This window comes from Melanerpes formicivorus, unplaced genomic scaffold (assembly GCF_026170545.1).
Source record: "Melanerpes formicivorus ecotype bairdi unplaced genomic scaffold, bMelFor1.0.p_v2 SCAF_69, whole genome shotgun sequence".
NCBI classification, from domain to species: Eukaryota; Metazoa; Chordata; class Aves; order Piciformes; family Picidae; genus Melanerpes; species Melanerpes formicivorus.
In genome coordinates, this window is record NW_027142421.1 from 81,832 (window position 1) to 185,913 (window position 104,082).

The window sequence follows — 104,082 nt, forward strand, 5'->3', positions numbered from 1 at the left end:
GAGATGAAATCCATTGCCCTTTCCTTGTCTGTTGATGTAGTCACTCCACTGGAGAAAGCCACTAGACTAGTCAGGGCAGGACTTGCCCTTAATAAAACCATGATGGCTGTATACAATTACCCATGTCCAAAATTGGCAAAACAATCAAGCCCTGGAGCTAACATACTGGTTGTCTGCTTTCAGTGTCTGGGGCAAGTCCTCAGGGAGCCAATTTCTCGGACAGGGGAAGATAATTTGAAACAGACACCATGGATTTGTGGACAGGTAAATCATGCCTGACCAATGTGATTGCCTTCTGCAATCAAATGATGAAATTTGTGTGTCAGAGAAAATGGTGACTATCTTTTATTTGAACCTAGAAAGGGTTTTGGCATCATCACCATATTCTTGTATCTAAGTTAGGATGTTATAGGCAGATAAACAGAATGCGTACATGATCAGACTCAAAAGAGTTTACTTAGTATGCTGTAGTCTGACTGGAGTCTTGTGTCAAGCACTATACTAGATATGGCTGTCCTGGGACCAGTCCTGTTCAACATACTTTTCAGTGGATTAGAGGGAGGTGATAGATAGCACTCTTTTTTGAGATTGCAGATGATACCAGTAGAGGGGGAACACCAGGTAGTACTCTCAGGGGTAGTGCTGCCATCCAAAGGGCCCTACAGATGGGCTGGAAGAATGGGCCAGCAGGAACCTCATGAAGTTCAACAAGAACAAAGCCAGGTGTTGTCCCTGGGCAAGAAGCACCAGTGCAAGCCTTACAAAAGCTGTGTCTTTTCATTGCACAGTACTCCTCATGGGCGAAGCCTCTGTTTTCTGATATGACTAACATACCTCACACTGACATACCTCCAAATGATGAACTAAGAGAGAGGATAGGAGAACGACAGCTTCCCTAATATAATTTCAACCTGCAAAATCAAATCCAATCTCAAACATAGCAGCTTCTTCTCCACTGTTACAAAAATATGGCCTAATGGATACACATAAATAGGATGAAATGGAAAGTATTTTAAAAATCATAGTAAAGGATTTATTAAGCATAAGACACGGAAATAAACACTATCTTGTTGCACAAGCTTTAAAGATCTAGGAACTGCTCTTTTGGGTTTTTTTATTGTCTTTGTTTTAAAATCTTCTTCCCTCAGCCAGCAAAAAACTGTTGGCAATAATATGGTCATAGGAACTTTTTATTAATTATCTATAATAACTACTTTGAACTAAGTACTGAGAACCATAATTCCTCTGACATTCAAACATTGCTGCCCTGTTTGTTATCGAAAGTGTTAAAGAGTTTTGAATTAAAATAATTTTATGGCTTCGAATGTAGAAGTGCTATGAGAGACTGGATTTCAGACAGACACTCTCCTGAGTAAACATGACTGAACTATCTGTTTCGTTACCAGCTTTGTACACAGAGTTAGAATATGATGCAGAACAGTGAATTGTCATGGGGAGGAAAACCTCAGCTTAAGATATGAGTACAAAGGGTCAGTGGAAGCACATCAACGTTTCTCACATGTGTTAGAGAAGAAAACACCATTTTACCCTTTTTGTGAATCTAGAAACACAAAAGGGGGAAAAAGCCTGGAGAAGAGGAGGCTCAGGGGTGACCTCATTGCCCTCTACAACTACCTGAAAGGTGGTTGTAGCCAGGAAGGGGTTGGCCTCTTCTCCCAGGCAACCACCACCAGAACAAGGGGACACAGTTTCAAGCTGCGCCAGGGGAGGTTTAGACTCGAGGTGAGGAGGAAGTTCTTCACCGAGCGAGTCATTCGTCATTGGAACGGGTTGCCCAGGGAGGTGGTGGAGTCACCATCCCTGGAGGTGTTCAAGAGGAGATTGGAAGTGGCACTTGGTGCCATGGTCTAGTCATGGGGTCTGTGTTGATAGGTTGGACTCAATGATCCTCGAGGTCCTTTCCAACCTAAGTGATACTGTGATACTGTGAAAAAAGAGGAGAACGTATGCTTCTATGGGGGGGGGGGGGCAGTGAATTTATTTTTCTGTTGCATCTTCCCTTTCCCTCTGCTGCCTCTATATTTCACAGAGGTGTAAATTTTGTTAATATACATGCACATCTGCTTTATATTTATAAATATCTGGTATGTATGTATGTATGAAACTTGCTGGGGTGAAAATCTAGACATTTCCTTGGGGCCAAACTAAAAGAAAAGCCTCTCAAACCAAACAAAAAGTGTCCACCAAAAAAGGAACCCTAAAGAATATAACTTTTTTCTTCCAAGTGAATTGGTTTAAATGCTCAGAATCCAGTATTGTGCTACATTTCCACCTTTTTTTCTAATAATTAAAAAAAAAATTGAAGTGTTAGAAAGCCTAGAAAAGAAGACTGAGACCATTCTCCACTGTATTTTACATCAATCTCTCTTACTGAAGATGACATCAAAAAATTTTGACTGACTGTAAAACTTAAAGCAAGAGACAACATAGTACCTATTTCTTACTGTGAAATAGAATGGAATGGAATGGAATGGAATGGAATGGAATGGAATAGAATAGAATAGAATAGAATAGAATAGAATAGAATAGAATAGAATAGAATAGAATAGAATAGAATAGACCAGACCAGGTTGGAAGAGACCCTCAAGATCATTGCGTCCAACCTATCATCTAACATCATCTAATCAACTAAACTATGCACCCAAGCACCTCATCAAGTCTCCTTCTAAACACCTCTAATGATGGCAACTCCACCACCTCCCCAGGCAGCACATTCCAATGGGCACTCACTCTCTCTATGAAGAATTTTTTCCTAACATCCAGTCTAAACCTCCCCTTGCACAGCTTGAGACTGTGTCCTCTTGTTCTGGTGCTGGCTGCCTGGGAGAAGAGACCAGCCTCAGCCTGTCTACAACCTCCCTGCAGGTAGTTGTAGACCACAGTAAGGTCACCCCTGAGCCTCCTCTTCTCCAGGCTAAGCAACCCCAGCTCCCTCAGCCTCTCCTCACAGGGCTTGTGTTCCAAACCCCTCACCAACTTTGTTGCCCTTCTCTGGACATGTGCCAGGAAGTCAGCATCTTTCCTAAACTGAGGGGCCCAGAACAAATCATTCTCCTGAGTCTATGCCACCCTATAATTACATTAAAACTTTGTAGAACCATCAGAAAACATATCTCTTCAGAAGAGAATGACTTTAGAAAGCAGTTTGCAACACAACTGTAACAACTTCTGCTACCAAAAGAGAATGTAAAAATTATTGCTTCATTTGTAGCTTTTTTTTTTTCTTTATTTTAAACACTGATTTTTTTCCTTAAAGCCATTCTTAGATTTGCAACATTCTTTGAAAGTCCCATTTCAACCATTGGAACAGGCTACCCAGTGGAGCATTTGAATGGCCATTCCTGGAGGTATTGAAAAGACATGTAGGTGTCTTACTGATGTGGTTTAGTGATGGACTTGGTAGCATCAGGTTAATGATTGGACTCAATGACCTCAAGGGTCTTTTCTAACTTAAATGATTCCATGATTCATCTAGACTACTTCAGCAGACTTCAATTTAAATTTACCAACAAAATCCTGATCTCCCAGGATTATCACATTGTCTTTTCAAACAACTCCTTTTTTTTTATGCTTCTGTGTTGCATAATAACTGCTCTTACATAACACTTGTTTACTTTTTAAAGCATCAGTGGAAAGAAGGAAGAGAAGAATCTGCAAGACTGCCGAGGAAGGCTCTATTGTTACACTAGGAATGTAAAAAATCAGAGGGGCAAAGAAAATACTAGCATTACCTTTGCTCAGAGTTAGAGGCTTGTGCTGTTTTCTTCACTTCTTTAGAACTATGAGCAGAATAGTACAAAAGCTGGAAGGCAGCCAGTGAGCATGATTGATAATATCAAGGTACTCACTCATTTGTGGCTGTGGATTGTAGTTCCACAGCAAGTAAACTAAATCTACAGTTCCCAAATCTGCCATGTCTCCCCTCGGCCAGTGAGAAGTGTTTTTAGAAAGATGTTAGTGAGACTAAAAGGGCAGAACAAAACCATTGCTAATGCTGAACTGTGCTTTGGATATTGGTAACAAAAAGACTAAAGTAGTCTCGGGTACTAGGACAGCTGCTTGCTTGGAAGACTGAAACTGAGCAAGAGGTAAGCCTTTTAATCACATAACTATAGTAACCAAAAATGTTAATGAAGATTTTCTTCCACTGGAATCAGAATTAATTGGGGTGAATATGATGTTTTTATATTACACTGCCATCTGTTGGCAAAAAAAAAAAAAAAAGGTAAATAGGAAAATTAAAGCTGGAGAGGAGAGGAGAGGAGAGGAGAGGAGAGGAGAGGAGAGGAGAGGAGAGGAGAGGAGAGGAGAGGAGAGGAGAGGAGAGGAGAGGAGAGGAGAGGAGAGGAGAGGAGAGGAGAGGAGAGGAGAGGAGAGGAGAGGAGAGGAGAGGAGAGGAGAGGAGAGGAGAGGAGAGGAGAGGAGAGGAGAGGAGAGGAGAGGAGAGGAGAGGAGAGGAGAGGAGAGGAGAGGAGAGGAGAGGAGAGGAGAGGAGAGGAGAGGAGAGGAGAGGAGAGGAGAGGAGAGGAGAGGAGAGGAGAGGAGAGGAGAGGAGAGGAGAGGAGAGGAGAGGAGAGGAGAGGAGAGGAGAGGAGAGGAGAGGAGAGGAGAGGAGAGGAGAGGAGAGGAGAGGAGAGGAGAGGAGAGGAGAGGAGAGGAGAGGAGAGGAGAGGAGAGGAGAGGAGAGGAGAGGAGAGGAGAGGAGAGGAGAGGAGAGGAGAGGAGAGGAGAGGAGAGGAGAGGAGAGGAGAGGAGAGGAGAGGAGAGGAGAGGAGAGGAGAGGAGAGGAGAGGAGAGGAGAGGAGAGGAGAGGAGAGGAGAGGAGAGGAGAGGAGAGGAGAGGAGAGGAGAGGAGAGGAGAGGAGAGGAGAGGAGAGGAGAGGAGAGGAGACACCTCCAGTGATGATGATGAAACATCATGAAACATTTACAGATGTAAGAGCTGATAGGACCCATGGATATTTCCAAATTTTGGTATGCTTTTTAATCTATATAATCACATATATGCTGTACTGCTTTATCAGAAATTTTGGGTATAACTCAGATGTACCTTGCCACAACATTCCCTGAAACACTGGAAACTAATAACCATAAATTATTATATATTGTGCAATAAAGGGTGCTTGACATTTCAAATGCTTTTTTTTGTAAGTAAAAAGCATTTTTTTTTCTTCTGCAGTGATGCTCACTGCTATAGCAGCATGAAGGACAAGGATTTCAAAGTTATTTTTGTTGTTAAGGTGGCTTTTCCTTTCGTCATTTTGGTGTCCCAAGTCCCTACTAATTTACATTAATGAGTCATTCCCATGGCACTATTTGAAAATGCATAGCTTGAAGGTAGACTAGTGCTGTCTCTGACTCAATATGACTCATCTGTCTCTCTTCTACCTTGATTTCATTATGGGCATATCACTAGACTTAGCGTTATACCATATACTAGGTTTAAGTAGAACCTATGTACATACTTGCACATAGGGTACCTGGGAGTATATGCTTGGCTATGTGCATATCTTGTGCATGTTTGGCTACTTGCATTAAAATAGCATCTTTTAGTCACAAAGACTGAGGTTCATTTCACTTGCAGATGGTCCTGAAGTTCTTGTTCCTTATCATGCTCCTGCTCTCAGACAAGGTGATGCAAGCTGGTTGTAACCTGAAGAAATATGCTGTGCTGAGCCAGAGCCCCAGAACATAAGTCATGATTGAACAGCTTTTAGCCACCTCTGAGCATGAGCAGAGAAGATGTACAGATGTTTGCAGCTGTGTGCTTAGAAATTGCCTCAAAGACAAGCTCTTCTATATCATTTTGTAGATGTAGTAGTGTGAGCTAACATCCTCAAATGATTAATGGATTTAGCAGTTCAGTTTACTCTTAAAACCAACTAAGACCAACTTGAATCCCTGTTCTTTTATAAACTAGTAATTGGGGAGACTGTTTCTTTAGATACACACAAAAGTAATAGCTATATAGTATACAATATTGCAAATGTTTGTAATGACTGTGTGCTTAGGCTAGAGGAAAGGAGATGAAGGACTGGGCCAGGTAAGAGCCTTCAACAACAACAAACACGATGAAGAGAATAAACTTTTCTTCATATTCTCTGGGAAAAGTTGTGATGGTCTTAAACTGTTGCAGAAGAGATTCAGACCTGACACTAATAATAGATTTTTTAATAATAAGGACAGACAAGCACAGTAACAGGTTGGCTAGGGGACCAAGAATCTCTTTTATTATAGAGATGTTAGACAAATATCTCACAAGCACTTCTGAGATACAGCTGGTCCTGCATTGGAGTAGAAGAATTGTACTGACTTGTTGAGATAATTTCTTTCATTTCAAATCTTCTAGGCTTTTGTGATTCACAATCTAAAAGAAAGCAGGTAGAATAACCATTGCCACATTCAAAATTGTGTCCTTTATTAGAATAAACCTTTATTAGAATAAACCAAACCAGGTTGGAAGAGACCTTCAAGATCATCGTGTCCAACCCATCAACCAATCCAACCCACCCAAACAGCTAACCCATGGCACCAAGCACCCCATCAAGTCTCCTTCTGAACACCTTCAATGACGGCGACTCCACCACCTCCCCGGGCAACCCGTTCCATAGCGCAATCACTCTTTCTGTATAGAACTTCTTCCTAACATCCAACCTGAACCTCCCCTGGCGCAGCCTGAGACTGTGTCCTCTTGTTCTGGTACTGGGTGCCTGGGAGAAGAGACCATCATCAGCCTGTCTACAACCTCCCTTCAGGTAGTTGTAGAGAGTGATAAGGTCACCCCTGAGTCTCCTCTTCTCCAGGCTAAGCAGCCCCAGCTCCCTCAGCCTCTCCTCATAGGGCTTGTGTTCCAAACCCCTCACCAACTTTGTTGCCCTTCTCTGGACTCGTTCCAGCAAGTCAACCTCCTTCCTAAACTGAGGGGCCCAGAACTGGACACAGTACTCGAGGTGTGGCCTAACCAGTGCAGTGTACAGGGGCAGAATGACCTCCCTGCTCCTGCTGGCCACAGTGTTCTTGATGCAGGCCAGGATGCCATTGGCCCTCTTGGCTGCCTGGGCACACTGCAGGCTCATGTTAAGCCTACCATCAACCAGCACCCCCAGGTCCCTCTCTGCCTGGCTGCTCTCTAGCCAGTCTTGCCTTATGAATCACACCATTCTAGGAAAGACCTAGAGATCCATTTGTGATAGTGGAGTTACTGGTCAATGAACTCAGATTATCACTCTGGTTTGTATAGATTTTCATCATCCTAATCACCATCTTTATGAGCCAGCAATGTATGTTCATGGCTCAGAAAGCAAATCACACCCTGGGCTGCATCAAAAATATTTGGGTCAGCAGGTCAAGGGAAGTGTTTCTCCTTCTTTGCTCCACTCTAGTGAGACTCCACTGGAGTACTGTGCTCAGTTTTGAGTCCTTCAGCCCAAGAAATACATGGACTTGCTCAAGCAGGTCCCGAAAAGGACCACAAAGCTGATCAAGGGTGGAAGTAGCTTTCCTGTGATGACAGGCTGGAAGAGTTGAGGTTATTTAGACTGAGGAAGAGAAGTCTCAAAGAAGAGCTTATAGGAGCCTTCCACTACTTAAAAATGGCCTACAGGAAAGATGGGAATGGAGTCTTTATCAGGGAATGTAGTGATAGGACAAAATGTAATGGGTTTTAAATGACAGAAGGTAGATTTAGATTAGTTATAACAAATTCTTTACTGTGAGGGTGGTGAGGCAATGGAACAGGCTGTCCAGAGAAGTTGTGCATACCCAACTCCTGGAAGTAATCTGCTATAGTGGAAGATGTCCCCTCCTGTGGCAAGGATGTTGAAGCTAGAGGATCTTTAAGGTCGCTTCCAACCCAAACCATTCTATGATTCTATAACCAGATAACTTTTAGCCTCCATGACTGTTTGCTGCCCAATTACCCACTAAAATCTATGTCAGAAATTCTAATTTTCTAATGTTGTATGTTGACTAATGCACTAGTGAATATTCCCTTCAATTAAGGTTACCAGTGCTTCCAGATTAGCATCTCACAGTAAGAAACCCTGACATGTGAAATACCTATAATTCCTTGTTTTCTGTCTCCTTTTCATGGACTTAGCAGACAGTTTGAGAATGAAGAAAATGTTTGAAGAGACTCCAAATTGTCTGTGCTTGGAAATGTAAATGTCTACTGGCTTCCAGGGCATGTAGAAACAGACAGGTATCAGATGATCTGACTGGTTCTCTCCCTGTAGCTCAGGAAAGGAGCTCTACTTCCGTTGTTATGCTTTAAGTTTAAATTATTATCAAAGAAGGGAAACTTCAATTTTTGTGCATAATGGTTGTGTTCACTTTAATATGCACAGAACTTTTCACAGATTTTCTTGTCTATTGAACATCCCCTTTGACTGACATATGCACAGAACTACCTTTCTGCTCTGTAGCTGTGTCAGGATTTTCAAGTCATTCCAGAAGGCAGAAACACTTGGCTTGACTGTCTCACTCTTAGCTTCACTTGTATTTCCAATTTCATATGTAAATTACGTCTTAACTTCTACAGAAGTGTCTTTAATATGTGTTTTTATGCCATCTACAGGTCTCTTCAAACTGCTGAATTCTTTAAACACTTTTTCATCTCAGACTGTGGTGAAGGCACATTATGCCCCGATACTGAATCTTGTCCCAGCATGTGGGCAAGTTCCCCCTCCTCCAGGAGGAAGAGAAAAGCCAAGGCATTAGCCAGGCCAGCACGCACCCAGCACATGCAGTGCTCGTGCTGACACCAAGTATGGGCATAATTCTAGCTTCACGCTTTCTATAGGCTGAAGCCAGTTGTTTATGAGAGTGCCCATTGGTCAAGCCCAGCCTCGAGGAATCTATAAGTATCACCCCAGTTGGTAAACAAGTTGCCCCCACATTCACTTTGTCTCTGTGCTTGCTCGAGAGAGTAACTCTCGAGCTGCAGCCTTTGCCATTGAGCTTATTGTTGTTAGCTTCTGTCATACCTGCACGCATACTGAAAGCCCGTGCATGGTGAGAAGCCCAGAGGGAGGACCTTCGCTGTTTCTGAGGAATCCAGCATTGCTGCAGCCAGCTGTGCCGACCAGGAGAGCCCATCGTGCCACCGGAGGACTGGACCAACCCCCGCGGGTAAGATCTGCCCGGTTACCGGGGAGAAGGGACTTGATCGATACCGAGTCCATGTATGCCTAGCCCCACTGTAGCGGGAGAGAAGCCGCCGAGTGCCGCTCAGAGGAGCCGCCGAGTGCCGCTCTGAGCCCTGTGAACCTCAGGGTAGACTAAAGCACTGTTCATGCCTATACTGCACTGAGCCCGGGACCACTACGAGAGTCCCATTGCTCCTTTAAGATCAGTAAACGAGAATCCGCCGCCCAACACAGCCGCATTCTCTCCCCGAGGCTGTTTGCATCAGCCCCGAGAACCGCCGTGGTTGGGCCGACCCCCGTAGCTTTGCCTGCTGGCGCGTCGTCCGAGCCCGCCTACCGGCCACCGTTGTCCCGCTCTGCCGTGTGAGCCACGGGCCGACCCCGACCAGGACCGATCCCTGTTGTCTGAAGGGAATCGAATATCTTCCAAATGCTTTCCATCCACTAGCACTCAGTTCAAAGTATCCGCGTCTAGCAGAGTAAGCGCTGACGCATAGAAAGATTGCAATATTGCTGTGTATAGCCAGAAGCCGCCCGCGTCCCGGGCGGCAGAACTGCACCCTTCGTTATATAAATATAGAGAGGGTTTATAGATAGTTCAATTAAGTTATAACCGTAACACTAAGCCACTTTTGGAATCTATTTCACGAATGTGCACTAGAACATGGATATAAGTTGGTGATTCATCGGTTATTAATAATTTGATAATTAATGAAAATAATATTTTCATAATTCATATTTCATATTCATAAATTTAATAACCTCTTCACCACACAGATTTAATGGCAGGAAGTTTTATTTTAAAATCAGTTTTCATTATTTTGTAAATTTCTACACCACTTCAATCTCCTTCTTTTTTTTTAGCAAATTGCTTATTATTTGTAAAATACAGATCAGGTAAATTAGATGAAAAGTTGTGAAAGCTTCAAAACTCCCAATATTTTCACTTTTATTTTTGTTTTAATTTTAATGCAGAAAGATGTCATGTTTTTTCATGATATTTAAAAAAAAAAAAAAATTGCCTTAAGCCATAATATGAATAAATTTTTTACAAGAGTACATTTTCTAGGAAAGGCTCATTGTGAAACCTAAGGCTTAAGGAAAGACAACTTTTAAAATGTAGCTTAATAAATATTGTATTGTAAGAAAATATGTAAATAAATAGATATTGTATCTCTATATTACAATAGATATATTGTAAATATATCTATGATAGGTGCATAATAAATTCTGGGTTTATTTCAGAATTAATAGAAAGATAAAATATGCCTACTTTTGCATTCTACATCCTACCAACGTTCAGATTCCCCTGTTTATTAACCCTTACACTCTTGCAGGTGTTTTCCCGGCCTGCTTTTCACACAGTCCTGCAGCATATGTCCTGGTATCACCGCATTTTCTCACACACAAATCTCTCACCTGAAATTCAGCTTACATTCTTATTATCTGCCAACTCTTTCTTCCCATATTTGTGAGCTGTTTAGCTACAGCATAAGAGCAAATAGGTCCTAGTAAGAAAAATCTCCTTTTGACTTGGGAATATGAAAAAAGTATAAGTGAAGGACTGGCATCTTCCTATGCAGAGCAGAATTATATAACAGTTATTTGCAACTTTTAAGGTTGACTAGTTGTGACCTCTGACTCAATGAGCTGTAGTGAAATGGGAATCATACTGGGTTATATCTTATTCTAGTGAGTTATATTTTATTCTAAAGAATTATACCTTATTCTACATAATCTGCAAATCTATTGGAAGACAAAGGTCCTCTAGCATGCTTCAGGTGGCTAAAATTAGATACAGGGGGAAAAACGAAAGCAAACACTTATTAAACACAAGCACACTCTCTGTAATTGCAATTGGACTCTTCACCAATAGACACACTACCCTGTTTAATTAATGTCAGTTGTGGTACAACCTATTGATAGAATTTAAGTCACTTGGAGGTCACAGTATTAATTAAAAGAATGAGAAATCTCTAACATATGGAAATAAGTTAATCAATAGAAGAGTAAATACAACATGTGGAGTGGAAGGGGGTTGTGTTATAAATGCATAATAAATTCTGGGTTTATTTAAAAATTAATAGAAAGATAAAATTTGCCTACTTTTGCATTAAAAAAATAAGTTCATAATGAGAACAAGTTTGTGTTTAAAGGGATACAATAAACAAGTTTCCTTTAATATACTCTGTTTACCAAATACATGATCAGACAAGCTGTGACGTAAGGTGGAAGTACAGCACAAGGAAGCATAGAGATTTCTGACAGCAGGATTGCATGTATTTCATGAAAATTATATGGCTTTACAATCATTTTTGTGCATTGTGCAGTTAAAGAATACACTGGCGCATTTAGCTGATGAGAATTCTACTTGTGCTGTCAAGGATAAAAACTTGTCTCAACTCTAAAAACCTCTTCAACGAGTTTATTGTCCTCCCTGTAGATAAGGCAAACCACTTAGCTGACAAAAATGTCACAATGTACTTCCAGACTTTAGTACAATAACTGAACATGTGAGAATCAAAACACAAAAGAAATGTTAGAGTAAGCCCTGATAGCTGACTCCTAGCTGGAGATTAATCCGTGTCATAAATATTTAAATAAGGCATATTAGGACAAAAAATATATGTGAAAAGCATTTTTACTGGGAGATGCTCACATTCCTACAAGCCAGACATAATCTGTCATTTTTTGTGTATGTGTTCCTCTGCATGCAGGGAAGTTCATTCATGGCAATTTTTCTGTGAATACTTCACTCATGGTTCAGCTATAGGTACAGTGACAAAAGCTTTTTTACATGCACAGATGATTTGCATTAAACATGCTGTATAGAACCTCAATCATGGATAGAAGGTTTGTTAAAATGGTACTTTTTCCAGGAAAAGCTGATTGTGAAACCTAAGGTTTCAGGAAGGTTTCCACTAGAAGGAGTCCATGACATATAATAAATCCCCAGACAGGACCAAGAGTTTTCTCTAAACATTGAAAACACTTTATTTAAATGGCTTCTACCAAGGAAAAATCAGTAACCCTAATTGTGCTGTTGAACATTTCAGGTTTTTTTACAGAATGCAATCCCATTCTTATCTGATATCTGGAAAAGAAATACTGAAGTGACCTTCTTTTACAGCAGACTCCCAAATGGAATGGGAGTTAAAGACCACAACTGAAGCTATGCAAACTATGCCTTATCTGTTTCACAGATTGAATGAAATGATAAGTGAATGACTGACCAACTTCTTGAGGTATTTTAACTTTGAAAAGAGGTCAGCACAGTACACATTTACAGGGTCATCAAAGGAAAATGCAGAAGCAGGTAGGTTAATTGATTTGCCCAAGGAGCAGTGTGGTCTAATGTATTAAGTTTGGGGCCTGAGCCTCTGAAGACATCTTCTGTTTCACAGAGATTTTGTGAGACTTAATTAGGGCACTCAATTTTCTTTGAAACCAGTTTTCAAACATGCAATCCATCTTCCAGCTGTAAATATTTATCTGTATTATCTAACATAATATAATTTATTTTCCAGTTACTTAATTCTGTATTGACCTATTAGTTAGCAGGGTCAATCAGATATCGACATTGATTTCTTACAGTGTGTATCCTCATCATAAGTACATAAGTACACATTTGTCCTTCACAAGAAGTGAAATAAAATAAAACAATATTTCCTGGACTTCTTGTGGTTTCACTTATGTAAGGAGTATGTTTTAGTTTTTAAACTATCATACCACTCACAGAAGTGAGAATAATCCCCCAAAATAAAGACTATAGGAAGAAAATACTATAAACTTAATAATATCTTTGAAGAAGATGGTTTTGTCTTCTGTTGCTGCCAGTCCAAACCTTTACCAGGTAAAACTTACTCAACAATAGCAATCTTCTGATTTGCAGATGAAAAAAAGGAAATCATAAAGAAGGAAATGGTTTGATGACCACTACTCTACTTTATTTTCTGATTTATAATTAAGAGGGAAATTAGAAGAAGGGAGTCACAAGCAGAGAGTCTCTGTGATTCCCCATTACCCCATGGGCACATGGACAATTTATACTAGAAATATGATCTGAAGCTTTTTAAAGCTGTCCTAACTTTGAATCACCTAATCAGTTTAATAGTCTTCAAATCACCAAATATGCAACCATATGCAAAATAGCAGTGTAGGCAATGAAAGCAAGTGCTTGTTGTCCTGTTGGAATGCTTTTGAAAAAGCTTTTAAGCATCATGTGTCCATTAGGTCTGCTGTATACAAAGGAACAAAATTGTTGCATTAGCTTTACATTGGTTTGGGGACTTTTAACAAAGTTTTATGGAAGATGTGGTACTCTGCAGACCCTTTTGTCCTGACTGACCTAAGAGTCTTTTGTTATGACAGCGTAGTGTAGACAAGTTGAAAACCTTCGGCATCTACTGCTTGAAAAGCCATATACTAAAGGTAGAGTGGGGTCTAGTGTGGGGTGTCCCTGCCCATGGCAGGGGGTTTGGAACTAGATGATCCTTGTGGTCCCTTCCAACCCTGACTGATAACTCCTTTATTATGAAGGAAGATCAGTAATGAAATGCCTTCGATCTTTTTAATCTAACAGTGGAGCAGGAGTTGAATATATGGAGAAATGCACTTCAGTGGAATCAAGTATTGCCACCACCTACAACTTCTCTGGTAATTTCTAATAGGTTTTTTCTACCACCTGTATATATGTTGCCTTTCTGGAGTATTTTGAAGTTAAACAGTAGGTTAACACTTGGGTTTGTCTTGGCAGAAAGGAAATCTGCCTTTTGGAATTCAAGTTATTACAACTCTGGAAACCATATCTAATTTTGTGAACGTAAGCAGCACCACAGGAATTTGCTGAAGCAACTTATGCTTCTAAGAACATTCTGCTGTCTGTAACGTGTATCTTTGACAATAACAATACTGTTAGCACAATCCTGCAAAAAGAAATATTTCTCTGTGTAGTTACTATCCCCCCGCAGCTGTCTTTTTGGAACTGGACCAGCTGAACCACCACAGTGACTCTCTGAAACACAAACCCACAGGCACAAGTTCGTGGAGCGGTGGCTGCCTGCTGCAGGTGAGCAAATGGCCCCACTCTGTAGGCAAGCTCCAATTTATTAGGAGATGTTTATCTGATTCAGTTCCTTTTCTACATCCTACCAACGTTCAGATTCCCCTGTTTATTAATCCTTACACTCTTGCAGGTGTTTTCCCAGCCTGCTTTTCACACAGTCCTGCAGCATATGTCCTGTTATCACCACATTTTCTCACACACAAATCTCTCACCTGAAATTCAGCTTACATTCTTATTATCTGTCAACTCTTTCTTCCCATATTTGTGAGCTGTTTAGCTACAGCATAAGAGCAAATAGGTCCTAGTAAGAAAAATCTCCTTTTGACTTGGGAATATGAAAAAAGTATAAGTGAAGGACTGGCATCTTCCTATGCAGAGCAGAATTATATAACAGTTATTTGCAACTTTTAAGGTTGACTAGTGACCTCTGACTCAATGAGCTGTAGTGAAATGGGAATCATACTGGGTTATATCTTATTCTAGTGAGTTATATTTTATCCTAAAGAATTATACATTATTCTACATAATCTGCAAATCTATTGGAAGACAAAGGTCCTCTAGCATGCTTCAGGTGGCTAAAATTAGATACAGGGGGAAAAACAAAAGCAAACACTTATTAAACACAAGCACACTCTCTGTAATTGCAACTGGACTCTTCACCAATAGACACACTACCCTGTTTAATTAATGTCAGTTGTGGTACAACCTATTGATAGAATTTAAGTCACTTGGAGGTCACAGTATTAATTAAAAGAATGAGAAATCTCTAACATATGGAAATAAGTTAATCAATAGAAGAGTAAATACACCATGTGGAGTGGAGGGGGGTTGTGTTTATAAAGAGGATTCACTAGCAAAAAAATGTATTTTAAAAATGGCAGTCTTGCTATTTAGTAACAAATTCTTACAAAAGGCCAGCCAGTTAGCTGCATGAAGCTGGATCTAATACACAATCTTTCCATGATAGAAAAGTGTATACAAGCTAATTTTTGACTGGGGGGGATTTATTTGATTGAGTTGTTGCTTGGTTTTTTTCCCTAGGGTAGTTAAACATCTCCAAAAATATAGTCATATTTATAAGTTGGTTTATGTTGCCTGTAAGTTTTAATTAACACTTCTGTGAAACAGGTTACATATTTTATGTTAGTATTACACCAAAAAACCCCAAAAAACAAATAAACAAACAAAAAATCCCCCACAAAAAAACCAAAAACCCAAGAAATTTTGTGTATAGCACCTATTTTTGGTATATGATGAAGAATATTGGGAGCTACTTCTGCAATTAGTTTTGTGAATGTAATAATCAAGTAAAAGGAAAACAATGCCCTTGTTAATTTTCAGATAATTGAAATTTAACAGTCTGCAATCTCTTTCCTTGCCATTTTGTTGGTTTTCTGCATAGTAATACACATGCCTGAGTAGTAGCACTGCCATGTGCTACATTGATTCAAGGTTCTGTAACTGCCAAGATGATTGAAATGCCTTCTCAAATGGTCCTTGACACCTCGTATGTCAGGATTATGATTTGCATTTATTCCCATGGGATTCTGTGTATCTGCATGCTCTTTAAGACTGACATACTTTAGATCTCTAAGTAGAAGAAATCTGTGTGGTTGATGAACCATTTTATTCATAGCCCAGTGAGAATCCATAAAGAGAATTGCACTTTGCTGTCAGTTCATAGGGTCCTAAGTACAACTTTCTATGGCTTCCTTCCAGGTCACAACATATATTGTGAGAAAAATAACAAGAGAAAAGCAATGAAGTTTGAAACATCAGTTTAAAAATCACATTCTAAATCAGGGTTGTAAATAATGTTCTGAAGTTCACTATACTCTGGGTGTGCTGCAAATTAGGAAGACTGCTCTGTTTTGCTGCAGCAGTCATCTAGAAATGTTGCAAGAGTTTGATGAAGCAGTATATGTAGGTTCACATGAAAACAGTAGGGTTTTATTCTATATTTTGAACTAATTTCTGACTTTGTTTCTGTCTAATAGTTATGTTTTATGTGCCTCGTGATTGATCAAAGCAAATTGACAAATGAATGTCCTGTAGTATAAATATTTGTCAATACCTTCAGAAGATATAGATATGTATATATATGCATGTATGTATGTATGTTTGAACATACATGTGAGTATATATACTCCTTCTTTGAAACATAACTTTACCACCTATCTCCTTATTATATTTAACAGTTCACGAAACAAATGGAACCAAAGTGTGGGCTGAACCATAGTATTACTTAAAACTAGCAGAATTGTTTTCAGTGGATGGAAAGAATGGAATATTGCTAAGAGTACTCTGTAACATTTCCAATCAAACTGTGTTAGCATTACTAATTTGTGATCTACTCTCATACAAAGATGAAGCTTCTATTTTATCAGCTTTTGGATGCTTTTGATAAATTTTCTAGCTAGAATTTTATTACAGAGGCAGTGTCTCTAATAATCTTCACATTACTGTGAAGTCAATATGAATTATGTTGGACAACATATATTGCCCTTTAGATGTAAAGATATTTCTGAGGGCTTTTTCAGTATGAAGCTACTAGGAGAGTTAGATGGCTAAGCACAGTCTGCTCAGAAATACTGGTGTCTCTTTCATCTTGAAAAGATTCCCTGTTATTTTCTCACTGATAAAATCTCCCAGGTACAGATTTCTTAAATATATTATGAGATTATTTTTTTTGATGGCTATAATGTTGCATATTCTCAGAAAACCTATATATTGGCATAAAAATGATTACGTAAAATTACCTAACAAAATCAAACTTAGCAATTTTTTTTTCTTACAAGATGCCTTCATTTATGTAGAAATGTGGATATCTCTATCAGAAAGTTGGAAGCCACACAAATCCAAATCATGCATAGCACTTACTGAAAAATGCATTTATGTATGGGAACTTTGCTTACAGGGCAGATTTTGTTCTTACTGTCTAGCACAGCAAAATTTAACTGACTTTTTTCCTCTGTTCTGCCTGCATAGAGTTTTACTGGTTTTAGCATGTTTGAGCTCTGTCCTCAAGATCTGTACTCAGTCCTCCAGATGAGTATCAAGGTCTGTCTTGTGAAGTGAGCATAAAAATATCTTCTCTTTTTTTTTTGAGAAAAAATACCTCACCTTTAACTGGTATGAGAAGGGACCAGTTCCTTTCAAACCCAGAAAAATTTTCCACAGGATCAGCCAAAAGTGTTTCATGGTGGATATAGTTGAACTTCTTTGTATCTTTGTACCACATGGATCATATTGTCATTACGTCTATGACCATGTTGTGCTTCAGGAACACCGCAAAAGTCACACTTTGTAGCATGATTACATTTATCATATTTATAAAGGATTAATAATTGTGCTTTCTAGAAATGGAAATTATTTCGTTGCAATATTTGCTACTACAGAAGACACTGCAGGTGGCTAATAATCTATTAACCTACTAAAAACTCTAAAAATGGAACTGAGTTTCGTGGACTGTAAGCAGGCATCACTATCCTGTTCATACAGAAATTGCTTGTCTCCTTTACAGTTATGCAGACACTGACATGTGTTTGCAGATGTTCATCATAGAATATTGATGTTTAAAGAACATGCCATTGGTGAGTCTCTTAAAGCTTGGGCTGGATTTGCCAGTTCATGCAAAATTCTTCATCCAAAGGAGTTGTGTTTGTTGTTGTTCTGGGTTTTGGTTTTTTCCTCCAGAGTAAATAAGGCACTTGATCTTCACAAAAAGTCTTTCAAGGTTTTCATTTCCACAGGAAAATATTTATTCCTTTCCAATCACCAGAAGCCAAAACAGAACTATTTAGGGTATAATCAAGTATGTTACTTTAATTTTCCCTCATTTCATCACTGTAAGTGGGAAACAAGCATTTTTAAACTGTAAATCATCATTATTGTACCCCTTTTAATCTGGAGTGATTAGGTCAAATGAAGTCCTAAAACCAGTATAAATTAATGATATGACATTTTGCTTTGACTTCCCAACTCCAGTTTATACTAAGGTATGTGTGACACTCCATTCTATGGCATTCTATGATTCTGTAATAATGCAAATCTCATGCATTGGGTCAATTCTACATTGTGTAAGCACAAAAGGATTTTGAGGAAGATGAAAATCAAACAGAATGACAATGCCTACTGTTTGCAGCAGGCCTCCTTGGAAACAAACAAACAAATGAACCAAAACAACAAAACAAATCCCAAACCCACCAAAACGTACAGAAACAAAAACCAACCCCAAAATAAGAACAACCCTCCCTTCCCACGCTTCCTCACCCCCTCCCATCCCCATATAAAATTAGCACAATTTGTATTTGCCTTTGGCAGATTTTTTGGCATATATTAAGGTAATTCTAACCAACAACCTGTCTTGTAAACTGCCTTCAGGTACTGTCACTTGAAATGGTAGAGTTCTTTAGCACACCCATGCCCCTCTTGATTTAATCATCGGCATGTGGCAGTATCACAGCAGGTTTCAACAGCTTTTGCCTGTAGCTATGACCTGGGTAATCTGGACAGGCTGCATTCGGTTATAAATTGCCAAACATATTGTCTTTAAACAGCTGAAGCATGCTAGTGAGGCTTTTCCAGAGATGAAATCATCTCCAGCAAGTTCTTATTGTGGGATTTCAGAAGTAAAATGTTAAACAAGATATTCACAAAATAAATATCTCTGTCTGGCACAAAAAGTGGAAATGGTCACGAAATGGTATGCAGCAAGCCTTAGTCACAGTAAATGGAGTGACAAATTCTATTTGCCAGTTTTAACTGTGACTTAATTATCTTTTGTCATTTTCAGCACTCTTGAGTGCTGTGATTCTGAGATTAATGGAGTTAGATAAAATGTGATTTGAATGAGGGAAAGATTTCAAATGGTGTATTTTCAAAAGAATCAGGCTTTAGAGAAAGAGACTTCTGCTAGGGGAACAAACTATTGAGACATTGATTCAGTGATCCCTCAAAAAAACAAGCATGAAGAGCAGGCTCTTCATTCCTACAGTGCTTACCTGCACAGCACAGACATTAGCTTGCCAAATTAGGAAGGCTTGTCCTGGTTTTAATGAAGCTTATAAACAGCTACTTTAAGCTGCATTATTGGCCTGTGGATGCCACTAAAGATTCTTTCTCCTCTTCAAAATGGATTTGTTCAGCAAATCAATAAATCTGTTTAAATAGGATGGAAGTACTCTGATTTTGTAAGTGTCTTGTGTAGGGTGGGCCAGCAAGTTACAGGCTGGCTGCTGTTAATTCTCAATCCAAAAGGAGTCAACACCATTTAAAATGACATATTGCACTATTTGTAGCATTTCCTGAAAGTCTGCTTAGCCAGGTGCAACTCTGATCTCACAGGGACAGAAGCCACAGATGCAAACGGATGGAAATCCAGAATTTTGTAGTGCTATTGAGAGAGGATCACCAGATGGGACATTTAGCAGGCAATCACAGGGCATTATGATTCTCCCCTTTTGTATTTCTAAGTCAAAAATAATGCTTGAATACTGGAAAATATTATATAATAAACAGTGAATGTGAATTGCAGATAGCTGGCACAGATTTACCTGGGAGTTTTGGAACTACAGATGGCACAGATATACCTGGGAATTTTGGAACTACAGATGGCAAATTTGACAGAGCCTTGTGTCCTTCTATGAGGACAGACTGAGAGAGTTGGGACTATTCTGTCTGGAGAAGAGAAAGCTCCAAGGAGACCTTATTGTGGCTTTCCAGTATCTTAAGAGGGCTACAAGAAAGCTGGGGAGGGACATTTTAGGTGTTAGCTAGTGATGGGGCTAGGGGAAATGGGAAAAAACCAAACCAAAACAGAAATGGGTAGATTCAGATGGGATGTTAGGAAGAAGTCCTTCACCATGAGTATCGTAGTATCAGTCAAGGTTGGAAGGGACCACAAGGATCATCTAGTTCCAACCCCCCTGCCATGGGCAGGGACACCCCACACTACATCAGGCTGGACAGAGCCTCATCCAGCCTAGTCTTAAACACCTCCAGGGACGGGACCTCAACCACCTCCCTGGACAACCCATTCCAGGGCTTCACCACTCTCATGGGGAAGAACTTCCTCCTCACATCCAGCCTGAATCTCCCCACCTCCAGCTTCATTACATTCCCCCTAGTCCTATCACTCCCTGAGATCCTGAGAAGTCCTTCCCCAGCCTTCCTGTAGGCCCCCTTCAGATACTGGAAGGCCACAATTAGGTCACCTTGGAGCCTTCTCTTCTGCAGAATGAACAGCCCCAGCTCCTTCAGTCTGTTCTCGTAGGAGAGGTTCTCCCCCTCTGATCATCCTCGTGGCCCTTCTCTGGACACATTCCAGCACGGTGAGTGTGGTGAGACACTGGAACAGGTTGCCCAGGGAGGAGGTAGAAGCCCCATCTCTGGAGGTTTTTAAGGCCAGGGTGGATGTGACTCTGAGCAACCTGATCTAGTGTGAGGTGTCCCTGCCTATGGCAGGGGGGTTGGAACTAGGTGATGATCCTTGAGGTCCCTTCCAACCCTGACAATTCTATAAACAACAGAAGTCAGATTTCTTCCTAGATTCCCTTTAATATGCTGCAGGTAACCATGACACTGTTTTGATTGAGGTAACTGCTTAGGGATTGCACTGAAGTGCTAGCTGTGCAATGTTCTCCCATCTTGATCCAATACCCTCTTTCATCATTTAGATTAGTGGAACAATTTGATAGCAAATACTTCTAAACTATTAAATATGCTCTTCCTTCTTTTCTATACTGCTAACCCTTTCCCTCATGAACACACAACTAAAGTGGTTTTCTCAGCCATATACTTGGTTGTATCCAGGAAGTCCCTAAAGGGACAGAGACAGTTGATCTCTTTTCAAGAGAATGGTAACCACCAATAGGGGTGACCTGTCAAGTGGGCAGAGCTGTTCTTCCCCACATTCCCTGCTTGCTGTGCTTCTGAGCACTCTCATCACAAGCTCCTCTGAGACAGTTAGCCTCATACAAGAGAGATGCTGATTCCTGTTGGGTCTCTCCACTCTCCCTCAGGCTTACCTGGATCCAGGAACCCCCTGTTGACCTCAAACTAGCACACGGGCACAGAACTTACAGTTGTCACTGCCTTGTTCCTTGTGGTATGAGTGTAGCTTCTGGTTTCACAGCCTTTAAATCTCCTGGAGTTGCCCTGGCAACACCCCAGCCACATCACCCTCTCAATCTCACATGTGAGAGCTTCCTACCCCTGTCACACATGTACTGTGGAGCTGGATACAGCAATGGAAGCAGAGTAACTGGCAGTACATTGGTAAATCCATCTGGGCTGTTGAATTATGGCAAGATATTGCTGCTCAGGTAGAGAACTTGATAGTGAAAGTACATCATGTGGATACATAAGTACCCAGGAGTTCAGCCACCGAAGAACATCAAAAAAACCAGCAGGTAGATCAGGCTGCTAAGACTGAAACGGATCAGGTGGATTTGAACTGACAATGTAACAGTGAATTATTTATAGCTCAGTGGGCCCATGACACTTCAGACCATCAAGGAAAGGATGTGACATTACAGATAGGCTCGAGATTGAGTTGGAGACTTAACCTTGGACAGAGTTGAACAGGTTATCCATTAATGTGAAGTGTGCTGCAGTCAAACATGTCAAGCAGTTAAAGGCTCTGTGGATTGAAGGGTGATGACTAAAATATAAATATAGGGAAGCCTGACAGATTGATAGCATCACACTGCCACAAACACAATAAGGCAAACTTTGTGTGCTCATGATGGTGGAAGCAGCCGTTGGATGGCTGGAAACATTCAGTGCCCCATTGCCACTGCCCAGAACACCATGTTGGACCTTGAAACTCATGTCCTATGGTGACATGGCAATCCAGAAAGGACTGAGTCAGATAACAGGACTCATTTTCAGGAAAGCCTTATAGACACCTGGTCCAAAGAGCATGACATCAGGTGGATAGATCATATTCCTTATCAAGCACCAGCTGCTGGGGACATTACAACAGACTGCTAAAAACTGCATTGAAAGCAATGGGAGAAGGAAGCTTTAAAAATTGCAACACACATCTAGCCCAAGTGTACTGGTTTCAGCTGAGAAACCAGTTGAAATAGCCTATTTAATCTGCTGATGCGTACTCAATACCATGTTGATGTCATGCCAGCTTTAGAGCGAAAGCACTGGCCAGAGTAAAGAATCATGGGGCTTGGAGTTCAGACTGTAACCTGTGACACTCCCTGTTTCCAGGGGTCTTCTGGCTTCCAGTTTTGGGGGATTGGAGTCTGCTCTGCTTTGCTGGCTGTGGGCTTGGGGTGAGGGGAATGTTTTATGACTGGCTTGCTTCTGCTGCTGCTGCCTCTATGCTGTATATAGTATTTGTACATTGTATTACATCATGAAACTCTTTATCTCAACTGACAGGGCTTTTTGTGTGCTTCACTCACTCTCGAACGTGTGAGTGAGTCCTGCTAGAGCAGACTGTCTTAAACCAGGACTCCAAGCCACCTGTTTAGTTAACACCAGAGGACCTGCCAATCGAGCTGGCACTGCCCAGTCTGTGTAGAGCACATGAAGAATTATCAGGGAATATGGCCTGGGTTAGTCCTGCACTAGACTAAGGCAAACCCATACCTGGAATTGCTTTTGCCCAAGGACCTGGGTACACATGGTGGGTGATGCAGGAGAATGGAGAAGTCCATTGTGTACTGCAGGGCAATTTAATTTTGGGTGAGAATAAACAGTGAATGATGTATGTTGTGTAAGGTATATTGTATGAAGGCAATTGCTGCTGGGAATGGTGTAGATTGTATAGAATAAGGGATACATAATGTCCAAGGTTCATCCGGGAGGGAACATCAGCCAGGACAGCCAGCTGAACCAGGGATATTCGATACCATGCTGATGTTATGCCTGATACAATGGAATTTGGGCTATAACATGAGATGCTTTCTGTTTCTAATGTTTTTCTCTTATTCCACTTCCACATTTTGCTCTGATCTCTCTCTCTCTTGCTGGTTCACTTGCTTGCTGCTTACTTGGTCTCTCAGCTTCCTGGGAAATCTGGTTTTTCACATTGTTCCATTCAGCTCTCCTTATCTCAACCCACAAGGCTCTGTCTTTCTTTTGCTCCCAATTCTTCATCCCATCCCAGTGGGGAGAGCAGGTTGGGGGGGGTGGGGTGGGGTATGGCAGTTCTGACACCAGCTCACCAGCTCTGACACTCAGCAGCTGGCTGACTCTAAACCATAACATTTATGTACTTTTAATTTTGTCAAACAGCAACACAAATAATAACGCTATACAGTGTTTTCAATATCAGCTAGTTGCAGGAACTAGGGAATGTAGGAGATAAGCTTGAAGAGCAAATGGGAGAAACTACAGGGCTTCTCTGCATTCATTCAGGAGTTCAGACTTCTTTGATGGAGAAGAATCAGACAAGTCCTCCTACATATCCATTCACAGTCAATGCAGATAACAGGAAAAAAGAGACAAACCAAAGCAGAAAATGGATGGTCTGGTATTGTTTTGACAGCAGTCTGAGAAATTACACCTGACTTAAAAAATTTCCCTGACTTCAAAATTTTCACTAGTAAACAGCAAGGGCTACATTCAGGCACCATGAAAATGAGTGCAATGTTAGAAAGAAGTTCTCTAGCCCTAATGATGATTGTTTGTTCAATTTCTGTGCCCTGGACAAAGACTGCAGAAGGTTATTCTGTCCTCTAAAATTGCTTAATTTGCCTATGACAGCATGTCTAAAAGAATAGTCTGGAATCACTGGTAAAGAGTAATAGACATCAGCACTTCAACTTCTGAACCTTTGATATGTCTTGCACGTTTATTATCACTGCTTATCTTGTTTATTACCCCAATCAATTTTATTTAAGACCAAGACTCTGAACGAGACACTATCATTTCAGAACGGTGTTTTCTCTAAGAAATCACACTTCTGAAAAAGGTCAGATGGACTGAATCACAATGAATTTGGCTTTCTTCCCTAGGTGACTTACACTAAAAAAATAGTTAGAAATGGCAGCTCTAGGTTGTTAGGAAACAGCATCATTCCAGATACAATCAATGCAAGTAGAACAGCAAGACCTGATAAATCTTTTTGTTTATGTTGTGTTCTATGCTTGTATTATTCCCATTCTTTTCACAAAATTTTGAAACCAAAGAGGACTATGGCTATCATCTCATCCAACAAGCTACAGAATTTCATTAACAAATTCCTGCACTAGATCTGTAATTCCTGCCTAAGCAAGAGTAGGTGTCATTCAGGTCGACAACCAATCTTGATTCACACACTTCAACTGATGGAATATCCCTTTGAGTCATGGTAAATCACTCCAATGGTTATTCATTCACACATTTCTCATTTGAACTTGTCTGGGGTAATTTCCAGTATTGTGGTGTGCTTTTCCATGTTAAAATTAGAACTCCTACCTTGAATATGTACATTCTCACAGATGATGGGAAAGTTATCCTTAAACATTTGTTGGATACAGATAAAACATAGTTTAGGTCTTTTCCATGTGAGGCACATTTTGGAGGTGTTTAGGAGGAGACTTGATAGGGTGCTTGGTTGCATGGGTTAGTTGATTAGGTGGTGTTGGATGATAGGTTGGATGCAATGATCTTGAAGGTCTCTTCCAAGCTGGTCTATTCTATTCTATTCTATTCTATCCTATCCTATCCTATCCTATCCTATCCTATCCTATCCTATCCTATCCTATCCTATCCTATTCATTTTGCCTCTTGGGACTTTCTTTTTTGTTTGGCTGTTGTTTTTTTTTTCTTTTCTTTAGCTACAGCTTTCTAGAAAACAGCCTTATTTTGAACAGCATTACAGTTATTGGCTGTAAAGCAACCCTCAAACATGGCTGGAATTGCTCTTTTAAATTTGGTCATAAATGTCTCAAAAATCACCTGTGACATGTCTATGTACTAATTTCTCCTAAAAAGAACAAATATCAGCATTTTGTTCTTACTAGCTGCCATAGTATGGTTTCAAAGCAACAATAAAGATCTTATACTATGCATGTCTATTGTAGAAAATGTCAGCAATAGTCCATTTATTTTACAGAATCACATAATTAATGAGGCTGGAATAGATCTCTGAGATCATCAAGTCCAGCCTATCAGCTAACACCACCACATCGACTAGAACATGCCACCAAGCATCTTTAATGTGGAAGTGACCAAGAGCTTTCCAGTTCCTGGGATCAAATAAACAGAACTCATTGTGGTCCCTTCCAACCCTGAATGAAACTATGAAACTATTAGTCATTTCACATCAGTTCACCTTAATTTACTCCAAGGGAATTTTTAAATCTAGCATGACCTCCCAGTTGCCCAGGATTAGCTCAGGAAATCAGGTCCATGTCAAGGGTCTACTTGCCAAGATCAAATGCAATAGATACTTATCTGTTACAAAGAATCATAACTCTATGGAATTCTGTCAGCCTAGAGCTTTTGCCCTCAGGAATAGTTTCATAGTTTCATAGTTTCATTCAGGGTTGGAAGGGACCACAAGGATCATCTAGTTCCAACCCCCCTGCCATGGGCAGGGACACCCCACACTACATCAGGCTGGACAGAGCCTCATCCAGCCTGCTCTTAAACACCCCCAGGGACAGGGCCTCAACCACCTCCCTGGACAACCCATTCCAGGGCTTCACCACTCTCATGGGGAAGAACTTCCTCCTCACATCTAGCCTGAATCTCCCCACCTCCAGCTTCATTCCATTCCCCCTAGTCCTATCACTACCTGAGATCCTGAGAAGTCCTTCCCCAGCCTTCCTGTAGCTCCCCTTCAGATACTGGAAGGCCACAATTAGGTCACCTCAGAGCCTTCTCTTCTGCAGACTGAACAGCCCCAACTCCTTCAGTCTGTCCTCATAGGAGAGGTGCTCCAGCCCTCTGATCATCCTTGTGGCCCTTCTCTGGACACGCTCCAGCACCTCCACATCCCTCTTGTAATAGGGACTCCAGAACTGGACACAGTACTCCAGGTGGGGTCTCACCAGAGCTGAGCAGAGGGGGAGGATCACTTCCCTCGACCTGCTAGCCACACTTCTCCTGATGCAGCCCAGGATCTGATTGGCTTTGTGGGCTGCAAGTGCACATTGAGAGCTCATGTTGAGCTTTTTGTCCAGCAGCACCCCCAAGTCTCTCTCCTCAGGGCTGCTTTCCAGCCAGTCCCTGCCCAGCCTGGATTTGTGCCTGGGATTGCCTCGACCCAGATGCAGGACCCTGCACTTGCTCTTATTGAACTTCATGAGGTTGGCTTGTGCCCACCTCTCCAGCCTGTCAAGGTCCCTCTGGATGGCCTCCCTTCCCTCCAGCGTGTCTGCTGCACCACACAGCTTGGTGTCATCAGCAAACTTGCTGAGGGTGCACTCAATGCCACTGTCCAGGTTACTCACAAGGATGTTGAACAAGACAGGTCCCAGGACTGATCCCTGAGGGACTCTGCTTGTCCCTGGCCTCCACTGGGACATGGAGCCATTGACAGCCACTCTTTGGGTGCGGCCATCAAGCCAGTTCCTTATCCATCTAGTGGTCCACCCATCAAACCCATTAATTAATTAATTAATTAAGTTCAAACTTATTTGCTATATCTGCTGGAGTCTTCTGCATTTAATGAGAGTAGAAATCTTACAATTTTAAATAGAATTTTAATTTAAAATAAGATATTATCTGTTTCATAGGTCTCAAAATTATTAAATACTTCTGCTGTTCTCTGTTTTGAAATGAAAATCACTCTTTGTATTACAAATCACTAAATGCATGTCTGATGATAAACCCGTGCAATCTTGAATTTGCAACAAATTAAATATCACCAAAGTAACTCTGAACACTCATAACAAACTAAATCAGGAAAAAGGCTAGAATATGGCATTTATTTACCACACACACAAAGACTATTTGTGTACACATACATGTATTATTATAAAAATGTGAATTATATGAAGTATAACTGTCCTTCTAACTATGAAGATTAAATTATTGCCTTTAGTTAGCTGATGAACTAAGAGGAGCATTTCTTGTTAACAGAAACATAGTAAAGTCATCAGGATGGCTTACAGACACCATATGATATACAACATATAGATAGCATGTAATATTAAAAAGAAGTTCTCTGTTCTAATTTTATAGCATACACTTATATATATTTTTGCTATATCATAGTATCATAGTATCAGTCAGGGTTGGAAGGGACCACAAGGATCGTCTAGTTCCAACCCCCCTGCCATGGGCAGGGGCACCCCACACTAGATCAGGCTGGCCAGAGCCTCATCCAGCCTGGGCTTAAACACCTCCAGGGATGGGGCCTCAACCACCTCCCTGGACAACCCATTCCAGGGCTTCACCACTCTCATGGTGAAGAACCTCCTCCCCACCTCCAGCTTCATTCCATTCCCCCTAGTCCTGTCACCTGATCACAGTATCACAGTATCACAGTATCGCTTAGGTTGGAAAGGACCTCGAGGATCATCGAGTCCAACCTATCAACACAGACCCCATGACTAGACCATGGCACCAAGTGCCACGTCCAATCTCCCCTTGAACGCCTCCAGGGTCGATGACTCAACCACCTCCCTGGGCAACCCGTTCCAATGCCGAATGACTCGCTCGGTGAAGAACTTCCTCCTCACCTGGAGTCTAAACCTCCCCTGGTGCAGCTTGAGACTGTGTCCCCTTGTTCTGGTGCTGGTTGCCTGGGAGAAGAGGCCAACCCCTTCCTGGCTACAACCACCTTTCAGGTAGTTGTAGAGGGCAATGAGGTCACCCCTGAACCTCCTCTTCTCCAGACTAAACAATCCCAGCTCCCTCAGCCTCTCCTCATAGGGCTTGTGTTCAAGGCCTCTCCCCAGCCTTGTTGCCCTTCTCTGGACACGTTCAAGTGTTTCGATGTCCTTCTTAAACTGAGGGGCCCAGAACTGGACACAGTACTCAAGGTGCAGCCTAACCAAAGCAGAGTACAGGGGCACAATGACCTCCCTGTTCCTGCTGGCCACACTATTCCTAATGCAGGCCAGGATGCCATTGGCCCTCTTGGCCACCTGGGCACACTGCTGGCTCATATTCAGGTGGCTGTCGATCAGCACCCCCAGGTCCCTCTCTGTTTGGGAGCTCTCCAGCCACTCCGACCCCAGCCTGTAGCTCTGCATGGGATATCCTGATATCCTGATATATATCATATATATGTCAAATTTTAATTTATTAGTCATTTTTAAAATGGTTTCAATATGTACCCATGGTACATTTAATGCTTAAGCAGCAACCAAAATATAGCTTTACCAATTAAATCAGAACAAGTTGTCAATTGTGAAAAATAGCTGTAGACAATGTTTTGTGGGAAAAAATGTAGCAGTGTGCTAATTAAAATGCAAATTCAAAACTATTTTCTTGTGATTTAAAGTTGGGGGGAGGGAAGTGTAAATGTCGATGTGCTATGAAATTTCTTTCTTTTTCCCCCTAAAATATTTTTCTTATCTCTTTAAGTATTGTACAAATATAGCATTTCCATTCTTTTACCAAGAATTCCAAATGCCAATTTTTGCCTCTTTTTATGAAAGTTGTGACAGTGAAAAGTGTTTAGTACATGACCATAACAGGGAAAAAAAAATCCGAAATTAATCTGGGTCAATATAAGATTTATGAACAGTGGAGAGTGACCTCGGAGGTAACAGTGACTGTTACATGCATTACCTCCAGGAATTTGTTGCCGAAACAGCATCTTTTACCTTTGTGAAGCAATAGTGCCCCCTGGTGGTCAACAGGTGCTTAACATCAGGTAACTCATTCCACAAGTATTCAACTCCATTTCAGTTGATACGCATGAAGGTACTATCATAATAAAGCTGAGACTCTTGTGTAATTGTTGCCCTAGGAAGTGGTTTGTTGAAAATTCATTTAAGTGCTTTAGATACCTGGAGTTAAATATGTACTTACTTAGCTTGGAACTAAATAGCTTTTTGGGAGGAAAGAAACAACTAATAAACTCCCTGTGCCTGTGGTCTCAACCGTCCTTGATTATTATCTTCCCCTTCCTCTTCCTAAGGATACAGGGAAATTTTCATCCCTTGTGAGGAGTAAAGCTTTCTAAACCATTTCTCATTCCTTCTATTTCACATTTTTCACTTTACATACAAAAAAAAAGGAAGAGGTTAAATGTCTCCTTTTCTTCAAATTCAGTTGAGACATTTTATTTGATTAAACATATATATGTGTATTTGCATAGATATGACAATCTAAATTTCCACTGTGAAGGATTGACAGGAGAATTTTATAACTTTACATTCTACTCTGATCTCTAGCTTCTGTATGCTATCTAAGCAATTTCCTAATGATACTTAGCTTAAATTTTAAACAATATCAGGTTCTAGTATGACATTACTAGTAAATACTGCTACTTGTCAATAAGTTTGACCACCAAAGTGCAAACCTGAGTGAACTTAGAGCTTTCTTTTATGTCAGAATCACAGACTGAAATGAAATTTAGCAAAAAATAATATTTTGGTATGCAAGAACAATATGCTAATAAAATACTCTAATGTGTGCATGGGAGGTGACTAAAATATAAAGCTGGTATCATAGTATCATAGTATCATTCAGGGTTGGAAGGGACCACAAGGATCATCTAGTTCCAACCCCCCTGCCATGGGCAGGGACACCCTACACTAGATCAGGCTGGACAGAGCCTCATCCAGCCTGGGCTTAAACACCCCCAGGGACAGGGCCTCAACCATCTCCCTGGACAACCCATTCCAGGGTTTCACCACTCTCATGGTGAAGAACCTCCTCCTCACATCTAGCCTGAATCTCCCCACCTCCAGCTTCATTCCATTCCCCCTAGTCCTATCACTACCTGAGATCCTGAGAAGACATTGGTGATATCCTAGCATCTGTGAAGAGTGTTATACAGAACAGGTAAAGATCTCTTCCTTTGGAAGTGCAGATAAGCATGGATCTTTACCATCAGAGGTTAGGAAATAAATATTCAAAGGGCTGAACTAATTTTCCAGGAGTTTTATTGTTTATGTGTGCTTCTCTTTCTCTATTGTTTCTTTCTCAGTGACTAAATATATCTATAAAAATACCCAATTCTACAATGGCAAGTGGATAGAGATCTGCTTGTAAACCTATTAGAGGTATTCTATTTTCCTCTCCGTGACAAGAGATGTTTCCGGCTTATGGCTCCAAAGCTTTCCAGAGTTAATACACAGTTAGCTACTGCATATTCATGCTATTTCCTATTCATTTGCATTTGGTTCCTCTTCTCTGTACATGGCAGTGCCTTTTGGTAGTGGGCTTGTGAGGGTCTTCCTCTCAGCTGCATTTTTCCTCTCCAAGTATGCTCTTTTGATTGGGGTTTTTTTTCCTGTTCTGGTCACATCTGCAGGAACATCTGTTCTGCCCATGGCCTGTTTTTCTGTTATCTATTCATTGCCTTAGATAAGCATTCCACGGATACCCCTTCATCTGAACATTACATTGTAATTTGACAGCATTCTTCCTGCATGCTAAGTAGGCCTCGAGCTTCTAAATAAAAAGCCCAAGATTCTTGTATTCCCTTCTTTCAGTTCACAAATTAGAAGCACATCGTGATATATGATCATCCTGTCCCTCAAACTTCCTGGTTTCCATACATTCATTTAGCTCCTGTTATTTAGGCTTTTATACACTGGTTTAGTATAAAAACTCTCTTTCAGTGGGAGTTTGTGTGAGCAGACTGTGAGCTGAATCAAACCACAATGCTCTTAAAATTAAAACTACTAAAAAGGCTTGCAAGTAGTGACAAACAGAGTGTGGTGATACTCATGGGCCAGTGGAAAACATTGATATGAACTGTAAATAGGTATTATGCTTGAAGAATTATATTATTGTACATCTTTTTGTCCCTCTGGTTCTGAGTCTCCTGTAAGCAGATTCATGCTCTTTATTTGATTATGGCTCTAATAGGCTTTTAGTACCTTGAGCAGGAATAGAATAGAATAGAATAGAATAGAATAGAATAGAATAGAATAGAATAGAATAGAATAGAATAGAATAGAATAGAATAGAATAGACCAGGTTAGAAGAGACCTTCAAGATCATCGCGTCCAACCTATCATCCAACACCACCTAATCAACTAACCCATGGCACCAAGCACCCTGTCAAGTCTCCTCCTGAACACCTCCAGTGACGGCGACTCCACCACCTCCCCGGGCAGTCCATTCCAATGGGCAATCACTCTCTCTGTGTAAAACTTCCTCCTGACCTCCAGCCTGAACTTCCCCTGGCGCAGCCTGAGACTGTGTCCTCTTGTTCTGGTGCTGGCTGCCTGGGAGAAGAGACCAACCTCTGCCTGTTTACAAACCCCCTTCAGGTAGTTGTAGAGAGTGATAAGGTCACCCCTGAGTCTCCTCCTCTCCAGGCTAAGCAGCCCCAGCTCCCTCAGCCTCTCTTCATAGGGCTTGTGTTCCAAGCCCCTTACCAACTTCGTTGCCCTTCTCTGGACTCGTTCCAGCAAGTCAACATCCTTCCTAAACTGAGGGGCCCAGAACTGGACACAGGACTCGAGGTGTGGCCTAACCAGTGCAGTGTACAGGGGCAGAATGACCTCCTTGCTCCTGCTGGCCACACTGTTCTTAATGCAGGCCAGGATGCCATTGGCCCTCCTGGCTGCCTGGGCACACTGTAGGCTCATGTTCATCCTACCATCAACCAGCACCCCCAGGTCCCTCTCCACCTGGCTGCTCTCCACCCACTCTGACCCCAGCCTGTAGCACTGCATGGGGTTGTTGTGGCCGATGTGCAGAACCCGGCACTTGGATGTGTTCAATCTCATGCCATTGGACTCTGCCCATCTGTCCAGCCTGTCGAGGTCTCTCTGCAGAGCCTCTCTACCCTCCAGCAGATCAACTCCTGTCCCCAGCTTGGTGTCATCAGCAAATTTACTGATGATGGACTCAATGCCCTCATCCAGATCATCAATAAAGATGTTAAAGAGGATGGGGCCCAGCACTGATCCCTGGGGGACTCCGCTACTGACTGGCCGCCAGCTGGATGTGGCACCATTCACCACCACTCTCTGGGTTCGGCCATCCAGCCAGTTCCTAACCCAGCTCAGAGTGCTGCTGTCCAAGCCACGGGCTGAGGAAACATGAAAGTCTGAAAAACATCATGTAAAACAGATTGAAGGCACAGTTTCCACAGCCTTTTTGTATTCAATAGGTTGTGAATGTTTAAGAATTTTCTGGACATCTATGCTTAACATATAAATGTGTTTATGAGCTTTGCCACTATGAGACTTCCATAGATATTATGTTTCCATCCTTACTTTAGCTAAGCAAGAAATTTTTTACTGACATCTGTGAAGCATGTCTAGTATGTATGTGTATGCACATGCTCTGTGTGGATTATTTCAGAAGAGCAAACTGGAAAACTACTACAGATTTCCACAGTTTCAGTTAGAAAATCCCCACATATTTATATACTCTACAATTAAATATATTGTTATCATGTCAAATGATACAAAAGAAAGAACTAGAGGGCTACCATAATAACAGACACTGTTCAAACATAGGTGGTGCTGCTCCCCGCATCAATGCGGCTTTTAATCCAGATATGACAGATGAAGACACAGGGTGACTAACACTGCAGCAGAAAATGGCTTGATATATTCTTGGTCTAAGTTTAATTTGCAGATAAGCAACTAAATGGGAAGGAAAAGGGAAAGTTACACCATGCACATAAATTATGTAGAGAATAAAAGATAGAATGAAGACAGAACATAGAGCAAGTCTGTATAGTGTAGTGAAAATTCAGTAACACTTAAGTTCCTGGCAGACTTAGAATGTTATTCTTCACATCATCAGTCTTCACTTTGGCTGTTGCTGTTCATCCCTCCTCGAGACAGCACGGGTATGTGTTGCTAATTTTGTTCTTGCACTGTGTGCAAATCTCTTATTGATGTCAGGCATGAAATGTCTTTAGTATATGCAACCGATTTGTACGGAGAGTAAAATTTTGCCCTGGTTTTGTCTTCAGGTTTGACACAGATCTGTCACTAGAAAAACATATGCAATGCTGGGCACTCACAACAAAGTTCAAGTTATGGCTTCTAAGGAGCTGAATATATTCTTGTACTGACTGTATACCTATCACTTCTGGTGAGTTCAGTACAATGACACCGAATGGGCACATAGCTGAAAGGGAGTTTGAGCCTTCATGGTCTGTTGTTTGGCAGGAAAAGGATCAAAAACCAGCCAAAAGGCACCACAGTCCTTCTAGTAGGAGCTCACCAAAATCCAGAAGTTGGATGTAAATATCTAAGTGCCTTTTTGAAAAACTAGTTTACTTATTTAAGTTACACAAAACCTAAAGGTTGCAAATCTGTTTTGATCTAAGCTCAAAGTTTAAGAATAATGCCTGGGAGCTCTATTTTTTTTTCTTTCATTACACATCATTTTTTTAAATATCATAGTGCTTTCAAGTTTATTCCAAATTTGCCATATGCTGTATTTCTAATTTGAGAGCATCCTTATACAGAAGAAAGGCATACTCTCTCAAAATCTCAGATCTGAGAGCAGGGCATGCTGAACAGTCACACTGTTTCTTCTCTGATGGATATTGGAGACATGAGATTTCTCTCTTTTATAAATACATGGAAGAAAACATTCTAGAAACAGAGGACCACAAAATCTTGAGGACAGAAAATAAGGCAGACCAGGTACCTCTCAAGAGAACAAAGAGGAGTAATATTCAGAAACTGTGCATAAATTTCCTTAAAGCTCCTTCTCTGGGAGCAGATGGAGGAAAAGAACAAGGCAGCCAGAAGACCAAGGTTCAGAAATGTCCCTCTGCCCAGGGACCAGGGAGGAGCTGGATGAAAGGGAGTCAGAAGGCTCCCAGCAAGGGCCTTGACCCATGCTGGGAAGCACCTCAGAGCCCCAGCTGGCGACCTCAGGACTGCCTCTGTCATGGGCTGACCTGAACTGTCCCACCACCCTGACACCTGGATATCAACTGACACAACTGCCCCAGGTCCTGGTCCCACTCAACTCCTTGGAGCATGGTAGGGCTGTGCCCTGTAGGGCAAAGAGAGGAGGGCATGGACCTACTGTCCTGCAGTCACTGACTGGACCATGGACTGTGGACCATGCTGGCCCCTAACCAATCTAGCCATCAATCATAAAGTAGGTATATTCTTGTTCTTTTAAACGACATTATTTTCATTATTTATGAGTTTTCAAGCAACTTTGTATTTACTGTCAAATGACTCTGAATCTTCAGTTTTGCCTGAGTGCAAAAACAATTACTCACCTGAACGCTTGGTAAATTCCTTCGCTGGTATTCAGACATCATACTGCATTACTTTCCTGCTTCAGAAGCTCAAGTCATCCAGTCAAGGTCTAGAAGTTATTCTTTATGATCTGGATGATCAATCATACAGCACTCTAGTTCTGTAGGACTAGACAGTACTAGGACAAGACAGATTAACCTTGCAGAGAGCAAGAAATACACTCTTTTGTGGCCAAAACATCCACAAAATACCAACAGTATATAAACTGATGCAGCACCCCATTCTGATAATAGCCTGAGACAGGAACTCTAGAAGGTGTAATGTGTCCTCTGCACAGGCATGGTATATTAACTGTGAAATGAAAAGCTGTAATGAAGAAAACTATAAACATTTGACTACTGCTTATGAAATTTGGATCATAAAGTCGAGGTACTAGCTCAGACCCTAGATACACTCATATTAAAATGTGTAGACAAAGTCACCATGGGCTGATGTCCAAATGCAAAACAAATGCAGTTTAAAGGCAGTCAGAAGGGCAGATAAACAGTGTCTATTTGCTTTTATAACATCTTAAGATATACAGAAAACAGTCAGTAAAATGACATCTTTTAATAATAGGAATGCAATATTTCTGGTCATAAAATTTTAATTGAAATTACATTTAAGATCATCAAGCCCAATCATTATCCAACTCTACCAAGTCTGGTGCTAAACTACATCCCTCAGCACCTCATCTCTATAGATGAATAGGAGCCTATTCCAGTGTTCAGAATTCCCCCAGAGGAGAATTCTGTGCAGGTAGGTCTGCACAGAGGAAGGGAATTGTGATGAAACAGTCTTGCAAGGAGCAAATTTTGGGGCTTTTTGAAGCTGAGAAAGCGGCTTGCCTATGCTGGGAGCCAGCACATAGTGTATGTGTGCCTGAGGCAGCATGGGCAGAGCCAGGCAAGCCTGAGGAAGAGTGAAGAAACCTGACAGGAGCCTGCAGCATGCAGTTGTGTGGTCTGGTGGTTGACATACAAGAACACATAGGGAGGGCACTTCACTGAAGGAGTGTCTCCCCACTAACAGCGGTACAACAGGAAGTAGTCTTCCTATATCTGGCTTTTCTGGAAGTTTCTTGCAGGCACCAGTATTTCCGAAACGATTGTGGGGAAAGCAAAGTACATAACTGAGAGCTACTGAATGTGGTACAATGTTCTCCCTCCCATCCCCTCTCCTTTTTTTGGGGGTGGGTAGCAAATAATATTAAGTAAGTTATTCTTTTACAAGTAATATAATAGTTTACATAAATATAGATGCCATGATAAAAATTGACTAACATTTGACAAGTTCTATGGAATTTATTAAGGCACCATTTGTAAGGCTCATCAATAAAAACAGCTCATGACAAAGGCTTTTTTCTCATGAATGTATATTGATTTAGAAGATAGAAATAATGAACTAACAAAAGGCACTATTATTAAAATATTTCTAATACAAACAGCAAGGATGTGCACATTAACTGGACATTTTCAACTTAAACCTCACTTTTATCTTAACAAAAATTAAGCTTCTACCCTGGAAATTCCTCTATCATTCCATTCTTTCAGCTGACTGCAGATAAAGTATTTGAAAATATAAAAGAAGAGCTGACAGTTTTGGAATGAGTTTTATGTAGGATATGTATTTACGGTAAGAAAAATGAATCTGCTCCTTTAGGAACTGGATGCATATATTTCCTGGCTTTTCTGATACAATTCCCACCCTCCACCCCAACACACACACCCCCCTTCCCCCCTCCCAAGTTGATTTGTAACTTTCATGTGAAGTTTATTAAACAGAACAAAACCAAACTGCATGCATTTTAAGGATCCCTTTCCACACATTGTAGTTACTTTTCAGTGAGTTGTCCTTGCAACAACACTAAAAAGTAGCATTACAAAACACCACCAAGTGATCTCTTGAGATTAAAGTTTTGAATCTGCCATAACTAAAACCAAACCAAACCAAAACGATACCAAACAAACAAAAAAACCCACCAACCCTTTATATCAAATTTTAAGATAAAAAGTTGTCAGTATTAAAGGTCTGGACCATCACTAAGCACTTTGAATCCTTTCCAGTTTCATGCTTGTTATTTCAGAAGCCATTACAAATAGTACATTTATGGCAGAAGTACCAGGCCCAGAGACTGCATTTCTATTGCCATTAAAAATATATTTTAAAAAATCATCAGTGTAAAACCTGATGCATGAATAAAATTAGGGATTAAGAAACAACAAACAAAAATCTGCCCACTTTCACTAACTGGAAAAGAAAAAAAACTGACTTTTCATGAGAATTTTTTTACAGTCCTCTTACTGGCATTTGATAGAAAGCTTGTGAAAAATACACTGGAAAATGTTTGTAAGTATTTATTAATCTTTTGAATAAAACAGATTAGGGATTCAACTTCATTAAAGATGTTGACCATTTGTTTTACAGAGGTTGCACAATTTGTATAAAATGTTTGTAGTTTCCTATGAAATAGCAGACTCTCACACACAGTCTGCAAGTTTCCTCCTTTCTTCGAATTGTTTGTCTACGGCAAGTGAAAGAGCCTGAAGAAACGTCGTCATTGTAACACTGGGAGACTGAAAGGAAGAGAATATTGTTAGACACTCTACAGCAGTAGGCATACATAGTATTTTACATACAAGTCAATTTTCAAAGTGCTATAAAACATAAATCTGCAGGTTTATTTTAAATCAACTGATAAAGTAAAGTCAAGACGTGCAAAATCTTGAGGCAATCATTATTGCTGAGGACTTGCTTCAAAAAAAAAGGGTTTTAACCAAGAATTATTTATGAAGCGTCAGAGGGTTTTCTTTAAGCAAGAAATTGTCAAAGAATTAATATCAATGTTCTGCCACAATGTTTAAATAAAAATAGAATGCTGTTGGAGAGGTCAATCCCACCCATCTTCTTCAATTACATTTTTAAATTATAGGCAGCACAAAATTGTTTCAGTCTGCAAAGATGCAGAAACAGTGCAATTTAGATTAAGAGGGGGGGCTAGGCCAATTCTTACTTCAGGAAGTGTCCAAGTATCTTCCCATCTGTCTCAAAACCAATCTTACCTGAATATAAAGTGCGTGTGCTAGGAAAGGAAGTTTCCTCAGGACCCGGCCACTAAGACCTGCACTTCTTCTACAGTTAAACAGAGAGAAATGCTGTTTAAATACTAATACCCATTCTTCAAAGAAGACCTTTCATTTTGCTGTGTTTCTTGCACAAGCTGCTCTAAAAAAATTCAAATTGCAATGCAGCAGGTAACTTGCAGCCCTTTTAGCACTTCAGCCTATGGGAGGCTATGCAGTACAGAAAAAGCAAGCCAGGCTACAGAAATATCAGTCACATTTGCCTGCTAAAGCTTACCTAATGCCCTTCACATCATTATGCACAGAAGGTGTTGAAGGAATGCATAAACTGTAAAGGCAGACATGACCTCCCATCCACACCTAAAAGGACCTGAAAAACTCAAAGGCTGGACCTCATGTTTTCTGTCATCTCCTTTTTTGCAGCAGTTACATACAGTTTATCTCACCTACTAGATATATATTTCTGTCTTCTTAAGCACTACTCTGTGTATGTAGAGGCAAAATGTCTATGCCTGGAAAAGCTGACTTGCTTTTACTCTACTCCTCATTGATTAAGACTGTATATTTCAGGAACAGAAGGAAAACACACTTCACCAACTTTATGAATGTTACTTTGCTTTGTTCCACAGGGAGCAGTACTTTAGAAAAAAATATTGCTTGATAACATGAATCTAATTTGTATTGTTTCAAGAAGTACTATGCTGCCATGAAACACCATTTGATCTACTAGCACACTCAGCAAATCATAACAAACTCAATTTATACTTCACTCCTTTCTCCTTTGCTTATATCTCAATGATAAAAACAGACTTAGTAGGTTGCAAGCCATTCCAAAACACTTTCTTAGCAGGAACTAAGGTCAATGCTATTTCCACTAAACTGCACTACAATTCACAATATGCACTGAAACCTAAAGGAGCTCACTAACCCACCAGGCAATTTGTCAAGAGGAGTTGAAAGGGCAGAGCAGAAACAAGAAGCAATAGTAAGCCAATCCAGATCTGAGTCTAAAACATGTTGGCAAATACTGATTGCTTCCACTTTTTGTCCCCTGAAAGGTTTTGCACGCACCCTAACAGAAAAAAAATGAGACGTTTCAGAACTCTGTTATGAAATTCAATTACTTCCAGACATCACTACATACATAAATAGAATGTAGACTTTCAGAATCTTACCTTGAGATTTCGTTTAGTACAAGGCTTAACCGTGACACATTATTTTCCACGAAGCCTATCATCTCTAGCTCTCTGAGAGTCAACAGCTGCTGTCGAGGATATATTATTTGACACTAGAAAGAAGAGTTACACATTGTGCTCTGAAAAACTTAAATACATTCAAAATTGAATTCTGTAGTAAGAATGGAAACAGAGCAAAAGAAATGCAATGTGTGTATTTTTGTTATTTATGACATGTGATTAAGACATGAGATTTATTAAAATACAACACTTTACAGCCTTGCTTTCAATATGTTACCTTCATCAGTTCTTCCAAGCAAGAAAGATATATTCTAAATATTGCTGCAGTAGATGGAGGTCCAATGTATTGCTTTATGTCAGCCCTGTCTACAAAGGCCATGTCAATTTTCTCCGTAATATTTGAAGTGGTCAGGATAACTACATTGGGATACCTTCAAGATAAAAGCAGATTTTTATGTCACATGTACAAGAATTACCTCCTTTCGTGACTGGCATATTGAAGCCTTCCTTCTTAGGACTCAATCCATTTCATGCAATAAGCTGTCACACCACTCCTGTCAGCCAGCAATTACATTAAATTATCTGACGTTCTTGGCCAATCATCACCAATGCATTAAATGCATATAGTCTCTTTCTTTCAGCTGTTTCTCAAGCATCCATAATTTCTCCAACCCTATTTCAGAAGTGATAGCTATTAACTGGCATAGCTTCTGACATAACAAAAATATTATAAAAAGATTAATAAATCTGAACCTTCCCTGGGAAGGGAAGTGGCAGGAGTAAAACAAGAGAAGGTATCTTGTACTGAATCCAGGAAGTGGATCAAGCATCAGTGATTGCTTCTAAGCCATATGCTATGCAAACCTGCCACACAGAAGATGTAAATAATTCTTCCTTGATCTTACTTTTGCTTTCCCAAAGGAGGTATCATGACTCTCTCTTCTGTATCTCTCCCTAGCTTTAAAGAAAGTATACTATCTTTGATTTGATTGCTCACTCTGTTACATGCAAAATATTTTGTTGGACTACTCCTATTTCTTGTCACAATTAGCAAGAATAGTGCAGTAACAAATTCAGTGTAGTATTAGAAGTATTTAATTCTAAGAATTAAGATTCATTAGGAATCCTGCAATTGTCAATTACTTTTTACTGTTACAATAATACAAGTTTACCTTTTAATCTGATCTATTTGTGTCAGCACAGCATTCACTACACGAATAGCATCTGAAGGCTCTGTGCCTGCCTTGAAGGCACTGCGAGCTGCTGTGAGGCTTTCTACCTGCCAAAAAAATAAATCAATCAATCAGTCAAACAAACAAATCAAACCAATCACATAAAACAACAACACACACACTAAAAAATCATAAAATATTGCATATCTGGAATGCAGTCAGCAAGCAAACACCAAAAAAATACACCTTGTGTATGGTATCTAAAGCTTCATTTCAAAATCTTTTGTCAAGTATAAATTTACTGTGAGAGAGAAAACAATGCCAAGGAAGCAAAGTCTAGTGAGTAAGATTCTTTTTTAGACAACAGAACTCTCTGTGTGTGTGTGCATGCAAGTCCAAAGAGAATCTGTACAATCAACTGAAGCATGGCAATTCTTTTTAGAGCCTTATACATTTAAAGCATAATTAACACACATTGTTAATTCCTTAACTTTGTTAATTGTCTAGGCTACTTCGAAGTTTAAACGATCAAAGCATTTTTAAGGTTGGAAAAGACCTTTATGATCATTGATTTCATCTATTAATATTCTGCTCACAAACACATAGAAACAAAGGAATTTCCACCAAGCAATCCTTTGCTTCACTTTTCATCTGGAATTTGCCTACTGAATCATACTGTGTTCCTCCTGTATCTCTCAAATCTGCAGCAGTCAAAATCCACACTTGTAACTTACAAAAACACATAAATATGCTTTTATTGTTCTTTATGAGTGACAATCATCATAGTTCCCTCTTACCAATTTAGTTTCTGCTGAATTTTAGGTACATCAGCACAGTTAGAATCATACCTCATCAATCAGTACAAATACAAGAGCATCTTTGTCATCAATTAACTCTTGAATCTTCCGGAACATCTTGGTTACAAGCTTGCCGCTCTAGAATGACACCATATACATATGTTTAACTACTGCGTTATCACATGACTTCACAAGCCTTATCATATTAAAAATGAAAACCATTGTGTTTTTAAATAATTTTCAAATATAGCTTCTATTTAAGCAGTCTCAAATTACATTAATTATTCTGAGTAATCTTTGGTGCACGCAGTTATTTCATGAAGCAGTTCAACAGTGTAGTTTCTGAAACACAGTCTACTTAATTAGCTATATCAATACATACCTCAGAAAACCATTTAGAGAAAAGGCTATGGCTGTTTATCTCAATTAACTGCCCATACCTGTACCTAAAATATGAAAGGAAAAAGAAGTATCAATCTGTTGTAAGTAAAAGTCAATAACATCATTAATTTACCGTTAATCTCATTTCTTCCATTTCAGTCCTGGAAATCCACGAATTAGTACTTTAAATTACTTACTTTTGAAAACATACTATCTGTTTTGATTGCCATTTCTAGAAATGTGTCTCACTAGATTTATTTATACTATATTTCTATTAGAGTTTCTTCATTAGAACAGGTGCTATTTAAATACAGTTTAAATAATAGTCAACATGCTAATGGCCTCATTTTGTTCAGTTTAGCTAGAACGCATATAAAAACATGAAGCTTATTTACTTAGCTCTGCATGCGTATTCTTGTGACAAAGTATTTCAACCAGACATTATATAGTCCCTGTTTATCATAAATTCAGCTTGGGATAGAGTCAAATCACTCCAACAATTATACATGCTTTATGTAACACAGTATCACAGTATCACAGTATCACTTAGGTTGGAAAGGACCTCGAGGATCTTCGAGTCCAACCTATCAACACAGACCCCATGACTAGACCATGGCACCAAGTGCCACGTCCAATCTCCTCTTGAACGCCTCCAGGGACGATGACTCAACCAGCTCCCTGGGCAACCCGTTCCAGTGACGAATGACTCGCTCGGTGAAGAACTTCCTCCTCACCTCGAGTCTAAACCTCCCCTGGCGCAGCTTGAGACTGTGTCCCCTTGTTCTGGTGCTGGTTGCCTGGGAGAAGAGGCCAACCCCTTCCTGGCTACAACCACCTTTCAGGTAGTTGTAGAGGGCAATGAGGTCACCCCTGACCCTCCTCTTCTCCAGGCTAAACAATCCCAGCACCCTAGTATTTTATACAATAAATTTATATATATAAAAATATAACAAGCTAAGTTGCTATGAAGTTTAAAGCTAACTCTTATTACTTGTCTGATATACAGACCAACCTCTGCAGACCGGCATTCAGACAATCCAAATACAAAATTAATTGGTTACAAAATCACTACCCATTAGAAACAGGCTTTCTTGAAAATGAAGATGCAAATAGGCTGGACACTATGACCTTTAGTCTTTTAATATTAGTTGATGTACAATGTGAGGACACGCAAATGACTATACACCCACTGGAATCTGTTTTACATAACTGAGCACAAATAGTTACTCATTTTAAAAGGCATTAAAATATCCTAACCAGCCTCTCTGTCAGATCTGTTTTATTGCTATCCAGGTGCACTACAAAAGAAATATCAACTTTACCATTTGGCACAAATTACTTTGAATCAAATATTAAACATCTTTGAGCTACTGAAAGCAAAACTAAAGAGAAACGTTTCCAAAAATGATCACCTGTATGACAATCGAATTGTCAGCTTCTGAGCCAATGCTTTGCAGAGAGAGGTTTTACCAGTTCCAGGAGGGCCTGATTTGAAAGCAAACCCATACATTACAAAGAATGTGCATCAGATTGTTAATGACATGGAATACATTTTTAACTACTATAGTTCATTACAGAAATAATTGTAGAATATATACACAGAAGACAATGACTATGAATACCAAGGAATTCTGAAGGCTGCTTACTCCACTACAGTGCTAGAGCTGAGCTGTGAATTTATATAATTTCACTGAAATAGTTTATTTGCAGACACCATAAAGTTGAAATATCAATCACAACAGCAAAGTGTATCACTCTATCAGGGCTTATACTTATTAGCATTCTTAAAATTTAGTGCTATGCTTAAACTTTTATGTTCCTGAAACAGTATTGTGTTACACAAAACAGAAATACATCAAGCACTGTTTGGTCAGCATGCCCTGGCACAAATCTGCATCTGGCTTGAAACCTCATGGAAGAGCCACACAGACCTTCTCAAAACAGGCAAGTAGTTAAAGTATGAACAAGCAGAAGTTGATGTGTGGGTGTTAGTCATCAGTCAGATATCAATACTTTCATTGAACAGCAGTACTGCCATTAGAGCACACAGATAATTTGCACTGCAACAGTTGTAGATTTCCACACTGTTAACTTCTTTGTGATCATAATAATGAGCTCATTGATTAGATATATATCAGATACATTATTAACAGTCTGACATAGTTTTCCAACTATGTCAGCTTCTAAACTAATGTCATAATAAACATAATCAATACTCATAATAAACATCTCCACTAAGACCTCTTAGTTTTTAATAAGTCTGGATGACAAAAATTGTAATTTATCAGTAACAAGCCACATTTTGCAAGAAAATAGATTCAGTTGATGTCAATCTTCTTTAGGATATAACCACAGTAAGCTAGGACTGACTGAAAGATTAATAAGTAAACTAGTGAGAGTACTGCCTTCATACATGGCAACAGAACACACAGAGTTAATAGTGCAACATACTCAATGATTTTCTAGTTTTCTCAGAAGTATGTGTGTATACTTTTGGCTTTTTTAATGGCTTTGCATTCCTATAAAGCCACAACTAATGTACTTTTTAATACTACAATGGAACTGTAATTAATGTGTGGCTCCTAATGTCCTCAGTACCTGCATTATATTTGCATTTTATTAAAAAAACCCAAATCACTATCACTTAAGAAAATTAAAAATCAAAGCAAACACTGTCACTACATTATAAATTTTAGAACTTAAATTCATGCAAAATAGTACATGTGAACTATTGTTTGATTGATTGATATGTGAACTATTGTTTGATTGTTTGATATTGTTGACACGTGAACTTGTTTGATTCTGGCATTACACAACCTGAATTTGTATTACAGAAAGAATACTTCTCTGATGGTTTTCTATCATCAAATCTCACTACACAGAAACACAATACAAGCTTTTCCAGAAGGAAAGTATAAATAGACAGGAAATTAATCTACTTGTTTTAAAACAGGTAATTTTTACCATGCAGCAAAACAACTCTGTTCCATGATACCAGGTTGCTGTCAACATTTTTGTCAGAAAATAGTAATGTGGTCGTCACATAATCAAGCAACTAGATAAGAAGAACAAGAGAGACACAAATTAGAGACATACCAGCAAATACAATTACAAATAGAAACAAATTTCTTACATCTATTGTGCAATCTAAACTAAAATAACAACAAAAAAATATAAAATATGTCTTTTAGCTATAGGCAAATTTTCTTACTGTAAATGTCAGAAATTAACTTCCTTCCTGCCCCAAGGAAAAAGAATAGGAGGTAGCAGGCACAAAAGGAGTTCCAGAAATTTTACATGAATAATTGAAAAGCATTTCTATCAGCTCCTGCAAGGAATTTTTAGATTGGTCATCCTCCCAAATATGAGAAGTTTCATGTACCTCCCTGAATGATGCTACACCACAGACATGACAGATATTTTAAGAGCTCAAAACAGAGAAATAGAGCATTGATTTTAAAAAAATGCTGGGTGCACTTTTTCTGTCTCTGAAGTTGTACTTTTTTTCCCCATCAATTTTCTTCTCCCCTTTTAGAAAAACATGCAATAAATGAGCCTTAAAACAAGGTGCAGTATTCTAACAAGAGTGAATTTCTACTCTGTTCTGTAAAGCATTCATTGTTTTCTTCATGCAGACTGATGAATATGCCTGAAGTGAAAATCTGGGAAGTTTTAAGTTGCCACCAAAACAACACCTCCACCTATTTTCTAGGTAGAAAATTAAATCAAATAAGTTAATGAAAAAGTAGAGGTTTTATAAATAAACGTGAAATACTTCAATAGAATAACTAGAGCACAGTAAAGAAGCCATAATTGTTAGCTTATTAGTCTTTTGTTTCTTAAAGATAACACAGAATACAGCTGTAGGCCTCAGATGAGGTGAGGAATCACGGAAAAAAGGTGATAAATTGTGAAATAAGCAGTATCCTTGAAGGTGAGAAAGAACAGAAAGTTATCTAAGCTATTAAGGCCTTCATTAACAAGTCCACACCTCTCTAAGCATGTGTGAACCTCAGGGTCACAATGAAGACACTGGAAAGGGATGAAGAGAGGGGCTACCTTCTGAAATCTCCCCAATATTCTCCCAATATTATCTCCCCAGTATTCTCCCCAATATTATCTCTCCCCAATATTCACACAAGATGGCAGTGTGCATGCAGAAGACACATTTGCATATATTAGCAAGAGCTCCAGAAGACCAATGAATATGCTAATGATTTCTCAGAAAAGCAATGAATACATATTGATGTGTTTTATAATGTTACAAAACCCACTTCAGCATGCATTAATGTAGTGAAATTATCTGCTCATGCATTCGGCACTGTGGATACACAGTTGCCTTTCTGCTCCCTGAAATTTTCAAGCTGGTTTGAGAACTGAATCTGATATTATCAGTGACAGTTTCACCTCCAATTTCTGTACAATAAGCCAATACATATGAAGCAATTCTTTATAATTTGTGGCATGAGCATTACTGAACCCAGTTTCAGCTGACTTCGCAACAGTACATATTGCTATATGTCTGGTATAAGATGTTTAACCCCAGAACATCAGCTCTGCCTTCCTTTGTCAAATGTACATCAGAAAAGTATTTAACTATCAAAAATATCTATAAAGAGATATTAACCTGGATATAAAGCTTTCCAAAATGGCTAAGACTATACACCACCTATCAAAATAAAGTATAATAAGCAGACATTGGAATTCTTTCTTGAGATGGTGATTTCCAAATAAGCTCTCTGGCGAATACAGCAAACTTCAGACTTTTGTTATTCATTTTCAACTTACATGTGATTTTACTTCAGTGTCATATATAAGACTTTCCCAAAGGCCATGGAATTCAGCTGCAAGAGAAGTAATATATTAATACCTGTTTAGGACAAATCAGTCTGGGAATTTGTAAACTACGATTACAGCACAAAGCAGTTTTCAAATCATTCTCAACTACAATGAAGGATGAAGAACATATTTACATGAACAATTAAAATGTATAGAAAAAAATGTAGTTATTTTTCTCAAAATACAGACACTAGTTTCTCACAGACAAATTAAGCAGTTTCACAGACATTGCTTCCTCAACTAATTGCAAGGAGAAACTGTTCTTCTTAATTTATTAATATGAAAGGGAAAATAGCACCCTCAATAGGGGATAGCTCTACATTTCCCTAAGATAAAAAGCTATTAAAAGTTGGGGTGGGAGGAGGCTTCTGAGCCTTATTTTATCATGCCCTTGTTTTATTGAGGACGAAAAAAAAATCCACATAGCTGAATGAAAAAATAAAGTTGCAATTTGGGTATCAATCATTTCCAGTAGTTACTTTCAAGCGTTCAGGAAAGAAAAACAAAATAGACATCATAAATAATTATAAACCAAAATAATATTGGCATAATGTCAAAGTATCAGGTGGAATTATTCCCTAAGAGCAATGTAATGGATAGTTTGGCTTTTCACAATATGGAAAGAGCAAAGAAGAGTCTCAGAATCACTGTCTCTTTGAGTTAAGATCACATCTATACTTCCTTCTTCCAGGTGAAGAATCCAACTTCCCCAAGCACAAGATTATAACAGGCAGGCCACACTCTGTTGCAGAGCAAAGCCTTATTCTTTTCAGAAGGCACTCTGAGGACTCTAAATCTGTTTAGTTTGTTTGTTTGTTCCAAATGTAAGAGCAGTTTTGGGGGCTGGAAGACAACTTTGGGCTCTGGAAAATGAATGTTTGAACTGATGAGTTTCTTGTGGATCTCCAAATAAAAATTTGAAATACATCTTGCAGGGTTAAAATTTTCCATGCTTCTGATTATGACTATACATTTTATTCTCTAAGACCAGATACTTCTACCCACCCACAAGTATTATAGAAATAAATGACATGTTGGGATATCATCTGTAGTAGTTCAATCAAACTCATAAAGAAGACAGTCCAAATATATTGGTTCCATTGACAAAGGACAAACTTAAACAACATATAAAATAGTACCTTTAATAGGTAACCCTATAAACAGTTTTAGCCTTGCCAAGAGTTTCTTTCATTGTAATTGCTCTAGACCTTCCAGAAATATCACATGGGTACCTGCTGGTAGCACCCAGTGGTTAGCTGCAATGATATCCTCATTCTCTTCTTCCAGGTTTTCAGAGCTTGGTCCTTCTTCATGTAGATGAAAAATATGAAGAGAAAGATTGCTTTTGCTCAAGTCAATAGGCTAGAACAGACATAAAAAGACTTTTAACACCTAATATATCTTATTCAAAGCTCATTATAACATTAAAAAGTTAGTTTTCAGCTGGCATCCAGTTTTGAAGCCTACTACTTCTGTTTCAGACCTTACTAACAGGAGTAGGCCCAAGAACTTAACCACCTACTCCTGGTTATACCAGTCAGCCTAATATGAGATACTACATTGTGCTACAGACCTTGCCCTGTATATGTCCTTAGGCTATCACTAGTTTACTTACAACTAGTTCATATGCACCTGAACAGAGCTGTGCATTCCTGGAAGAGTGGTCAGGCATTGGAATGGCCTGCTCAGGGAAGTGGTTGAGTCACCAACCCTGGATGTGCTTAAAAATTGTTTGGATGTGGTGCTTGGGGATATGGTTCAGGGGGTGAACATTGTAGAGTAGTGTTATGGTTGGACTTGGTGACCCTGAGGGTCTTTTCCAACCTGAATGTTTCTGTGACTCTGAATACCTGTCTGTCTTTCAGTTTCAGGTCTGTATCCACAATCGACACGGACTGCACGTTGCTGTTAAGGAAACCATCATCGAACTCTGTCCACTTGTAATCACCAAACACAATGTTATGTCTGTTCAACAGCTTTAACACACTCATCCTGATATCTTCTGTCTTGGCCACACTAACAAGAAAGAAACAGCATTATTTATGGCATGGACATTTATAAGGAAGTATGAACTAATGTCAGAGTGCTTAACTTCATACACTGAGTCTACATGGAAAACAACTTCCATCTCATACAAAAGGTTGAAGAGACAGTTTACAGAAACTCTCAACCTCACATTATCAAGTAAACATGAAATTTATCTCTCCATCTACTGCCTAGACAATGGTACAGACCAGAGACTACCTGGATGAAGAGCAGGTTTACAGATAAGGATCTTAGTGTACTGGCAGACAAATTGGCCATGTAGTGTGCCGCTGCCACAAACAAGGTAAAACTTATTTTAGGATGTTCTAGCAAGAGTGCAAACATTACAGAAACCAATTCCATTCATCTATTAGCTGTTTGTGATACTACATCTATAGCAGTGCATGCAGTTTTGGGGTCTGCTGTAGAAGAGATAAGAATATACTGGAGCAAGCATAGAATATGGCCAAGAACATGATTATGAAACTAGATTGCATGATGTACATGGAGAATCTGAGACAAATGGGTTTGTTCAGCTTTAGGATGAGACACTTGTGGAGAAGGCAGAGCACTTTTGCTGCTGCACAGCACATGAATAAAATGCAACAGACCCAAGTTGCAGCAAATAGAAGTTCTGATCAGACACCTGGTTGATTTCTGATGAATTTCCACGTGTATCTGAACATTTTCACACACGTTTGGGAGGGCTTGCTTCAAATCCCCAGCAGCTTTATCCATCCTTCTTGCTCCTAAGGGAAAAGGGATATCAAGAAGAAGCAGGCTTTCAGTGACAAAGATGATTAGGGGACTGCCTGAAGCATCTCTCTTACAAGGAGAGGCTGAGAGACCTGGGGCTCTTTAGCCTAAAGAAGACTGAGAGGGCGTCTTATAAATGCTGATCAATATCTAAACACTGGAGGTCATGAGGATGGGGCTGAGCTCTTTTCAGTGGTGTCCAGTGACAGGACAAGGGGCAATGGGGGCAAACTAGAACACAGAAGGTCTCACTTTAACTTAAGGCAAGTCTTTCCTGTGAGGTTGCCTGGCCCAGGCTGCCCAGAGAGCTTGCAGAATCTCCTGCTCTGGAGAAATTCCAAACCTGCCTGGGCGTGATCTTAGGCAACCCGCTCTGGATGACCCTGTTTCAGCCGAGGGGGTTGGACCTGATGATCTCCAGACGTATCTTCCAAACCCCACTATTCTGTGATTTTTCTGGCTGTCATACTGCAACGGCACAATCAGTCCTTCCCGGCACGGGAAATACCGTGCCCCATCGCGCTCCCCGCGGCCCATGGAGGGGTCCGGCGCTTCCCTCTCCCTCCCTCGGGAGATGTCGCCGACAGCCTCAGGACACGCCGCGAGCGCACTCGCGCGCCCTGGCAGCCCAACCCACCCTCCGCGGACCTCCATTGGGGGGGGCCAGGACGTCACCTCGCGCCAGACTCAGCCTGGAGAACGGCGATCCGTGATCGCGGGGCGCCGGTCCGCCCAGAGAGAGGAAGGACCGGGTAGATCCTCTGACTCCTTCGAGGGCTGCGCTTCTGCCACATAAAGAGTGTAAGACTCCGTTACAATTCGGAAAGAACCTGACTCACCGAGACACCGCTACCGCCTCTTTTGTAAAAGGCGGGCTAGCGAGCAGAGGCGCGGCCCTTCTCCCCTGACCTGGATCTTCCTTCGCAGCAGACGGAAGGAGTCCTTCCGTCCCGAGCGCTTCCGGCGTGAGTGGTGTGGGCGCAGCGCAGTTCTGATATGGGGAAGAAACACAAGAAACACAAGGCAGAGAAGGCAGAATGGCGCTCGGCCTCCGCTACTGCGTATGGCGGTAAGAAACGGGGCGGTAAAGAGCACCTGGGGACGCGTCTAATCTGCCTGCTTCCCTCCCTGGCTGTCGGCAAGACCCAGCATCCCTTCGTGGGCTGGGTCACAGCGGAGTACATTGAGGGACAGCGTGAAAGCTGTCTGAGGAGCGTAAGCTGCCGGGGGCGGGCCATTGCCCTGGGGCCGGGTTGCTGGCGCCGTCCAGTTGTGTGGCAGGGACGAAAGGAAGGGACGTGCTGCGGGAAGTGGCTGAAGTGAGGCGGGCGGTGGCTTGCCGGAGCCTGCCACAACCGCGCGAAGATGACTCGGGAGGGGAACAGGAAACGCAGGGCGGTCTCTGGGGCGCTGATGTGTGTTTTGAGACCAAGCATCTTCGTGCTTCATGTGGCTGCTAGTGATTGATTACAATTACTGCACTGGTTGAGTGATGCTTGGTATCGTAGGATCATAGACGGCATTGGGTTGCAAGGGACTTTTTAAGGTCGTCTAGTCTAACCCCCCTCTGCAGGAAGCAGGGACATCTTTTACTAGATCAGGTTGCTCAGAGCCCCATCAGGACTGCCCCTGAATGTCTACAGGGATGGGGCCTCCACCAACTCCCTAGGCAACCTCTTCCAGTGTTCCACCACCCTCAGAATAAAGAACCTCTTCCATCATCCCATCGAAATCCACCCTTCTCTAGTTTGAAACTATTGTCCCTTGCTCTGTTGCTACACACCTTTGTAAACAGTCCCTCCCCAGCTTTTTTGTAGGCCCTTGTCAGGTCCTGGAATGCTGCTATAAGGTCTCCCTGGAGCCTTCTCTTCTCCAGGCTGAGCAACTCCAGGTCTCTCAGCCTGTCTTCATCAGAGAAGCGCTCCAGCCCTCTGCTCATTTTTGTAGCCTTCCTCTGGACTTGTCCCTCTTCTTGTGTTGATGCCCCGTAGCAGACCCCCAGTTTCACCTTGCTCTGAAAAGAATCATGTTATGTTTCCAGGGAAAGCCAAGGATTTAGATCTTTGTGTACTATAGGTTGATGGAAAATCACGTTGGTAAAATAAATACGAAAGGAAAGAAGTAAAAAAATCTCTTTTGATCTTCACTGTTAAAATTGAGAGTGTATACTGTTAGCAATTTTAATCCTGGCTCCTCTCTTCCTTACACAATAAAATGCTGCTTTGCTTTTTTTTTTTGTGTAAGTATTTCACATAGTAGAATTCTGACAACTTGCTATTACAGAATTGTGGTTATGTGGATTTTTTTGCCTTAAATGTTTTTGTTTTTTTTCCCAATTTTTAACATAGGAGGCAAAATTGCTGTAAGCTACCTGACCAATTTCTGTGAAGGAAGACAAGGTATTATAAAAATTACATAATCAGTCATTTTTAGTTCAAATGCTTTACACTTAATTAAATTTTCAAAGACGACCTTTTAATATGGCTGTTCCATACATGCTTTGGAATCCTAATCTTGAAGCCAGAGCAAATAAAAATCTTTCCAGGACTAATTTAGTGTCTTTGCCATACAATTTGGCTACATAAGGAAACCATCTAAGACTCCAGTTTTAAGTTTTAAAAGCTAGGCATTTTATTTTAAAGTTGCACAACTTTTGGATGCAAGGAGACTCCTGTCTCAGATCTTGAAGACTGGCAGATTAGCCACTTTTTATTTCTTAAACACATGCATGTAGATTAGATTTCCTGGAATAGTCATGCATTTTCATATAATTTCTTGGAACTAATAATTATATTTAACATATCTGTTATACATGTGGTGCATCCCTTTGGTGGTTTCCGAAGAGTCTCTGGTGGTCTTTGGCAGGCCTAACCTCATGTGCTTTGGTTGAACTTCATTACTGAGCTTGTGCAGTTTGCCAGAATTTCCTAATTGTTTTTTCAGCCTTGAGGATGGCTGATTTGGCCTGGTTCATTTTCTTACCAAAAAAGCAAGGTTCCTCCCTACCTAATGTGTGTGATGAGAACATGCATCTTCTCCTTGGAAATTCTGTTTGTACAGATAGCCTGTACAGATAGTTAGCAAGTCTTCATTTCCACTGAGTTGAAAATTTGTCATCTTAGCAGATGTTAAAGGAGAAGAATAGCTCAAATTGACAGCAAATGTAACTGTTTTGGGAAACTATCCATTTTGTCAGTGAATAGAATAGAATAGAATTAATGAGGTAGGAAAAGACCTTTGAGATCATCAAGTCCAGCCTATCACCCAACACCATCTAATCAACTAAACCATGGCACCAAGTGCCTCGTCCAGTCTCCTCTTAAACACCTCCAGTGATGGTGACTCCACCACCTCCCTGGGCAGCCCATTCCAATGGCCAATCACTCTTTCTGTGAAGAACTTCTTCCTAACATCCAGCCTAAACCTCCCCTGGCACAGCTTGAGACTGTGTCCTCTTGTTCTGGTGCTGGTTGCCTGGAAGAAGAGACCAACCCCCACCTGGCTACAACCTCCCTTCAGGTAGTTGTAGACCACAATAAGGTCTCCCCTGAGCCTCCTCTTCTCCAGGCTAAGCAACCCCAGCTCCCTCAGCCTCTTCTCATAGGGCTTGTGCTCCAAACCCCTCCCCAGCTTTGTTGCCCTTCCCTGGACATGTTCCAGCAAGTCAACATCTTTCTTAAACTGAGGGGCAGAGAACTGGACACAGTACTCAGTGGTGCTGGCTCATTGGTTGGACTTGATGGTCTTAAAGGTCTTTTCCAACCTAAATAGTTCTGTGATGTAAAATGTGCTGAATGACTGTTTCTTAACTTGGATTCTTTTAGACTTAGCTGTTCTTTTTCTGTCCAAATGTATTGCATGTATTTTCAAAATGCAGCAAATTCTCGTAAACAGTATTTCTAGAAGAAGCATCAGTAATTACTGTATGCTACCACCTCCATGTGCATTTATTAAATGTTTTACTCTTTTAAATTTAGATTATGTGGATAAGCCTTTGGAAAAACCATTAAAACTGGTGCTTAAGGTTGGAGGGAGTGAAGTGACTGAACTTTCTGGATCGGGGCATGATTCTAGCTACTACGATGATAGATCAGATCATGAGCGAGAACGACATAAAGAGAAAAAGAAAAAAAAGAAAAAAAAGTCTGAGAAGGAAAAAGAAAAGCATCTAGATGATGAGGAAAGAAGAAAGAGAAAAGTAAGCTGTGACTTTTATATTTCAGACATAGCAGTCTTCTTCATGCAGAGCACCAGAACCTCTTTTGTAAAAACCACTGTTGGTAGAAGCTTATTGTTTTGGAGACCGCTCTTCACCAATGTAGATAACCCCTGTGTGGGTGTTGGTGTATTTCTCCCATTTAAAAGAGATATCTTTGTGATGATTTTTTTAACAAAGTGAAAGCTTGTTTCTTGTAATTGCTTGGTTTTCTTATCAGATTTTGTTATTATCTGGGGTTTTGTGTTTTATTTTTGTCTGTTAGCATGAGTACCTTTTTTTTTAAGTTGGATATTTTGTATTTCAGTCAGGTCAGAAATATAATTTCCTACTTTTGAGGAGTTATTTTATTCAACTAAATCTAGATTGCATTTCTGTTCATGAGCTATACCAAGTTACTAGCTGTTGAAATGGATAAATTTACCCAAAACACCTTTCTGAAATCTCATCCATTGAGTATTGTGGTGAATAGTCTTGTTGCCTCTTATTTAGACCAACCTGCGTGTTAGGCTTTGTGATTTTCTTAGTAGGAAATGGTGCGATCACATAGTGACAGTACAGTTACCTGTACAGTGTAATTTGAATAATATTTATTTTGTGTACTAATGATTCTCTGACCTCTGATTTATTTATTTTTTAATTCTCCTCTCTCATGTAATTTTACTGTTCTCGTATGACAGGTTTTTTAGTACTGGATATGTGACTAACATCTGTCAGTTTTAATTGATTTGTTCCTTAGGCTTGTATTACTTGAATGTGGTATGCCTTGTAGGATCATTCAGAAGCCCTTGAATATAGGGCAGATAGTGGAATTTTGGTGTGTTTTTTTTTGTGCAAACATTTTCAGGTGCTTCCAATTAGGAGTGTAGCTGGAACTTGGAAATACAGCAAAACAACTGTCTTTAATACAAGATCTTGAAACATCAAATGGAATTATTTGGTTTGCCTTTGCTAAATTGTGGGAGAGTTTTGTTAGGATGTTGGCTTTTTTCCCAGAGCTGAAGTATTAGTGCATGCAGAAGAAGCTAACAGATAGATATATAAAAAACTTTTAGTCTAAATAAGGCTAATGAAAGTAGGCTTTTATGTGCTGACATGAATTATTGCAGTCATAGGAATGCCTTTGCTTTGAAGCTCAAGAAAAGATCGTTAACTGTCACCACTGTTAGACAGCATTTCTTATGGTCCTTTTATAGGCTTCCTAAATTATCACATAGTTTATTCATTCCTGTTCAATACACCAGACAACAAAAACCTGATGATCAACACACAGCTATAGACTGATCCCGACTGAATAGTAATTTAACTTCCTTGACCGGTGTAGCTTATTGTGCAGTTTAATGTATGATTAGCTTCAGATTTTGACATCCTTTTTAGTAAAAGTACAGTACCTAATGATAGAACAATAATATATTAAATACAGAGAAGCAAAAGCTGAACAGTATTAGTTTTAATCAGAGAGGAAAAATTGAGAAAGTGACAGGGAATATATATGCACTATTGTTTAAATCATTTTATGGCTCAGATAGATTGAGTATTCCAAATAATAAATCACTGTCTTTTTCTATGTGGGGTTGCATATTCCAGGGACATTATTTTGAAATCTGTCTTCTTATTGCTGTGCTAGGAAGAGAAAAAGAGGAAAAGGGAGAAAGAACAGTGTGACACTGAAGGAGAAACTGATGACTTTGATCCTGGGAAAAAAGTGGAGGTTGAGCCCCCTCCAGATCGTCCTGTCAGAGCATGCAGAACTCAGCCAGGTGAGCACTGTGTAGTTAAGATTCTCTCTGTTGTATTTGTATTTTTAAATAAATACATAAATCTGTATTCTGTTTCATTGCACTTACCTATGTTTCTATTTCCAACTGCAGCTGAAAATGAGAGCACACCAATCCAGCAATTGCTAGAGCACTTTCTTCGCCAACTTCAAAGGTATTAAGTGTGTAGTATCTACAGCTGTGCCCACAGTGCCTATTTGTATTTGTTATTTTACAACTTCTTATCCTGAATATTTGCTTAAAATAGTGCCTAAAACTGGATCTAGTATGTTTGGTAACCGCTATGGCTGTGTTAGACTTGGTGGTTTTTTAAGAGTAATTGAGGAAAATTATTACCAACTATGCATTTCTAGCTGTTAGTGGGGAAGTGTTTGGGGTAAAGGATACATAGCCGTTTTAAATTTGTCAAATATCAATGACTTAGTCTAGGAATTTAAAAAACATTATGGATTTTAATAGTTTAAAAGATAGGACTGTTCTTACAAAATTTTGTTTTGTTGTGTCCTCTTGTCAGATAGCAAATCGAGTTTATACCTGTTTACCTGGTGGTAATCCTTTTAGTTTGGAGAAACTTTTTATTTTCATAGAATCAATTGGGTTGGAAAGACCTCTAACATCATAAAGTCCAACTCTCAACTCAATACCACCATGGCCGTTAAACCGTGTCCCAAAGTGCTATGTCTACACTTGTTTTGGTTTTAACTGGTTGTCCCCACTGGAATGGACAGGGCACAGGGGGTCCTCCTCCCTACTTCCCACAGTGGCACAGTGAAAGCTAGGAGGGCAAACGGTTATTTAACACCATGCTGACATTGTCCTTACTGCAGGAGGAACAGGCAGGCTGGGGCCAAAAGGGGTTATGGGATTTGGAGTGTGCTCTATAGCTTGTAAAGTTTCCTGTTCTGGGTATTTGTGGCTTTTTCTCCGCTTTCAGGTGGGGGTGCAGCCTTTTTTGGTGGTTTGGTTCACGGGTGTGTGTGGTTTGCTGCTATATATGCTGGTATTTTTGTTTCTTTTCTTTTCTATCATTTGTTTCCCCTGTAATAGTAAATCTTCCTTATCTCAACTTCTCAGCTCTGCCTCTTGGGTCCTTTTCCTCTGTACACACCCAGAGGGGAGGGTAGAGGGGAAGCCGTTCATTGTGAGCAGACTGCCAGACTTAGCTGCTAGCTGAGTTATAACTTGGACATCCCATATTTGGCATCCTGACATGGGGACACGACAAGGTTGAGTTTTAAGTTGAGATAACAAGAGAATTCTGTTTTGCTAGAGTAAATTCGTTCACCTTATATTTGCTTTAGTATGTTTCCCTGCGTGTTAAGGTGTTCAATGCATTTGCTTTCCTGGTTATGCTGCATAAGATCTTACACATTTTTTGCATTTTTACTCCCTATGGTGTCCTCTGGTTCTGATTGTCACTTCAGGGAAAACATGGCTTAATGCTATGGTGCTACTGTGATGTTTACTGGCAGGTTATGATTTGATTGTTCCACTGGTCATTCTGTTAAGATGGTATTCATATGCAGTGTCATCATTTATCACTACTCTCACCCAACTGATGTATGGAGCAGAAACTTTTTCATCTTATGCGGGTTTTGAATATCCTTGGGACACCAACACCAGCTTCTATTGCATGTCTCCTATGTGTGTGCCTTGTCTTGATCATAGTCATACAAATCTTTCCTAAGAATACCACCTGGAGACCTGCTCTGGGACTGGGTGATTATGAGTGGCAGGGTATGTGGGAGAGTATGAGCAAGTTCCTAGGACGGTGGTCATTTCTGGTGTTTTGGAATTTCACCCCTGAGGAAGTGCAAAATCCTGACAAACTGGTAAAATGTTTGGAAAAACTATGTTGTGAGCCTGGAAATTCCCAAGAGATACAAATCATTGTGATGCAGTCATTGTGAGGAGATCTTTGGGCCTACAGACAGACCAACAGGCATGGCAGCTGCACCAGAGAGCCAATGTCAGTTGCCCCTGCACAGAAAAAGAAGTACACAAGGAAAACAGCTCATCCTGCAATGGATGAGGATGCATATCCCAGAATAGTCTTATTGTGAGCCCTCTCTACCAAGTGACTTGGAGGAAGCATGATTTTCAATGGAGTCCTGAGCAGCAACAGGCCTTTGAACAAATCAAACAGGAGATTGTGCATGCAGTAGTCCTCAGGCCAGTTTGGACAGGACAAGATGTTACAAGTGCTCTACACTACAGCGGGGAAGAATGAAGCCTTTGACAGAACAAATCCAGGGAGACACAAGGTTGATCTCTAGGATTTTGGAATCAAAGCTACAAAAGGAGCAGAGCACAACTATACTCCCAACTGAAAAAGAGATACTGGTTGCACATGAAGAAGTTTGAACTGCCTTGGAGGTGATCAATACTGAACCAGCTCCTCCTGGCATTCTGACTGCCAGCACCATGTCCCTAGACAGCCTATTCCAATGCCTGAGGACTCTTTCAGTAAAGAAACTTTTCCTAATATCCCATATAAACCTCCCCTGGTGCAACTTGAAGCCATTTCCTCTTGTTCCATCATTTGATATGAGGGAGAAGAGACCAACACCTACCTCACTACAGCCTCTTTTCAGGTAGTTGTGGAGAGCAGTAAGGTCACCCCTCAGCCTTCTCTTCTCCTCTCTCTTGTTTTCCAAGATGTTAACCCTATATATCAGGTTTAAAAATCAAATCATAAAACCTTTTTTTTTTTTTTTACATAGCAATAAGGTGCTTTTGAAACTAATTTGAAAATACTAAATACTAGTTATGTTTAGAGGACCTCATGAACAATAAGAATTGAAGAGTTTATTACTCAGTGAAACAAATGCAATTGGAGTGTAAATAGAGACACAGAAAGCCTGCACAAAATAATTACATAATTAAAAAACTACCTGAGTCTGTTTCAAAAAGTCTTCATATGTGTATTCTCTCCTGTAATAGATGTTTCTCAAATATGCTTCTGTTTTATGAGAGTGCTTTTAGGTGGTTGGTTTTTTTTCTTTCAAGTTGTACTGTTCTTTTTATACCATTAATGTGGTATAAAAACAGTGATCATTTTGTTTGCTAATGTACATCTAAATGTATTGTTTTTCTTTTAGGAAAGATCCTCATGGGTTTTTTGCTTTTCCAGTCACGGATGCCATTGCTCCTGGATATTCCATGATAATAAAGCACCCCATGGATTTTGGTACAATGAAGGAAAAAATTGCAGCAAATGAATACAAATCAGTCACTGAATTCAAGGTGAATTGATAGAGATTTAGTTATTTTAGAACTCTTTAGTATGAAACCAAACATTGTTTTTAACCATAACAGCATTTCTTACATTTCATAGAATGGTAGGGGTTGGAAGGGACCTCCAGAGATTATCTGGTCCAACTGTCTTGCCAAAGCAAGATCACCTAGGGCAGGTAACACAGGAACGTGTCCAGGTGGATTAGGAAACCCTTCAGAGAAGGAGACTCCACAGCCTTTCTGGATAGCCTTTTCCAGTGCTCCATCACCTTCACAATAAAGAAGTCTTTCTTTTTGTTGAGGTGGAACTTCCTGTGTTTACATCCATTCTCCCTCTTCATATAGCTCCTTCTTCACACCACACTTCAGCTATTTGTAAACATTAGTAAGATCCCACCTCAGTCTTTTCTCTCCAAGCTAAACAGCCCTAGGTCTCTCAGCCTTTCCTCATAAAGACAGATGTTCCAGTCCTTTAATCATCCTCATAACTCTCTGTTTTAGTTTGCCCCTTTTTTTTTTTCCTAGAAATGAGCACTTTGTATATTCTTTGTGTTACCATGGGTTTCTTGCTTTGTTTTTCCACTGTTTTTCACTGTATTTGTCTGGTTCTGCTACACTGTACTACAAATTACTGTGGAAACCGAGAAAGTACTCTAGAATTCATGCTAGTAGACATATACATAAGGAAGACTATCATAAAGTCTTAAGAAGCTCCAGGTTCTTCACATCTTTTTTTTTTCTCTTAGTCTAGATGTGATTAGATTAATTCAAAGATAATTTTGACTTGCCTACAAGAAAACTGCATTTACTCAAGCATTTTGTGTAAGATTCAATAACAGCTACGTATTTTTTTTGTCATTAATTTTCCTGTTTCACATATAACTGTATTTGGAAGTGTCTTTTGACAGAAACTTAACTTGGCAAGTTTATTGGCCATTTGCCTTAGCTATTTTGTGTATTAGTATTGCATAGTAGTTTCTAGGATGCATTGTGGTTTTACAGACAATGCAATAAATCTTTTTATGATATTGCTAACTCCTGGAAAGAAAGAAGTTTTCTTTTAACTGATTCATGAAGATCTATAGCTGCCTTCAGTATTGTTTTCTAAAGTCATATTGATACAACATATATATGTGTGGCTAGACTTGGCAGGCAGCGTTGGCTTACTTCTCAGGGATAATTTCTTCTTTTTAAAGGTCCCACAAGCTGAGCAGAGGATGGTTTTTATTTCTATAGATGCTTTAAGAGAGATTGTGTAGATTTATAGAAATTGGTAAAGTAAGATTCATAATAGCATTGTTGTCACCAGTGCACTCAGATCTCTAAATTCTGATTGCTTTCTGGATTTTGTTATGCTTTTTAAAGGAAGTTTGAATGGGAGCTCTGTGGCTCTATTTAGCTACAGACGAGGTTGCAATAATGAAATTGGTGGGATGGCAATGTGAAAACCCCAAAAAATCAGTGTTGTATAGGCTGACAGATTACTTTTGTTCTGAAGGACTTGGTTTCTGCTGATAGTCTGACGAGCAATAAATGGTTACTAGAAGTCTATACCTTTCTAGATACATGAACACATCCAATTACTCTTGCACCTTTGGAATTTTGTGTAATACAGAAATGAAATTTATAGGGTTTTGACCTCTAAAATAAGGCCTGCTCAAGGGTTCATCTTTCATTTCTGATACACATATTAGGACTAGCTGCACCTAGTCCGGAGCCAATAAATAATCTGAGAGTGGAATCCATGAGAACCAGTGCTACATTTAAAAGAGGGGAAATTGCACAGAAAACTCAATGGTTTTGCTGCCAAAAAAAGCATCTACTTCAAAGTTGGGTGAGCAAAAAATGCATCTCTGTCCTTTTCTGCAGCACTACAAAGGCTATCACCAGATGTATAGCTTACATGGGCTTTTCTATTTCTTTCTTGGCACATAGTTTGCTCTTCCATGTTACCTTCTCAATTTCTATTTTTGTGATGGTTTCATGAAGCAAAGGCAGATTGCATTAATGCCATAAGAAGTCACAGACAAGAAATTGTAAGTCCTTTCACCTACTTGTTTAGTATGGGCTTGATGGTAGCTATTAAATGATTAGGAGAGCATTGACCTGACATCCTTGTCTGGCAAAAGGAAATAAAACAATTAGTGCTTTTACAAAATCTGAGGATTGCAGTAGGACAAGGTTATTTTTTGTAAATGTTGTCTGCCAGAGAAGGCTTTAGATAGAATTCTGTGTCCAACACCAATATTTGGTACCAATATTCAGTACTGTTTATCTCAGCAAATCTGCTTGCTGGGCTGTAAACTCAGTGGGTTAACTTACCAAAAGAAGACTAGCATTCTGTTTGCTCTAATGCTTTTTGTGTTTTACTCTACAGATTAGTAGCATGTGGCTTGAAAAAAAAGACACTCTAGAAAAAGGTTTTGCAATCCACAACAGTTTATTTTGGTTCTATTTACAGTGGAGTGTTGTATCTTTGTTTTGGGAACTTCTGTCAGTAAAAGTTGCTTGAAAACATGTGTAACATAACCATTCAAAGGAGAAAACAAAATCTTGGCCATTTGTTCTTTTGTTGCATGTGGTGAGCATCTAGAAGGCTGTTTCTTAGGCTTTGAAGTTTTCTTTTTTCTTGTTCATGTTTTAGTCCAAGTGAACTAAGAAGAGAATTAAAATTACATGTAAGATGCTTTGTACCTTTATGATGTCGTCGTATTTCTCAAGTCTATTCTGATTTAGGAGGTGGGGAAACAACCAAAACATGCACCTTGGCGCCTCAGTCCTCCTATCAATTTCTCCATTTCTTCTGTTTGGTCTGTTTGCATAAGAAAGAAATGTTATATTTGGCATTCAAGGTTAAGTGGGGAGTTTTGTAACTAAAAAGCCAATTCTAAAGCAAACTGAGCATCTTGCAGAAACAAAAAGGACTGAGACGTTTGCAATTGTTTATTACTTTTTAGCTCCATAAGCCTCCCACTAAAATATTACTGGGTTCTTCACAGAGCTGCCATGATGGAATGGTATCTTCCAGTCATTTAACAAAGGAATTTGAAATTTTAACAGTTCTTTTGTTTTGTATTTTACAGGCAGATTTTAAACTGATGTGTGATAATGCAATGACTTACAACAGACCAGATACTGTTTACTACAAGCTAGCCAAGAAGATACTGCACACAGGCTTTAAGATGATGAGCAAAGTAAGAAACCTATTTAAAACAAACAACCAAAAGCACAAAAAGCATGTGTCTTTAGTTTTGGGGGTGTTTTTTGTCATACCTGAAAGGAATATAAATACAATGAAGAATGTGATTTCATCCATCTGTGATTAATTATAGCATTACCTGTTCATGCTGCTATATTTAAGGATTTTATATTGTTATAACCACACACTTACTAACCTCACCAGCACCACTGAAGTCTGTAGGAGCTTCTTCCACTCACCTCAGTGGAAGCAATTAAGATCTGCATACATAAAACCCAATTGTAAAATACTGCTTCTGGCTGAAGCTTTGTAAACAAGATCTCATTTAAGTTTTATTTCTGCATGAACCAGAAAGCTTTTATTTTTGAAGGGGATGGGTGTTGGGGAGGTTTCAGGGGTGCCACAGATGTGTTTTCTGCAAACAAACCTTTTACTGAAACATAGCTTTTGACTTGTGAAATGAAGCTACTTTGGTGAGCTGCTCTATGTGCAGGTGTGTGCATGTGTTGCAGTCAGGTATGGTAAGTTTTGTGTAAAATAGGCAATTGTCTTTGCATATGCAGTTTTTTTGTTTGTTTCTCTCTTGATAGTTGGGCTGCAGAAATTCTGATGTCATGCTACCATGACTAAATCACGTTGCATCGCCATTGGAAACGAGGCACAAAGAACAAAATAAGGCCATAGCCATTCCCATCCCATCCCATTATCATAGCATCTTGGCTATGAGGGAAAGGTTAAGTCCCTGCCGCTCTGTCCTTTCTGATTCTAGGAACGGCTGTTAGCTTTGAAGCGCAGCATGTCGTTTATGCAGGACATGGATTTTTCTCAGCAGGCAGCTCTTTTGGGTGATGAAGATACAGCAGTTGAGGAACCTGTCCCTGAAGTTGTTCCTGTACAAGCAGAGACAACCAAGAAATCCAAAAAGCAAAATAAAGAAGTTATTAGGTAAAGGTTTTAATAGACATTCATACTGGTTTCTTGAAGCTTTTGCAGTATCAGACAGCAGTAAAGAATCTAGCAATAAAAAAACTTACTGTTCCTCTTGTGGTCCATAGGATAAATGGTATGGTTTTATTTATTTATTTATTTATTTATTTATTTATATAACTAGTTTAATAACTCAGTGATTCCCAACTTGAAACAAACAATTCAAAGAATGACTGCATACTCTTTTTAACATAGCCACAAACACTGTTCACTTTTGTTCCTTTCTTTTTTTGCCCTTTTGTGTGTGTGTGTGTATGTGTTTGCTTTGGTTTAGTTTTTTGTTTGGTTGGGTTTTGTGTTTGTTTTTCTAAAATGATTGACTGTATCAAAATCTAACCAGAATCTTTCTAGGAAGGCAAAGCCCCAGATCAGCAAATTTAATCTTTAACTTTAGTCTTAACAGGCAGGATATAGAGTTACAGGAGATCATTTCTGGAGCAGATCACATCATCTTCACAATTAAAACTTGTTAAGCTTTTTTATAAAATGCTTTGCTAGTGCAATAGCTGTCTACAAGCTGATGGGCACCTCTGTGTCACAAATTATAGCTGAAGTCTAATTTTAGTCAAATTAAAGGGTTGTATTTTCTATTTTATGAGGAGATTTTAGTAGATACCATGATTTACAAGCAAATTACACTGTTCGGTCTCCATACATAGACATCTGAGGATAGATGTTCAATTTAAATTGTAGAGCATTACACCAACTGAAATTGTATGAAAATAAAACTGTAATAGAGCATTAATAGTCATGCCTTAAATATCATGTTCTACTGATTTTCTTTCTTAAATATCCAAATTACGTAGAACTATTCTAATATCAATACACCAAAAGTTATCTATTGTTGTATCATGATGAATTATCCAAGTATGAGTTACTTGTTTAAGGGATTGTATATAGGAATTAGCTGAAAGTACCTTCCTGTAAGCAAGACCTCATTGAGGAGGAAGTGGTTTGGGTTTTGATTGCTTGGGTTTTTTTAAAGGTACAATGATTTGGTTTGTGTGGTGCACAGAATAACAGATTTCCTCTTTTGATTAATTCTTACATAAATTCTGTTACAGAAGTAACTTTGTACTTTGCCAGTTTTTGTGTGCTCATCTTCAAATACAGAAGGCTAACAAAGCAAGTACCTAATAGTCTGCGTATTTCACAGTTAAAAAACAGGGAAAGAACTGAACTCAATGTCTGCAAAGTGTTAAAGCAGTTTAGACCTCTCTATGGTAGTTTTAAAAGGGACTTGATCACTTGGACATCCTACTGTAAGTAATTTTATAAAATTTTGTCCAGGACATTGAAGCCTTCTGAACACTCTCTCAAAGTGTTTGTTTATTAAATAATTTGTAGAGTGTGATAGTGCTAGTTGTTGAAGAGTTTCCTGCTGTATACACTCTTTCTTAAACTTGCAATGAAACAAAAACCATCTTACACATTTGTCTCATAATAGTATCATCTTGTGATCTGTTTATTGTCTTTAATAGCAAAACTTTCTTGTGTATCAGATCTGAATCTCTATACAGAGAGAAATTCTTAGCTAAGCAAATGGAAGAAGATGTCCCAGGAGAGAGAAATGGATTTGGTGTGAGGAGATGCTCTACCCAGTACCTAAGGTGTTTGGCCCTAGTGTCTAATGTCCATATAATGCCTTGAAAGATTTTGGTGTACAACATTTTTGTAAAATATATAATATAATGAAGACTGTCATATCATATTGATACCTTCACACTTCCCTTTATAATACTGACTTTCTCTGGGTTTTATGTAATAGCTAGGTTATGCCCTGTGCCATCTAAGGTATGCTTATTTGGGTTTATTTTACTATTTTAGTGCTTAATTGGAAAGGGATCTACTCAAGGATAAATGTTAAATTCTGTAGTTCCAATGAGAAGCAATTGGTGCAATTGGTATTGATTAGGAATACTAATTGTCAGTATTAACAAATTAAAAGCAATTAAAGGACTCCTGTTAGATTGGGAGCAGTGTCCTACTTCACCAAGCAACTAAATGACATGATCTTCAATAGCCTGTGTTTTCATTTGGATTTTGTTGTTACTGTTGTTAGGGTTTTGTTTTGTTTTTCTTTTTCTCAGAGTTACAGAGACTCCATTATGTAATCTTCTTTCTGCTTCTTCCTATTTGGAATTTGTGAAAATCACATATTCATGCATCTGGGAGACTAAAGTCACGTACGGCATTCGCTTTGTATCAATGCAATTTTACTCCCAATCTCCATTTTGCAATAATTCCTTTACTTTTATCAAGGTACAGAAACAATTAAATTTTTGAAGTTCAGCAGTTTGCTAGGTCTCATCTTCTGCTGCAAAACTTTGGTTTCATGTGGTTATAATCACACATAAATGCTGAAGTAGACTGATGCTGGGAGAGGAGTGGAACTGATTGTTCTGTTTATCAAACCCAGAATTCAGCCCTTAGTTTTGTTTTAGCTTTTGATTTCTACAGCTACTCCTCTTCTCTTCCTTAGTTGCATATTTGAACCTGAGGGAAATGCATGCAGCCTGACAGATAGTACTGCTGAAGAACACGTCCTGGCACTAGTGGAACATGCGGCAGATGAAGCTCGGGATAGGATCAATCAATATCTACCCAACAGCAAGGTCTACTGCACAACAAAGTTCACAATTCCATTCTATGTCTCAACTTTCGTGTGCTTTGTTTCATCTTTGGAAACAAGCTTTAGTATTACGTTTTCTGAGACTGTAACATCTAGAATGCACGCTGTGTTTGGAACACTACTGTAACTGCTGTTTACCATTTAGCTTTCACTGTGGGGTGTCGTAAATGGGTCTCAAACCCATTGAGGTGTTGAACACCTTTAGAAATTCACTTGCATGAAACAGTGAAATGTTGCTCAGTCTTGAATTTGACTTCCTTAATTGCAACTCCGTCCCTGGAGGTGTTCAAGAGGAGATTGGACGTGGCACTTGGTGCCATGGTCTAGTCATGGGGTCTGTGTTGATAGGTTGGACTCGATGATCCTCGAGGTCTCTTCCAACCTTAGTTATACTGTGATACTGTGAACTCTTAGCATTGAAAATTATTTTTAAAATAGCATCACACTTTCCTTATTGTTAAAAACTCAGAAAATGTAAACTTTGTCATAGCTTACTAGGATTTCCCTCCTAACCTAAGGAATTCAGGAATTTTTGAGTGCTATATTACTGTTTGCAATGAGAAGTCCAGAATTTCTGAGAGGTAAAAGTACAAAAGTAGTACCTGTCAGTTATGGCACATCCTTGTGTGAGTACAAAATACAGGCACCTTTCAGGAACTAGAAGGTAGCAGTAGTTATTCATGTTGCAGTTCTGGACAGAGCGTAGTTTTCATTTTCCCCCTGTGCTGAGAAGTTAAACCTTTTCCTATGATTCATGTCAGTTTCTGACATCAGCTTAGTTGGTTGCATCTTTGCAGGCCCCAATGTGTTCTCTTGTCTTTCACATCTCAGGCTATCTTTTTAGCATTGTGTCTGTGTGCTTTGGTAGATGTGTCACGGCACTTTAATAGTTTGAATGTATGTTCAGAAAAATTGTGGGTGAGATACAAAAAGGGGTAGTTCAGTCTAGATTTGAAAATAAACATGGAGGTAGATTGTGGATAGGAGCCACTGTTCTGTCTCTGGAAAGTGTGTTCTAAACTAACTACCATGGAATTGGTTTTGTCTTGGATGCAAACTTTAGGTCGTTTTATGAGGATGAGTATGTTGTATGCAAAGTTTCACTACTTCTTTTACTACTTCAGAAGCTTTTGCTACTTCTGTTCTGAAGCATTTAATAGGCAGTGATCAATAGTTGTGATCCAAGATTCTCTGTATTAAAAAGGGAATACCAGGCTGCAGGATCTGAATTCCATCTAAAAATGCTTTTCATAGTTTTCTGTTTAAGTAAGCAACTCTTTGAGTTTGGTCTGTTTTAATGATTGCTTCCATCTCATTGTGGTTCTACTTACAGATCGGTTATCTGAAAAAAAACGGAGATGGAACTTTATTATTTAGTGTAGTAAATTCATCTGATCCAGAGGCTGAAGGTAAATGCCATAATTTTTCAAGAAAACATTTATGTTAAATATTCTAGCAGATTTTGGTGCCTTAACTGTACATACAGATCTTGTGTAGTATAGTTGAGGTTTTTTAAGAAAAATTATTACCAACCCTTTTTCACAAACAGCTGTATTTATTATCTCCAGTATGAGATGTTTCTCTTTGCCTTTCAAGTTTTAACTCTTCAGATGCTCTGTTTCACAAATTCTAACATTAAGAAGGAAAAATAATACCTATTTATAAGCATTTATATGTTGCTACAGCTTGTAGAGAACTTGATAACAGGCTTTTGCTCTAACTACCTGTGGCAATGCCAACAACGAGCAGTGTGAGTAATCTGACAGTGTAGGCCTAGAGCCTGACATGGTTGCAGGCCATGCTTAGCATGAGTGCAGAAGTGGCTAGCAGTGTAGCAAAACAGTGCTGTGCCTGCAGCATGCAACTAAAGCAGGACACTGGTAGCTATAAACACAGAAAGTTATCTTGGAACAACAGGACACTTGCCTACATCAACAACCTGGCGTGTCAGTAGTTGGACCAATAATCTATAATAGTGCGACGTGTGGTCACTCGTGGGAACCAATGAAGCTATGCCAACGATGCTCTCTCAGTTTATTTAAGTTGTAGAAGTTCCCTTGATACGCACTTCTACTACTTCTTCTGTACTTTACCTTTACTGCGCTATACTCACTATGCTTGCATTATAGTCCTACAATGCTGGAACAATACTCGATCATATTGGTCGTCTGTATTGACTCCAGTCTCCGTCACCGACAAGTACCCTATGGAGTGAAAATATAATAGACAAAACGTGATTGAAAGTACTGTAATCCGATGTAAAAGTGCATTGCACAGATGCAAATGCATCATCTAAGTTTTTAAGGTTTTTTTCCTACCATAATTTAGATGATTACCTAGATTTTACTTAAGTTAATGAAGCTTTGCTTAATTGTTTTTCTTTATTTCCTTAATCTTTTCTATGGATTTTTTGTTTTGTTAGTACTATGCATTATGTTATCTTATGCTTTCCATTTGTTATATTTTCAAGATCAAAATACAGAAGTTTTGAAAGTTTGTAATGAATGAAATGTCTTTATAGGTTGGACTCGATGATCTCAAAGGTCTCTTCCAACCTGGTCTGCTCTGGTCTGGTCTATTCTATTCTATTCTATTCTATTCTATTCTTTGAAACTGAAATTGTTAACAGATGGAAACATTCACAACATGTATTTGAAATCTGAATTGAGAACCTAAATTACACTACATATCCATAATAAAAATGTACAGATTAAAACACAGTTAGCATTTCTAATAATTACAACTCTTTTTAACAGCAGAATCTAAATATTGATCATAAGCAAATTGTTAAAGATTTTAAAATATTCTCTTATATCAAATCATTAGAAGAAGAGACTCACCCAGTGGATCTGAGTTCACTGTCAAGCAAATTATTACCTGGCTTCACTACATTGGGTTTTAAAGATGAGCGAAGAAATAAAGGTAAATGCCCAAAAAATGGTTTTACTTTGTATTAATTGTTAGAGCAATTTCTTAGTATGAAATAATTTCAGATTATACCTTTATCCAAATGAATGCTTATTTGATTATGTATATAATATATAATTACTCACTTTACAGCAGAATGCCGTTTTAATTCAATTTACTGTTTTTATTATGAAACATAGCTTAATTAGGAGTTTATGGGTTAATGCTTTGCATTAGTGTTGTAACCACACTAGAAGCTTTCCAATAATTGTGCTCCATTTTCTCTGGAAGAAATGATTTTTTCTGAGGAACTGCAATTAGAGTTGGGGAAAACAAACTTTGTGCCATTTTTTTTGTATCATACGACAAAGATTTTACAGTCTGTGGATTATTTTTTTCTCTAATATTATTGATACCCTTAGTAGTTTCAAATCTGCTTTCTGTAACTTGACTGGCAAATAACAGTGAAGTAGAGACAAGCAAAAAGAAGGCTGGGGACATGAGTTTATTGTTTGGTTGGTTGTGGTTTTTTGTGGGGTTTTTTGTGTGGTTGTTAACCATATGGAAAATGAAGAATGAAGTTAAAATAGTTACTCTGATTCCAGAGTCTGGAAGTGTCCCAGAGATACTCCTCTTTATTTCACTTTCAGAAAGAAAAACACTTCATTTTCCATCTGTTTCAGAAAAGTTTTTTTGTTTCCTGCCCTCCTGCACCCAGATAATCTTTTACACTTGTATTCATCATTTGTCATCTCTTTTTCTTGTCTAGTAACCTTTCTTACAAGTGCTAGTACAGCACCTTCCATGCAAAACAATTCTATATTTCATGATTTAAAACCAGATGAAATGGAACTCCTGTATTCAGCATATGGTGATGAAACTGGGATACAGTGTGCCTTAAGGTAAGCACTTCCTTATTAATAGGTCTAACATCTCAGCAATTTTATGAAAAGCATTTAGAACTAAACACAACTAGGAGCCTTTAAATTCTGATTATTTTTTTCCTAAAACTTATTTTAAAAGCTTTTGTCCTGGTTGATATTTTTCCATGATGTTGGAGGGGATTGGTAATTGGGAAAAAGGGATGGTGTTTGATTTTGTTGTGTTCTTTTTTTCTCTCCATTTGCCCTTTTAAGGTACTCAATTTTGTTGCAAGGCTGTTACAAATCTTGTTAATGTCTTTGACCACAGGATATTAACTGTTTCATAGAATCATAGAATCAATAAGGTTGGAAAAGACCTCAAAGATCATCAAGTTCAATCTGTCACCCAACACCTCATGACTACTAAACCATGGCACCAAGTGCTACGTCCAGTCCCCTCTTGAACACCTCCAGGGACAGTGACTCCACCACCTCCCTGGGCAGCCCATTCCAATGACTAACAGCTCACTCTGTGAAGAACTTTCTCCTCACCTCAAACTTGAAATTCCCCTGGTTTCAAAACAGTTAAAGCTACTAGATAAGAAAATGTTGCTTTTCATAAAATTGTCACTCTTCAAGGGGAAGAATAAGTCACAAGCTTTTTTCATTTTCTATTTGTTTTCTTTTTTTTGGGGAGGAGGGAGGGTGCTTTTTTAACCTAGTACCAATGATAGTTCAAGTGTAAATTTCCTGGTAGTTATGAAAAACAAGTTTGCACATACAGTTACTTCCATTTTTTTTAAAGAAAGGAGAAGAACAAGAAACCCCTATACTGAAGGAAGGCCTTAATTACTTTTCTAAAGAAATGTAAAAGAACAAGGAAAATGTAGGGGGAATGGAATGAAGCTGGAGGTGGGGAGATTCAGGCTAGATGTGAGGAGGAGGTTCTTCACCATGAGAGTGGTGAAGCCCTGGAATGGGTTGTCCAGGGAGGTGGTTGAGGCCCCGTCCTTGGAGGTGTTTAAGAGCAGGCTGGATGAGGCTCTGGCCAGCCTGATGTAGTGTGGGGTGTCCCTGCCCATGGCAGGGGGGTTGGAACTAGATGATCCTTGTGGTCCCTTCCAACCCTGACTGATACTATGATACTATAATACAGCGTAGCTGAGGAAAGCCATATTACAACTTGAAATTTTTATTACAAAAGTAAACATTCTCTCTAATGTTTATATCTCCTTTCCTACTAGCTTACAAGAATTTGTGAAGGATGCTGGAAATTACAGCAAGAAATTAGTAGATGATCTTCTGGACCAGATCACTAATGGAGACCACTCCAAAACTGTTTATCAGCTAAAGCAGGTGTGTCCTTGATGTACAGAAATGTCACAAGTTCATCAAAACAAGAATGGAACCATTTATCTTTAGGTTTTTATTAATACTGTATGTGTCATGTTATGCCTAAGACCCTGATGATTGCCTGTCTCAGAGCCCAGGACTGTTACTAGAACTGTTTGGCAAAATTAACATTGACTCTCTTTATCAGTGCCCTAATAAGGACTTGCTCTGACACAAGGTCAGAAAGTTAAAGCAATTAAATGGTTTAGTTGTTCAGTGCAACAGATAAAACCATTTGGGAATTGGCAGTGATAAATGCACTAACTGCAAGATGATTTCAGGTTAATAAATCCTGGGTAACATCCAACAAAGTGAGAGATGCAAACCTTTTGCAGTAGCTCTAATATAATAGAAATGCTAGCAAAAGTTAAGCCACGTACAGAAGGCAAAATTGTCACCAAGAAAAGCATGTCCCTGTCTTGGGTGGTAGAAAAGGAGTACAGCCTGTCTACCGTGCTTGTCTCTGTCTTTCCCTCCCTGCTCCTGGCCGCACTGCACCTCTGCTACTGGCCCACTGCACCCCCACCCTCACAGTGCATGTGAAACCTCTCATGGGTTTCATACCCTAGCCCAGGTCATGCCTGCCTTCTGGGTGACCTTTAGCTTGATTTGGCAGGAAAGTTAAGTAACATAGTCAAATGTTTAGCATGTACTTGATTTTCCATATTGGTGCTCTAAGATGTGTCAACTTTAATATTATTAAAATTGCAGTTAATGAGGCAAAAGTCTTCTTTCAGCCATCCTGGCCCTCAAAATCTTCTTTGAAGTTGAGCGGGTATGTTATTGGAGCCCTACCTCATCAGTTTTAGCCAAAACAGAGGCATCTTACCTATATAAGACTCCCTCCTTCAGCTTTTGGGCAGGCCAGCTTTGTGGATCTTCGTTTAACACTAACACCTGCTGATTGTAAATGATCACCCAAAGCATGCTCAATCAATTTTATTCCTTTCCCACAGGAAGCTAGGTGGTTTTCCCACAGTGTGAGATGCTTAGTTTTGCACTGTCAGTTTACATGTAATTGCACCTTTCCCTTTTTGCGACCTCTTTTGCTGAATGGTGGGGCTCCAAGTAAAACTGGAGTCCAGATATATAATAAATTATTATGCTTTAATACATAGGTGTTTATATATATAGCAATAATAAGCAAAGAGGGAAGATAAGCAGAATAGAGATGCACCAGGTCATTACTGTCAAGCAATACAGAGATTAAGAAAAGGATATACCACCAATTACCACCTCATAAAACATCATCCAGGTTCACACTTCAGCTGGGAAGCCCCTTGGCAGCTGGCTCCTGGAGCTCCCCAGTAATTGGGAAAGTCCTATGAGGTATGTCCACCTGTAGGTGAGGCTTCAGGAGTAAGCCCAAGAGTCTCCCACTTTTTACAGTAAGTAGCAAACATCTTACATACATCTTTTGGGCACAGATTGATGCAAGTGTACAGACTGGTATGTTCTTGTTGTCAGTCCCATCTGAGACACTGGCCAGGTGTTCCAGATGTGGCCAAGATCTGAACCAGTCAGCACACAGTGAAATACTATGGTGTTCACATTACTGTCTGCAGAGATGGATAATTATAGAAACAGTTATCAATGAAACATTGTCCATCTGTTCATGTTACTATTTACAGAAGCAATTATTTGAGCAATAATTTACCATTTCCATCACATTTGCTCCTTTGACTACTGCTTACGAAAGGTACAAGACAAAGGGCAATAATCAATCCTGAGCAGTAATCAAGGATTTTCATTACACCACCTTGTTCTGTGAATATTGTTCCAAATGAGAATTCCTGAATACTTTTCAAAAGGTCAATGCCTATTTACACTTAGAAGTGCTATTCAGTTGTGACAGAGGTGGATATGGATATGTTTTGTGCAGTTAAATGTGTTTCAGTGGTGATGTGCTATGATGCTTTACGTGTGACTGTTTTGTACTGATACATTTCACTATCTGTGAAAGTACAACCTAAATTATTTGGAATCAGAAGTTACTGAAGTAATGAGTAAGATACCATCATTGCATATAAATAGTTTATACAATAAACTATAACATAAACTAAATTCAATAATATAAATTTAAATCACTGAATTAACCAGGTTGGAAAAGACCTTCATGATCATCAAGTCCAACCTATCACCCAACATCATCTAATCAACTAAACCATGGCACTAGGTGCCTCATCCAGTCTTATTTTAAACACTTCCAGGGATGCTGACTCCACCACCTTCCTGAGCAGCACATTCCAAGGGCCAAACTCTCTTTCTGTGAAGAATTTCTTCCCAACATCCAGCCTAAACTGCAAAATTGTTTTAGAATCATAGACTCGTAGAATTGCTGGGGATGGAGGGGACCCCAAGGATGACCCAGCTCCAACCCCCCTACCATGGGCAGGAACACACCACACCAGATCAGGCCACCCACAGCCACATCCAGCCTGGCCCCAAAAACCTCCAGGGATGAGGCTTCCACCACCTCCCTGGGCAACCTGCTCCAGTGTCCCACCACCACCATGGGGAAGAACATCTCCCCCAACATCTAATCTAAATCTACCCATCCCTATCTTTTCTCTCCATTCCCCTGAGTCCCATCACTACCCAGCCCCACAAAAGTCCTTCACCTGCCCCTTTTTTCCCCCAAATCCCAGAGCACCTGGGCTCTGGTGGAGGCTCCTCCCACTCCAGGTGTGGCCACTTTGCCCTCCCCACCTCCCCCTATTTAATTCCTCCAAGGAAAAGCAGAAGCCCCAAGCTGAGCCCATCTGGGCTGAGGGATCCTCCTCTCATCACTGGTGAGTTCCCCTGTGGTGCACACTGGGTGATGGTGGTGGTGACAACAAAGGCCGGGGGGCCTGGTGGCCCCCCGGTTAGGTAGGGCTCTGATTGATGGTTCCTCCAGTATCATCCACGGGTGCTGGCTGGGCCTCCTTCCTGGGGCTGAGCTCCTCTGGGTAGTATCTCTTAGGTGTTTAAAAAAGGACTGCATGTGGCACCTGGAGCCATGGCCTAGTTAGTCATAAGGTGTTGGGTATTAGGTTGGACCTGATGATCATCTCTGAAGTCCCTTCCAATCTGGTTGATTCTATGATCTTGGCTGGTGAGGGTCTTGCCCCTGGCCCTGAGGTGGGTGCAGTATTGGTGGTGGTGGAGCAGGAGCTGTTTAGTCAGATGATATTATGCTAATAACATTGTTTTATAAAGTAAATAATATGAATTTAATTTAATGTCAATAATGTAATTTAGTATAAATAGTTTAAGGGGACTCAAGGATTAGCTAAAGTGTGTAATACTAAAATACTTCAAAACAGTAACCATTAAGTTGTGATTGTGATGTACAGATATGTGAAAAAGCTGTCTCTAGCCTCATTTTCTTTGTAAAGATTGGATACACAGAAGTTGTACAGGAAAGCAGGCTTTCTCTTATGCTGCATATAAGTAATTGTTAACATTGTTTCTTTTCAGAGGCGAAACATCCCAGTAAAACTACCAGATGAAGTTAAAGTAAGTTACTATGCGGATAGGCTATTGTTTGAGTGATTTTCACTGGAAAATACGCCTTGGTATTTGAAGTAGAAAAAGTGGTGTTCTCTGGCCTTAGAATTACAGAATGCACTGGATTGGAAGGGATCTTTAAAGGTCATCTAGTCCAGCTGCCCTGCAGTAGAGAGGGACACATTTAATTAGATGTGGTTTGGTCCTGGCTGGGGGCCTGATGCTCATCAAAGCCACTCTGTCACCCTTCTTAGATGGAAAGGGAAAAAGCAAAATGCAAGAGGCCTATGGGTCAAGATAGAAACAATTAAGGCAAAGCGAAAGCAAAGGCCACACACAGAAGCAAGAGCAAACAAAAATATTTTTCTCTACTTCCCATTAGCAGGCAAGGTCCATCTGCTTCTGTGGAAGCAGGGCTTCAATACACATAGCAGTCACTCCAGAGGATAAACACCTCTAATGAATGCCCCGCTACTTCTTTCTTTCCCTTAGCTTTTATATCTGAACTGACATCATATGGTATGAAATACCCCTTTGGTCAGTTTCAGTCAGCTGGCCCAGACATGTCCCCTCCCTCGACCTTCCACCCACTAGGGCTGCACTAGGGAGTAGAGAGCATTGAAAAAGCACAGCATTGGTGCTGGGTGAGCACTGCTCAGCAGTAGCTGAAATGCTGGCATGTTGTCAACACCCTTCCACTACAAAAGATACTATGGGAAGAACTAACTCCATCTCAGCTAAACCAAATGCACTAGACCAGATTACTCAGAGCCGCATCAAGCCTGTTTCCAGGGATTGGGCCTCCACCACCTCCCTGGGCAACCTGTTCCAGTTTCTCCACCCTCATAGTAAAGAATTTCTTCCTAATGTCCAATTTGAATCTACCTTTTCCACTTCAGCTGGGCTGTTGGCCATATCACTTTCTTAGAGAAACACCCCTTAATTTCCTTAAGGTGTTTCACTGATGTTTCTCTGTTGGCTCTTGCTACCTCAGGAGCACCTGGCTCATCTTCATAAGATTTTGACTGGGATTTTGAGTGTCTCCAGCATGCCTCAGGACATGTTGGAGGCCCTTACTAGCACCTCTTCGCTCTAACCCTGATGTGTCATTCTGCATCTTGTCACCGATTCAAACATTCAAATTCATCATTTTATTTAATGTGCATCTACTCTTTGTAGTAATACAGCAAAGCCTGATAAATGACAAATATGATAAAGGAGAGTCTAGTCTTAAAGAGGCTGTCCTATGAGGCTGTGCTGGTTAGTTCTAAATTGTTGAAGCACATGTATATGATTGCCTAATAGAAGAAGGTCCTTGTGAAGGATCTAAGCAAACATTGTCATGCATGACAATGTTCTGTGGTGGCCTAGGCTCTGATCATAGTAAACCAGTAAATTACAGTGACTAAGACTATTCTTAGGAAACATCAGTTAAGCTGTGAAATGCCAAGATCTAAAGGCTATTTTGTTCTTTAGGTTCTGCCAGTTCTCATAAAAGAAGAAAACAAATTGCGTAGTACCTGTCCAGATTCTTCCAAACAGATTATGGTAAAACTATTCTTTTCAAATACACAAAACAACATAGGGAGGAGAGGGGAGTATAGAGGCATTCATTTTGTTTCAGTGCAAGGACAGAGGTAGATGGTTTAAAATTACAGTATCTACAATAAGCTTTCAGTACTTAAAATAGATTCTCTGATGCTCAGTTTAATGGCTTTGTTTTTCTGTTCTGTATTATGTAGTTTAATTCAGCATGCATAACTAAATGTCAGAGAAAGACCATTTAAGAATCTGAAAAGATACTTTATGAATACTGCTGATGAATCTCTGAGGTTCAACCTGCTGCAAAAGTGGAAAAAAATCAATTGTATTTATCAGTTTTGACACGCCCATTGAAATTGTCAGTTAGAAAGTAGGGATGAATAGTTGTATATCTCATGTTTTCACAACTGCTAATCAGATCTTTAAGTGGTGCTGGTTTTATCTTGCAAACTGTTTGTGACAAAGGATCTGCACTGCATTCCATGGCAAGTCACATAAAAATGTTATGGATTACATTATAGTAACTCTAAAGCTCTTGTGTTCGGCCATTACAATTACATAGCAGTATTACAAGTATATAAAAAAGTTGTAGTGCAGGCTGTATTTCATTATCCAAATGTGTAGAATAAATACTAGAGCTGATAGTGTGTACAGGGGAGCCCACCTTACTGTTTTTCTTAGGCATATAATAAAAATTTCAATAAATCTAGTGGTACATTGAGTAAATGAGGAAAAAGGGGATCTGAAAGTGGTTCACGGTGGGGCATACTGATAGTACTTCCTTCCCTTCTGCCATGAGAGAGGGATGAGTTGAGCATGTGATTGAGTCCCAGAAGATTTGATAATGTCAGTTTCAGCAGTTCCAGATAAAGAAATGAAAAGTACATGACTCTGACAGTTTGTTGCCACTCATATGAATGCTCTGTCCTGAAATCATGTTTGAACTGCCTGTGAGTTGCAAGTGTTGTGGTGCACTTTTGAGAGAATGGATTCATGCATTTACCTTGCACATTTACCTTAACATAGTGACAGCTCATCACTATTGTTGCTCTGTTTCTTGTATTTTAATAGGTTGGAGAATCTGCTGGAGATAATAACACGTCTGACTTGGACTTTCTCTCTATAAAACCATATTCGGATGTATCACTTGATATTTCTATGTTAAGCTCATTAGGTAAGTAATAAAATATAAAAGCCACAAATTATGGTTTAGTTGTACTATTTAGGCAAAAAAATAGCTGGATTTGCTAAGAATAAAAAGTTCAAAAAACAGTAATAAGTCTGCATCTGATGTAGGTAAAAATCTAGGGCTGCTACAAGATAAATGAAACCTTGGCCTGTTTTTCCTTGGAGAAGTTCATATACTAGCCAGCTAATTTCTCCTGGACCACTGCAGAAGCCAAAGTATTTGTACTTGACAATTTTCATAGGATTGTAGAATGTGTTGAGTTGGAAGGGACATTTAAAGGTCATTTAGTCTTAATTCATGCTGTGAGCAGAGGTATATTCAACTAAATGAGGTTGCTCAGAGCTCTGGCTAACCTGATCTTGAATGTTTGCAGGGATGAGGAATCCAGCACCTCTCTGAACAATCTAAGCCACGCTTAACCACCCTCAGTGTAAAAACTTCCATCTGTATATCTAGTCTAAAGCTACCCTTTAACACTTACTATCCCTTGTCCTATTGCAAAAGGCCCTGCCAAGAAGTCTGTCCCTATCTTTCTCATAGACTCCTTTGGAAGGAAGACCACAATTAGGTCTTCCCAGAGCCTTCTCATCTTCAGGCTGAACAACCCAAACTCTTCCTGCCTTTCTTTATAGGAGAGGTGTTCAAGCTTTCTATGCTTTTTGTGGCTCTCAATCTACTTACCCCCCAGTCTGTATTGATGATGAGGATTGTCTCAACCAAGGTACAGGACCTTGCATTTGGCCTTGTTGAACCTCATGGGGTCTGTGCAGGTGCACTTCTCAAGCTTGTCCAGGTCCTTCTGGATGCCATGTTCTCCCTCACGTGTGTCAGCTGCACCACCCAGCTTGATGTCTACTGCAAAGCTACTGAGGGTGAACCACATCCTACTGCCTATGGCATTAATGAAAATACTAAGCAGCACTGGTCCCAGTACTGACCCCTAAGGGACACCACTTCTCACCAGCCTCCATCAGGACATTGAGCCATTTTACTGCTGCCCTCTGGATGCTGCCATCCAACCAATCCATTATCCATAATTCCTGTTAAGTTAGCAGAGTCTGTATTGAGGACAATCTAAAAAAGAAGAGAAAAATATTATTTTCTTGTTTAAAATAGAGGATTTTATTTTTTTTTTGGTCTTCAGATGAAATAGCAGCATGTGTTGGCACATACTTTCAGTTCTTTCCTACTTCACAGTTTCATTTGGCTTACTATAAAATCAGTGTAGCTGGAGAAGATACTGTTCTTAAAACTACCTGTGGTGGGGATTTCTTCACTTCCATAAATTCCATGTTCTGTTTTAATTGTATTTTAAGTTAGTAATCTTTCTGACTTCTTTGCAGCAAACTAAATGCATTCATTATGTCATGTGTGGAGTTTAACAGGTGAGGATGACAAATTAATTCTTACAGCTGTTCAGCTACTCAGAGTCAGTTCAGTTTCTCATGGCACTCTCCATGCTTTACATTTTGAAGGCATTTAACGATATTAATTCTTGAATCTGTAAAGAAATCTGCAGCAGTTGCTTTTAGAAGTGCAAAGGAGAACAAAAGGCTGAGGTGTGTTTTTTAATAGACAGTAGCCATGATAATTTGTTTTAGTTTTTTTTTATAGTGACTTGGTCAGAGTTAATCTGCATGTGCTAATCATGGGTTTTGGTTGGTAACTGGTGGCCCTTAGGGAAAGTGAAGAAGGAGCTTGATCATGATGATAACCATTTACATCTGGATGAAACAACTAAGCTGCTGCAGGACCTTCATGAAGCTCAGGCTGACAGAGTGGGATCCCGGCCATCGTCCAATTTGAGTTCCCTCTCCAATACCTCCGAAAGAGACCAACATCATCTCGGTAAGCTTGCTTGTGTCGCAGAAGTTGCCATACTTCTGCTGTTAATTGAAACTGGTTAAAACTTACAGTTTAATTTACATATATCTTTGCATGAAACTACTCTGAAAAACCAGTGTGCTGACTACAGGATCACGGTTTAATTTTTAAATCTGCATGGCGAAGGCAGCTAAGACATAGTTTTGACCTGTAGAATTAGGGACACTAGTAGTAGTTACTTATTTTTTTGTTAGGCATAAGTAAAGTAATTCTGAAATAAGTTGATACTTACTGGCAAATCCCTATAGGCATTTGCATTTTACAATCTCAGAAATAGAAAGGCATAGTTGTATGCAGCAAGTAGCAGGTGGGATTCTACAACAGCCTTCCAAGTGTGAAAGCCACCATGATAGGGTAATGTCACTTAACCTGGTGCCATTTCTAAGAAGGTAGGAGATGTTGGTAGGGTGACACTTGATTACATTTTGTATCATTTTCCAGATCACAGTAACAGAATAATCACTTCTTTCAAAAGGGATCTAAACTACTGGAGACTATTGTAATTTCTTTTTCAAGGAACCCTGTGTAAATACCATTTAAATGCCTGAAAGCAACATGTGAAAGTCTTAACATTAGCATCATTAATGGTTTGGTTAATACTGTTTATATACATAAATATGTCTCCATTATTTTTCTGTACTTTTAAAGCTCTTGATTTTATTTTTCCCTATATGCTACAGGAAGCCCTTCTCATCTGAGTGTTGGAGAACAGCAAGACATTGTTCATGATCCCTATGAATTTCTTCAGTCTCCAGAAACCTCAAATGCCACTACTAACTAATCTGACCTGTACTATGTATATTTTGTATTTTAATTGTATTATGTTTTTATAAAGTTTTTGTCCATGGCAGAAACATCAATCTTGTCCTCTTTTCTGTGAGGATTCCTGTATAATATTATATCGTATATGCTGGATTAAGCAAAAAGAAAAATAGCTACTTAGTACATCCTGTTGTTAGTGATGTACCAAAAGCCTGCTTTTGGTTTGCTTGTTGATAGAAGTCATTGTCTACAGGTCTGTAATCTTACTGAAAGGCAACAATGCATTAGAAAACCATATATTTTATAGAAACTAAGAAGTGACAGTTTTCTCAGTACCATGGAAGCAGTCATGGTAGAATTGCCAGTTGTGTTCAGGTCTTAAGTTGAATAACTTCAAGGAGGAATATTTTATTTCAGCAGTGACAGAACTGCCTGACTTGTGCTCATTATTATATTTCCTATCTCCTAACCCTAATAATCAACAGAAGTTGTTTCTGTTTCCCTGGTTTTATATATATATTTTTTTTTAACCCTTTCTAATCACTCTAAAGACTATTTGAGGGTTACAGTGCTTGATAGTTGCCATAAAATCCTCATTATGAGAATTCTACCCTGGATTTTTAAAAGATAGATGTTTTTGTGATCCCTTGTGTCTTGAAGCACAAAGAAAATATAATTACAGTTGTATTTGATGGCTACATGTATTTGGATTACCAAAATACTGGATAAGGTGTGCTTTTCAGTAATTTTAAGAGAAACCTTTTATAATCCAGTACAGATGTAACTAGGGGATTTTGTACCATTGGTATGTGCAAGCTAGACAAATGTTAGGAAATTACAATATTTTGTAAATGTTAATAAAACTGCAAAACCACTTTTGGTGTTTGCAAATGTGTTCTTGCCAGGAGAAAATTTGCTTCCTTGTCTTTACTAAGCCTGTGCTAGAATTGCTTCAGTAAATCTTGTATCTAACTTGTACTCACAAGCCTGGACCTGGACACAGCAATTCTGATATGTGTGAGTGGTACTGATGAGATAGAGCACAATTTTCCTCAACTACCTGGCACCAGGCTTGCTGGCATCAGATGGGAGTCGCTTTTCTCAAAGGAGAAAAGAGGGTCTTTGCCCAGGAAATTGTGGGACTCTTGGCAGGGCTTTAAAATAGATATGAAGAGGAAGGAGAAAGAAATTAGGCTTGCCTGTGATAGGCAGAGGGTTGACTCACAATGGTTAGAGGGAAGTGGTGCTAGCATAGGCCCTGTTGCCCACACATATGCTGGGGACACTGCAGTGCAATCAAAATCCAGTGCAGGTAAGCTGAGGGCTCTTCAGGTAGTGGAAGCCAGCAAGGAAACTTCTAAGAAACAGTTCGAGAGAGTCAAGGGGCCCTCCACTAACACAGTGATTCAGCCAATGGCCTAGCTGAAGTGCCTCTACCTGAAAACACACAGCATGGGCAACAAACAGGAGGAGATGGAAGCTACTGATCTGCTAGAATACAATGACCTGATAGCCATCACTGAAATTGGTGGGATAAATCCTATGACTGGAGTGTACCTATTGTTGGCTACAGGATGTTCAGCAGAGACAGGCAAGGAAGGAGGAGTGGAGGCATTGTCCTTTATGTCAGGAAATGGATAGAGTGAAGAACTGTCACTGAAGAATAGCCATGAGTAGGTAGAAAGCTTATGTGTAAGAATTACAGGTAAGTAACAAAAGGAACCTTCTGGCTGGTGTCTGCTACAGGCCACCTAATGAAGAGGAGCCCACTGACAAAGCCTTCTTATTCCATTCATCTCTATAACTGCCAGTCACAGTCCAGGTCTCTCATTGACATCAGGGTATCCTACAGTAATACCGCAAACAGGTTATTCTGGGCTGTCACTATGTGCTTGGAATGCTTTTGGTGCTGCTTTGCAGGAGTAACGTGTGAATCCAGATATGCTGGCATGTTACTAGGGATTTATTGTTGGAAATAGAAGTCTTGAATCCTTGTACTTAGTGCTTTGGTTCCCAGAGAATTAGAATAAGATTGGATGCTGTTTTCACAGGGTGGGGGGAAACCTCAGAAGTAGCCCTATGGAAAGCAGGATGCTCAACTCTTTTTCGCTTGTATCACAGAATCAACCAGGTTGGAAAAGACCTTCAAGATCATCAAGTCCAGCACTGTCCATGGCAGGATTAAAAAAATCAGTGAATCTGCAGTGGACTTATTAACTCTCACTTTATTTTTAGTAGGGTCAGCTTGGATAACATGAAACACCTTGTAATCTTACTGCTTGTTCTTTGGTAATTCAGTAAATTACAGAGCTCAGTCTGAAGTTCTGCTTTATGTCCAAATATGTCTCTTTTCCTTTTTACATAGGAGAGTGAGAAAGGTTTAACAGCATAATGAGAAAGAAACCACTGGTAGGCAGTATTTCATCCATTCTTTTTTTATGTACAAAACAGAGATTGTTGCTAGGAAATGCTATGGTGTCAATCGAGCACTCCTATGACAGCACATTCTTGTTGAAACAGAGGTTAAGTGAGCAGCACAGCTGTAGGTCATATGCCTGAAGGGTTTTTTCAGTGTATTCAAGAAAATTGTCTATTAATCATGTCTCTTCTTTTACAAAATAAAGACAATTTTAATATACACTGGAAAAAAAAATAGTATGCAGGAAAACGCAGCTCTTTATAGCTGAGTAATTAGCAGCCTTGGTGAAGCTCTGATGTGCCTGAAGTCCTGTTTTTCCAATCATATTCATCCTATGTATTATCAGTTGAGGACTTGAGCTTTAGTTATGTGAAGCTCCACAATGATTTGCTTGGGTTTTATGTTGAGACTAGCCACACTCACACTACCATAGAGCAAGTAACACGTTTTATATGATTTCATGTGAAAGAAGCTCAGTTCTTTTATCTATTGTGTCTGCTTTGTATTGGAAATGACATAAAAAATTTACACATTCAGATGGATGTGAATGACTTGACTGTGAACTGTGTTAATACAATTGCATCTGCAATGCAGTAGAGATCTAGGAAAGGAAGACAGAGATATGTAAACCCAGTAGTGTGCTGTACTTATTGTTCAGGCATTCTCTAATGGGGTGGCAGATCACAGCTATTCCTACTTCTATTTCTCTCTGCAGGAGATAGATGCCTAAGCAAGGAAGACTTCTGCACTCCTACTAACTGTTGCGAAGCCTGATTTTTATTCCACTTTCAAAAATAACAGTTTTTACAAACCAAAGCTGTAGAATGTAGTAAGAAGTTTTGATTCTCATGCAAATAAAAATATATAAGAAAATGCAGCCAAAAAAAAAGAGTAATGTGTCACCTATTGGCCAAAGTGGTTTTATGTTCTACCTGACAGAAAGATGTAAATATATGAAATACTGAAACCTTTCTCTTTTTTTTTCCCATTTTTTCCCCTCCTTGAATTTTTGCCTTTTTTAACAGGTACTTCAAGAGGTAAACCCCTAAAACTTCTGTATTTCTGCATTGGTCCTCTCTGAGTTCAATTTTTTCACCAGCTTAGATGCTATGGTGCTTTTGCTGAAGAATAACTTTGCCTAAAAATCATAGGAAATAATTGCATTTGGCCACACAGTCACACTTCCTGGACTTTAGAAACACACCTTCCCATTGTCCTTTTGTTGTGTCAGTGAGCAGTCATTCTCTTCAAAATACTGGTAATTGCTGTCATGGTAACAAAACAAAAACATGGTGTGGCAACTATTTTCAGCACTGCACACGTGACATCTCTTCTGAGTGTAAAACACTTTAGTTTTTACCAGGAAAAGAAGTGTCATCTGATTTAAACCTAGCATAGACAGATCATTTTTTCTAAACAATGCTCCAGGTATAGGGGCTTTTTCTGTAGGATTTCTTTACTTCTTTGGGGTTCTTTTATGCAGACGGGTTGGTTATTTTTTAGAGGTGGGAGGTGAATGACAAGCCATCCAACTGAAGTTCTGGGGGCACTGCCAATGGCTAACTTAGCTTATGTGTTTCTCAAGGCAAGAACAAAGCAACAGACTAATACAGGAGCTTCACAGGAAGAGGTAGTAAGGACAAGAACTTGTGTAAAGTTCTTAAGAGTTGAGGCTGAGACACCTGGGGCTTCTTAGTCTGGAAAAGTGAATGCTTATCAATATCTAAAGGGTGGAGGTCATGAGTACAGGGCTGATCTCTTTCCAGTGGTGCCCAGCGACAGGACAAAGGACAATGAATACAAACTAGAACACAGGAAGTTTTGCTCAGGAGAAATTTCTTTCCTGTGAGGGTGCTGGAACACTGGACCAGGGTGACTAGAGAGGTTGTGTTCTCCTCTGTGCTTTCAAAATCAACCTTCGACACATTCATGTGCAATCTGATCTATACAAACCTGCTTTAGCAGGGTGGTTGGACTAGATGATCACCAGAGATCCCTTCCAACTCCTGCCATTGTATGATTCTGTGATTGTTCAGATAACTTCAGCAAAACAGCCACAAAAACAGTGGGAAGGAAGGATGGTGGGAAGACAAGATGGCAGGGAGCAAATACTTTTGTAAAGTATGGGGGCAAATTAAAACATAAGAGTTGGACAGCTTTCATGTGCATCATTTTTAGGAGGCTTCTGCACTCACATTTTAATGGTAATGCATCTTTTTTTTTTTCTCTGCACCAGTTAATAACTTCTAATTATCAAGGTCACCTTGTAACAATCTATTTTTAATACACCTTTCTACTATTACTACACAGTGTTTTTGTTGACTTCCTTCCCTGATTTTAGTCAGTGTTAAGTGCCTACTACTTGCCTTCCCTGTTGCCACCAAGGCAGTAAGGAGAAGAACAGATCAATATATACTGATTCAAATGTGGATGGAAGTCAGAAATCACTGGTGTGTGTTTTACAATGAGAGATGAACTCTCTTTCTTCCCAATGATCTTCTGGATAATATCTCAATTCCTAGCAGAGTTAAACACATTCTCTGCACATCAAACAGAACTGTCAGTCCTTTTTACAGCAGAGTATAAAGAAATCAGCTTAGAAATGTTCACTTCCCTTCCAAATAGAGGTCAGGAATTTCCAGCTCTCACTGTGCTTCCAATTTTATTTTATTTTTTTTCTAGTCTATCTGTAAATATCTTTGATTTATGTTTGTTCAAGAATAACATTAACTCAGCATCAGATTTTGGAGTGAATTGTTTGGAAAAGCAGGGATTACATGACCAACAGAAGCATGACAAAAGTGATCGGACGGAACTCTGTTACTTTGAGCAAGTTCTGAATCCCCCTAGTCCTGCAAATGGGAATAGACTTAGTGTTTCTAACCCATCATAGGTGATTTTTTATCCTGATAAATGTAACTAGTACCTTGTGAAAACACATCTATTGGCCCAAACCATGCTGGGTTTGCATTCCAGGAACTCACAATGTACCTAACCCAGTTCAGTACATATCCTGGCAAGAAAGATAATGGGATTTGAAGATGATTGGATGGCTGGAGCACATCTCTTATGAGAATAGGCTGAGGCACCTGGGGCTCTTTAGCCTGGAGAAAAGCAGAATGCTCTTATTAATATCTAGAGATTAGGGAGTCATGAAGATGGGGCTGGGCTTCTTTCAGTGGTACCCACTAATAGGATAAGGGGTAGCAGGTACAAACAAGAACACAGGAGGTTTCATCTGAATTTGAGGAGACACTTCTTGCCTGTGAGAGTGCTGGAGCACTGGACCAGACTCCCCAGAGAGGTTGCAGAGTCTCCTTCTCTGGTGACTTTGAAAACTCTCCTGGGCATGTTCCTGTGCAACTCAATCTAGGCACACCTGCATGAACAGTGGAAGGTGGACAAGAGGATCTCCAGAGGTCCCTTCCAACCCCTACCATTCTGCAATTTTGTGGTTCTGTGACATTTGTACCCCTTTGTAAAGTGGAGGCAAGGATGGAAACATTAGCAAACACACCAAAGCTTCTCCCTTGTCTGATTTCTTTTCCTGCTGGTAGCATTTACTTATAGATCACTCAGTCTTGCCTGTGTCTATTTCAGGTCTTTCTGGAGGCCAGGTACTTTGGGCTTTTGCAAACTGTCAGGCAGCTTCACACTACTGTCCTTAGCTGGCACTGCTGATGTTCTGAACATCTGCAAGTCAAAAAAAAACAACTAGTTCAGGTTCCTAACTAAATTTCATTTCATGCTCTACAGCTCCAATTTAGAATCACCCTCAGTGTTCTAGTAGGTGTAACAATTTTGTTCTCCTGTTGGCGAGTCCAATGTTTGCTGACCCGACACGTTTCCTCAGTTACTATCTCTTGAGCATGTAACTGCTGCAATGCAGATCACAGTAGTCAAAGTAAAGCAAACAGACAAATGTTCAGTTTTATGCCTTCAGACCAAAGCCCCAAAATTATGAGTAGAATATCAAGCAAATAGTTATTTCAAAGACATTTGCTCACTCTTGGGTTATTGCATGTCATAAATCTGGATTGCCTATGAAAACAGTTTAGCTATTACTAAACTGAGACCACAATGAACTCCTTAACAGAAAGCTAAGACAAGCCAATCTGCCTTTAGGGGGATTGTGTGAAATATGGAAGGCTGAAATGTGATGTTGAAATTTCTCATGTTCTGTTCTAGTACTTGGAGGATTCAAGAGTCAAGCCAGCTGAAATAAAAGATTGTGTCAGCTGTACTAAAACTTCAGAAATGTCATTGCTTCCTTCCCCAGTTTCTCTCCGAGTGCTCTGGTAATAGACTCAGGTATTTTGCTGCATTTGATTAGAATAATATCACAAATTCATCAAGATCTGAGCTTTGTTAAGCTAAGAATAAGTCTGTATTACAGCAAATGTTTGGCCTTCCATCAAAGTCAACTTTGTGTAAAAAATCCTCTATTCATCTTTTTTTTCCAAAATTGTTTGTCTGAACAGCAGCTATCTAATTAAAATGAAATGCTAATATTATTGTTCACTTTATTGTTCTCCCTCACAATTTACTGTAATGAAGATGACTATTACCATATACAGCTTCTTCCCACAATTTCCATTCAGCTGGCATTGTCAGATATCCACGTCTTTGTGGGTGCCATGGACAGTGGCATGGAGTGCACCCTCAGCAAGTTTGCTGATGACACCAAGCTGTGTGGTGCAGCAGACACGCTGGAGGGAAGGGAGGCCATCCAGAGGGGCCTTGACAGGCTGGAGAGGTGGGCACAAGCCAACCTCATGAAGTTCAATAAGAGCAAGTGCAGGGTCCTGCATCTGGGTCGAGGCAATCCCAGGCACAAATGCAGGCTGGGCAGTGACTGGCTGGAAAGTAGCCCTGAGGAGAGAGACTTGGGGGTGCTGGTGGACAAAAAGCTCAACATGAGCTCTCAGTGTGCACTTGCAGCCCGCAAAGCCAATCAGATCCTGGGCTGCATCAGAAGTGTGGCCAGCAGGTCGAGGGAGGTGATCCTCCCCCTCTACTCAGCCCTGCTGAGACCCCACCTGGGGTACTGTGTCCAGTTCTGGAGCCCCTATTACAAGAGGGATGTGGAGGTGCTGGAACATGTCCAGAGAAGGGCCACGATGATGATCAGAGGGCTGGAGCACCTCTCCTATGAGGACAGACTGAAGGAGTTGGGGCTGTTCAGTCTGCAGAAGAGAAGGCTCCGAGGTAACCTCATTGTGGCCTTCCAGTATCTGAAGGGGGCCTACAGGAAGGCTGGGGAAGGACTTCTCAGGATATCAGGTAGTGATAGGACTAGGGGGAATGGAATGAAGCTGGAGGTGGGGAGATTCAGGCTAGATGTGAGGAGGAGGTTCTTCACCGTGAGAGTGGTGAGACCCTGGAATGGGTTGTCCAGGCAGGTGGTCGACGCCCCGTCCCTGAGGGTGTTTAAGCCCGGGCTGGATGAGGCTCTGGCCAGGCTGATCTATTGTGGGGTGTCTCTGCCCATGGCAGGGGGGTTGGAACTAGATGATCCTTGTGGTCCCTTCCAACCCTGAATGATACTATGATACTATGATACTATGATATCTACTGTAGCGATTCATTATCAAACCAATTAGAATTGTGGAATTGTTTTGGTTGGAAAAGACCTTTAAGACCACTGAGTCCAAACATTATCTAACTCCATACTGAGTCAGCAGTGGACATCTTGGGTTATTGGATGATGGAGAAGCATGGGCCAGCCTTGGGACACAGCACATGGAGCCATGCCTGGAGAAGACCATTCTGCAGTCACCATGGGAGAAGTCCCATTTTACCTAGTTCCTACTTTTGACCAGATCAAAACTCACACCCAATTTGGGTCACCTGCAAACTTATTGAGGGAGAACTCAATCCCATCATCCAGATCATTGATAAAGATATTAAACAAGACTCTGGTTATCTGCTCTTGCATCATTCCATTGTGGGTATAACATTATTTTACTTGGAATTTAACTTTCAGTGCCAGTTCATTATTGCTCAATAACTGTTCTGGTACTCCCTTTCCATTAAATAGAAAGAATGAAATTCTACTCTTTAAAGCAAATATAATTCCTCTTTCATACCATCAAATTCTCAGATTTTCAAAGGTTTCACTTTGAGAGAACTTGGAATTTGCCAAAAGCCAGAGATGGGGAAAACATTGCTTTTCTTAACAGGAACAGCAGCATTTTTTGTGAGCAAAGATTTTTGTCATTTCTATAATCTAATACTCTGCTTTTATAGATAAGATTTAAAATAGATTTGAGGAAGAAAATAATTGTTTTCAACACCTTGACTTAAATTATGTATTACAGGAGAAACTTACCTAGCATAGAGAAACAAGCAATCTGCACTTTCCTTAGACTGATGTTGAAATGAATCTAGTAGAAAACACAATACAGCGAAGCAATGAGTATTCTTCTAAGATCAGAAACCTTAACTGCTCTAAGGGTTGCTTGGGGGTTTTTTCTGTTGCTATCATGATTCTGAGAAAACTCTAATGCAACAACTGAAACAACTTCCTGCCGTGGAAGCAATCCAAATTTCAGAACAAAAGCCTCCTGCAAACTGAACAAGATGTCCTGTATTGTTATCATTCAGGTCATAGTGAATTATCAACTTGTCATTGTTCTATATGCCTAGAATGTTTGGGGGTTTATGTCTTGGTGAGAGAGCAGGCAAGTGTATTTTGGGGCAAAGCTTTCCAATCTTTTATCTTTAATTAAATATCCTCTCTAAAGGAGAAAAGAAACACAAAAAACCCCATCTGGCTAATAGCAGAATTGTTAATAGCAGAAATATGTAAATCCATCTTCACAGAATTTGTAGATAAACATATGTCAGGCAGAATGTGTGAGTTTTTTAAAGGCTTTTAAAAACATTAGCCTCTCTTCTGCAGCAACCCCCGATGGCTTACCCTTCACTTACTCAATTGTTTGGGTTATGTTTACTAGGCATTATTGACCTCTTTGTTAACATAGCTACTGTTGACATCATTCCTTATCCAACAGAGATAAGGCCTTGTGTTCTGTGGCATCTTGCAGGGCAGCTCTCCAAGTCCAAACTGTTCATCTATATTTGAAATATTTGTCATTGGAGCTTTGTAATGAGACTTGTTTACATGGTGGAGAGAAGGAGAAGAATCCCTGTGAATGAATGCAACAGTCTCAGTGTAAAAACAATTATTCAGTGAAATAATGAGAATGTGTTTTCCAGCTGCTGTTTGTAGATCCCCGTTGCTAGGGTACGTGATGTCAGAGAGCATAAACTTGGGCCATGGTTACGGTTTACATATCTTTGCTTTTCTTGACAACAAGGTTAAAGACTATACCATCATCGTTTATCTGATCAAAACTGACTCAGACAATTAATGCTAAGAGGAAAAAAAACCTTATGCAGCCCATGTAAACATCAGGATACTGGATTTCATTAATGAACTGTTAAACCTGTGAATGACTAATCAGAGAGGTGGACATGACAACCTGTCTTGCTTGCATTCATGTTATTGACTCCAAGGGAAACATCCTTTCATGTGATAACTTGCTACTGTAGGCAGAATATCTTTGCAGGAAAAAGGAAACATTGTCTGCTTGCTTCTTACATTAAAAGAAACAGACATTTAACCATATTGTCACTGGACAACCAGTTCATACATCTCATTACCCTGATCTGTGCTCCTAAATTGTTCTCCAGTTAACTCAAACATCTCTTTGGTACTGATTAGCCAGTGTCAAAAATCACAGAATCACAGAATCACAGAATGGTAGGAGCTGGAATGGACCTCTGGAAATCATCTTGTCCAGCTCACCTGTTAATGCAGGTATGCCTGGATCAGATTGCACAGGAATGCACCCAGGAGCCTTTTGAAAGTCTTCAGAGAAAAAGACTCCACAACCTCACTGGCCAGACTGGTACTGTGCTCTGGTACCCTCACCGTAAAGAAGGGTCTCCTTAAGTTCAAGTGAAACCTCCTGGGTTCCAGTTTGTGGCTGTTGCCCCTTATCTTATCACTGGGCATCATGGAAAAGAGCCTAGCCCCATTGTCATGGTTTCCACCCTTTAGACATTGATCAGCATTGGATAAGATCCCCTCTCTCTCTGCCCTTCTCCAGGCTAAAGAGTCCCAAGTCTCTCAGGCTCTCCTTATGAGAGAGCTGCTCCAGTACCCCTCATCATCTTTGTAGATGCATAAAGCAAGCAAGCAAGAGTTTTTTTCTTGGAAAAAAAGCCTATGCTCTGTGTTTGGAACAGGCCTTAAACAAAACATGAAAAAGGAAGAAGATAACACACTAACACTTTGGCTGCAGGTGAAGAAAACAGAGGTTGGAGGAGATGGCAAAAGTTTACTAGTGTTCACAAGGCACCAAAATGCTGGTTTGGGCTTTTAATTTTCTCTAATTGGTAATTACAATCTTTAACAGTAAACCTTGTTTGTTCATGCTCTGAATCAATCCTCTGCTGTCCTCATTAGTCTAGCTGCTGGATACATTCTAAGATACATGGCTGCTTAGTTACATTTGACACTCTGTTCTTCCCTTTTCTACCAGTGGTCAGAACCAGAACAGGTCACAAGGCTTTAAACACCCGAAGAATATCTGCAGTTAGTCTGGGCTGTAAATCCACTGATTCGTTATGTCCACTCAGTGTAGTCACCTGCAGTAAGTTGAAGACTCTGTGTGCCAAGTCTATAGCTCTTACATAACTGAGAAACATACATGCAATATGTTTTGTTAATAATCTAGATAGGATATTTTGATTAAAAAGTGTCTTTCTCATTTTTCCTTTGTCTTAATGCATTGACAATAAGAGAAATAATTTTCATTTACAAACAAGCCTTCTTTGACAGTTGCAACAGCATGAGATTTAACACATCCAAGTGCCGGGTTCTGCACATCAGCCACAACAACCCCATGCAGTGCTACAGGCTGGGGTCAGAGTGGCTGGAGAGCAGCCAGGTGGAGAGGGACCTGGAGGTACTGGTCGATGGTAGGCTGAACATGAGCCTGCAGTGTGCCCAGGTAGCCAAGAGGGCCAATGGCATCCTGGCCTGCATCAGGAACAGTGTGGCCAGCAGGAGCAGGGAGGTCATTCTGCCCCTGTACACTGCACTGGTTAGGCTGCACCTCGAGTACTGTGTCCAGTTCTGGGCCCCTCAGTTTAGGAAGGAGGTTGACTTGCTGGAACGAGTCCAGAGAAGAGCAACGAAGTTGGTGAGGGGTTTGGAACACAAGCCCTATGAGGAAAGACTGAGGGAGCTGGGATTGCTTAGCCTGGAGAAGAGGAGACTCAGGGGTGACCTTTATCACTCTCTACAACTACCTGAAGGGAGGTTGTAAACAGGCAAAGGTTGGTCTCTTCTCCCAGGCACCCAGTACCAGAACAAGAGGACACAGTCTCAGGCTGCACCAGGGGAGGTTTAGGTTGGATGTTAGGAAGAAGTTCTATACAGAGAGAGTGATTGCCCATTGGAATGGGCTGCCTGGGGAGGTGGTGGAGTCGCCGTCATTGGAGGTGTTCAGGAGGAGACTTGATGGGGTGCTTGGTGCCATGGGTTAGCTGTTTGGGTGGCTTGGATTGGTTGATGGGCTGGACGCGATGGTCTTGAAGGTCTCTTCCAACCTGGTTTATTCTAAATAAAATAAATTATTCTATCTTGAAAAGGAGATTCTGACCAACACCATTTGGTTACTTTGCTGTGGCTTCTTTGTTCTGGGAGGCATATTGACCCCAAATTCCTGGTTTGTGATAGTGAAATCTCAGGGTTATTCTTGTTTTTACAACAATGAGTGTTCTAGAAATGGCTGTTAAGGATCATTTGGTTGTTATGTCTTCCTGTCTGTGATTTCTCTTTCCCGCTTGTAATCAAGCATGAGGACAGGAATGAAAAATTAAGACTCAATTGGTCACCTGCTCTAATTTCAGCAGGTAACTTTCAGCACTGAAGGTAGCTAAGCTGCTCCATGTGGTTGGTGCAAAGGCCAGCTAGGATTTTACTGTTCATAAAGTTTGTAGTTGGGAATCTGTCATACTAAGTTTCAGTTGGAGAGTACCATTGATCCTTATTTATTTATCTATTCCATTCCATTTATATAGGTAACTAGACTATGTGTCCACTGTGGGACATGGCATAATGGCTGTGGTGGTGTTAGATCAGCAGTTAGACTCGAGGAAGTCTTTTCAAACCAAAATGATTCTATGATTCTATTTGAAGAGAATTAATAAAAATTACAGGTTGGAGTCATAATGTATCCCACGTATAAACCACCAGGCAGCTCAGTCCCCATTTCTCAAGAAGAATACCAAAGATTTAAATTCCTATAGTTTCTTTAAAATGATCCAATTCCTTACAAGCATGCCTGTGTCAAATCACGTGCTAACAGGTGGTGTTACCAAGTGCAATTCTAAACCAGCTCCTGTCTGTACATATGTGACTAAAAATAGCTGAAGTTTTTAGTTCTTAGTCTTATCAGGAATGTGTTTGTCAAACTACCTAAACCCTAGATGTGGGGGAATCCATACCTGTATGAGTGCCAAACTGAGTTATGTGAAATTCCCCAGTTTGTCAGTTGAATTTTCTCTTCCCATGCCTGTTCCATGATTTTTCTCCATGCTTCACTGTGGTTTATAAAAGATTTTCTGTTTACAAGGAATCACAGAAGTAATGGATCTCTGAAGGTTAGCTAGTAAAACCAATTTGGTCAGCTGCAGCTTTGCCTAGCTGTCTTGAAAACTTCCAGGGCTGGGGGTAACAAACCTCTCTGGCAACATGTTCCAGATCTGCATAATCCCTCCTACAAGAAGACATTTTCCCTAATTTCTAGCAAGAAAATGACTGAACAGGGCTTGTGTGCTTCATCTTGGAACAAAATAACAAATTATTACAAATTAATTAAAATCAAATAAAATAGAAAGTCACAAGCAAAGGAGACATCTGTCTGTATATGATATCCAAATCTTTAGCTATATGTATTTTAGGAAAGAAGAAGTGGGACTTATTTCACAACCACATTTACTCAACTAAAAAAATGTGAGAATTTGTACTGGGATGAAAAATGAGCATATCACAATAATTCTGCTGTTTTCTTGAGGGGAAAATCTGGCAATCCTGAAAATGCAAACTAATTGTCTTTTCTCCTACCTCTCACCAGCTTCCCTTTTAAAGGATTTTCCAGACACATTCCTGGCTGTTCTTCTGAAGTTGGTTGGGAAGAGTGTGCAGACTTCTCTAATAACTGTTTTGCTACTAATGTCCACTGATAAAAAGACACACAATAAAGAACTGTATGTCATGTACAAGCCTTCAAAGCCCTAAAGTAGGCTTAACTGAAGAAGTAGCTTTGCACAATTGTATACTCTCTTCTTTTTTTCAGCATGAGAGATATTTCTTCCTACCCTGCCTCCCCTATTTACTTGAAGTCTATGCTCACAGAAGTTGTTAATTGAGAAACATTAGTTCCCTTCCCATCATTATGTGGAAGAAAAGTGTTGCCTTCTTTTTACAGTCAGTGTAGGTTTGTAGTTTGGGGATATTCTTATTCAATATTTTAGCATAAAATTAGTTCTGTGGGCAAGTAATAAGCATGCATATGTATGTTTATTTTATTACTTAACATTACTATGCTAAGGGCATGATGAAACTTGGCTTTCTGGCCTTTGGGAAGGACTTGGGCTGTCATAGACTGAGAGGCAAATAGTTCATCAGAACAGCAGCTCAATGGTGTGACATAACTGTCCTATTGAATCACTTCTAAGGCAGGTCAAAGGGGAAAAAACTGGAGGACTACAGCATTCCTTTGTGAGTGCAGGGATTTCCCTGCTTGCTTGTCACACTGCTGGAAGGCTGGAGTGGGCCCACAGGGTTTTCTTTCCAGTTAGTACCAAAAAAAATTAGATAAAGGGTTCTCCTTCCAATTTGAAGTGCATTTTGCACTAGTTCTAGGACAGGCCCTGTAACCCTTTCTGTTCTCACCCAAAATATTATTTTACTTTATTCATAAGCTTAGTCTTGTGAATAATTTTAGTGTGGGTGAGCAATGGATAAACTGTTCTATAAATTATTGAATTCCTTAGCAAATAATGCAGCAATTATTAACACACTATACATAAATGTATTCCTTGCGGCTTTTAAAGTGAAACAGTTGTGGAAATCATGCTCCTGTGAGGAATGCCTCTGTGCTGCTTTGCATATTGCAGATTCCTCTCAAAAACAACTTTATTGCTAAGTTTTGATGGTGTTTGTTTGGTTAGCTATATACACTCTCCCAGGAGAAACTGGAATAGATTTTTCTAAAGGCAGATAATATTACATTTGGAAACAGTGTTTTCATGAACAGAGCTCTCGGCCATTTTGGAGAATCAGTAGGTTCATGACATTTTCATATTCAGTTCAAGCCATTATTTCTGATACTCTATACCCTTGGTGTGCTGATTGCAGCTTTGATTTCCCACTGAAGTTCAGCTCAAAGCTATGACACTGTTTGGCAGTCCCATTTGAATCATAGGAGGGAACTGGTGGGAGGTGACAGTGAGGATGAGCTACTATAGCAAGAACTAAATTTGGTAGAAAATGGAATGAGAGAGTGAATTTAATCACACACATCAGGCAGGCTCTGGCTCTATTTCAGTGCAGTTCTCCCTTGGAAGACATGGTCTTTGAAAGTCCCTCCCAACTCAAACCATTCTATGATTCTATCATGGCTTTTTTATGCATTCAAAAGAGGACTAAATTTTAAAAGGGTCAATTTAGGTTCCTTGTTCAACCAGAACTGTAAAGACACTGCAGGTAATATCATGCAAGAATTTGTCTTTGATTTCCCTTCTAATCCTATTCACTAAAATTGCCAGGCATGTACTCTGGGCAGCAGTGAATGGTGTAGGCATCACTGCTGTCTTGATGACTGTTTATAGAGTTGTCCATAAGTGAAATTTCATCCTGACCTTCTTTTAAATTTTTTTATTGTTTCAAAAAGTTCTAGCTGTAATTATAGTTAAGTAAGTGCCTTTTTTTTCAGTAATGTGTCTTTTAAACTTTGTCATGGGTTGAGCTGAATCTGTCATTGATAATCAATACCATGCTGCCATTCATGCCAGCTTCAAAATGAAAGTGTTGACTGGAGAAATGTATCATGGGGCTTGAAGTTCAGATCATAACACAAACGGCTTCCAGTTCCTGTTGCTGCTTTCAGTTTCTGGTTTTGGGATGTTGGTCTTTTCCACTGGCAGGCTGCAGGTCAGGGGGTTGGGGATGTTGCTGGCTTCTGCTGCTTCTGCATTTTGCTGCACTTTCTTCAAATCTTAGCATCTTGCTAAAGTCTCTTTATCTCAACCCGGAGGGTTTTTTTGCATTACTTTCCCTCCCATCTGTGTGCAGAGATGGGGGTTTGTGAGAGCAGGCTGTGTTAACCCAGGACAGTCCATATTTGGCACCCAATTTGGGGCTCAAAAAGCAAGTGTCTTAACTAAGGCACTGAGTTTTGGCAGGAGACATAAGGGTTGTGATAATGAGAAGCAAGAGAACAAAAGGATTCAATTAAGGCTTGAGGATTATTGCAAGCGTTTTATATACAGTTTTTTTCTCTGCAGTGGTTGGGACTGATGTGCTGGGGTCCTGTATGTGCTCACTGTGCTGCTGAGTGTCACCTTAGGGGAATGACTTAGAGCTGTGCTGTTATTGTGATGGTAACATGGACCAGGTTTTGTTCAAATGACACAGGACTTTCCCAAGAGAACCACTGAGATCTTCCGAATACAAAGCCTTAAGAATCTTTATACTTCCAATAGAATAGAATAGAGTAGAGTAGAGTAGAGTAGAGTAGAGTAGAGTAGAGTAGAGTAGAGTAGAGTAGAGTAGAGTAGAATAGATCAGACCAGGTTGGAAGAGACCTTTGTTTCTGGTTAGGTTTGTTCACCTTTTAGGAATATGCACTTTTGCATTCCAGGTCCTGGATATAAAGATGTATAGATAACCTTCCAAATGGAATGGTTTCCCAGAGGAATTAGTAAGAGTAAGGTTGTTGATGGTGCGCAATAGGAGCTGCTTGCAGGCTGAGATGACCCTGCAGCCATGGAACAAACTTCTCTATGTACAGTGGTATCCCAGGTAGGTTTGACACATCAGTTGATTTAGGTGTTACCAGCATTTACAGCTTTTTTTTTTCCTCTCTGCTTTCACACTTACATATTTCCATTCGTGGTTCATTCAAATCAGTCTTCGTGTTTCTGTTTCCCTGAAATACAATGTATGCTGCTTCAGGAAACACAGTGTTACATTCTGTCTCTTTTACTCATTGGTTTTCTTCCCATCATATCAAAAAGACATGAGATAATTAATTTAGCCTCTGAAAGGCTTTGCATAAAAATACAGCAATTTGTGAAACTACATCGCTTTTAAATTAAAATCTGCCAAAATCCAAAACATGAGGCCGAGTTGGTCAGTGTATCTCATTTTACTCTCTTGCCATCACAAGAGAAGAAACACAAAAGTGGATCATCAGACTGGTGACCATGAAACATAGTGATCAGATTTATTTTACAAAAACTATTCTGGGCATGAATAACTAGTGGAAGTGTTCTGAGACAGTCATTATGCAACCTGAATTGGTTTAGATGCTTTTGGATGTAGTTCAATATACAAAGAATACCACTGCAAAACTCAGTGGCTTTGTTGCTGACTTATTTTGTTGGGGAAAAAAAAGTAGTCTGCATTACATAGAGTTAAATTTTGTCAATTATTTTCCACAGAGATTTCTCTCTAAGAGGTTTCTCTCTATAATTCATGATGCTGAGTTTTTTTAACCCTTGTATTCCATGTTGATTTTTGCTTAGCACTTTTCGCTTAGCACTTTTCGCTTGGCACTTTGCTGCTTAACCAGTTGGTGGATCAATATAACTTTCCACTTGTATCTAATAAATCAAAATAATCATATTTTAAGCAAATTATTTATAAATCATTGTCTTACAGGGGAATGTTAACAACTGACAGAGTCAGAACTTTTGAAACCGAATTGTATAGCTCAGTTTAGATGGGTAGCTGCTAAGTCACAGCTTTGAGTACACTTCAGTCACCTGCCATATGAAACCTGAAGATGATGCACCTCTGATTCCAGTTATTTTCACATCTCTGCCTTATGAGACAAATTCCTTTTCCTTGCTTATATTAGCAGTGCTGCTTCAGTAATAAAAGTGTAGGAACACATCAAACAAATCCAAGTTTGAAACAGTTTTTGATTGTTTGTTTGATAATTTAGTACTAATTTGTGTGTGTGCTGTTGGCTTTTTTGGCTATTTCCCATCACATTAGGTACTGTCCCCCTGCATCTCTGTTATGCAATTAAAACACTGTTTATTGTTTGTCTCCTAAGTGGGATATACATATACAAAAGCACAAAGCTGACCAACTGTGTACTGTTTGCTCTGGATAACTCAATTGGCGTGACCGTAGCGATTATTTAACCATGAGCATTTGAATGTGTGTTCCCATGCTGGTAATGTGAACACTGTGGCTTTGTAGCTTTGCTTGTCAGACGCTACTTTTGTGTTTCACACTCCTACAGCAGAAGCAGCAGAACATGTTCCCATGCCTCAGGTTTTCCCATTTATATAAATGTCTGACACAAAGTAACCTACTTTGCCACATGAAAGTATGAAACGTGGACAAGTACTCCACTGGTACATTCCCTGACAGCGGTGATAAAAGTGGAAGAAGTGTAATCTAAGCACCTGAAAGCAAAGATAGCACATTTTGACAGAATATATCTTTGCCTCTTAGTGTGAGGAGCCTTCACCTCCATCGGGTTGCAGTTCTTGCATTAGCTCTCATTATTGATCAGAACACAATCTGACTTTACTCTAGTTGACGATTTGCTTTGTATTTTATAGTTCCTTGAATTTTGTTTATAATAGAATAAGCCCTAAATTAAGAGTGGGACTCAGCTATTCAAATACTTTTAAGGAGTAAGTACTGTGTCCAGTTCTGGGCCCCTCAGTTTAAGAAGGACATTGAAACACTTGAACGTGTCCAGAGAAAGGCAACAAGGCTGGGGAGAGGCCTTGAACACAAGCCCTATGAGGAGAGGCTGAGGGAGCTGGGATTGTTTAGCCTGGAGAAGAGGAGGCTCAGGGGTGACCTCATTGCCCTCTACAACTACCTGAAAGGTGGTTGTAGCCAGGAAGGGGTTGGTCTCTTCTCCCAGGCAACCAGCACCAGAACAAGAGGACACAGTCTCAAGCTGCGCCAGGGGAGGTTTAGACTCGAGGTGAGGAGGAAGTTCTTCACCGAGCGAGTCATTCGTCATTGGAACGGGCTGCCCAGGGAGGTGGTTGAGTCATCGACCCTGGAGGCGTTCAAGGGGAGATTGGACGTGGCACTTGGTGCCATGGTCTAGTCATGGGGTCTGTGTTGATAGGTTGGACTCGATGATCCTCGAGGTCCTTTCCAACCTAAGTGATACTGTGATACTGTGATACTAAGTGGCAAAATATGGCACTAGACCTAAATCAAACAACACCCCAGAATATGAGAAACTTTATTGTATTTTCATTTCACTCCTTGCCATGTTGAAAATGCTGCATAAGAAGTACAGAACAGATTTCATTTTGGTTTGGTTTGTTGGTTTTCAAACTGACTTTTCTATGGCTTTATTCAGTAACTGTATCTGAGAAAGTAAGAGAATCACAAATTAAATAGTAACTCATTTTATGTTACTAGTAAAACCCTTAGTGGGGCTAGAACTATCCATGTTGATTGTAGAATGAACTACAATAAGCCCATATGTGGTACTAGCATATACTGATGCTGATGGGAGGAGCTCTGACAAAGCCATTTGTGTTAACACTGCTATGAAAAGAAAGTATCACAACCAAGACTGGTGGATGGGCTTATATTATTGTCTCTAGACAAGAAAAAAGATGGCATGTGGTAGCTGCTTGAATAAGAGTCATTTAGTTTTAACACAAATCTACATCTCTTTATCGTTTTGTTGCCTAATCAATGAACACTTGTTAATGATTATCTGTTATGAAATCTCCCAGCAAAAGAATTCTTACTTTCACAGAAAGAAAATTGTAGAATTTAGTGCCAGGGGCAGTCAGATATGTCTTGGGTTGAACAGCTGGAGTGAGTTTAAGAAATACTGTTTTTCTGTCTGCTGACACAAAGTAGTTTAAGCTAAACTGAATTAAAATTAACTCAGCTTCTTAGCTTCTAGCAGCTCATGGCTGAGAGTACCTGAAGGGATGTTTCTCTTTGGGCAGTCATGGGGAAGTTTTAATCTTTAATTTTGACTTCCCCATTTAAGAATGTAGCTCACCAGAGGCAGAGTAGTGCTGAAAACATCTTGCACTAAGCAAACAGCTCAGTGTGGCCATTTCCTATGTAAATGCCACCAGATTGTGTTTACTCTTTTAACTGCAATGTTGAATGCTTGGCATCAGACTTCATTGATGCTTACCCTTTCTGCTTTTCTGAGGTTCATTTCCTGGCCATTTCTTTCCTGTTGAAAAGTGTGATTATATCTCCTCCACCATTTTAGGGCTTTGAATAAATGCTGACCTAAAAAAGATAGACTAGTGTTGGGAGCATACATGATAAATTGAATAAATAACCAAAAACAGACAGTTTGTCAAGAGTTAACAGAGGGAAAAAGAAATCAGAACATTAATAAGGCTGCAGCAGCTACTTCAGTCTTTGTCCATGGTATGAAATTATACAAAATATAGTTATTTGCAATTGTTTAAGAGCTGTGGACTTTTGAATGTGACATTCACGTTAGAGGGTAATTTCCCAAATCCACCAGACATCTTTAGGTACAATGTCACTTCACATAGTGGATGAAGTGCTTGCCTTCTAAGGTTTCATTGTTTTGTTTTGCTTTGCTTTTCTTAAAGAACTGCATCATGTAGTAACCTTCACATCACTGAATAAACATTTGGGAATATGATTGATCAGATGTCATTCTTGGTGATACATTCTTGTTAGACATTCCCAAGCCACTGCAGCACAATTCCAAGAATGGAACAGAGTGCAGATGCTGGCCATGTGTGTTCAGTTCTGGGCCCCTCAGTTTAAGAAGGACATCAAGACACTTGAGCGTGTCCAGAGAAGGGCAACAAGGCTGGGGAGAGGCCTTGAGCACAAGCCCTATGAGGAGAGGCTGAGGGAGCTGGGATTGTTTAGCCTGGAGAAGAGGAGGCTCAGGGGTGACTTCATTGTTGTCAACAACTACCTGAAGGGTGGTTATAGCCAGGAAAGGGTTGGTCTCATGTCCCAGGCAACCAGCACCAGAACAAGGGGACACAGTCTCAAGCTGTGCCAGGGGAAGTTTAGGCTCGAGGTGAGGAGGAAGTTCTTCACCGAGCGAGTCGTTCGTCATTGGAACGGGTTGCCCAGGGAGGTGGTGGAGTCACCATCCCTGGAGGTGTTCAGGAGGGGATTGGACGTGGCACTTGGTGCCATGGTCTAGTCACAGTATCACAGTATAACTAAGGTTGGAAGAGACCGCGAGGATCGTCGAGTCCAACCTATCAACACAGACCCCATGACTAGACCATGAGGTCTATGGTGACAGGTTGGACTCGATGGTCTTTGAGGTCTCTTCCAACCTTAGTGATACTGTGAATACTGTGAATAAAGCCTTTTTTTTCCTCTTTTCTTTTTCATTTAAGTAATGGCCTGGTGCTACAAGGTGTCTATGCCTCTTAGATATCTTTACTGAATTTTGCAGTCTGAAAGTCCCTGGAGGATACAGGGTATGGTTAGCATCTGTACTCTGGTCCATTCTTGGAACTGTGCTGCAGTGGCTTGGGAATGTCTAACGAGAATGTATCACCAAGAATGACATTTTATCAATTGTATTCTCAAATGTTTATTCAAAAGAGCAAGAAACATTAAAATGCTAGGTCACACTGACAAATCACTGGGCCAGGTTGTATGTGAATTTACTCAGTGGCCTGTGCCTAGTGAAAAAGATAGTATCCTTCTGCTACCTACACCCTACAAATACAGATCTTGGGGAAACGCATCTAATTTTAGGATAAGATAGTGAGATCTCACAGTCATGGTCAAGGGTCTTTGGTTTTTTGGTTTTGGGTTTTGTTGGGGTTTTTTGCTTGTCAGAGAATGGACTTCCAGAGGAGAATGAGCTCATCAAAAGTTAGACTACTTTGAGACTTTGCCTTGTTCTGTGGGAGAGCACTACTGTTGCATCAGTTAAAAACTGAACAGATCATTTTATGGACTGAGAAAAAACATTCTTTGTGCGGGGATGAGAGAGGACTTCTGGGAGCTCTAGGGAATTAATTTTGAACAGTGTAATTGTATCACATAAAGCAAAGATAACTGAATGCTGCAGAAATCCACAACATAGATGCATGTTAGCATTCATATTGTCCAAGGCAGAGACAGCACTTGATAATAGCATTCCTGAGTTAAAAATGAAAATAAATACACACAGAGAAGACCTGCCCAGTCTCCTGCTTTACAATATGGAAGGAGTTAATTTACACACAGGATTAAAATGAATCTAGGGATACATTACTTTAATAAAGTAGTGTGATAACATGTTGAACTGACCTTGGCTAGATGCCAGTCTATCACTCCCCTTCCTGAACAGAAGAAATAAGACAAGGCTCATGGGTCAAGATAAGAATAACCCAGCAATTACTGTCACCAGCAAAGCATATGTGATTCGGGGAAATCAATTTTATGTATTATCAGTTAAACAGAGTAGAGAAGTGAGAATTAAGACCATGCCTAAAAACAACTTCCCTCCACCCATCCCATCTTATCAAGTTCAACTTCACTCCTGACTTCTATACCTCCCAACTTGGAAATGGGAGGGACAATAGGATTGTGGTCAGTTCATAAGTCTTTATTTTATGGCTCCTTCCTCCTCAGATTCTTTCCCTTCTTCTGCTTCCTCCCATGTGGCTTCTATTCATGTCCTGCTGTTCTTTATGAACTGCTCCATCATGACTCCCCTCAATATGGCACAGTCCTTCAGGAACAGATTACTCTAGTGTGAGTCCCTTGATGAGGTCTCAGGTCCTACCAGAGACCTGTTCCAACACAGGCTCTTCTCCACAGGGCTGCAAGTCCTGCCAGAAGCCAGCTCCAGTGCAGGCTTCTCACAGGATCACTGCCTCCTTCAGGTAGAATCCACCTGCTCCAATATGGGGTCCCCCATAGGCTGCAGTATGATACATCTGCTATGCTATGGACTTACAAGGACTGCAAGGGTACAAACTGTGTCACCATGGTCTTCACCACAGGATGGAGAGAAATCTCTGCTCCAGCACCTGGAACACCTCCTCCCCCTCCTTTCTGTCTGCATAGGTGTTTCTTTTGTGTTCTCACTCCTCTCTTCTGGCTGCTACTATTACACAGCATTTTTTGCTCCTTCTTAAAAATGCTATCACAGTACACTACCACCACGTTCAGCTTTGGCCAGCAGCAGGTCCATCCTGGAGAAAGTTGGAACTGGCTCTTCTGGACTGCGTGAAAACAAGTGCCAACAACCGATGTGATCAGGGGTCATAGGTATCTGTGGTGTGAGCTATCAGACCAAGCAAGATGTTGTGAAACTGCCTAGCTTGCCATGCGATGAAAAAGGCAAGTGTATTAGCCATGCTTTGAGACCAAGGTCATTTACAATCAGCAGGTGTTTGTGGTAAATGAAGATCTATGAAGCTGGCCTGACAAAAAGCTGATGGAGGGAGTCTTGTGAAGATGTCAGGCCTATTTTGGCTGAAACTGATGAAGCAGGGCTCAAATAACATAAACAGCCAATTTTAAAGCAGCTTTTGAGGACCAGGATGCCCAAACTAAGACTTTTGTCTAATTAACTGTAATTCTAATATTAAAGTTGACACCCCCAATATGTTAATGACGAAAATCAAATGCATGGTAAACATACATGACTAAGTTACTCTGAGTTCCTCCCAAATCATGCTAAATGTCACCTAGAAGACAGGGACAACCTGGCCTGGGGTATGAAACCCATGAAAGAGACATCTGCTGCTGTGTCACTGACACTAGTACCAGGGCCAGCAAGGCAGGGTGCAGCATGGGCCAGCACAAGCACCACCACCAGCTGCAGCAACAGCTGAGACCAGGGGAGAAGATAGAGACAAGGACAGTTGATGGACTGTACTTCTTTTCCTCTACCAAGACAAGGACACTTTTCTTGGTGAGAATTGTACTTTAGATATATGGCTGAATTTGTGCTGCATTACTGTTAGAGCCATTGTGAAGGTTTGCATCTCCAGCTGTTGGATGTTACCCAGGATTAATGAATCCTGAGATCATCCTGCAGTCAGTGCATTTATCACTGGCAATTCTGAATCTGTTGTATCTGTCGCTTTAACTTTCTGAGCTGCGTCAGAGCAAGTCCTTTTTGATACACCAAAAAGTGAAGGTAAAAGTTAATTTTGCCAAATAGTTCCAGCAAGAGTCCTGGGCTCTGAGACAGGAAAGTGTCAGGCTCTTTTATCTTAATGTGACATGAGAGTGCACATATCAAGCTGTACTAGGTGGAAAGGAGGTTATAAAAGTCTTAGGAACAAGGTGTGTCTCTGGAATTGAGGCAACTGAAGAAGCTATCTTCCAAAGAAACTAGGAAGTCTGTGCCAACTGATGAAGAGGCTGTAAGATCTGAAGGTCAACTGGGAGATTCTATGTGTGTGTGTTTCTGTGTGGGAGGCCACTGAGAACAAGGATTTGGATTCTCATTTATGAGACATGAGTTCTGCCTGACCAGCCTTCTGTGGTGGAATGACTACATCAGTGGACAAGGGAGAGGTACTGATGTCATCTATGTGGACTTCTGTAAAGCCTTTGACATGGTCCTCCACAACATCCTTCTCTCTAAATTGAAGAGAGATGGATTTGGTGGATGGACAGTGGATGGATGGTGAATAATGAATTAGTTGGATGGTCACATCCAGAGAGCAGTGGTCAACAGCTCAATGTCTGGGTGGAGATCAGTGATGAGTGTTGTCCCTCTGGGGTTGATACTGGGTCCAATGCTGTTTAGTATCTTCATCAATGATATTGACAGTGATATGAACTCTCAGCAAATTTGCAGATGACACCAAACTGAGTGGTGTGGTTGACACATCTGAGGGACAGGATGTCATCCAAAGGGAACTGGATAGGCTTGAGAAGAGGGCCTGTGTGAATGCCATGAGATTCAACAGGCTGCGCCAGGGGAGGTTCAGGTTGGATGTTAGGAAGAAGTTCTATACAGAAAGAGTGATTGTGCTATGGAATGGGTTGCCCGGGGAGGTGGTGGAGTCGCCGTCATTGAAGGTGTTCAGAAGGAGACTTGATGGGGTGCTTGGTGCCATGGGTTAGCTGTTTGGGTGGGTTGGATTGGTTGATGGGTTGGACACGATGATCTTGAAGGTCTCTTCCAACCTGGTTTGGTTTATTCTAAAGGTTATTCTGTCACAAGTGCAAAGTCCGGCACCTGGGTCTAAGCAATTCCTGGTATCAATACAGGCTGGTAGGATGAAGAGAGCAGCCCTGTGGAAAAGGACTTGCAGGTGCTGGTGAATGAAACTTTGGATACAAGCCAATAATGTGTGTTCATAGCCAAGAAGGCCAATTGTATCCTGGGAGGTAGCAAAAGAAGCACAGACAGCAAGTCAAGAAAGCTGATTCTGCTCTTCTTCTCCATTCTGGTGAGACCTCACCTGGAGCACTGTATCCAGTTCCAGAGTTCTCAGCACAGGGAAGACAAGAACCTGTTGGAGTGGGTCTGCAGGAAGGCCACAAAAAATATCAGAAG

At 40.1% G+C, this 104,082-nt stretch overlaps 2 protein-coding genes across 15 annotated transcripts; one reads left to right on the plus strand and one right to left on the minus strand.

The window, feature by feature from the left end:
* Window positions 1-36,881: 36,881 nt before the first annotated feature.
* On the minus strand, window positions 36,882-49,853 carry TRIP13 (thyroid hormone receptor interactor 13). 3 transcript variants are annotated; one of them, XM_068162960.1, is made up of 15 exons: window positions 49,703-49,853; window positions 49,469-49,578; window positions 48,684-48,786; window positions 47,863-48,028; window positions 47,245-47,374; window positions 45,962-46,017; window positions 44,138-44,228; window positions 42,586-42,658; window positions 41,175-41,238; window positions 40,844-40,930; window positions 39,996-40,102; window positions 39,101-39,254; window positions 38,803-38,915; window positions 37,607-37,676; window positions 36,882-37,120 (listed from the first exon to the last, which is right to left on the minus strand). In XM_068162960.1, the coding sequence occupies exons 3-15, from the start codon at window positions 48,773-48,775 to the stop codon at window positions 37,025-37,027; spliced, it is 1,299 nt and encodes a 432-aa protein (XP_068019061.1). In that variant the 5' UTR covers window positions 48,776-48,786; window positions 49,469-49,578; window positions 49,703-49,853; the 3' UTR covers window positions 36,882-37,024. The 3 variants fall into 3 exon arrangements, with proteins under 3 accessions (XP_068019061.1, XP_068019058.1, XP_068019062.1); XM_068162957.1 differs by lacking the exon at window positions 49,469-49,578 and having other exon boundaries at window positions 49,633-49,735; XM_068162961.1 differs by lacking the exons at window positions 36,882-37,120; window positions 37,607-37,676; window positions 38,803-38,915; window positions 39,101-39,254; window positions 49,469-49,578 and having other exon boundaries at window positions 39,992-40,102; window positions 49,633-49,735.
* BRD9 (bromodomain containing 9) lies at window positions 49,718-79,409 on the plus strand. Of its 12 annotated transcripts, none has more exons than XM_068162944.1 (19): window positions 49,718-49,862; window positions 51,142-51,192; window positions 52,771-52,991; window positions 54,637-54,769; window positions 54,881-54,941; window positions 57,889-58,033; window positions 61,108-61,218; window positions 61,993-62,168; window positions 63,713-63,820; window positions 64,693-64,825; window positions 66,176-66,251; window positions 67,669-67,764; window positions 68,519-68,651; window positions 69,857-69,968; window positions 73,467-73,505; window positions 74,973-75,044; window positions 76,110-76,212; window positions 77,908-78,075; window positions 78,792-79,409. In XM_068162944.1, exons 1-19 carry the CDS (start codon window positions 49,790-49,792, stop codon window positions 78,890-78,892), a joined length of 2,112 nt encoding a protein of 703 aa, XP_068019045.1. In that variant the 5' UTR covers window positions 49,718-49,789; the 3' UTR covers window positions 78,893-79,409. The 12 variants fall into 12 exon arrangements, with proteins under 12 accessions (XP_068019045.1, XP_068019047.1, XP_068019049.1 ...); XM_068162946.1 differs by having other exon boundaries at window positions 49,721-49,862; window positions 62,053-62,168; XM_068162948.1 differs by having other exon boundaries at window positions 49,721-49,862; window positions 62,056-62,168.
* The last annotated feature ends 24,673 nt before the right edge of the window (window positions 79,410-104,082 follow it).

Bases quoted from the DNA above. Each gene is read 5' to 3' on its own strand.
- TRIP13 (XM_068162960.1), bottom strand. From the start codon at position 48,775: ATGGATAAAGCTGCTGGGGATTTGAAGCAAGCCCTCCCAAACGTGTGT. The intron at 40,931-41,174 runs GTATGTATTGAT...GTGTCATTCTAG, and splicing joins TCTCTAAATGGTTTTCTGAG to AGCGGCAAGCTTGTAACCAA. The intron at 37,121-37,606 runs GTAAGATTGGTT...TCTTCCTTTCAG, and splicing joins CACACGCACTTTATATTCAG to TCTCCCAGTGTTACAATGAC.
- BRD9 (XM_068162944.1), top strand. From the start codon at position 49,790: ATGGGGAAGAAACACAAGAAACACAAGGCAGAGAAGGCAGAATGGCGC. The intron at 52,992-54,636 runs GTAAGCTGTGAC...TTGCTGTGCTAG, and splicing joins AGGAAAGAAGAAAGAGAAAA to GAAGAGAAAAAGAGGAAAAG. The intron at 58,034-61,107 runs GTGAATTGATAG...TGTATTTTACAG, and splicing joins AATCAGTCACTGAATTCAAG to GCAGATTTTAAACTGATGTG.